The sequence below is a fragment of the Alosa sapidissima genome, chromosome 19, assembly GCF_018492685.1.
Source record: "Alosa sapidissima isolate fAloSap1 chromosome 19, fAloSap1.pri, whole genome shotgun sequence".
NCBI lineage: Eukaryota > Metazoa > Chordata > Actinopteri > Clupeiformes > Clupeidae > Alosa > Alosa sapidissima.
This window is the reverse complement of record NC_055975.1, coordinates 24,379,115-24,511,741: the sequence shown is the minus strand read 5'-3', so window position 1 is coordinate 24,511,741 and position 132,627 is coordinate 24,379,115. Positions and strand designations below refer to the sequence as shown.

Genomic DNA, 132,627 nt, shown 5'->3' with positions numbered 1-132,627 from the left:
TCTGTGACCCCTCAGAAAAGAAAGTTGTAAGAAAGTTCAGGAAGCACATGTAAGAACTGATGGTGTGTAACCCCTGCCCCTTTATGTCCAAAGTGCCCATTTGTCAAGGTGTGTGTGTGTGTGTGTGTGTAGGCCTATGTGAGAGTGTGTGTGTGTGTGAGTGAGTGAGTGGGCATGTGTGTGTGTGTGTGTGTGTGTGTGTGAGTGAGTGGGCGTGTGTGTATGTGTGCGTGTGTGTGTGTGTGTGCCTGAAGACCTGCATGTGGCCTTCGTCAAGAAGAACATTTAACAATTTATATTATTTTTACTGTGAAATGACCAAGCTGCCGTCAGTCAGTTTACGTCACATGGTGCCACCATGATGGTGGTGCTCATCAGTGATGTGGACGTTCCCTGGGCAAAAGAACAACTTCAGTTGTGTGTGTGCGTGTAGTAAAATGAGCAAGAGTTGTGTGATGTGTTCCAAGTCTGAGTGACCCCCCCCCCCCCCCCAACCCCCACACACACACACAGTAAAAAATGTCATTGCAACAACATGCCACTTTACTCGCCACTATCTTTAGTTGAGATATTTTGAACTGCACCAAACGTTCTGTGTATGATTACCTTGGCAGCCTCTGGGAGTATGGCAAGTTTCGTGGAATTCCATCCATGGAGGGACCATAAAATAAATTCATTTATGTGTACATTTAGTGACTATACACCCATTGTCCTGTAGATGGTGGTGTTGAGCGAAGGATTGCCGGTAAAGGATGGTGATGTTGAAATGTTTCTACTAAGATCAAAGGCATGACTGTCAAACCGTTTTACATACACACACACATGCGCACACACACACACACACACACACACACACACACACACATGCATGCACACACACACACACACACACACACACACACACACATGCATGCACACACACACACACACACACACACAGAGAGAGTGACACACAGACATAAACACACATACATAAACACAAACCCGCACGCACACACACACACATAAACATGCACAAACGTACACACACAAAGGCATGCGCGTCCACACACACAGACATAAACACACACACACATTTACACACGCAGACACGCACGCACACACATACACACACACACACACACACACACACAAACACACACACACACACACACACAGTAGTGGTACAGTAAATCTGAATTACAGTAACTTACTGGCAAAAGTGCTGCCAGTTAGTTACTGTAAAAAAAACACTGAAATGTCTAACAGTGCACAAGCACGAACACACATGTACACACACACCCCATTACCCACCCCCCAACACAGACACACACACACACACACACACACACACACACACACACACACACACACACACACACACACACACACACACACATACACACAAGCCCACACACAGACGCACACAATGGTTATGGGATTTGGCAGACACTTGTGTCCAAAGCCACTTACAAATAAAAACAATACAATAATTAAAATGAACAGTGAACCGTTTTAAAATGTTGGTAAAACTACATTAAGGAGAATACCAATTATAAACAATAATGTCAATGCAATCAATAATCTAATGAAAATAAACAAATACTATAATATACAAACCATAACTCCAAAACTACACATGCACACAATAATTTACATACATAAAAGTTGCAAGACTAGGGGATGAAGTAGGAGATAGAGACAAATTGACAAGCGTGATTCATTTTTGTGGAGAGAATGTGCAGGACTGAGCAGCGGCCATATTTTGTACCGCTATGTGGTACATCTAGTTTTGTCATTTATCAGTCGTTCTTCATAGATCATCATCAATATGTCTATATTTTAAAAATGTTGGGCCTTCAGGAAAAATTCTGGGCTTATGCTATAGCGTGTCACCGCCACTGGCAATTTGGAAATCCAGATCCCTAACCACTAGACCCCCTTACAGAAATGTCAGGTATCTGGCGAAGTCATATTCATATTAGGTCATATTTTCATATGCAAATTAGGTTTCTGGCAAACAGTTGCGGTTAACTTTTGGTAATGTTGCAGCAAATTTGCAGCAATGTCATTATGCAAATTAGGTTTGTCACCAGAAGTTCACTGGAAGTTTGCCATTATTGGCTAAGTGTGATGGGAAATCACTGGCGAACACATTTGCCACTAGCGGCAAACTTCTCATTGTTGCCAGAACTTTGCTGGAAGTTTGCTTCTAGCGGCCAACACTGGCAAACTTCTGGCGATGTTTTCTAGTGAATTAATTTGTTTCCCACAAATCACCCACAAGTTTGCTGCAAATCTGCCGCCAACATTTCATTTTTGTAAGGGCCACCAATATCCCAGATGATGGTACATCTAGCTTTGTCATTTAGCAGTCATTCTTCATAGATTATCATCAATATGTCTATATTTTAAAAATGTTGGACCTTTCGGGGAAAATTCTGGGCCTATGCTATTACGTGCCGCCACCACTGGACTCCCAGTCCTCCTGGAGCAACTCAGCATTGGATGCCTTGTTGGGATGCAATGGTGGCAGCCCCATGGGTTCGAATTCACAACCCTCTAGTGTTCAATTTGGAAATCCAGATCCCTAACCACTAGACCACCAACATCCCAAGTGATGGTCTGCATTCGCCTTATTCACCCGCCGGTCAGAACAAGGCACTTGCCATTTCACCTAAGTCCAGATGGTGGTGGTAATGCACTCCGTTTGCAAACTGTCAAAAAAAACACTCACTGAAGAAGAAGATCAGGCCAGTGAACCAAAGATAATTAATGCGTAGCAAGATGGGTCGTCCTAGTTCATGTCTATGAGGGCAAAGTGGAGTTCAGTCAGAGACGGGCTCTGGTTCAGTCCCCGCCTGCACAGGGGCGTGTCACTGATGTATGACTGACGTTTGAACGCCTCGGTTCCACGCCAGACAGAAGCCGGAGTACAAAACAAACTTGGTGTACACCTTCATTAATGTTGATTTTCTCCCGACTGGAGGGTCATACTGTCACGACATTCTCCTGAAATGGGGAGGAGGGTTTGGAGATCATGATACCGGGTCCGAAATGTGCATCCATTGCTCAGAAAAATAAGGCTTTGACAAATTCTGGGAAATTCTTGGATTCTGCCATAGACCTCAATGTTAAAAAGGGAGCCCGATCACTGCATAAATGGGGGATAGTGGCCCCCCCTCGTGCGGGGCGTGTACTACTGCTACCCTATTTGCATACATTTCCAGGGACAGGAAATGGCCTCTCAGGAAGTATCTTCGTAATCAACCATCTTTGAGTGAACCCTTCTTCTTTTTTTTGGCAGTTTGCAAACAGAGTGCATTACCACCACCATCTGCTGGACTGAGGTGTTATGGCGAGTGTACCCTGTAGCCTCGTTCTGGCCGCCGGATGAATAAGGCGAATTGCAATTGTACCTCACTAGGTGATGCATACAGTGTACAAACAAACATTTGTGTTTTTATTTTCTATTATACTTCAAACTGATTCCCACACTGCATCATAATTTAGCAAAGCAGCAGGTTCAGTGTCCAACTGCACAGTAACAAGTAAAGACACAGCTGTTATAACCTTTACTTTTGTTTTAATTTCACACCAGTCATTCAAAACAACAAAAATAGCCGTGAGCAACAATGATCGGGGTTCAAGCACAGGGAGCTTTAAGAACCTTATTTGAGAATTGCGATTCAAATATCAAAACAATCTGGGCAAGGCAAGCATTGAGCCCTGGGCCTCTGTAAAGATTGGGGGCAACAGGAGATCTCAGCCTAATCCTTTGAAAATTGGAACAAAGATTGAAAACAGTCTGGGACTAGGAGCCTCAAATACTCTGGGTTACTTTCTGAGTTCGCTATTGCACAGTCACAGTATCAGCAGTAGAATGTACCTATGGAAAAAAAACAGGGATTTTTAGTGAAATCCCAGAGTGCAGCAGAACACGGAAGCTACTGATTCAGCCTCTGCTAAGGTTATTGACACAAGAGGGACAAGGGGAACAAAAGCAACAGGTGTTGGGTGTGTGCGGGAGAACTGATTAAACTCTTGGAGGACGCACAATCAGTGACCATGGCAGAAACTTATGAACCTTATGTGTCAGACAGTGTGTCTAGTCTTAAGTGTGTGTTGAGGCATGTACTTGTGTCTGTCTGAACTTGTGCATAGGTGTGGGTGTGTGACATCACTTACAAATGGATGACAATGGATTTTGGTTATCTGGCGAGGTGGTGGTGAGTTAGCCTAGAAATCTAGACGCACCCTAGAGGCAGCAAATGTAATTTGCTGCAAGGGTAGTCTAGCTACTCTCCGTTGGATTGCAAGCTGGAAAAATTAAACTTTGATAAGGCCAATCACATTGTGTATAGAGTCGGTAGGCGGGCTTAACATAATGATTGATGGCAGAGTTGCAACGGTTCGGCGTGAATTCCCTGCTACTTGAAAACAAAGAAGATGGATGTTGCTGTTTGAAAACAGCGTGACACGAGTTAAGCTTTTTTTAAGTTGGCAAAAGTTTGTCTACTAGTCTACTAGCTCCGCTGGTGGGAAAACGCATGACTCATGAGTTGTAGCGCTATCCTATTGCATGTAGAGGGAATTTGAAAGACAACCGATTATCCCGCCCCTCGGACTGAGCACTGCAAATGGTGAGTCCCCAGACCCTACATCTTGATGTGGTTCTGTCTCGTCAGGCTAGTGGTGAGTGTGAAAGATGTTTAATTTCTGGCACCCCGGAGTGTCAAAATGGTACTGGAAAAAGAACAGTAGAGGGTGGCAAAACCATACAATATCTCGAAGGGCCAAAACAAATTCACTCCAACCTAGAATGAGAAATTTCAGGAATATGCTGGCTGTAGCATTGTCAGAGAAGCCAGCAGCTCAACTTAACGTGTTTACTTAATCTTCATGGCTTATCATGGTCATTTTATAATTGAGTACAGTACCTACAAAACTATGGTACCTTTAAGATGATGGCCTATTTAGCTGATTTATCCTCCATGAAATCTCCAGCCATAAAACCTGGCTACCATAGTGGAAATGAGATATGTTGCCTGTTTCTTTGAGGAGTTCTCTTGTCCTTGTGCATTCATATAGCGATATAGCCAGGGGCGTAGCACAAGATCCTGGGCCCTATGCATAGGCAGTCCTGATGGGCCCCCATGTCCCCCCCTCATGCAAATATTCCAGACTTTTCAAGGGCCCTCTCCCCCCTTGGGGCCTTGGTAATCAGTTCCGCTTTTACCCCCCCAGTTCGCCCCTGCCTATAGCACTTTTACCCCCAGTTCGCCCCTGCCTATAGCACTCCACATATAAACGCCAAAATGAGTCCTGTGCCATTTTTTCACCTATACCCACGCTGAAATATTTAACTGATAAGCATTCAATTGACAATGGATTTTAGTGATCGGCGAAGACAAAAATAGATCTGAATCATAATCGACACAGAGGAGGTGGCAGAATTTGACACTGGTGCGCGGAGGTGTATTGAAAATAATGGAATTTGAATGTAATTGAACTTTGAAAGCAGAGTGCACCAGTCATGTCAGCGCCCATGTGTAAAAGAGAATTCTGGCCATTTTTTCTCATAGATCTCTGTTTCTTGCTGCAGCCAACAGCTAGAGCAGGCAGCTACATTGCTACACATGATTATGATTAGAGATCTATGAGAAAAATGGCCGGAATTCCCCTTTACTGTGAGTAGATCACTTTGTGTACATCAAAGTTTTGTACCAAAAAATCTGTTTAGTCCAGGGCAAACCCAACAGTTTAAATCAGTTATTTAGTCAGTTTGCCCTTGTTCTTTTAGAAGATCCGACCCAAGCATTATTTTAAGAAACACAGATAAATGAAAGGTCAAAGACTGTTCTGTTACTGACATTTTTTGCCCCGCAAAAACGTATTCTCTGTTAGTGATTTTGTTTTTGTTGATAAATTGGCTTGGTTGTTGATTGACTGCTGTGTAAAATGCCCTACCTATAGCACTAGGAATTGAACATCTCTCCTGTGTATATTTGAAGAAGAAATTTCTGCAATAACATCATGTAATTTTGAGGCAATGTGTGCAAACCAGTTATTCTAATTCAATGCACTTTTTTGTTAAAAATTTGTTCAATTGAGGATTGGTGTGGATGTATTGGGGTGGATGGATAAGGATGGGCAGTGTACGGAGACAGGGGTGGGGATGTATGTGGTGAGGGCTGGGGGTGGATAAACTCTTTAATCATATATTTTGTATGTTATATTGTGTAATGTTCAATTGCACATCACATTCCTTTAGCTGTTTATGACATTCATAGGGCGTAGAAATCCTGGTCCAGTTAATGGTAAAATGGCACTTAAAGCTGCAGTTGGCAAGATTTTTTTGATCATATTCATTGAAACCGACACTATGCTCCGACAGAACAACATAAATCAGCCGGTTTAAAAAAAAAAAACACACTTCTACCTCCACCTAGAGCCTGTTATTGGTATTGCAAAAATCCACAGCTCCCGGTTCTTCTGGTCCAATCAGAGCAGAGCTGTGGGAAATCTGACTGTCAATCACAGTCTGGTGCAGTCTGGTGCGCACTGACGAGCACAAACTCGATGAGAGGGTGCTCGGTGGTAGCAGGGGAGGGGCATGAGAGTTGTAAACATTCAAAATTTTGGCTCCTAAATCTGTCAGACTTGCCAACTGCAGCTTTAATCAATTCCAGCAAATCAACATATTTCTCCAGGAGTATGAAAGAGAGTAAAGGTGTAAAGATACACATATTCGTACCGAACCAATAAAGTACACGATGTTAGGTTCAATACAGATGCATACCGCATGTAGGAATGCCATCTTTAACAGTATTCAACAGTACACTTTTTTGCTTGCGGACCATGTTTCAAATTTCGAATTCCTTCACAAACCTTACTAAGTAGCGGACCATATGTCAGTTTAGTCAATTAACACCAAAAATCAGTTGACACCTTTTAAAAATACTATTCCCATTGCACAACAAAAATACAGATTTTTGTGTACCATTACAACCCTAAGGGAGGAATGCAATGTGGTTATTGATAGTTAGCATCAACAGGCAATCATTCTCTCACCATCTCACACCATTCTCATACCCTCATCTAATCAAAGTTTAACTTACTTATTAATTTGGCGGACAGGTTTATTTAGAGTGACCCATGTCAATTATTACAAGGGCCAGTCTCCCCAGAGCAACTCAGGGATAAGTGCCTTGCTCAAGGGCACACAACTTTTCTGGCTACTGACTCAGAGTTCAGACTCACACTTAATTCTTGTTTACACTTATTTAACTAAATAATGATTATTTAATTAATTAATTCTCTAACAGAGTTAGAGTTTGCCTATGTATGGTTTTGTTAACATAAAACTCATTATTTTCACCATTTCAACTTTTTAATCATTATTATTAATAATAATCCATTTTGGTATAAATATTATGTATATTAATAATTATTACCATAGTACACGCTAGCCCAGCTCCTTACCCACTATGCTACGACCACTGTAACACATAGGTAGCCCTGCCCACTGGTCAATTTGCCAGTCTCCCACAAATCAGCGGTTTAAAGAGTGCTCTGGAATACTCTTCAGACTTTAATAAGACAATAATTTACCCCAATTTTCAACCAAAGGGTCTATCTTACAAGCTTTGACACTTTTGTTAGGCATGAGGAGACTTTACATTTTTTATCAAAATGTATCATGGGTTAATCTTTGTATAAGAATTTCTGTAATAATGACTTCCTTAACTGGTGGGTGGCAGGTTCACTGTTCACAAGTTTATGATGCTTCATAGTGGTACAGGATGTATTGATGGGGTATACATAGAATAACACCACTCTACTTCAGCATTTTGCAGCAATGACATACTTGCATTAAGTTATCAGTTATTTGAGACATAAAATGCCATGAAAAGAATAGTTCACACTTTGAATTGAAACAGTCAATTTTAATAACGGCTGCATTGAAGAGATGACAAATACTCTAACTGCTTACACCATTATATTATGAAATTACATCATTTAAGACTCTAAAAGGAAAAATCTTTTTTAAAAAAAAAACAAAAAAAACAAAAACAAAATAGAAGCATAAGAGATTCTAATAGAAAAAATACAAAAGAACATGCATAACAACTACTACTTTCAAAGCTGCCATTTCTCCCCAATCACTTCTAACTATTTTCAAGGATATCACTGATCAATATATTGATAGTGAATAGTCTATTATAACAGTACTGTTGGGACACAGTATTGGTATTTCTGGCCTAAGTCTAATTTGTATTGAAATGCTGCTTGAAATGTCTTATGTAAAAAAAAAATAAAATAGAAGTAATGTAAAACGTTAATGCCACAACTGTTATCACAGTTATTTACAACAGACAATTATGCTTTACAAGCTGGGAGAAACATACAAACTAAGTAGTGCTCATGCTGTTAGGATGCTTTTGCTTAAGGTTCATATCCATTTTACTTTTGTGCAATGCAATGGCCAACAACTTATGACTAAGATCAGATGAACTCCAGGAGTATCATGTTTTCTATACAAAACACAAATTAAAAAGTGTAACAAGACAGTGCACTGCATCTGGAAAACCACAAATTATGTGAAAAATACATACCATATTTTTGTTTGTTCAACGAATAAAGAATCATAGATCGAGCGAAGATTCAACCCAATTAAATTGAATAATGAATATTAACCTACATTTTCAGACCTGATAGGCTTTAACCTAAAAAAAGCCAGGTTGGCCAATACAGTTCTAACTTTTGCTTGCGTATAATTATACTTAGGTGCCGTTTTGGTAACTCATGCTCCATCCTTAAGACAGAAAATAACTTGGACCTCAAGTTCTAAATTATTATTATAAAGATAAAAATGGTGAACTCAAAGAATAGGTAGAAACTGGTCCCCCAAAGACAGAGGGGCACTTTTGATAATTCACGATTCACCAACAATTAACAGAACATATTGTAAAAGCAAAGGTACAACACAGAATTCTTTTTAACTGTGGAAGAGGCTGAGCTTACAACATGAAGCAAAGGACAAAATCTACAAAAAGGACAAAAAACTCAGCCAAATCACAGAATGCACTGCTCTACTTAAAAGCCATGATTAAGACCTTTTTGGTTTAGTTTGTTTTGAAGTTTTAGGAAGATCCACCATTGATGAATCATCTTTGATTCCCATGTGGGTATATAAAAAGGCATTGTGGAAGTCAACCGGAAGCCTGAATAGCTTGCTTCGCCACATACATTCGGTTGGTTCTAGGCTGTCCTCTTGAGAACATGAATAAAATAGCATGGTGTAGAGGGCTGGTCAGGTTTGTAGGGCTTGAAGTCACCATAGACATCATGCTCACACTTTCCAGCGAAGGCACCCTTAAGCAGCTCCTTGAAACTTTCCAGACGGTGAGGGTAGTAGGACAGACGGAATTTACTAGAAAAACAAAACAAAAACAGCTGTTTGGGATGTTCTAAAACTTTTGAACAGTAGTGTGTGTGTGTGTATATATATGTATATATATATATATATATATATATATATATATATATATATATATATACACAAACATTAAGAACAAAACTACTGTATTCATACCCCTGGTAAATCTTGATTTAATGTTGATTTTCTCTTTATCAATATGTTTGTTCTGACTGAAAATGACACTGCCACATGCAAAAAGGTTGCAAGACAATGTGGTAGAAACATGGCAGTGTCATTTTCAGTCAGAACAAACATATTGGTCAAGAGAAAATCAACAAAATCAATATTTGCCAGGGGTATGAATAATTCTTTGTTCTTATCTGTACACCAGTATATGTTTTTTCCCCTCCAGATCTACAGTGAATGCCCTATTTACAGGTTATTTGGCCAAAAGGTGACAAGTTTGCACGATATGCGTTTTAAACTTTAATGTGAAAGAGGCCTGTCCAATCATTCAGTACAAATAGGAATCCACATCCACGTTTTGATCACAGGGCCCTACAGCTTTGGCTTTCCTATAGTTTCACTGACATTCGTTAGTTTGGGGAAGAGCCACACTCACTGGCATGTAGGTGTCCCACATTAGGACAATTTATACCGAAGTGCACCATTGAAATGAAAATCAAGAGTTAATTATGAACACCATGGATTATGATGGGTCCCAATATTTTGGTTTGTGTTACAGTACCTTGTCTGAACCTCCTCGGCGTCTCCCTCCTGATACTGCAGAGTGTAGTCCAGTGTGATCATGTGGGGTTTGCTGTTCACCCAGAGCACAGACGTGGCAATGTCCTGCTTGAGGTCACTCTGAAAGAGACATCACTCAGTGGAAATCAAACCATAATGGTTCTCTCCCACCTGGGCTTCCAAATTAGATTTAGAACAAATATTCTTTAGGTGTACCCAGAGCCTTATAGAAAGAAATACTATTTGAACAATTTGCTTCTGCCTACAACTAATAAAACATGAAAGGTAATTTAAAGGAGCAACATGCAGTTTTAGCTCATTCAAAACACTCCAAGCAGATTAGGGACAAGCGCATCACCACTTCTGTCTACCCTGGGTTGATGCTAACGTTAAAAAAGTATTACCTGGTAATAGATATTCTTTCCCTGAGGTGCATTTCCAGTCTTTAGAATGTAGTCATAGTTACGGTGGTCAATGATCAGGATGCCCCCTGGCTTCACCATACTTGCAATGTTGTGAAGGGCCAGCTTTTGATCACTCTGATCCCCTATACATACAAAAGTCACACACACACACACAATTAGGCAATACAGATGTAATTTGTGTTACAAGACTATATGCAGACATCTAGGCACTTCCTCCATTGATATTGTTATTTATAAATAAATAAATAAATAAATAAATAAATAATATAGATAAATAAATATATACATGTTACGTTGATGACAACATGTCATTGTCCTTAATTACCTGGGAGACTTAGGTGCTTACGGGGTAACTTATCACACATCCCACTTAGCATACAGGTCAAGCATAATTTTAGTGCCCAACATGATAAGACACTTAAATAACAAGACTGTCATTTGAAAGTATCGTCACCTAAACATCCCCACTTGCACTAGTGTTGTAGCATTTTCAAACACATACTGACACCCTTGAGATCATCAACATTAAATTAACTGTTTACTGGAAGTTAGATTAATGACTGACTTCCACATGTCTGAATCGAAATTTATATTTTTACTTTGGATAACTAACTGAAAATGTTAGTGTCATTTAGCTACCACTGTAATACCACATGTATTACCAATACACAAAAATTGTAAAAACAGTGTTTCCACTGGTAACAATTTGTGAGGTCTTGCCAAAAAAGCCTAAAGTGAAAGCCTCCTCAGACATTGCGTTCTCATCTAAAATACCACTTCAAAAAAGTATGAGTTCCCATCGGTCTCAAAAATCTGTGCATGGGAACCCTACAAAACAGTATGCATATCGGGACATTTCAGCTTACTCAAGATTAATCACTCATTTTAAAGATCAGTGGTCATCTCTGAATCCTTCATTTCCTCCTACTTACCTTTAAAATCTGGCAGATGAGCAAATGAGTTTCCCAAGCAGATGACCGCATCAAATCCATCGCCTGGCTTCTGAACATCCTCCTTCAACGTGAGCCAGTTTGCCTCATCGATAACTGCAATAATTTCAACATTATCAATGTTGTACGTACCAAACTCAGGGTTGAGACGGGTATTGATTATTAGTGTATAGCTCTCTTACCCCATTGGTCAAATGCAGGTTCCCTTCTTCTGTCCCATCTCTCTTTTAGGGCATATTTCAGCATTTTGTCACTGGCATCCACACTCACCATGTTGAATCCCTCCTCCACCAACATGATTGAGTCCACTCTGGACAGAACAAGAAGGAGAAGACGTGTCACGATGAAAACTATAAAAGAAATAAACTCTTGGACAAGCTGTGAACAATGATTCACTATGAAATAGCCTTTGCAAATTAATATTAGAGAAAAATGTACTGTTAATCTACTATTATCTGCTAAGATAAATAATAATAATAATACATGTTATTTATAAGCACCTTTCAAATCAGTCAAGGACACTGTACAAAGGCTCATGAATATTATACATTACAAACAGACAGAAGCACAGACACAGAGAATACTGTACAATTAAAAGTTCACGGACGCTGTACAATACCTGATTATGATATCGATATCTAATGATTAAGGTTTGCCAATAACGGACAGTTAACCATTATTTTGGGCCATTATTCAGTCATCAATACTAACCATTGCAATAACAAAACATAATTGGAATTGTAAAACATTTATTTGCACCGAAGTCCACTACATTGACAACTACATTTTTGTCATTTAGGTCACACTTAGGATGTGTGAGGATATATTTGATAATATGCATGGCATGGCAAAATCAAATTCAAACTGTAACCCAAGTGAGGTGGTGAGGAATAACAAGAGCCAAATTCACTTAGTAAGCTGGAGGCTACTGTTTTACTAGTTACACTCTTCATAATAATTTTTTTGATAGGGGGGGGGGGGGGGGATTGTACAAAAATGTTGAGGCACAGACAAACTTCAGAAGGTTTAAAAGCAGCCACTTCATCCAAGTGGATTCTTTCTAAACTCAGGATGGGTGTGACCATCGACATTTTTTGAACCAGATACAGGACGGCTGCCACTTGCAACTGCCCAACAGCAGCCTAGGAGGTTATTATTAGCAAAGGGTGAACATGTCAACATACTGGGGCCAGGGAGAAAAATAGCACAGCAAGGAGAAGAGGAGCCTGGGGAAGATTGATTGGACTGAAGTATACATGTGTGAATGCAGCAAAAAAGTTAGTGTGCACATCCCACCTTCTGGCAGGTGCAGGACAAAAAAAAAAAAAAAAAAACTTACTCAAATGAAAAGATATAATGTCCGCAACACTGCTTTTGACTCCCATATATTTAATATACAAAAGGCAACATTTCGACCCTGCTGGGTCTTCAGGCAAAACGTGGGATTACCTCACAATTTGATCGATCTTTTAACCTTTGAGCAATTAGCCTTCATAATCTTTGCAGCAGGTGGATTTCTACACCCCCATTTTGGCTTCACAAAAGCCATGAGGTCTCCTGCTCTCTGCACTGCATATCATTTACAACCCTTAAAGGCCAGAGCTGTTACTGCAAAACATATTCCCTTGAAATCTCTAGTTAAGACCATGATGCACATCTATTTTTTAATGTGTTGTGATGAAACATGATCATCCCTGAGTCAATATGTGAATGATCACCCGTGAGTGTAGAAATGTCAATGTGCTTAGTGGAAAGGGTTAAATAACAAGTCAAGTCAAGACAAGTCATTTTATTTGTATAGCACATTTAAATGAACGACAGTTGACCCAAAGTGCTTAACAGGTTAGAGCAGGAAAGGCGGAATCAATGCCTTGAAGATACATAAACAAGATATATCTTTTTAACTTGTTTAAATAGGTAAAACAAACATAAATTAAAAGACTATAAAAGCCAAATGATTAATACCCAAGGGTAAGAAAGAATGATAAACACACACACAGAGGACTAGAGGACCCTTGGTGGAGTAGACTGGTATATTCCAGTATATTCTGGTGGACCAGTATATTCACTGGTGTCAAATATTCTGATGCATGCTTTTGTGATCAGAGAATACACCTAAAAACTTATTTTTTGCCTTGTTTAATGTTCAGAATCAATTCTGCCTCCGCATAAGGCACATTTTCAGTACACGCAAACAATTCAGTATGCTAAGGCATTCATAAACAAGCCAGTAAGCAGATCATGTTGCAGTGGCCTACTAACATGGAAAAAATATGGTGCATTTTAGAGTAGGCCTAAATTGAGGATAAGGTTTTTGCAATAAATAGTACCAGGGAAGAAAGTGTATACAATGCACACAATGCTGAGTGGATCAACCCTGCACATCAACACATCTGTATGTGTGTGGTGGGTCTCCTCCATTTAGTCCTTCGTGTAATCACAATTAACAAGAAAGGGTTGCTGGCAACAAAACACGATGGCAATTTGCGACATTTCAAACAAACAGTAATTACGCATGAAACGCGTCTACAAAATATTGACCTCCATCTGTGCAGCCCCACACTGCGTGATTTAACGACACACATGGTGGCCTGCACACACCTGTGCAGAAATCGGAATGTTTACCTAAATTAAATCAATGCGAACCAAAGTAGGCCTATGCCTGGCTCCGCCCACCTACCCTAGCTGCCATCCAGCTGGTTAGTGATATGGGTCTGGTTATACCAAGCTAGAACAAGTAGCCTGCTGATGGCAAGGTAAACATCGTGCCCTACCCTAACGGCATGACGACTGCATTTTAACTCGTCCGTCAGCCACATGGGGGTGGAGTAGACATGATGCAACCCTCATGAACACACATGCGAGGGGAAGTTTACCAGTGTAGCCTAACACCATGCCACATGGCATGGACTTAAATCACATATGGCATGGACTTCCCATTGACCACGAACCTGTGAGAAGCAAAGAATGTTTTCGCCTAAATCCAGACACTCAGCATATTGCTAACTAAATGTAAAATATAGCCTATAACTAGGCCTACAATGTTACCAACAGACCAACCTACCAATGTTACGAACAGATTAAATCAAATTGAATGCAATGACTAAATAGAGGGGTAACGTAAAAAAAAAAAAAAAAAACAGGATGTCAATGTTTACATCTCTACATCCCTAACCTGTTGCTTCAGGAGACAATTATCTGCAGTTCGGTAAGCAGGTTTGTCATGGACAACCACCACAAAAAACGTCAGTTGTGGCTCGGGACAAAGAAGAAACGCTAACGTTAGGCTAATGAATGTCAGAACACAAAACACCATGTTGATTTAGCCTACTGCTAGGTTTGCCATTCGTTTGATGCATGAAAGGAGCTGCAACAGTCAACTACTTACGTGTTCCACCAAGTCTCGTTTAACACAAGAGGTGACGTTAACATTGACCGAAAACCTAGCCTTACCTCTGCTTACGATTAACTAACTTGTTTGGGTTGTAAGTGTCAGGGAATTCTTGACATACCCTGTTCCACAGGCTACATCCAGGATCCTTTGACAACCATGCTTTCTCAGCAAAGCCACGACCCAACTTTTGTATTCTTCTGTTCTCTTTGTCGTGTCACCAATGTAAAGCTTCCACACTTTTGCTGCTTTCCCATCAGCATACTGATCTGGAAGTCCGACTACACCCACACCAAGAGAACGCGTACGAAAAACACTGTCGACGCTCATTCTGCTGAAAAGTGGAGCTAATGCTTTAGAAATGTGTCTAAAGACAGCTTTCACGTACTTCTATTCTTCCGCAGAAACACTGTCATCATGAATCGTCACCGTTACAATATATACCTTTGCCCTGCCAAAGATGGTAACCAGGATTTCCAGGCAAAACTTTGAACCAATCAAAGGCTAGATTGTACCCACGCCTATGACTTCATTGGCCATCAAGTAAACTGACGTTTTCGATTCACCCACCTGTTATTTCATCGAATTGGCTGTTTCATACCATGACGTAGAAAAGCTTTGCAGCCCTTAAAGCGGCAACTGTGGTTGATGTGATTGTTTTGTGTGTAGGCCTACTTAATTTTGACCTATAGGCTACCATTGGATGCAATTAGTAAATCAAATTAGGCCTATTACAAACAACAATGTGCATCTAATCATCAAACATTTTAGCAATCTGGCATAGACTTTGTACTGTCTAAAATTGCCGGTTTGAAAACATTAGTTTAGATAACAAATGTTTAGTGCCATCCAGGCCAAAGCAGAACCTACAAGGCCACAAGATTTAATGGACAATGTCCTCAGCCTACCCACACACACAACTCCTCTGATTTTGTGTTTCAATAGCCCATAACAATCGAAGTGTAGGGCAAAGAGCTGCCTTCGTTTGAACAAATGTTTAACTTAGGCTTACTGAAATATTATGCCTGTTATTGCAGGCTAAAATTGATTTCTGCAGTTTGAATGTAATAGCCAATTCTATGCACACTCCTCACATGGGTCAAATCTCTCTTGCGGCCTTTTCTCCACCCATGTCCAGTCTTGGCTGAGGGCTGACACCACCTCTTGCTCTGATTGGTGGAGGGTTGCAAGGCAGGATCCGCCACTGCAGTGAGCGGAGGTGAAGGAGTGCAGATAGAATCAGGCGGAACTAGTGCCATCCAGGCCAAAGCAGAACCTACAAGGCCACAAGATTTAATGGACAAGGTCCTCAGCCTACCCACACACACACACAACTCCTCTGATTTTGTGTTTCAATAGCCCATAACAATCGAAGTGTAGGGCAAAGAGCTGCCTTTGTTTGAACTGCACACGTATCCAGACTGTTGTCATATACAAATGCATTGTTAAAGCTTCTGTGCTTTGGTTTGGCCAATAGTGTGTGAATGAGTCAGTAAATTAAGTTGCCCTCTGTCATTGTAAGTTATCTCTGAGTGTATGGCTTTACTGTGTACTGGCTTTGTAACATGAACAAAGCCAGTACAATTTTTTTTTTTTTTTACAGTATTCTGTTCTATAGTTTGCATTACCACTACAAGGAAATCAGACCTTAGGCCTGGGCAGGCACTTGCACACATTGACTGTTTCCCCCCAAATCTGTACTCAGTGACAGTTTTAAAAACTCTCCAATCAATGAGTATTGCACAAAGGTAAAAGTTCCAGCTATGTCTCAAAGCTGCATGTTTTCATGCCATATCTACTGGATATCATTATCTAGGACATATTCAATATTTGTGAGTGTTTAGCTAACATAAGCAAATCTTAAAAAACATAGCACAAGCAGCCAGATGACCAGATGCTTGATAGTTTTTCTGTGATCTGCATAGGCCTAGACATAATGAACACAGCAAGATTAGCAGTTGTTTCATCATTTCGATGCTGATCTGATGAAAACAATTAAAATTGCCCTTCCCAGGTGCCCCTTAATAAACTACACTCTATGAGACTTTGAAAAGCTATCAATTAAGTGGATGTTCTGAGTTGTAGACATAATATGTAAGATTAGGTTTTGTCTTATGGCCTCCTTACACCAAAAAACTTTGACAAGACTTTGAAAAGATTGGAGTCTTTTAACTAATGCCACCCATTCAAGCTTTACTCAAAAGACTACAATCTTTAAATAATTTCCCAAATCTTGTCAAAGTCGTTTGGTGTAAGGAGGCCATTAGTTGTTTTCAAACAGGTTTTGACAAGGGTCCTTATTTACGATTAGATTTACCACATTGTGGTACATACCTTGACCGGCGCCTGGTGTTCTCTACATGACCTACTTCTGCACCTCCTTTTACACTGGAAGTCATACTCCCCACACTCCTGAAATTTGTAAACACCAAGTCAAGTTCTCCCTTGGTTACTCAATGATTGTTTAACAATGCAACACAACAATACACACAATGTGAACTGCTGGTGTGTGTGTGTAGACATGAGTAAGATCTGCAAATATTCAAACCAGAATAGGAAGAAAGGTGATTTAAGTGACGTTGAATGTGGCGTGGTGGTTGGTGCCTGACAGGTTTGGTCTGAATATTTCATAAACGGCTGATCTGGGATTTTTTCCTCTGAAAACCACTTTGACATAATGAACGAAATGAGATATTTACCCGTTTCAAGAGCCATAACATCAGGGTGACACCAGACACATTCTGTTGGGTTAAAGCCTGCTACTTTTTTTGAAAATTTTGGATGGCTTTGTCTGATGCAAGGATTACGGTTGTGCCACTACAGTGCCATAGTGGTGTAGAGCTGCAATTACAGTTACCAACGTCAAATCCAAAGTGTAAAGGAGGTTTGAGATGGAAGTGTAGGTGGCTGGCTTTAAACCAGTGGAGGTATCGGTGAGAACAGTTTAGTCCAGTCACTTATAATTCCACAGTTTCTTCCTTTATTGAGGTTACTTCCAGTGTGGTTGTGGTTGTGTGTGTGATAAATGTTTGGATAGGAGCAGGAGTAGGGGGGGGTGTGTGTGTGTGTGTGTGTGTGGTGTTCTAAGAGGGAAAAGGATATGAAATACAATTAGCTCCATAATGCCATACAAGGCCACAATTAGAATGACAGAACATTTACAATGATGACAGAATAAGATTGCCCACAAAGTCAATACATAAGTCTCTCTGCCCCGTCGTTGACTCCGTAATTAATCACTAAAAATACGTAAATACTCAAATGCACATTTCCTAACAGAAAGTTAAAGGGAGCATGGTGAACCAATTCAACTGTTCAGTATAACAGCAGCTCTAAACAGCAGACAAACTGAAAGGAATGTGAGATTTGCACTCAGTGTATCATAATCAAATTATCAACATTTAGAGTAAAAACAGAAAACTTACATAGTTCAAAAACACACAAGGCAGGAGACACAGCATTTGCTGCAGCAGCAACAAACAAGGATTCCTCCATATGGCTTGAACAAAGGGAAGGGCTGTGGGCACAGGTGTTGGCTAATAAAGTCTGTGGCTGATCGGACTAATAGGCCTTTATCACGGCAGCCGAAGTAGGAAGTGAACAGCCCTGTTCCTGTGTGAGCACAGGTGTTTCTAATTAAGTGTCAGATTCGGCCACAGTTACTTCAACCAGAGGCCTCGTTAATGTTTTTAGGAACACCTGTGGTTTGCCTGCCAACAGGAAATTGAACAGCCCTGCTTCAGCTGCCCGTGGGCTGCCGTGATAAAGGCCTATTGGTTGGAGCTGCAGTGGACTGAATGGGGAAAGGAAAATGGGCGTGGCTATTGCTCTGTGAGTGCAGGACAGAGCTGAAACTTCCAAACACAATGCTTGATAAGAAATAATATTTTTTAGTGGCATCATGAAATTTGATTGCAGTAGCTGCATCGCAATCACATACTTCCTGAAAGGCTTTTCAACGAGCACAAACATTTCTGATGGACCATCGCCTGCATTGTTTTAGCATACCCGTTAACACGGACACGGTTGGATGTTACACCTAATGTATGAGCATGTTAAAATGCTGAAGGATTTATGCGTGTGTAACCCGCATTGTGTGCGAACCTGCACAATTCTGTCCAGCACACGCCTCAACTCGAACCCGCGAAAAAGCAGCACCTTGGATCGGGAGGCGAGCGTGCTGCTAGCTTTCATGCCAGCACTACTCTTGAGGTACCCTGGAAATTCAGAGTTCTCGCGAGAGCACAATAGAATTGTCTCTGCGAGACTCTCTGGCAATGAGCAATGATGCACGTTACTTTTACGCATTGCATCCCGGGGAACCAATCAAATCGGCGTATCTGATATAGGCGGGCCAGAGGCAAACTAAACTGATGACGACAGCACTGCAACATTGAAGTAGTGTTATCCAATTGCGTCGAAGTCCGGAATCATTCAGAGTCAACATTGGTCTAGTGTTATCCAATTGCGTGCAGTGAGATTTTCAAATAATGCTTGGTGCCGCCCCTCGAGTTGGGCCATTACATTGTTCGTGGCCAGACCCTTATTCTTTCTAGATTACCAGGGTCTGGATTTTCCAGGCTACTCTTGAGGCGTCGGGGAGTGAGGTTTACTAACGTTTCACACGCACAGCTATCTAGCTGGCATCCGTTACACTCAACCCCCTAAATCTCACTCCCGATCCGGGTCACGGCACCAATGTAACCTGCGTTGTGTGGAACCTGCACGATTCAGCCCTGCACACGCCCGGACTCGACCCCGCGAGACAGCAGCACCTCGGATCGGGAATCGAGCGTGCTGACAATCGAGCTAAAAGCCCAGACTGCTTAACCTGACCCTCGCCAGATGAATTTCGCTCCGCCTAGCTCCACTCATCCATCTGGAACCGATCCATTGAAGTGTTGCTTCAGAAGGCTGGGCCTAATTAAAAAATGCTTGCACATGATTGAATAAGCCACTTGTCCGTCATCTACTTCAACCACTCACATCGAAGCCAACCCGTGACGCTGATAACAGTCTCACGGTCGCTTCTCCACTACGTCACATCTATGAAACTCCCGCCCTGCGTCCTGATTGGCTGAACCATAAAGTTGGTTGCAGAAATCACTCTCAATGGAAGAGGTCCCAGATGGATGTGAGTGAAGCTAGGCGGAGCTATAGCGGAACGAAATTCATCTGGCTAGGGTCAGGTTACAGACTGCTAGCTTTCATGCAACACTACTCTTGAGGCATCGGGGAGTGAGGTTTACAGTACTAACGTTCCACACGCACAGCTATGCTAACTGGCATCTGTTACATGGGTGTCAATAGATAGATAGATAGATAGATAGATAGATAGATAGATATATAGATAGATATATACTTTATTGATTCTCAAGGGGGAATTGAAGAAAAACAAGGAGGTTGAATAAAGAGTTGGCCTGTTAGGCATAAACAAGATATTGATATAGTGTCGGCGTGAACTCGAAAGGAGCAGAATATAATGGACAATGCTGTTACTAGCCAGTGCCGTTACTAGTAACTTACCGTTACTCCACCGGAAATAAATGTGCAGGCTGAAAGAGCCTTCCATGGCATATGGACCCTTTCAAGAGAGTTCCATCATCAGCATCATAGTTGGCCCCACAAGACTTCCGTTTTAACATTCCATATGTTATCTTAGTGCAGAGGAAGTAGATTGGGGCCCAAATAGAACGTTCAAGCATTGTTTTTGTTTTTATTGTTGAAAGGGTCTATAGTCCATTCTCTACACAGGGAAAACCCTGATTAAGGGTTAACCTCCAGGCTCTCTGACTGGAATTGACGGTTTGTAAGAAATAACAAAATCAAAGCGGTTAAAGATATATGACATGGCTTGTTGGATATATCAGGGTTTTCTTCGTCCATCCAGACAAGAAAAGAGTGCTATGGATTCTCCAACCGATGCCTACATTCTTCTAAAGCCAACTTTATGGCCAGTAGCTCCTGGTTCACAACATCATCATTTCTCTCTGTGGCAGTTAGTTTGCAGGAAAATACAGTGCACAAATGAAGTTTCCCATCAAAACTGCCCTGACTCTGATTCATCCACCTCAATGATGAATGGTTGCGTGGGCTCCAGCAGGTGCTATTTTAGGGCCTTGACTGCTGTTCAAGGGCGTAGGTTTGGTCTCAGCTTTGGTGGGGACATATCCCCAACTCCTGTTGTCACAATACCAACATTAGTGTTTCAATACCAATACTAAGTGAAGAATCTCAATTTCGATTTTCTCAATTTTTTTAAAACTTGATTTGGTTTGTGTGATTTGTGAGATCATTCACATCAGTGGCAATCATAGAATTTGATTGACCCTCCACACACACACACACACACACACACACACACACACACACACACACACACACAAACACAGACATACATAGAAAGTGATGGTTGTCATCAGTGTTGGGCAAGTTACTTAAAAATCGTATTATGTATTACTCATTACTGTCATTTCAAAATAATTTGTTACATTATAATATGTATCTGAATTGTAAGGCATTACACTACTATTGTATTACTTTTGAGTTACTTTCACCAAAATATCTAGAAATATGAATTTGGAATTCTAAATGCAGTTTATTATGCTCAATGCAGCTCATTGCACTTCTAATGGAGGGTGATGTGGTATAACATAATGACTGAGCTAGGCTTAAGGCTAACAACAGTAGAATGCAATAGATAGATAGATAGATAGATAGATACTTTATTGATCCCCAGGGGAAATTCAAGGTCTCAGCAGCATACATACAAGACAAACACATTCTTTAACAGCAGAAGAGTAATTAAAGTATATAATATAAAAACACAACTAAGCAGTAAGGACAGTAGAAGATAAAGAATATGCTAAATATACTAAAATACAAATTATACTAACACTTAATACAATATATAAAAATATACTAAAATACAAATAACAAAATTACAAATTATACTAACACTTAATCTAAATCAATTCTAAAAACAGTATCCACATAGTGGTGATTAATAAATCAGAGGCGCTTGCAATGACTGAGGCAGGGACTGAGCCTGTGATTCTCTGTGCATAGTAAGGTATGGTAAGGTGCTCTAAGGTGCTCTGTGTGAATGAGTGTCATGGTGGTAGCGCAATGGTGATAGTGGTCATGGTGATAGTGCAAATGAGTAAGTAAACAGTGCAACAATGCAGAAATAAAGTAAAGGAAAGTCTATATATCTATATATTTAACTATTTAAGAAAATGTATAAGTGTGGCCACAGTTCGGCTGTGGCATGGAGGGGGGGTTATGCATATGTGCTAATGTGCTAATATAGCACGCAAACAGTGAGGCATAAAGACAGTGGTACAAGTGGCTAGTGGACAGACAGTACCAAACATGGAGGGGATGAAGAGGCAGACAGACTATGCAGAGAAGTCTATCTCTCCTCTTCCCTTAAGTGAGGCATTGAACAGTTCAATGGCCCTGGGGACAAATTACTTTCTCAGTCTGTCAGTTGTGCAAGGCAGTGAGCGAAGTCTCCAGCTGATCAGGCTTTTCTGTTTAACAATAGTGCTGTGGAGTGGGTGACACTCATTGTCCAAGATGTTGATCAGTTTGTTCAGGGTCCTTTTGTCAGATAGTGAAGTGATACACTCCAGTTCAGCTCCCACTACAGAGCCAGCTTTCCTTACCAGCCTGTCAATTCGCCCCACATCCTTCTTCCTTGTGCTTCCACCCCAGCATACTACTGCATAGAAGAGGACGCTGGCAACAACAGACTGGTAGAACATCCTGAGGAGCTTACTGCACACATTGAAGGACCGCAGCCTCCTCAGGAAGTACAGCCTGCTCTGCCCTTTCTTGTAGAGTGCATCAGTGTTGGCTGACCAGTCCAGTTTATTGTTCAGGTGGAGACCCAGATACTTGTAGGTGCTAACCACCTCCACATTGACCCCATCAATGTGAACTGGTAGCAGAGTGGGCTTAGACCTGCGGACATCCACCACCATCTCCTTGGTCTTTGAAGTGTTAAGTTGAAGATGATTGAGTTTGCACCATTGCACAGTCCTCCACCAGGCTCCTGTACTCCTCCTCCTGCCCGTTCCTGATACACCCCACAATTGCAGTATCATCAGAAAACTTCTGCATGTGGCATGACTCGGTGTTGTAGCAGAAGTCAGATGTGTACAGGGTGAACAGGACTGGAGAGAGCACAGTTCCCTGTGGCGCTCCGGTGCTGCAGATCACAGTGTCAGAGAGACAGTTCTTCAGTCTGACGAACTGTGGTCGCTCGGTCAGGTAATCTGTAATCCAGGTTACCAATAGGCACAGTGATGGCTCATGATGCAATACAAGGAACAATCATAGCCAGAATTTTGTTAAAAGCAGACCAAAGGTCAAAGTCTGGTCAATTGTGATAGAAATGCTGTAACTTTAGGCTTAGGCCTACTCATTAAAATGAACAGAGAGCCCACTACCTGTATATTGCAACCCAAAACTTAGACATGTCAAGATTTCTGAAACATGTAATATGTATTTCAAATACAAAATAGTATTTTGTAATTTTTATTTTATTGGGTTGAAGGAAATGGCTCTGTATTTTGTATCAAAATACTTTATTGGTGTGTATTTTTGTATTTTAAAAATACTGCAAAATACTATGTGAAAAACACTAAAAAAAGTTACTACTTGATGAATAATTGGTAATTAGGCAACAATGGTTAATGTTTATCGCAATCAGCTAATGTGAGAACAGCTGTGTTCAACGACATTCACAGCTTTTCAGTGACGGCCTTTGCTTCAGCATCAGCTCTGGTCTGAAGTATAAGTATAAATACTCTTTTGATCCCGTGAGGGAAATTTGGTCTCTGCATTTATCCCAATCTGTGAATTAGTGAAACACACTCAGCACACAGTGAACACAGTGAGGTACCCACTAATCACGGCGCAGTAAGCTGCCTGCAACAACAGCGGCGCTCAGGGAGCAGTGAGGGGTTAGGTGCCTTGCTCAAGGGCACTTCAGCTGTGCCTACTGATCGGGGTTTGAACCCCGTCACAAGTCCGAAGTGCTAACCAGTAGGCCACGGCTGCCCTGAAGCACTGGTGTGAAGTCGTACGCAAGTAAAGATTAGCAAGGTTACCTGTGCAAGTTCACATAAGGACACCGACAAAGGCAACAATGTCCTTTTGTATCCAAGCCAATTAACAGAAAAAATGTCAGATATCTCAATGAACCACAATGACATCAATAGATGGTAAGGTGTTGAGTGTGTTTGAATTCCCTTCCTTGTAGCATCCTTTTCTGCATTGCACAGTGGGGAGAAATTCACCTTGTTTAATTAAATAACAATTATATGTCCTTATTAGCTGGATACTTGAGGTTGGAGATATTAAGGCAAGTCAAGTTTCTCACATACTGGAAGTTCAAGATATACAGCCTTATGATTTTCTTATTCAGTTCTAGACTGGACTTGAATTACGAAATTCGGCACAGATACACAATTATGATTTTGGCCTATTGATTATAATGTGGTTAATTGTAAGTATAAGTATATTTTAATCTCTGCATTTATCCCAATCCGTGAATTAGTGAAACACTCAGCACACAGTGAGGTGAAGCACACACTAATCCCGGCGCAGTGAGCTGCCTGCAACAACAGCAGCGCTTGGGTAGCAATGAGGGGTCGGGGTTCGAATCGGCAGCCCTCCGGTTACAAGTCCGATGCGCTAACCAGTATAGCCTAGGCCACGGCTGCTGAATTGAAAGCTCTGTCGGTCAAATTCAATATCAAAATGTTTTACTTTGGCCTTTTATGCAAGTACACCTCGCTGCAGCCTGCGGGAAGGCGTGGCTTGACATCAAGACCCGCCCACATCCAACTCAGCCATGTTTTCTTTGCCGATGTCACTCCCCATACGCTTTGGCTTTACTACCGACCATAGACATACAATCTATGCTACCGACAGTCTGCGTGTCAGATAACCCTGACGTTTCTTGTATTGTCGTGCTGGCTGTCGGAATGATCAGCAGTACAAATAAGTTCGCTAAAATATTGGTGGGGACAATTTTGTCATCTTAAAATTTTGATTAGGACTAGACCTTAGCGTCCCACCCTAAATCTACGCCCATGCTGCTGTTGGATGTGGATGTGGAATGTTGAAAAATAGTAGTTCTTGAAGAAGGGACTCAGGATCAGACCAACTTGGACAAGTTCTCAGCATTTTCTAGAGAGGATCAGAATGTTGTCGAGAAAGACAACGATTTTTCAAAGCATTACAAAGATCCAACTAACGCACTCTGAAAGAGGTCAAAAGTTGACTCTAAGATAGTCACAAACAGAGACAGTGACTCAGTAAGATCCTGAGGATCATTGTCACTCCACCCATGACCACTGCTGAGGCTGAGAGCTTTTCAACTTTGAAAAGGGTCAAACCATTTCTGAGGAACACCATGAGCCAAGAGAGGCTGATTGCCATGGCCACCTAACCTGGCAATAGCCAGATGAATTTCGCTCCGCCTAGCTCCACTCATCCATCTGGAACCGATCCATTGAAATGTTGCTTCAGAAGGCTGGGCCTAATCAAAAAATGCTTGCATATGATTGAATAAGCCACTTGTCCGTCATCTATTGACGTGCTACTTCAACCACTCACATCGAAGCCAACCCGTGACGCTAATAACAGACTCACAGTCGCTTCTACGCTATGTCACATCTATGAAACTCCCGCCCTGCGTCCTGATTGGCTAAACCATAAAGTTGGTTGGAGAAATCACTCTCAATGGAAGAGGTCCCAGATGGATGTGAGTGAAGCTAGGTGGAGCTAAGCGGAATGACATTCATCTGGCTAGGGTCAGGTTAATGGGCACCCTCTCAATGGAGAAAAAGCTGGTGACTGACTTCAATCAAAGAGTCATTGAAAAATTTGCCAGCCTTAAAGAAAGGAAGCCACAATTGCTACATAAGTATAGTGCTACCTACTGGTAGCCAATGTTTAGGCAAGCAATGACCAAATGCCCCAGTTCATGCTGTGTTAAAGTATTCGTGTTTAAGATTCAGCAACATTAAAGTGTTTTAGATTATTGATTAGATTTGTGTGTTTTCTGTGAGGTAAGGTGACTTGTGAGGTGCCACAGACTGTGCCCGCCCTCCCAAAAAAATGTATCACCACCCACCACTGGTGCATATTCAGAATGACTTCTAATGAATCTAACATGTGGTGAGCTATGGTTGTTTGTGAAATTGTGTGTAGCCCCGACATTGTGTTAGGTGTAGGTTTTTGAACATTCTAACATAATATTCCGTTCCGCAACAATTAAAAGTTCTAAAATTCTATATTGAATTGAATGAACCCTGATATTCTTTAGAACGTTCATTTCCCAACGTTCCTGTCACACCGGTGTGACCGTACTCCTTTAAGGGTTAACTATAACTGCATCGCTTTTATATATCTGCCAGGAAAATTTCAGTCATTATTAGAGTGATGCAGCGTTTACAAAGTATATCTCCGGATGCACCAAACTTTATTATGGGGCATAATACCAGACCTTTGCTATGGGATCAGGGGGACCTATAAATCCTATTCTCAACATTGTGGCCAAATCACTGCACTCAGTGAAAACAAAACCACGTTCTTGTAGGGTGACCAAACGTCCTCTTTTGCCCGGACATGTCCTCTTTTTGAAACCTAAAAATGTGTCCGGGCGGAATTTCAAAGTCTTTTTGAAGAAGTTTGTAGTCTGTGATGGCCTGGATGCCTTGCCACATATGTTGAGAGTCATAGTTGTTCTTGAAATGATCCTCGATCCTTAGCTTGTGGTTCTGCTTGGACTTTTTGATGGCCCTTTTCAGGTTAGGCCTGAATGAGCTATAGGCCTGAGCATCATCTTATCTGAATGCGATGTCTCGTGCCTTCAGCAGGAGTCTGACCTCACTGCTTGATGGTGTTTTAAACCCCACCGTCGACTTCAAGGCAGCGCTACGACCGTCGACTTCAAGGCACCTAGCCCTAACCTTAAGCCTAACCCTTGCCTAACCCTAGTGCCTTCCATGCAGTGCTGCCTGGAAGACAACGTTGGGGGCTTAAAGCACCTTATTATACGGCTCTTCACAATGCAAGTAGAACGCTCCATTGACTTGAATGGGATTTCCCAAAGTTCTACCGGTCATTATTTTCGTCTAAGGACCTCTAAATAATGACCGCTGGCAACGGATTTTCCTTCAAAAGTGAAGGCAAAGTTCAGCGTGTTTTGCGAACTATGTGTTTCTCAGCAAAAGCCACAACGAAACGGTAACAAATAAATGTAAAGCATATCGTGGAGATTATTTTTTCGTTTTGGCAAGTAGCCGTATAATAAGCGGGATAATGTATTGAACACCGGTCATTATTGGGAAAATAAGTCCCTTCAGGGCGAAGCAAGACCCCTCCACTGGCGAGTCGGGGTTCGGTTTGCCCTGTCACCCCATGGCTTCTGATTAGGGAAAGTGGTAATCCTAAACATGGGCTGCATTCTGTGAAAGCAACACTACATAGTGGTATTTGTTTATTGAATATGTCATACAACTATTCTGATAAGCAAGACAAAACAGCAAAAGTGTTACAGTCTGAAGTTGGCAACTACTGGATTGAGTGAGTGTCCCTACAAACTACCAAAAATTACCCAACTACATGTCTGAATATTCTGTGCCTGTGCATTTTTGAATTCACATCAGTTCACCGCATTTGTTTTCACCGGGTTGTCCCAAACTGGAAGCGGTCGTGTTACCCTCCATATGAAAATATGTTCAAACAAGATAATTAGACCAGTGCAGATGTGCAGATGTTGCATTAAGTTTCTTCAATAGAAGGGGTGTTAACGTTTGTTCCTCTCTCATCCCCTCCTTGCAACCCTGGTCTACTCCTCCTCTGCATCCCTTTAGGTCCCTAGGTGCTTCACAATACCTTAGACATACACCTTACCTCTGCCAATCACTAAAGTGAGAAAGTAGAGCCTCGCTTTAGTGTTAAATAGAGCATATTTAGCTAGCCAACTAAAAGTATAATTTACCAACCATTGGCGCTGGTACGAGTTTGAAATGGTTATGGATTCTAAATGTAATCCTACTATATATACATAAGAGTGGTATTAAATTCCAAGTGCTAGGTAGGATAAAGCTGTATATATAAATAGAGTTAGGACAGGGTTCAAAATTCATTTTGGTCACCTGGTTCATGTAAACTTCAAAAAGTTCCAGGAAGTGAATGATGTTTGATTAAAATACGCTGAATGCCTTGTCAGACAGAGACTCAAATAGAGACAGAACTGCTATTTTTGGTTATAAATAAATAGGTTGATTTTCTAAATAACTCAAATGACACACATTCATTTTTTCATGTCCTCATTTTAGGCATTGTTTATTAAAATGGTATTTAAATGTGCTAATAAGTTAGTTAGTCTTTAAACACCTGTAATTTATTTTTTTACACATCTTACCACGTAGGAGAGCATGACTAATAGAGATACAGCTGTGAAGAAGCATAGTGTTCAATGCTAATGTAATATATCAATGCAATGGTAGTGTTAACTTCCGGGAACTATCGAGAGGCCCCATGATCCACCATGTTTAAAAATAAATAAATAATAACATAAATTAATGCTGTGAATGGAGTTGACACATCTCCCTCTGTATACGGCTCTGGGTACAGTGCCCAATCAACAACCATAACATCAAACACAAAACCACCATCAGAGAAACATTTGTGGGCAAAAAACATCACCAATAGAACAGCATGGAGAGCATTTCACTGGGGTTATCAAAGTTTATATTGAGCAGCTCAGCAGCCACCACCACAGGCATAGGAAGTTGTCTACAATCTGCACAAATAAACAGAGCATTAGGCTTAGAAGTGGACTAGATGACTACAGCAATGATTAGCTTTTGTCTGTTTTTGCTGTGGACTGGACTTTGCTGTTGATTATGAGATATTCGTGGCACTGGCAGTGTCTTCTTTGTTTTGCAGGAAATAAACTAGACAGGGGTGAAAATATAACTTCCTTGGTAGAGGATGTTTGGGTTACACTTTACTTGACAGTATCGACATAAGAGTAACATGATACTGTCATGAACGTGTCATAAACAAGTCATAAACGTTTATGACATAACGCTTCTTTTATTAAGTGACATTCAGTTTTTGTCATAACAAGTTAGAATTAGGGTTAGGTTTAAGGTTAGGGTTAGGGATAGAGTTAGGGTTAGGATTAGGGTTAGGGTTAGGATTCATGTGTCATGACAGTGTCATGTGTTCATGACAGTGTCATGTCACTCTTATGTCGATACTGTCAAGTATCCACCAGTGTTACCAGATGTTTTACAGACCTAATGCTCTTGGCGGAGCTATATGTTCTCTATTGAGTGCCATTCTGGTTTACAAAGAGATTGTGTGAAACTGAGCGCCAATATTTTTTATTGTGCTATTCTAATGTAAGATTCTAATCATAGTCAAGGGGAGAGTACCTGTTGGCTGAAAACCATAGAGGTGCACACTTTTTATTGAAGTACATGGGGCAGGGCCGTTTCAAGGAATTTAGGGGCCCCAAGCAAAATGGACATGGAGCCACCCCCCCCACCACACGCAAAGCCTACAGGAACCACAGCATAGCCATACAGTTTAAGTTCACCCACACTTTATATAAATAAAACATGTTGACAGTGCAAATACTGCTGTTGCATATATATACTGTGCATTAGTTTTGAATAAAATGGAGGATGAAGTTGATGGTGTACCTGGAAAAAAAAAATCTGAAATTACCTGTGAAGTACGTTTGACCATTTCACTGTTAGCATATTGGAAACGGTCATTAACAGTCCTAGGCCTACTTGTAGCTTAACATAGCATTTAAGCATTCTGCTGTTTGAGAATTAGACAGACGCACCTGGTGCTTTAAAGACAGTAGTGCATGAATACTGCTAGACATGAATGTTCCAGTCTGCTTTGATGCACGGAATTTATCGTTTGGTTTTCCTAACCCCCATTTGGTAAATAGATTATCACGGCCAAATAGTTAGTATAGCAGAGAAGCTATGCCACTTTCATCAAAACCTATTACAAAGCTATAGCAATGTTATGTCATTAATGATAAACAGTGTTTCTGGAACAGATCTGCGTCTTCCCTATCCCGTTAATAAACATATTACAGTATGTAACCATATTCCGTCCGTTCGAGAGAAAAAAAGTTGCGCTAACTGTTCTAGTTTGTTACAAGCAGCATGGGCCGTCAGGCAGGTAGTTAACATTTTTTTAGTTTTTTGCTAGGCTAGCCTTCCTGCTGCGACATTACACCATTTGTACAAGACAAGTAGAGCTATTTTATCCAGTGTAATTTATCACTTACCACTACCTTGTTTTTTCTTGTCATCCTCTTCCTTCCTCCTTATTCTTTTCTGGCTTCCGGACGCATAACTCCGCTTCATTATGACTGCCAAGGTTTTATATTTTCGCGGCAGCAGAGATCACGAACCTGGCTGGCTGGCTGCTGTCTACTGAGAGGGGCCCCCTTGAGGGGGATCCCGGTATTGCCGGGAACAGTGTCGTTGCACTTTACTGCATTGACTATCAAAGGGGCGCTCACAGTTTGTCGTTGCATTTTATTCTTAACCAGTCGTTGTCTTGGGGCCCCTGGCCAGCTCGGGGCCTCAAGCAATTGCTTGGTTTGCTTGCCTTCTAGCGACGGGCCTGACATAGGGGCACCATTGTTATGAAAATCCACCCACAGGTAAAAAAAGAATAGCCAAGGCGAATATGAAAGATGACATGCCCATGTACTTGCCTTTGTTTTGTGGTCTGACATTTTATGTCAGTTAATAAAACAGGAAACAATTGTGTTCATTCTAAGATATGAAAAGTGTCAATGGTTGGTTTTGCATGAAGTTCAAAGAGCTACAGATTTGCCATGAGGGGTTCCCACCAGAAGATGGCGCCATGGGTTATCTTTCCCCTGTGTGTGGAGTTGTCCCACTGTACTGGGATCTACATCTACGTACTGTATACAGTATCTATAACTACTTTAAGCCTGTAGGCTAATCATAATATACTTTGAGAATGAATTCTGCACATGTTAAACAGTATTTCTCCATAGAGGAAGATTCCAGGTGCCAAAATGGCCTGCAGTCCAGACCTGTCAAATTAGGTGCATCATGAATGATAGACATGATTAAGAATACCCCATACTGTTGACCAACTAAAATCGGACATGAGACACCATTTCATTCTCAAAACTCTAGCAACTGGTCTCCTCAGTTCCTAAACATTTACAGAATTTTGTTAAATGAAAAGGTGAAGCCGCACAGTGGTAAATATACCCGTCCCAATTTTTTTTTTAAACACGTTGCTGGCACCAAATTCAAAATGAACAAGTCAAATGTGTCATTTTTAAAAAACATTTTATATGTTGTCTACGTCCTGAGATGATTAGGGTTTTTTCAGATTTGTAGATTTTCACATTCTGTTTTTATTTGCATTTTACACAACGTCCCAACTTATTCTGATTTGGGGTTGTATGAAATACACAACCTCCCCCCAACATTCTAAATGAATTGTATGCACCATATTGCTATGAAGCAAATAATATTATACACCATTTCAAAGCTTGGACTCTTGGGAATCCGTACATGACAACCTTTTTCAGGTACAATCTGTATAGTGCTTTACATTGTCAAAAATGTCAAAAATGCCCTCCTCCGCCTTTGGTGCTTCCCTACCTTCTAGCTGCAGTGTATATTCTTAGCAATAAGTAGATGCAGCATATTGGGTCTTGAAATATCCACAAGAATCCATATAAATAGAATATTCATGTTGTTTTATCCAATATACGTTGTGCAGATGTATAGTCCATTTTATACAGACCCATTGAACCAAAAACAATAGAGACTTTATTTTAATTAATAATAAAACTTCAGAGTGTTACCTTTCATTTGAGACCATGGTTATGCTTCTACACCAAGGTGTTCATATACAGTAATCCTTTTATTGTCAGTATGCATTTTGGGTGACCAAAAGTCCTATAGGGAATCTCCATAGGGTATTTTGCCAAAAGCATGGACATACCTTTACAAATTACTGTGTAATCTACTCATCTTTTTAATCTACTTTTACACACAGCTTCACAAGACCTGGTGCTAGGGCTCAGTTGTGTTTCTAAAGTGACTCAAGTGACCTAGAGGGCTAAAATGTGGTCAGTTTTAGGATGAAATCGGTTTTAATTTTGCTATGGTTTTAAGCTGTTAGAAGCCACCCTTCACCACACTGGTTCAGGTCAGGCGAGTTGGTTGGCCAATCAAGCACAGTAATACCATGGTCAGCAAAGCAGTTACTAGTTTTGGCACTGTGTGTTGGTGCCACGCTCTGCTGGTAAAAGGAAATCAGCGTCTCCATAAACCTTGTCAGCAGATGGAAATTATGCTCTAAAATCTTCTAGTAGATACTGTAGCTTTATTGACTCTGGACTTCAAAAAACACATACATTGAAATGAATGGCGGAATGTTCAGGATGATTCTTGCTTTGAGGCAACATACCTATTTTATCAATGTACAAAATAAATATTTGAGGAAAACATTACTGTTACGGAGAGGCCGAAAGGCCACAAAGTTGTCTAGGGTATAATACCAATGCCTCCCGCAACGTCTAACAAACAACACAAAGGACCTAACTGATCCCTACACGCTAGCCCTACGTGTGGTGCAGAACTTGGTAGTAGGTCCTAACCATGTGTGAATGTGTGTGTGGGTGTGTGTCAGCTAGGCAGGAGCCTCAGAGAGTGGTCAACTGTGGCGTGCTGAAGCCCCACCTGTAAGTCAGTGCTATCCCTACCATGTAACCCTAACCTATATCCATTACAAATGGATACAAATGAGTTCAGGAGTTCAGATTGAAAAGATATTTTTTAGTTGATGAAATTCCAAAAATATGGCCACCACAAATGTTTCAAGAGTTTGAAAGAAAAGTGTGAAAGGTCATGTTGTTATATTAATTGTTTTCCTTTACTTCTCTCCTTTAAAGGTGCCATGTGTAATGTCCGCCAAAAAATCAATTCATATTCCACATTTCATAAAAGATGGGGCAGTATACCTCCAGAAAGTGTGTTGGTCTACCCTAGAGTAACAACCAACACACGTGTATTGCAGTTTGGCTGGCAGTTATGTTGCCCGCATACCGCCTCCCATGGCCGAAACTGGTATAATGACACCTGTCGGGCTGTGGCTAGTAATTTAGCATGCTAATTCAGGTTGATATCTCTTGCAGCACTATACCTTGTCATTTTTTCAATGACACCATCGCCCTTATTTCTTCTCATTCTTTTGATGCATGTAGCTCATTTTTTGGATATTTTTACCTCAATTCTTACACATGGCACCTTTAAAAAAGGCCATTTTTCAGTGGTGTTTGTATCTTTTTGCTTGAGAAACAAATGGGGGGAAAAGGTATGTTACCCAAAGGCAACGCTACTGCAATTGAGGGATGTGTGTGAGTGTGTGTGATGAAATAAATAATAATAAGATAATAATCAATAAGAATGAATAATGAATGAACACAAAAGTACACAGTGCACTGACCTCTATGAGAACAAGTGTAAACACATTATTGTTTGAAAAGTTTGCGGTACTGGACATGGCTTAGACTGAAGAGTTTGTGACCACTTCTCAACTCAAGGTTGGTTAACTGTTTGATCAGACTAGCAGCTGGTCACTGGTTTTTTTTTAGGCTTAACTGAACCAAGGAGTGTATTTTCTATCTGACTTCCTCCAGACAATGTCATCCCGTGCACATGTTATTCCTGTAAATCCATCTGGCATGCTCTCTTATCTAATCTCTCTCATTTCTTTCCACCAAGAATTCCTCTGTAATGTAAACATTTTAAGTATTCTCTGGTGTGACTTTTCATTTGCCCTCCATCAGATTTGTGGATAGAATTCCAGTAAGAAGATAAGGAAAAGGCAGGTAAATAAATCTAGATAGAGCACAGAAAGTGTGTTATATAAACAGGCTGGTATAAACATACTGGCATGCCCACAATTTTAGAAACTCCTGTATTTATACTAGCCTGGTTAACACCACACCGCTTCTGAAATCTCAGTTGAGATTGAGAGAGGGTCTGGAAAGGCTTCATTGACGTTCAATTTCTAGGGGCGTAATCACCCGTGAAATTAAACTTAAATTGGTGCATTAAACTCTTACCAAATCATTTCAGAAGTGAAGCAATCAAATATAAGCAATCCCCTATCTACAATAACCCCCTGACATCTTGAATGTATTGTTTCTTGTCTGTTACTGTTTTGGTATGTTTTTACTTAGCATGGAGCCGACTGTAACATTTCACTGCATTGTATGCATGTGACAAATAAAATCTGAATCTAAATCTATTTCTTGTAAACGAAGGTTTTAGATGCAGTTGTTTACTCAACACCGAAGAAAATAGACATCCATCTGTTTAACCCTGTCGCCATGAGCGCAGCCATTGGTTGTGTTGAATGCATCTACCTGTCATCATATGAAGGCCACCCCATGCTGGATAAGCGACTGTGATTGGTGCCTGGGTTTTTGGAACGTTGGAAATGGGTGTCAATTGCCTCCTTGCCAGACTGACCTGCAAAGCAAATTCAAATTTGCTAACAGGTTCGTCTGGGTTCTCCCAGGCTAGTTTTATACAGCTCCTTTCACCGTTATTGGCACCTCTATTAAAGTTGAATAGCTGTTTTTTTATGGGGAAACCTATAAGTATATATACTCTTTGTTATATGTTTTGGAGAAGAAAAAAAAACAATTTGATAAACATTTGATTTTATTTTTTAATAGATATTTGGCAATTGAGGCAGGGATATACAGTACAAATAAATCCCCCTCACCTCCCATGGCAAATAACACCTGATCCTATCAATTATTTGGATTGTACACATTTCCTTGTCTTGCAACTACAATCAATGAGAATTAAAAAAATAAAAATAAAATAAAAACAGAACACTGTAGAACACCGAGTGTGTGTGCGCCAGTGTTGCCACAGTTACCTTGAAAAAGTAATCTGATTACTCCTTTTAAAAGTAACTAAGTTAGACTACAAGTTACTTTATTAGTTACTTTCAGCAGCTGCCGACAACACCCCCACCGCCTCAACATAAAAATGATAACCAGTTTTGCCAACTTAGATGCACACGCGATTTGAAGTCCGGTCTGGCTTGCGTGCTCTTGTTCGCTCTAGATTCCGGGAGATTTTATGTAATTTGCGGGCGTCAGGATATCAATATGTGAGAGACTCCCAAAACTTCACGAGACTTGGGATGTCTAGCTAGACAGCACTTTGTCACCAGCACAGAATGTACAACGTACCTTAATGGTGTCATGTTTAGCTGACACAAACTCAAAATAATGACTGTATAGATAAAACGTGCATCTCTCTCCTCCCTCCATTGTTGCTTACATTTGTGTCGCTGCGTGGTTTTACACACGAGTTGTCCTCATGCTGAAAAGGTTGGCATACCCTACATGACGTTAATCCCCGAGACAAGAATAAAGCAAAGAATATATATTTTTACCAAGGAAAATGACAAAAATAGTAACGCACAGCGATTTAGATAAGTAACTTTAATCTGATACTGGTTTGTAAATAGTAGCGCGTTAGATTACTCTAAGTAACGCGTTACTGGCATCACTGGTGTGCGCATGTGAGTGTTGTTAAAAATCCATCAGGAAGCATGCACCAGAACTAGTTCTTTTAAATGACTGAGCATGCAATGCCTGGACACAAGCAGAGTAAAACCTCATTGTTTCAGTAGATCTTCTGTAGACATGTAGGCAGCAAGCAGCAATGGTTTACACCAACAAATGGCCTTGTTCCTTTTCCTTCACTCTTGTAAGCCAAATCTGTTATGCTTGCCATAACAACTGGCCAATGTCCACACCAACATTTAGTGTACATCTGCTGAATATAACCAAGTCTTAGATAGAGATACATATGTATTAAGTGATTGAAATGGGAAGGGGCATACTGTACATCTTGAAAATGCAGGATAAAATAGAACAGGAGGAAAACAACCATATTCTGAGTGAAAATACAACACCAATATGGTGTATATAAAGGAAAGAAATCCGAATCGACTCCAAGATGATCTTTTCCCTAATTTTTCATAAAACAAAATCAGCCTATGATCTAAGTTCTATGATCTAAGTTCATCATCAGTCAATACATTTTTACTGGAAACACTGGACTTGATTTTAACAAAATAAATCAATTTTGCAATTGATTTAGAATACATACAACCCACTTTCACACAGAAAAGCTATTTGAGACCGTACTGTGAAATCTAAAAAAAACAGTTCATTAGTTAATAGTTGCCATTTCAAGTGATTAATGGATACTATAACGGATGAAAAAAAAGACAAACATCCAACCGGACATTTACTTTGATACTTATAACTAAATCATAAGTCCAGGGCTTACTGGTCAAGGTGAATGGCCGATTTAAGTTCAAAATCATATCAAGTCATTGATTTAATTTTTTTCAGTGATAAGAAAAATACTGTTCGGCAGTTTGTGTTCAAGCTCCACCAGCATTAGGAATGACAATTCAAGTTTAGGTGTTGTCCTCTTTAGAGTACTCCTCTACCAGCTGCTCATAGGAGTGACAATTGTCTGACCCATCTGTGGTAAAAACGGACTCCTCGGACTCAGAGTCCTCCTCCTTCGAGTCTGTTTCTGAGTCTACATTTTCCTCTGTCATCACAGAAAAGTTAGCCTTGGTATCACAGGCATCGTCCATGTTGTAGTGTAGGTTTTCTTCATCTATGAAAGTGATATTGGCGGTCTGGAAGACCATCGTTTGCTGTTCTTTAGAGTCCCACTTGTCTCTGCTGCCACCGAAGCTGCACATGTCCTGGCCCGGATGGTTCTCTCCAGCGTCTTTGTCGAGTTGGTTTTCGTACATCCTCTCCTGGTCCTCCTCCATGTCTGCTTCGCTTTGGACCTCATTCAAGAGCAACCCACTGTCCTGGCCCAGTAAGTAGTTTTTGGACTTCGAAAAGGCCACGGTAACTCGGTCGCTAAAACTGTAACGCCGTTTTTGCCTCGGGGATCGGTCCAGGTTGAGAATAGGGTTACCGTTGGTGGCAACCGTATCGCTGCAGCTCTTGGAACGGTTAGGAACTTTGGCTCTGCCGCTGGCAGCAGTCATTTTGCTTGCACCATGGCCCCCATTCACATTTTTTGAGCCCATTTGCTTGATGAGGTCACTGTAGCCCTCCTGTCTCTTGGAGAGGAAGCTGAATATATTGACCTCATTAGAAGAGGGGGGAAGATGTAGAGTTTTGGTGCTCTCCTTGTAATGGTGGTGTGACTCGTCCAGCGAGAGCTTGCGCCGCTTCCTGCGCTTTTTGAGAGCCTTGTGGGCTTCCACCACCATCCGCACTTTCCAGTTGAAGAAAAGCGATAGCCAAGCCAAACCCAAGTAAATCCACACCTCCACAAAGTAGCGGTACAAAGTTGGGTAGTCTGCATTGGGGTCGATACCTGAAAATATTATGGAGAAAATAAGATGGACATCAAATTTTGGACCCGATTTACATGCAAATGGACATAATGCACAGTATATGGACTTGGAGAAAAGTCAACATTTCTGTATTATAAATTCTTTATTCTAATATTTTGATTTACTGGGCTTTTGATTTCCATGAGCTGTAAACTGTAATCGTCAAGATTAGAATTATCAAGATTAAAACAAAAAAAGGCTTGAAATAATTTCACTTTGGGTGTATGTATCTAGATTATATGAAAGTTTTACTTTTTGAAATAAATTGCAGGAAACGATGAACTTTTCCATGATATTCTAATCTGAGATGCACCTGTACTGGATTACACTACCATACCAGAAATAATGTTCTACCTTACAAGCAAAAAATAAGGAAGACTAACCTGCTACCAAGTCACCAAAGCCAATTGTAGTTAACGTGACAAACGAGAAGTATAAGCCTTCAATGTAGGTCCAGCCCTCTTGTGACATGAAGACAAAAGGTGGGATGACTAGATGTACCACTAGGCCCCACAGAAGAAAGATGGCAGTACAAGTGATCTGAGTCTTCCTCTAAAAGACAAAAAGGACAGTTTTAAGAATTTCAGTGAGAAATGCACATACATGTAAAACATGCCAAGTTATGATGAATGTAATACAAAACAAAGCAAAGATGTCCTCCTCACCAATGAGACGCCTCTCTTGGTGAGAAAACGGCCCAAGTGTTTTGCCCGACCACCAAAAAACTTGCCCAACTCACTGATCCATGTGAAACACAGGGGTACTCCAAAGAGCCCGTAGAAAATGCAGAAGACCCTGCCAGCAGGGGTTTTAGGAGCAATGTTGCCATAACCTGTGACATACAATCAAGAAAAGTAAATGTGGTGCCATCAAAACATCATTAAACAACTCTTTTCAGTCAATACCAATACCCTATTCCATGTATGACCATTTTACTGTTGTTAGCTGCCATCTCAGACTACTATTACTAACACTGACTTTATACTTTGCGCAAAGCTATATTACCAAAACTCGGTACTGTACACTACATCTGACATACAGACACTGACAAGAGCTTCAAGAAATGCACTTATAAATGACTTTGGCTGCTGGGAGTTAAGTTATAGAGCTCAACAGTCCCGCCCCTCCTCCGAGAGAGTTTAGTTTCAGGAAGTATATTTTCCCATTGGCTCATTCCCCGTCAATTCAACCAGGGCCCACGCACTTAGGTCTCAAAATATTCTGAAAAAATTACCAGGTGTACCTATGTTACCCAGGAGACACACTGTAAAGTTACTCTTATGTAAGATCAATACTTTCCAAGATACAGCCAGTTTTACAGGGGGAGGGGGGTGTCGATTTTGTTCGGCCTCTTTTTTTTGTCAAAGTTCACTACTACTGTTGAGTTCTACTGAGAACATTATTGTGCAATTACAAAACTTGTCTTTTAGGATGATGCAAACACGATTTCATGTTCTGTTCTCCATTTGGGAATTGAGCCTCTTTTTGGTGCTACTTGGGCAGTAGTAGCATAGTGGTTACGGAGCTGGGATAGCATACAATAGACAGAAAAGTTGTGGGTTCAATTCCCAGCTTCACCATTGTGCCCTTGTGCTACAATATATTCAAAACTCTGCAGGCTCCTCACCCATACCAGACGATCAGCACACATCACCCCCATTCTCCATCAACTCTATTGGCTACCAGTTCCATCCCGGATCAAATACAAAGTACTACTACTCACCCTCAAAGCCCTCCACAACCTTGCGCCCCCTACATCCGCGACCTCCTGACCCCTTACACTCCTTCCCACTCACTCAGATCCTCTGACCAAAACCTCTTAGCTATCCCCCGCTCCAGACTCTCCACCCTGGGTGGCAGGTCCTTCAGTGCCTTGGCCCCCAAACTCTGGAACTCTCTCCCCCAACCTCTTTGTGCCTGTCCTTCTCTTCCTTTCTTCAAAGCACAACTCAAGACCTTTCTGTTTAATGATCACTTCTCCTCCACACCCAACACATAGCTCCATACAGATAACTTGTTGTTTTGTTTGTTATTGTGTTTTCTTGCCTTCCTACTATGTAAAGTGACCTTGGGTTTGAGAAAGGCGCTATATAAAATAAACGTATTATTATTTATTATTACTTAACTCCGGGGACAATGGTCCTTTTAATATTATTGACATATGGGGCGTGCCACGACGAAATGAGTTCAGTTCGACAAAATAAAAAAAAGGGTTTATTGGATATTCCTAATCCACAGACCATAGGGTTTAAAACAAGGGGTCATTTGTTCAATTCCGTTTAGCCAACCCAGAGATAGTGGCCAGAATGTAAATGTACCTACCTATCGTTGTGATAACCGTAGCAGCAAAGATAACAGCATTGGGCCAGTTCCAGTTGTTGAAGGTTTTGTCTCCAGTTATTGTGACACCTTGTCCTGCAGCATCAGAGACCACCTGGTAGAAAAAGAAACAAAAAGATTAACATATTGAGACATGAATGCATCAAAGCACACCAAACACACACATACAACCAAAATCTATTTCTGGATGAGAAAAAATTGATTATAGAATAGGTTATAGAATAGAAAAGATCAATATATTTTCCATAAACCTGGAAAATACAAAGCAAGGGATTTTGAGAAGATTCCTCCACATCCTCCTGATTCCTAGATCCTCACTTGTGCATTCTACTCTCCGATTCACCCCACTGTTTCACTATGGTTTTCAGAACTGGGGACTGAGATGTTAATGACAAAAGCTTCATTTTGTGTTCAGTAAACCATTTTTTTGTTGATGTATTTTGTTTTGGTTCATTGACCTGTTGGATGATCCAATCATGACCCACTTTTAGTGTCTTGGTAGACAATGGCAGATGTTTTTGAAAATGTTCAGGTTTTTCTTAGAGTTCATAACACCATGACCCAAGTAAAGTTCCCAGGGCCTTTGGTATTAACATGACGATGTGATGACATGAAGTTTCCCAGGCAACTCTGGCCTGCTGGGCTGCTTAGCCCCCTCATCACTAAGAAAAATGAGAGGTTTATAAGAACCCTTATGCAACCTCTAAACTCGCTCTGTAAGTTAAGCGCCACCACACAAACTGAAGTTGCAAAGTTTGTAAAACACAAAATTTGGAGAGGAAATCAAGAAAGGATAGCATTACAGGAAATATGTTTTTAAAATCACTATACCACTGCACAGAAAAACAAATCTATGAAAAAAAATCAAAACAATGAAGACAATGAAATTCTTAAATTCATAGGGAAATGGTAAGTTCAGTTTTTTTTAACCAGAGCCTGAATCCATCTCCATAGTGTAGGACTGAATTTACGAATGGACCCAGGTAAGCATGGCTATCCTGCAGTTAATATCAACAAGTTGGTCAGAAGCAAAACTTCTGTTAATGTAATAGTCAGACTATCCAGATGGTCCAAAAGCTTAAAGTTTGTTTTAAAAGTGTGTTTAAAATGAAGACATGGCCTGTTTACCTCGACCAAGTTAATGTAACATGTACAATGATGTTGACGGGCATCAGTAACAGCCAGTGTAGATATCTTTCAGGCAACATGTTTTTGGTCATGTTCATGTAGACTGCAGGCTTGGCCAAGGTTGTTTACTTCTGCCAGTGACCGTAAGAACGAACAACAGAACAGTTTTTTTCCTATAGTCAATTAAGAAATCTACAATACACCATCACAAATTCTAGTCTGCAGTGACCGCTCAAGTGAAAGCGTTGAACCCTTGAAATAAAGCTGAGTAGGCCATGACAAAACCTAACAATGACAAACTCCAACTGTTATCAGGACATCTGATTCAGCAGCAAAGCACAGCGAGCTGCGGGTACTTTTCCATTGCGCTTGAAGGCCTGTGTACACATAGTGCCGAGAGACTTGACCCAGCTGCCTGTAAGAGGCGAAATCTCTGAAAGCCTAAACAATACAGTTAAAGTAAACTGACATTGACAAAAAAGATAATACAAAAAGAAGTAGTACAATAGCAGGATGCATCTCAGAAAATTAGAATATCATGGAAAAGTTTAAAAAGATACACTTTTGTCCAAAGCGACATAAAAAAAAACAACAATACAATAGTTAAATTTAACAGTAAACAAGTAAAAAGTTGGTAAGACTACATTAAGGAGAATAGCAATAATAAACAACAATGTCAATACAATCAATAGCCTAATGAAAATAAATAAATACTATAATGCGTTACAAACCATAACGCATAAGAAACGCTTAATAAACTAAGTGCATGTGGAACAGATATGCCTTTAGACTCCTCTTAAAAGACCCAAAACCATCCCAGGAATGGAGAGCACTGGGCAACTCATTCCACCAACAAGGAACCACTGAGGAAAAGTGTCTTGAATTTGACCTAGCGTTTAGATAGATAGATAGAGATAGATAGATACTTCATTGATCCCCAGGGGAAATTCAAGGTCTCAGTAGCATACAGACAACACACACACATTCACTAACAGCAGAACAAGTTATTAAAAGTATATAATATAAAAACACCACTAAGCAATAAGGACAGTAGAAGATAAAGAATATACTAAATATACTAAAATACAAATAATACTAACTAACACTTAATCTAAATCAATTCTAAAAACAGTATCCACATAGTGGGTGATTAATCAATCAAGAGGCGCTTGCAATGACTGAGGCAGGACTGAGCCTGTGATTCTCTGTGCATAGTAAGGTAAGGTAAGGTGCTCTGTGTGAGTGAGTGTCATGGTGATAGTGCAAATGAGTAAGTCCAACAGTGCAAGAATAAAGTCTATATATCTATATATATATATATATATATATATATATATATATATATATATATATAAAGTGTGGCCACAGTTCGGCTGTGGCATGGAGGGAGGGGTTATGCCTATGTGCTAATATAGAACGCAAACAGTGAGGCAGAAAGACAGTGGTAAAAAGTGGCTAGTGGACAGACAGTATCCAAACATGGAGGGGGTGAAGAGGCAGACAGACTATGCAGAGAAGTCTATCTCTCCTCTTCCCTTAAGTGAAGCATTGAACAGTTCAATGGCCCTGGGGACAAATGACTTCCTCAGTCTGTCTGTTGTGCAAGGCAGTGAGTGAAGTCTCCAGCTGATCAGGCTCTTCTGCTTAACAATAGTGCTGTGGAGTGGGTGACACTCATTGTCCAAGATGTTGATTAGTTTGTTCAGAGTCCTTTTGTCAGATATTGAAGTGATGCACTCCAGTTCAGCTCCCACTACAGAGCCAGTTTTTCATTACCAGCCTGTCAATTCGCCCCGCATCCTTCTTCCTTGTGCTTCCACCCCTGGTCGACACAACAGACACTCATCAGAAGACCGCAGTGGGCGTTTGGGGATGTACATCTTGATCATTGAATTAAGATAGCAGGCAGATCCAGTCAGTGTCCCATAGGCCAAAGTGAGAGATTATGTAATTCTGGCCACTATAGGGAGCCTGTGAAGAGTAACTAGAGGAGTTACATGTGTCCTCTTTGGCTGATTGAAGACCAGGCATGCAGCATTCTGAATCAGTTGTAACGATCTTACTACACAAGCAGGCAGGCCAGCTAACAGTAAAATTACAATAGTCCATCTTGGAGATAACCATGGTCTGTACAAGAAATAGGGTGGAATCTTGTGTCAGATAAGGTCTGATCTTCCTAATGCTGTAAAGGATAAACCGACATGATGCTACCAATTGATGCTACATGCTCAGAGAAGTTAAGTTGGTCATCAATTACGATGCCCAAGTTACATGCCGATCTAGTTGGGGTCAGTAAAGATGAGTCAAGCTGGATGTTAATCTGTTGGGGAATAGCTGTTTTAGCTGGAAACTGCCGTTAGCTGCCGTTTTTGAGAGATTAAGCTGAAAGTGTTGATCTTTCATCCATTAATTTTAATCTTGATGATGACAGTTTAAAGCTCAAAAATCCTGAATCTCAAAATATTAGAATAAACAATTTAGGATAAAGAAATGTTGACCTGAGATGGGCTCTAATCAGCTAATTAAGTCAAAATACCAGCAATGGTTTCCTGAGCCTTTAAATGCAGGGCAATGGAATTTTCCATGATATTCTATTTTTCTTAGATGCACCTGTATAATTGAACATGATACTAGAGGTCATTGTATCAGTGGTGACTTATCAAATAATTACATTCCAATGTTATCATGATGATGGGGGTAATTAGTAATTTAAAAAATGATTCATAGTCTTCATTATTGTAGTCATTCTCTTCAATACATCCCTCCATTTCCTGCACAAAATGTACAGTCACATGGGAGAGGTCATGCCCCTTCATTGCAGCAGATAAAACGGATCATTCTGACTCTTTAAAACTAACTCTGTGCTGAGTCATCTAATAACAAAGCTGACACAACAGCTACTTGTGCTTGCCCTATGAGCACATCTCATGTGTCTGGCATACTGTCAACCACACCTACCACTAAACAGGCAACTAATGACCCCATGTGGGCTAGGATGATCACCACCTCTTCCAACACTGTATATTTACAAACCTCTCGTTAGCAGAAACTTACTTAGGCCATATATTCCATCAAATAAGTTCCACATCAATCTGTAATAAAACTTGATGAACTTATTTAGCAAATATGCATCAAATTTACAAATTGTAACAAATTATATAAATTTTCAAATACAATTTGAACATCATAATAACTAATCCAGTTGAAAAATCATTGTTAACTACTGAAGTTGGCTGCTAACATAAATCTTTTGGCATATCTTTACATTTTTCTTATGAAGACAACTAATTGGACAGTCCCATCTTTTTAAATGTTTCCCAGACAACATTTAACATGTTAACATGTTACCCATGACCACTTGCCATGAACCCATGAACTTGCCATTTTTTTTTTTGATGCATGTCAAATGACAACACGAATTATGCAATTTCAAGATTTGATGTTGAGCCTAAAAAAACAAACTGCTTACCCTGATTGCCCTCCACGGCACTCTAAATGGCTTCTAAAGTACTTCTCTGTCGTTGCCAAATGAAAATATATACAGATTAATTTTCCATTCTGTTGATCCACATCAGGTTGAATTAAATACAGTAGAATTTGCAGTGGGATTCATGAATCTTTTATAGTTTTATTCGGTTTAGTCAAGTCAAGTTTATCTATATAGCGCATTTGGGGCAGCCGTGGCCTACCGGTTAGCACTTCGGACTTGTAACCGGAGGGTTGCCGGTTCGAACCCCGACCAGTAGGCACGGCTGAAGTGCCCTTGAGCAAGGCACCTAACCCCTCACTGCTCCCCGAGCGCCGCTGTTGGTGCAGGCAGCTCACTGCGCCGGGATTAGTGTGTGCTTCACCTCACTGTGTGTACACTGTGTGCTGTGTCTGTTTCACTAATTCACGGATTGGGATAAATACAGAGACCAAATTTCCCTCACGGGATCAAAAGAGTATATATACTTATATATACTATACTATACTTCATACACAGAGGTCATTCAATGTGCTTTACATAAACAAAAGCAAACAGTAAAAGCTAATAAAAGCATAAAAGGGCGATAGTAATTGGACTGGAGTCTGTTTATAATCACTATTACAATGTAAACAGTACCTCTTTTGCCTATAAAATCATGGATTGGATTATCGAAACTAAGGCCTCTGCAATACAAGACCAATTTGGACAACAAAGAGCACTCAGGTTAATCACTGATAGGATTCCTGTCATCTCACATGGCATGAGTTTTCACGACATAACGAAAAGCCAGACTGTAAGCCACCAACTCCCTAGTCATAATGCCATGGTAATTTGTAACCAATTTGAGATATCAAGAGTACACGCTGACCTGCAGTATCCAGTCACAGAGGTAGTGAATACAGTTGTGCACACATTCAAAACTGACAAGAGAGTCAAACTCAGTAGCGTGATATGGGAAATGGACAACGTATTCAAGTTCTCAAACTGATGACCACTATGGGAAAGCTGAGACAGGGCTTAGGGATCATCTTACATCAACTCAAAACTGTAAAACAATGACTTTATGATGTAGAACATGACCCATGGCCATCTGATAAGATCGTACTTTTCCTGTACAGTCGACACTTTTAGCAAGTTAACCTTTATGGAGTCAAAAGTTAACCTTTATGGAGTCAACACACAAATACCGTACATCCAAATACACACACAAATACACACACAAATACAGTTACTCCACCCAAAACTGGCCACAGATAGATAGATAGATAGATAGATAGACAGATAGACAGATAGACAAATAGATGACAGACAGATAGATAGATACTTTATTGATCCCTAAGGGGAAATTCAAAAGCTACCTAATAAAGATTATGCAAGTCCATGCTCAAGGAACTTCACCCCCTGATGAACCTTTGCATCCAAAACAAGCACACATCCACAACAGTCAAAGTATCTTACAACTGCAAGGATCCAACTTCTCAAACTGAAATTGTTAAACATGAATGTGCAGACTATGTATCGATATGTATTTATTTATGTTCCTGAAATTCCTGAATTAGTTAGTCAGTTAAATTCCTGAATTTCCCCCCGGGGATCAATAAAGTATCTATCTATCTATCTCTATCTATCTCTGTATGTATTTAAGCTGACACTTTGCCCCCCAAAGTGATATAGATATCAATTGCAGGGGCCAGTCTCCCTCAAGCAACTTGGGGTTACATGTAAGTAGCTTACTTTGGTTTCTACTCCTTTTAACACTCAAAGCACTTTATAGAGAAATGACATTCACGGATGGTGATGGCTGCCACGTAAGGCTCCAACCTGCACATCAGGAGAAGTTCAGCATCTTGCTGAAGGACACTCCGGCCCTTTGCAAAGCCAAACCCTACCCAGTCCCCCTCTGTTGGGGGAGTGCTCTTGGGTGGGAATCACCCTCATAGCTAAATCAAGTTCCCTTGATTAGCGCATAGGGTAAAAATACTGCACTCAGCTTTCCATAGCGAAAAAAGTCCTCCTTGACGTGCCACATTAATTGCCACACACCTTCAACAAATCACCATAGGTGTAGAAGGGGGTCACTTGCGCTTCAGCCTGGTTGGTGCTCACGGAACAGGACGCAGAAGTCAAAAGAGGAGACCCAAGGTCTAACAAGAACCAAGGAGCAGGACCGGAGCGTACAACACTTTAAGTGATTTTTATTAGCCTAGTGCAAACCGACTAATGTTTCGACCCCCATGCACCATAGGTGCACAACACACCATAGGTGTTCACTCAGTGTTGGAGGGTTTATAACACACTACCACATAAAAGTAATTGGTTTCGGATGGCCCTTAATATGGCGGACCTCCATGTGAATGTGCAAATGGAGTTTAAGTGGGAGTCCTAAATAGTTTTCGGAAAAGGCCTTCAACAGGGTCGATAGGAACGGGGCTCAAATCATCATTCTTCCAGCTACTGAACGACTCCTCTACCTTTTTCTACATTTGCATAAACATGCACACATTTGCTTATGGTCTGTTTATAAAAACTCTGAGGACTTTAAATTCACGTTTTAAAACTCACCTCAAATAAATGCACAATGTAATATCACACGTAGCACCAAAGTTGATAATGAAATATTGTAATTTTGTAGCATTATTTGTATATGTATAATGATGTTAGACACCGAAACTGCTGACTCATACGTAATATTGTGTTTTGTCTTGTATACAGTCCTCAGAAGCACGTAGCAGTAAAAACGAGTCAGGGGAAGAACCCGTGCAAGCCTTGTTTACATAAAAACTTTAGGATTTAGGCCCAGATTTAGTAGTAGCTCCACCTGAAATGTGCATCTTGGCGTGTAAGAGACTTAAGTCAAGGACAGAATACGCAGAGGCTGAAAAGCTCCTGGGACAACATGGCCCTATACATGCAGTCCCCACTTTTCTGTTCTGGTACCAGGAAAGAAATTGCAAATTGCTGTCAGAGGATATCATAAAATCAATTCTAAAAGAAGCCAGAAGGTAGAAGGCAGCCTGTGAAGAGAATAGAGACTTTTATAATATGGTCCCAAAAATGAGGGACCATATTACTACTTTTATACTTTTATAATATGGTCCCTCATTTTAGTATGTGTTAAAATTATAGCAGCTGCATTCATAACAGACTTTTTAGGTAGGCCAGGTAGCACTGCATTGCCACTAGCAAACTGCTTTAAAGCAAAAATCTAGCACTTTAATGGCAAATATCTTGTGACAAGAAGGTACAAACTTCACAAGATTTGACACGTAGGATTGCTACCCAATTCTTTGGATGCACACCACAAATAGCTAAATTCCAAGCACAATTGACGCATTTCGAGATATCTGCTACATTTAGCCTATCAGTATTTTCAACTCATAAAGTTTACTAGCACTCAAGCTAAGTGCTCTCTATTTGCCGCTCTTATTGTCCTCATTGGATGTAGTCCTTAAATAAGCTTGGCTTGCCATCCAGGTATGTTTGTCACAGTATTGGTTATTGTCCAAAATGTAGATTCAGGCATTTTCAAGTGAACAGCTCTTCTTTAATAGCCATTCTCAGACATTTCCCAGAATAAATAAACTTTCCTTCAAGGTCGGATTTTCCTCATTGCGCTCTGTAAGAAATGATTTGTATACCTCTCTTTACCCACTTCTACCAGTGACAGAGACTCAAGAGGTTGAGGAGTCATTCAGTAACTGCACAGCTCCTCTTGAGCCAGTCAGCCAGTCTTGCCAAGTGTACTTGAGCAAGACACTGAACCCCAAACTGATCCTGATGGATGTCATTCACAAAACATTAGACTCTAAGTGACAAACAGTGCAAGGACTGCATGGGTATGTGCAAATCGTAGCACTTTCCAGACATACAGAATTACCTTTTACACATAAAAAAAACACTAAGGGCAAAACAAAACAAAACACTGCACTGTAGAGCCCTTAAGCTTACTCCATACCACAGCACATGAGTGCAACACAATCTACCACCAACATTCCATTACTTGGTTTCCATTGTTTTCTATCACTACCCCGCACACACCAGCACCGAACCCTTTGGCCACTGCCGTGTCAGTCATGCTGCTATGATGACCTTCACTTAGCCAATTAAATGCTAAATCAGTACATTAAGCACCAAAGTTGATAATCAAATATTGTAATTTTGTATATGTATAATGATGTTAGACACCGAAACTGCTGACTCATACGTAATATTGTGTTTTGTCTTGTATACGGTCCTCAGATTCCATTACTTGGTTTCCATTGTTTTCTATCACTACCCCGCACACACCAGCACCGAACCCTACGGCCACTGCCGTGTCCGTCACGCTGCCGTCATCACCTTCACTGCTCCTCTGGTGTGCCGGAGCAGACATCAGCGTCGCCGTTTCTGCACTGGTGTGTGCGGTAACCTTTACACTGCACAAGAGCCCTAACAACATTACCACCACCATAGCGTCTTCCCTCAGGCCAAAACAAAGACCTTACTATTCCTTTGCTGCAAGAAACTGCTAGTCATGTCTCTATAGATGTCAGAGTAATTATGCACTTTAACATGTACTGTAGGCCTACCTTCTTTTGCAGTTTGCTGATGTATAGGCCATTTTTTATTTTATGTCTAAGATCAAGATTATGTCAAAATCTCTTTTTACTGGACCTATTTTTTATGTTGACAAGTCTGTGAAAAAAATCCTTATACTTCCAGTACTTGGCAAATAAAGATACTGATGAATGTATAGCTCATTGAGATGGGGTCTGGGAACTACACATTCATCTTCTCGTATTTGACACATGGTTTACGAATGCCCAGAGCCGTTTATTGGGTGCTACGAATGTCTATCAAATGCATCTGTACATAGCTCATAGCCGCTTCAGTGTGTCGCATAGATGTCGTCATCGTCTTGCTGTCCCCCCTCCGTTCTGTGATTGGTTCCTTCGTTGAGGTGGAAATCTGATCCATGGAATCCAGGCTGCCCAGCAGCGCGAATAAAATCTCACACAAGGCAGCATGGGGAAACCCAGGCTAGTAAACCCCAGAGTTGGATACGAGGATACAATGTTTCACATTCCTGTGTGAAATAACCCAGTCTGACACGTTTGCATAATTCACTGGAAGTAGGTACGACCAGTTAGCCTATAGCTAGCCTATAGCTAAAAAGGAGCTATAGGCTAACTGGTCTAACCCACTTCCAGTTAATTATGCTAAGCTAGGCTAATGGTGTCACACTAGGTTATTGCAGGCACAGGGAAGAGAAGTATGTATTCTCACCTCTAACTCTGGGATACAAGGCAAATAAGATTATTTTCCAAAATGTTGATGTGTTCCTTTAAGAATGGTGCATCATTCAGTGAAAAACTCTCCAGACTTTAATCCCAGACTAAATCTACATGGGAAGAGGAGGCGGGTGAAGCATAGCCTTCACAGAATACTGTAAGGTATTGAGAAGTTGTCCTGTTCAAATGTATCAATTGAATAACATTTAGAAAGAGTTTGTCTAGTTTGAATAATCCCGCTGTATTGATTGATGACTCAGGAAGTTGATTACTGGTACAGTAATTTGTGAGGTTCCTAGTAATGGTAGGCCTACTGATGCGACCGAAGTGGAAGGGAGATAAAGCTGTTGCTATAGTGAAGTTACACAAGCTGGTGGAGAGGGTTGTTGTTGTTGTAGTTTAAGGAGACTGGGTGCCAATTTTAAGGCACCATTGAAGAGAGGCATGCTCAGACTTGTCCCTCCCTGACTGAATTTCAAATATTTAGTGATTCCTATGAATTTAGCCACAACCTATGTTTTGCATTTCCATCACAATGTGGGAACAGGTAAATTCCAAAATCTTGGATGCCGTTTACATTTCTTTTTGTGCCTAGGGCAATCTGATCACTCCAACTGCTTGCTGAGGTGGTCTGAGATGCATTGCTAATGCCTTCTGATGCATTCTGGATAATGAGAGTTCTAATGAAGGGGACATTGACAGTAACAGAATCCCAAGTGATCAGCAACATCTCTGGCTGTAGTCCTTGGATACATGTAAATGGTCATGTGTTTCGGCTGACCACTTGTGATTGGATCACCCAAGACGCATTCTAAAACCAAATGTAAGCAGGCTCTAGAAGACTCTTACAGAGTACTGAAGGCCGTCATTGTTCACAGGGGGGTGATAATGAGTTGAATTCTACTCTTGCATAATGTGCAAAAAACATTTAGTCTAAGCTTAAAATTAAACACTTCATCTATACGATAAGTCTTTGCACATCTCGGCAACTGATCCTGCAGGGTCATAACTGTGCCATATTGCAGTAAAGATAAGTTGATAAGAACAGTGACTGTAAACCAGACCACAGAAGAATCATAATTACTTTCTTTAAAAAAAAAAAAGGAAACTACCACAGTTATGGCTCTCTCTTGGATTTATATTGAAGGCTTATGGTAACACATCATTAAACTAAACATGATGAATCCCACTGTAATTATGTCTACATTACTAAACCATGCACTTCTAAGTGCTGTTTCTGCAGATCAGATACTCATTAAAGCGATGGTTCGGAGTAATTTCACCCTAGGGTCCTTTGCACCATGACCCCGAGCCAAACACCCTCCCAGAACCTGTTTTCCTTTGGTCGAACCCTGGTCGAGTAGCACTGTCAGAAACTAATGAAACAAATTTAGACGCTGGGTCCCGGTGTATATCCAGTTTTCAATATTTTTTTTCCGAAGTGTTTACAACTTAGTGTTAACTAATAATTGTTGCAAACTGGTACTACGAACAAAATATTAGTGCATTCCTGGATCTACATCCTTATGCATGCTTCCTGCCAGGAATTTTACGGGCTTTTCCCAAATCACGGAAGTAACGTCAATGCAGCGGTATAGTAGGCCTAGCAGATAGTAGCATCCATCAGGCAAGTCTTATTTAAATAAACTCCTGGTGTGTTTACAAACTTTTCAATGCTTCGTTTTATGAGTACAGAACATAGTTGTACTACTGTAGAAGTTTCGTACCACTCAGGGCATTATTAGTGGGGTAATTTACGAGATAAAAGTTGGTACCATGCTGACTGCAGAAACTCATTAGTTTCTGACAGCGCTACTCGACCAGGGTTCGACCAAGGGAAAACAGGTTTTGGGAGGGTGTTTGGCTCGGAGTCATGGTGCAAAGAACCCTAGGGTGAAATTATTCCGAACCATCGCTTTAAACAGCATACTATGGTGCAGAGAGGGTGAGAAACTGTGGATACATGGGCCAACATTACATCTAAAGAATGCATGATAGTTTGAAAGGTAAACTGCAGACTATCAAGATCCTATTCCAAAATGCAGTAGGATTTTAGTCAGGCCCTTTTCTCCTTGCTCAATTAAAGGTGCCATGTGTAATGTCCGCCAAAAAATCAATTCATACTCCACATTCCATAAAAGATGGGGGCAGTATACCTCCAGAAAGTGAGTTGGTCTAACCTAGAGTAACAACCGAGACACGCATATTGCAGTTTGGCTGGTGGTTATGTTGCCCGCATACCGCCTCCCATGTTCGAAACTGGTATTATGACACCTGTCGGGCTGTGGCTAATAATTTAGCATGCTAATTCAGGTTGATATCTCTGCAGCACTATACCTCATTTTTTAAATTACATCATCGCCCTAATTTCTTCTCATTCATTTGATGCGTGTAGCTCATTTTTTGGATATTTTTTACCTCGATTCTTACACATGGCACCTTTAAGCATCAAGATTGACCATTTTCTCATATTTCTTAATAAAAAAAAAACCTAGCCCTCTTGTCTCAGTCCAAGTTCAATTTAAGAGATTTAAAATCCACTTTCCTTAGTGGTCTTTTCTTTTGCTCCTTATGACTTAGGCTACTTTCAAGTAAACATCAATATATTGTTGCAAAGTGATAGAACAGTTTCTATGAAGAGTCTTGCAAACACAAACTAAACCTTGTGATTTTCAGCATTAGAAATGTACACCTGTAAAAAAGCATTTTCAGCAATCATCTTCAGACAGAAAACATGTATCAGTTGTGCATGTCCTTATCTCCTTCTGAATGGTTCCCCCTAGCCTGGCTGCATTTCACCACATAAAGCCCGTTTTGCCTTACGGCAAAAAAGTAAACAGAGAGAACAGTAGCATTTACTCAATTTCCTCACTGAGCGCTTCTAGACTAAAGCATGCCTTATTTGCCATACCTCAAGAATCTTGTCCAAGTCATCTTTTGTAAGACATGGGTAGTCTTTTAGAATTTTCTCCCTTTGAGCGGCGTATTGTTTCACAGCAAGTTTCCAATTCGGCTCCTCGAGAACTTGAAATATTGCTGCCCCAATGGACAGATAAAAAATTATAGCAGATGTCAATAGTGGACCTTTGTCCACCATAATTAGGTGCCCGTTGCAAATCCAACTGCACTTTCACTTTTCAACAGCTACACCGCGTACATATTCCAATATGAATTGTGCTGATGTGTGGCGGCAAACAGATACTCTTTATCAAGTCTCTCGGTGAATAAGAAAACAAAACTCGTCTAACATGAGGCGACGGCTAATTCCAAGAAAAAGATGTAGGCTACTTTAAAATAAGTTTGTTTGGCAATTAATAACACCCATAGAGTGGGAAGAAAGTTTCGTTTAAGATAGGCTAAATCGAAGTTCCACAGGAGCATTCCACGTGCATGAGAGATAAAACAGCAGCTGGGTCGAGCGACTGGCAATTGTAGCTTGTTGCTCGGGGGGGAGCAGGGACTGACCCGCCCATTCAACCGCCTTAAGCAGATGAGTCGAGAGATACTTCTCTCTCACTGCGAACAATAGTCTTTATAGTCGTCGCTCTTCTGCAATAAAACATTCAAGCTTGTGCACTCTACATGCACACATTACATAAACCTGACTAGATTATTGTTTGATACGTGTTTCTTTCAGTAAGATGACACATAGCCTTATTGTAAGAATGAAAATAGTTTGGACTAATGTGACTGGGACCAAAATACAAACTTCACAAAAGTAGCAAGAAAAGTTTTGAAAGTACAAAAAAGGGCTTATGCACTTTTCAGGCGAAAATAATATGGAATGATTTATGACTAGTATAAAAAGTCATGTGGTTCTTGAGCAAAATGCCTATATTGTTAATATTCATATTGAGTTCTCTTTTTTGACCATCAGAAGTCATGCGCAAGACTCTGCTGCATAGTCTTCATAGTGTTACTGTCTTTGGTACCTTGCAGGGTTTTTAATTACATAAGCCTATTTGTAGTGAAAAGAATTCTGATTATTCCCATCTGAGATTTTCCTTCATAGGGTAGCCTACAACCGTTTTATCCTCTGAAAAACTAAATTACCAGATGAGATCACTTCTGGTAAACCCGTAAATCTATTATTGATTGGCAATGGTACAGGCTACTTCTGTCACAACTATGTAAGCCAACCAACAGCTACGCCTAAGGCCTGTTTGTGGTTACACTGATTATGATTAAGCACAACAAGAATTCACATAGGCCTACGCATAAAGCTTCATTTGGTTCCTCAGTTTTAGAATTCGTTTTTGTATCAATAGCATATAGCAAACAGACTAAACTAAAACAACCGAACATTACACCAGTGATTAGAGTGGGTAAAGCTATAGTTTTAAAAGTTCTGTCCCTTCTGCCATTGCTGCACTCAACAAACTAATTCAATGTCCTGATAAATGATCCAGTGTCACTCATGTCTATAATATTTCTGCTAGACCCATGTTCTGTGATGGGACTAAATCTGTAGGCCTGTCTGTTGGGCTATGTCATGTGATTTGCTGTTCTGTAAGCGTTTGTCTGATCTGTTTGCACTTGAGTTAGAGTAGAGAATTAGCCCCAATGTGCTATGGGGTGTTCTGACTATCTTTTGTTTACAATTAACATGACAAGACCAGTGAAAACGATGATCCCTGTGGGATAATAAAGACTATCTATTTAACATTTTGTATAACACAGATGGCAAAATCAGATTTGCAGAACGAAGAGCACTGGTGGCGTGCCACTTGTGGTCCGCTGTTGGACCACCATCACTTTTAATTTAACTTGAATATTAAGAAAATACATGAAATGTTGTTAAAATGATGAATGAAGTATAATTGAATAAATGAAAAAGAGTTTTGACCACAAGTGGCAAAATATTGGGCCATTTGGCGGCAACCCACCAGTGGACTGTAGAAAAAACCGATGAGCAAAACGCCAGCGGACTGCCAAATCTGCCCCCAGTGGGCCGACAGTGATCTGCCAGCCTCTTATCTGGGAAGTGACCAGATCAGTAATGTAGAAGAGGGTGCGCACATCTGAATGCTAAAAAGTAGGTGCTGGACTCAAAAAGCGACAATAAAAATGTCAAAAAAGTCTGCACACTAGAGCTCCAATAATTTGATCTATTTATTCACCACATGTGACGTTTCGGGACACACTGCCCTTCCTCAGACATCCAAGTGACCAATTCAGCTCACAAATTGAGAGGCCTGGTGGATTTTAAAAACCTGTCTCTGTTATGTCTACCAATCCAGGGCATTATTATGATAAGTAATTTCCTGTTTAACTTCTGATTTTACACAAACAGTAGATGAACCACAGAGGCCTGCTAGGACAACATCCCACCAAGGTTTCATTTATTCATGGTATTTCATGAATTGCATTGATCTTAAAGCAATGAAGATTTACGAAATAGAAAATACTCAAGATTTTAAACGTAAATGGATGAATTAATATAGAATGGCACAGAATGGCACATTTCAGATAGACATATAAAGGTGTTAAATTCCTTGTACTATGCAGCGGCCAATCAACAACCAAACCTAAATTATGAGGCAAGATTTAGCGACAATGTATAATTGGCTTGTGGCAAAAGCAAATGTGTTGTACCCAGGATCTGTAAAGGCCCTGCTTCACGGTACAACATGTGCTGGCACAGAGGCCAATCAACCACCAAGCTTATCTAAAATTACACAACAGGATGCAAGATACAACAACATTACACAATTGGCTGGCGGCAGTCACAAATGCTTTGCATGTTGTACTCAGGATCCGTAAAGGCTCTCCTTCATGGCACAACATGCAGAAACAAAGCAAAAAAAAAACACATCACCGACAGATTCACTTCAGTGGGGTTATCAAGCAGGCATCTACCTTCGTCAGTGATTCGTTGAATTAGGCCCACAAGACCTCCGAACAGATACCCTGTCTGTGTAACGTTAGCCAGCTGGTACTGTATGTAGCTGTGCAATACGTACATTGTGCAAACCTCCCACCCGACTCCCTATCCGAGGTGCTGCATTTTGCGGGTTCGAGTCCAGGCAAGTGCAAGGCCGAGCCACGTGGTTTAGCACAACACGTAACAATTTGTGCCGTGACCTGGATCAGGAGTGAGGTTTAGAGGGGTGAGTGTAACGGTAGCCAGTACGTAGCTGTGCAGTATGTGCATTGTGTAAAACTCTCTCCCGACACCTTAAGAGTTCTGCTAGTGACAGAGCTAACAGTCTGCGCTTTTAGCTCGATTGCTGGCATGCTCGACTCCCGATCCGAGGTGCTGCAGTTTGTGAGTTGGAGTCTGGGGTTGTTCCGTGGGGTTCCACACAACACATCTGTGCTGAATAATTGAAGCTAAGGCTGGGCATATGTTGTGAAATTTCAGTCTGTTCTTGAGATGTACAAGTTTTTTTTGAGTGTGGCACCAGGCACACAACACATGCATTCCGTTTGTGGAGCATATGCTGCAACAATTAGCTTCCACTATAATCAATAGAACTGGCTGCGGCATGATGTGACATGATAGCGGCAGATAAACCAGGTCTCTAAAACAATTTTTACCCTCCGCAAATGGAAAGCTTCACTTGCGCGCTCAGTGTGGCTCAAGGTTTCTTCCTACAACAGAAGTTCTCTTTTCTCTCTTTTGTCTCTTAGTGCTTGCACTTAGGAATCAATGGTCAAGTTCAAGCTAGTCTCTGGAGAGTGCCTTTAGACTCATTGTCTGCCACCAATATTGATTGGCTGAAATTCTTTGTAAATTCATTTTGATTGATTGAAATTCTTTATTTATGTTATTGTACAAAGGATGTTTCTTATATAAAAAAAAAAGTCTAAATAAATAAATAAATAAAATGTCCTTGAACATTATTGGTCAAAATGATAAACAAAGCCACAGGGCTTATTTCCATTGTGGTCCTTTAAATATGTGGGCTTGGTAGTGTGTGAAAAGAGCAATAAGTAACTTTTGTGAGGTTATGACGCACAAATCACAAATTTCCAGAAATTTCACAAATTTCCATCCTTGAGGCTTTCCAATGTATAACCAGAAATAAAAGTAGAATTTTATTTTTTAATGCAAACACATATACAGCTATTCACAGGAACACTTGACTTATTCATATGACTGAAATAGTGTAAATTAAAATGAAATTGATAGTTGAAGTATATTCAACATTGTGTGCATCTTGATAAACATATACTGTTGTAATTAAAATATGTGCAGAAATCAATTTTGAACAGGCCTACTGCTGTCTATGTATGTTAATATATTGCCTTACATTATAGACTGCAGGTTTAGAGTAAAGTGTTCCTTCTCTTTCAATCCTGTTCTGCCTTCCTTTGCTCTTATCTGTCTGATTGCACATGTACTGGATTGCATTAAATGCTCTATTTATTTATTTTTTACTTTATTTACTTTGCCAGTACTGGTATTTCCTTCAGGAAATGCAAATCCTATTACTCTAATTGGAGAAGGGTCGGTTTATGTGTTTATGTTTCCGCTAGCTTTGCATGGCATGCCTTCCTCATCATTTATCCTCAAACTTGGCACAGTTTGAACTTCAGCAGGTGCCACTTTTGCAAACAGGTTTTTTTTTTTTTTTTTACTAATCATTCCGTTTGTGCGTGCAATCTGTCTTCATATCTACACGCATGACCCATGCAGTTCAGCATATTGCACTGTGAGCATCGCTTGGGGTGATAACATTATTCACCAATGCTACCCCACTGGTCATCGTTGCTATGCCTGTCAAACTGTCTTTGTCTTTGTATATGGGTGTTCAGCAACGTCACCACTACTACACATACAGCGTCATGATCATTTTTGAACTGTTTGTCTACTTTGGCGTGATGCCTAAAAACACAGAAGTACTTCACACCACTCGGCTCGTGTGTACATGTTGTGGGGAGGAGAGAGGAGGAGAGAGGAGGAGAGAGCATGCACCAGTCTTATAGATCCACTGGGGAGTCTGTTAGCTGGAGATAAACGTGTGCACGTGAGCACAACCACCTAGTCTAGTCAATATTGTTCTGTACCACATGTTAGTTGTGTATCTGTCATGTATAGGCCTACATACTTTGCCACAATAACTTTCTTCAAAAGATCACATAGCAATTATTACTCCATTAAATTATTTCTTCATCGTCTTCTTCTTTCCTTTCGTGTGTGTGTGTGTGTGTGTGTGTGTGTGTGTGTGTGTGTGTGTGTGTGTGTGTGTGTGTGTGTGGGTGTGTGGACGGTGTTGTTATGACACTCCATTTTATATGGATACTGTCATTGGGATAACTGCATCAAGCTATATAGCTAGTAACTGTGTGTTTGGACTCGTACAGTTTTCTGCTTTGAGGTCAGCGACATCGCGGTCATCCGCTGTCATAGTGAAAGGTGTGTGTTGTGACGCACACTTGCTATTGCCTCACCTAACCCCCCCCCCCCCCCCCCCCCCCTCTTAAAAAAGTCTTCACAGGGCTAAACTCGAGTGAAAGAGTGCAAAATATGACAGTATTAACATGAACAGTAATCGTTTATTTATTACTAAGTGAGCCAAATTTAGCATCTCTGCTTCCCTCTCTACCATACATGAGTAGACATGAAAGTCTTTGAAGTGAGAGTTTATTTCAGCCCTGAGAATATTAGTATTTAATACTTGTTTGCACTACTAATCACAAATTGCAGATGTCATATACTGCAATGCTATAATATTTCATCATCCCATGTGTACTGCCACTACTCAGCCCCTCTACCCCTGCTCTCCTCCAAGGAGCGTCGTCTGGCACTCCCCTGCACACACGGCAATCCAGACTATTTTCCTCTGTGGTCCCCCAATGGTGGAACAAACTGCAAAGTGCCACCAGAGCAGGGGCGTCCCTCTCTGTCTTCAGAAAGCTCTGGAAGACCCAACTTTTCCCAGCAAACCTCCTCTTTTAACACTTCTAACACACCTAGACCGGCAGACCTAACATGCATTTCCCTCCTATACCTCCTTCTTCTACCACTTTTTCCTCCTTCCACACTTTGACTAGTACTTATAATGTCCGCACTCTTATCCTCTAGTAATAGTATTGACTAGTACTTATAATGTCCGCACTCTTATCCTCTAGTAATAGTACAAATGCAGTAATAATTCCTTGCTAAGTTCTCCCCTGCATTGTAGCTTGAATGTTGTACTCTTCTGTAAGTCACTTTGGACAAAAACATCTGCTAAATAAATAAATAAATAAATAAGTAAATAAATAAATAAATACATACATTCATTTAAATGCATGCACTACCACTCCTAGTCATACTCCTACAACTACTACACTTTCAAATTCAACAATGTTCTAAACCATTTTCCAGCTATTCTGTTGATGTGCCTGTTGAGTACCATGCTTACGGAATACAGTAGAAAATATCCCAGGAAAGAAGTAATGCGATGAATGCCATTGCCTTTCTAGGTGATTGGAAAATCCAGAAATCGTGTCATGTGACCAGGAAGCATAAAGGGCAGTAAGTAAGTAAAGTAAGTGTCATGTGACAGAAGAGTCAGCACACAGAAACAAGACAGCAGTGGAGTAACAGCACCGGGCTTTATTCAGCTGCTCATTTGATTAGTGGTCCTGCGCACACACACTCCCTCTCACACACTCCCTTGTCTCTTACATGCTCATAGGCACACATACACACACACAGCCTCACTCTCACACACCCCTCTGTTCGCTCATATAAACACACACACACACACACACACACACACACACACACACACACACACACACACACACACACACACACGGCTACCTGCCAGGGGGCTGCAACTAGTGTCTTGTGACACAAATACGTGCACTAAAGTTTTTGGTGGTTTGTCATGAATTTGGTGGCTTAATCATTAAAGAGCTCTGGTCAATTTCTTATCAGGCTGAGAAGTAACAGATAGAGAGGTAGTCTTTAATGCCACTATGTTCTGCCATGTCTCTCCTTTTCTTGAAAGCTTTTACTTTCTTTCAACTTTCAACGAAGGGCATTTACAGTAGATTGTTTATTTCCTATTGCTAACACACTAAAATGACATGCATAGCACAATTATTTAAACTGACACGCAGAGAGCAAAACCTCTTCCCAAGTCTCCAAAAGTCTAAACACATTTTCTGCTTTACACACATGTTGCAATTGCAATTTAAATGCACTGAACACGGTTCTCTGCATAAGACACAACAATGTTTGCCATTTCAAAATACTGGCATTCAAAATGACACTACATGAGCTAATTGGTCAATATATGTGCATATGTTGCACTGACTTGTTTGGTGGAAAAAATAATACTGTTTCAAAAGCATGTGTTTGTATCTGCAAATATTTCTGTGCATGTGGAGAACTTTCTACAATGTAAACTATTTTAGTATTATGGCAGAGCTTTTCATTATGCCCAACAGTGTAGTTGCTTATCCAAAAATCTGGTGAAGTGTGTGCCATGTGGTGCAAATGTTTGGTATTAATAATGCTATATGTAGTTTTGGTTGCAGTGTTTCATTTTGCAGGATATATGAGGTATTTTGTAGTTTTGGTGCGTGGTTTTGTGAATTGTGTGTGGATTTTGATAAAAAACAGCCTAGTTTGCAAAATTGTGTTTTAGCAATTGGAAAAAAACTGTAATTAAACAAACTTTCAGAATAATACTGGTGGTCCATTGGACAATATTTACTTCATATTTGTAGACTACCTCTTTGCCAAAAACACCCAAATGATAACTAATATAACAGATATAGTCACTTGGTTTGGGGAGACATTGAGCTAGACATAATACCAACACTGTTTTCCATGTAAGCTAATGATTACTGTCATCCCTGGCCTACTTGCTTGGTTGATGTGGTATATCACCATAGTTATCTCATCAGTTGGCAAGGAAATCCAAACAAGTTAACATGTTTGTGAAATACAGAGTTTAATAAGTAAGAGAGAGAGAGAGAGAGAGAGAGAGAGAGAGAGAGAGAGAGAGAGAGGGAGGGTAAATATGTACATGAGTTCGGTGTCTGATTTACTGGACGAGGGGGGTGAAAGTATGTGAGAAAGACAAATATGAAAGGCCCACAACTTCCAGGATACAGAAATCTTCTGGAGGGAGGAAAAGGAGGTGGTGGGGGGGGGGGGGTACAAAAGGGGGAGTGGACTATTGCATCATGTCTCTGAGTGTTGTGGTGAAAGTAGAACACAAGGTGAAGATGGAGGGAGAAGAGTGCTAAGCTTCTGTCCTGTTTTCCTTTTAGCTCGGTCATCAGGTGTTTTGTCAGATAAGGATCTCAGCTGAGCCATTTCACCTTTAGTCAGAGAAACTCTTTGCTGATAAGGTCATGACTTAATTGTGTCATAAATGTTTAGCAACTGATATGATAAGGTTTCAAATCACCTGTTTTATATGTTGTCCTAGTTCCTTAGAACCCCCTCATACAAATATTGCTTTCTGACTGGAAACTTTCTTTCTCTTTCTATGCCCTTCAAACCTTTTATGGGTCAAAGATAAAAAAATAAAAAAAACATTATATGATATCATACTACCAAGGTAGTTTCTTGCTAACAGTAGTCACTAGGGTAGTTTCTTGCTAACAGTAGTCACTAGGGTAGTTTCTTGTAACAGTAGTCACTAGGGTAGTTTCTTGCTAACAGTAGTCAGTTTCTTGCTAACAGTAGTCAGTAGGGTAGTTTCTTGCTAACAGTAGTCACTAGGGTAGTTTCTTGTAACAGTATAGTGTTGCTGCTATAGAAATACCATCAAACGGCATCACTGATAATCCTTCCTGTCAATCAAGTCGTCAAAGTTGTCAAAAAATAGTTGTCAAGTTGTCAAAAAATAGTACAACAATATTGAGATTTGCTGGTCAAGTGATGGAGCCTGTCTGAATAACCGAGGTGCTACATGTAGTTCACAAAGGTTTCCTATCAGGGGCATAAGAATCAAATGAAATACATGCATGTTGACTAAAATGGAACAGAAAATAGCTGGAATATAACATGTCGCATTCAAAGCGACATGTCTTTTTGGAGGCACATGTCCATGTGTATCATCTGTAAAGGAAGAGCTCTTGCAGTACTGGGAAAATATTCCATTCTGTTACTCTTCATTGTCAATGTCAACGTCATATTATAAATAGGAAATAACATGCACAATTTATAAGCTATCTTATCTTTGGCTAATAAGAGATAACACTTTACCCATATGTTTTTGAACATTGTTGTCTTAGCATTTATTTCGACATTCTCATTATGTAGCATAGCGTTCAGGCAGGCCATAGAGTCTTGCCAGCTTCCCTGAGCGGCCCAGCTGATTGGCCAGCTGTCTGCCCAGCTGGCTGCTTCGCTGATCATCTTCTGCTCTTTAAATGGTGGAGATCATTCAGAACGCCTTATCTAAGCTGCCTTAGGTCCTCCTTCCTTACACCAAACAACTTTGATAAGATTTGGGAAATATTCTTGTCTTTTAACTAATGCCCCCCATTCAAGCTTTACTCAAAATCTAATCTTTCAAGAGGATTTCCTAAATTTTGTCAAAGTTGTTTGGTTTGGTTGTTACCTTCTGCCTGACACTTCTCTGCAAGCCCTTTTTGCAACCCACCCCCACCCCATTTCCTCCAGATACTCTGACTTATCAACGTTTGTCATTGATGCTCTATTCTGCACCCTATGGGGGTTTATCTTTGCTGCTCTCCCTGGGCATATCGCCAAATGTAATATTGTGCAAATGGTGAATAAAAGCTATTTCTTTGACAAAGTGGTCCTGACTGAAGTAGTAGGTCTTACTTTCATTATATATAAGCCCTTGTACTTGCATGTTACTTTGTGGGTTTTAGGATCACTGGTTCACCATTATGCTATTGCAGGTTGTTCATGTGCACAATACTTTTTTGTTCCATATATTCTTATTAATTGTAACATGCATTTGGATTGCATTATATTTTTTAGCAAAGGTCCAAACAAACACTCCAGAGCGGTAGCTCCCTTCAGCAGGGCCGGTTTTCCCTAAACGCACACTATGCAAGTTGCGTATAGGGCCCTGCAAGTTAATGAAGGCCCCTCCCCTTGAGTCAGTGACAGCTAGTGTCAGCTAGACACACAGGTACTGTATACAGTTATAGCGACAGTGTCTCATACATTAAGAAGATGAACATGGAATCGAATTAGGATTCAGTGCATGAAAAACGGAAGAAACTTCACCAGAATGAACAGCAGGAACAGCAGTCGGGTAAACTTGTGTTAGTTAGTTCCATGGTTTGATGTCGACACGCATCTCTCCAGCACGTGTTGCTGACCTAGCCTAGGCCTACATAACAGGGAAGTGAATCCCCTGATCTGTCTGCGGCTTGCTTACCAGCCATTCCCAGTCATGGTACTTCACAAAGTTGTGAAAATCGCATGTTCCGTTTATTGAAACGGAACATGCGCCCACAGACTGCCCACAGAAGACACATCCCCCTCTACATGAGCAGCCCCTGTGCCTCTCTGCCGACAGCGTGAAGAGGACACTTGCTGCTATCAACACCCGTAAGGCAACAGGTCCAGACAACATCCCAGGTCGTGCGCTGAAGGACTGCGCAGGGGAGCTTAAGGATGTCTTCACAGACATCTTTAACACTTCCCTGAAGCAAGCCATCGTCCCATCATGTTTCAAAGCTGCCACCATCATACCTGTGCCGAAGAAAACTGCTCCATCCTGCTTCAATGACTACCGCCCTGTGGCACTGACACCCATCATCATGAAGTGCTTCGAGCGGCTTGTCATGTCACATATCAAAGCCATTCTCCCCCCCACCCTGGACCCCTTCCAGTTTGCATACCGAGCCAAGCAGTCTACAGAGGATGCAATCTGCTCTGCCCTCCACCCAGCCCTCACCCACCTGGAAAAAAGAGACTCATATGTGAGATTGCTGTTTATAGACTTCAGTTCTGCATTCAACACCATAATACCACAACAACTCATCTGCAAACTTGACAAACTGGGACTCAGTACCTACCTCTGCAACTGGCTACTGGACTTCCTCTGTCAGAGGCCCCAAGTAGTACGTGTTGGCAACAATACCTCAAGCAGCATCACACTGAGCACAGGGGCCCCCCAAGGCTGCGTGCTCAGTCCGCTGCTCTTCACCCTGCTGACGCATGACTGCACTGCAACCTACAGCAACAATCACATAGTGAAATTTGCTGACGACACAACTCTGGTGGGTCTCATCACTAAGGGCGACGAGACTCAATACAGGTTGGAGGTCGACCATCTGACCACGTGGTGCAGGGACAACAACCTCCTGCTGAACGTCAGCAAGACCAAAGAGATTGTTGTTGACTTCCGGAGAGGTCACACCCAACACCTGCCACTGACCATCGACGGTGCTGTGGTGGAGAGAGCGAGCAGCACCAAATTCCTGGGGGTGCACATCAGTGAAGACCTCTCCTGGACCACCAACACTGCATCACTGGCGAAGAGAGCTCAGCGCCGCCTGTACTTCCTGCGGAAACTCAGGCGAGCAAGTGCTCCACCAGCCATCATGACCACATTCTACCGAGGCACCATTGAGAGCATCCTCTCCAGCTGTATCGCTGTGTGGGGCGGAAGCTGCACTGAATACAACAGGAAAGCCCTGCAGCGCATAGTGAACACAGCTGGAAGGATTATTGGTGCCTCACTCCCCTCCCTGAAGGACATTTACACCACCCACCTCACCCGCAAGGCGACCAAAATTGTGAGTGATGCAAGTCACCCCGCTCACAATCTGTTTGATCTACTGCCCTCTGGGAAGAGGTACAGAAGCCTGCGCTCCCGCACTACCAGACTCACCAACAGCTTCATACACCAAGCTGTAAGGATGCTGAACTCTCTCCCTCCTCTCCCCCCTCCACCCTCAGCTACATAACATCCTGGACATTGGACCCAAAATGGCCGCCTGCACTACTCCACTTGCACACTTGCACACTTGTACACTTTACAACTTGGTGTTGTTGTCCTGAAAACACAACACTTCTGCTGCTCTTACATAACTTGCACCACTATGCCACTTTCTTTCTTACTTAGGTCAAACAGAACTACCCAAGCCTTTTATTGGCCTGACTTTGCACTAGTATTTTATTGACTGTCTATGCACAATTTCAACCAAATTTTGCTGCTCTTATTTTTTCATTATTATATGTGCCCTCTTATTTACTTATTTACTTACTTTTTTGTTTACTTGAATGTTATGTTTGTCTGTGGACCTAAATTGGCAAAATATGTCTTGTCTTCACCGTGGGATAGTGAGAAACGTAATTTCGATCTCTTTGTATGTCTGGAACATGTGAAGAAATTGACAATAAAGCTGACTTTGACTTTGACTTTGACTTTGACTTTGACTTGAACGCGGGCGACATTAAAAAAAGAAGAAGAAAAAATCACCGCATCTTTAAATGCGCTCATGGCAACGTACAGCTCGGGATGAAACTAGCAGTTTTTCAGCAGAAACATGCGAGGACCCGTCGAAACTAATCGGTGATTTCACTCTTCCCACAAATTTTAAAAGAAGTAAATGGTTTTACAATATTTCAGTCAAGCTTGTTTTGTGTATGTGTGTGTGTGTGTGTGTGTGTGTGTGTGTGTGTGTGTGTGTGTGTGTGTGTGTGTGTGTGTGTGAGGCCATCAGAAGGCATGGCATCTCACCAGCTGCATGAGAAACCATCGGTGTGTGTTCACTGCTGGCTGAGGGAATGGGGGGTGTTAAAAGGGTTTGAAGTGATGGAACTGGCTTTAGAGGTGTTATAGTTGGTTTAGATAGCCTACAACTGAACATATGCAAAATGGAAAGTGGCCTAACATATTACAGTAACTTTGATTCGCTGTGCTGCATGGCCAATAGATGCACGTTGTAAATTAGGCCTACCGGTATATGAAGTATTAAAATTATTGTTTTAAATAAAAATATTGAAGGGAATCAGGGGAGCCAGTTCAGTAGCTATGTCTTTGGCGAATAGCTTACTACAGACACACAGGTGAAGAACAGTCAGCCTCAGCCAGTAGGCTACTAGCACAACCAGACCCTTATAAAACAATAACTGCATTAGGCTACTTGGTGACAAGTTGTCGTCATTCTGTCTTCCACATTCATGAAAGGTTTGGTATGAATGTTGAGTCATGTCTCATGAAACAGTCATGAATGCTTTATGTGCAGTTTATGACAGCTGCTATGAATGTGTTATGAACTCACCCGTCAAGTAAAGTGTTACCGGCTACTTCAAGTGTCAAACTGCAGATTTCTGAGTATCAAAACTGCAGTTTTGGAGGAAATGTTTACAGTTCTTATGCAGGGAATGCAGTGTTTTGCACACAAAACTGCATTGTACTGCATAGTACTGTAATTTACTACAGAAATACAGAATTTTGGACAATACTAGGCTACTGCACTATAGCCTACTATAAATGAACTGTACTTAAAAAAAACTGCAGTAATTTTTTGTAAGGGGATATGTACAGCAAGCATCAAAAGCAAACAGTCCAGACCCTAAAACTGGGCATTTATAGCTGTGAAGGTCCTATATTTGGTAACTTCAAATTTGGTGATATCTAAACTGGGGTGGGATGATTGTTTTGGGAGCACTGAGGTGTCAGATAATATATAAAAAATGGTTACATTTTGGCCCTCATATAGGAGGGCCCCTTAGCAGGTTTCGCCTAGGGCCCCATGGAGGTCTGAACCGGCACTGCCCTTCAGTATTCCCAGAGAAACTCCACACAGGGTTTTGTTTTTGTTTGGGGGACAGGCTGCCCCCACTTTGTTTGTTTCCAGTTTTCAGACCCTGGGCTGCCTACAGAGACCGGATTTTTTTTACAATGTACTCATGGAACGGGCTGCTAGTAGATTGTAAGGAGATGATTGCTGAACGTAAAAAACAATGTTATGGGCTTGAAATTGCGTATGATTGCTGACTGTACCTTTAACAGTTTGAGAACAAAGTATTGGCATTACTAGCAGATATTGTATACACACACACACACACACACACACACACACACACACACACAGACACACCTACACAAGAAGCATCCAAGGCATACCACTAAGTTACAGTTGACTGAGACATACTGCACTTATAAATGTAAACACACAGCTCACCACACGATCAGTATCATGCAGCCAGTGCAGAGACACAGTTCTCCCTCTCCCTCTCTCTTCACACTCAACACTCAATCCCGTGAGGGAAATTTGGTCTCTGCCTTTAACCCAATCGGTGAATTAGTGAAACACAAACAGCACACAGTGAACACACAGTGAGGTGAAGTCCAGAGTGCTAACCAGTGGGCCACAGCTGACCATAAACATGTCTAGAGAACCTTTCACAAGTGATCATCTGTAAAAAGATTCCTTAATTTTGAACAACTGATCCCAACTTTATCTATATGGTCAGCTGTAGAATTGTGAAGTTTGGGCCAACATTGTGCATTCTGCTGAGCCAATATATATGTAACAAAGGGAATTCATAATGTAACACTGCAGGTAATTGAATCCATAAATGTGAACAAAATGTTTTGAATTCATATTCGGAGTGTCTATATACACCCCTGGTACGAATAGCCTTGGCCACACAGCTGAGCTATTCACACCCTGTGACATAACAACAAAAACGTTGCTCACGTGCACAAAAAACATGGCGGACATTAGTTTTTTCGTCAGCAGAAAGTGAAGAATTCTGAAAGGTTTCGGCACTAACATCTGTTCAGATTAAGTTTTAGATTGAAAAGTTGTGTTGCACAGGGGTGCAAATAGCATACACTGATATTTGTACCAGACAGGGTATTAATAGAACACATTGCTGTGTGCACCGGGGTACGAATAGCATACATTGATATTTGTACCAGACGGGTACTAATAGAACACATTGCTGTGTGCACCGGGGTACGAATAGCATACATTGATATTTGTACCAGATGGGGTACTAATAGTACATATTGCTGTGTGCACCGGGGTACGAATAGAATTCATTTCTTATTGCACCAGCCGGGTACGAATAGCATACACTATAGCCTTACCCATTCATATTTTACTCAATTTAACAGTAAACATATTTGAAATTATTGCCCCCTACTGACAGCACTGCCATTGTCAGTTTCATTGCAACATTTCTCCCATTTCTCTTTTTGATGAGTGATTTTCTCCACAACAAGAAATCACAGCTGAGACTCAACTTCATTCACGATTCCGCTGTGGTGGAATGACATAACTACTACAGTACAAGCCATTGGCACAATAAAGTGTATCTGATACATTTTTCAACAGCATTTTATATTTTTATTTATTCATTTACTTTTTGTTATTTCTATAAAACTATAAACTATAGAATTGTTATATTGTTATTGTTATATTGGACCATAGGCTACCTACCCAAAAAACAATAAATCAAGAAGCCCATGAATTCTGATTCAAGAATAGTAGTCGTAACCCACAGAATGAAAAAACATGATTACTGTGAGTCCTGAACAGTGCATTTATTTCACACAAAAACGGTGCTGTGGAAATGCACAGATTTATGTTTTTTATGTATTCAACTATGTTGCTGTCCACACAAAGTAAGATTAGTTAACCTTTTTTTGTCACCTTTCTAATTACAGTAAAGGAAGAAAATAGCCTTCACACAGATGGGCAAGAAAATGATTATGATATATTGTATATATTGTATTGATTATTGACTGATGGGATTTTTTTTAATGACATTAAAACATTTTGGATATATGAACTCAATTCAACTCCTATTTTAATATAATCAGTTATACATTTTACTGGTGTTATCAGATCTTCATACTTACACAGTTTGATGGCTGTTATATTTCCAAGAACATCATGCCTATTTAGGGTGCAAAGTGAACTGCCATTTGTGCTATTCATATAATCTGTTAGTTTTGAATGGTTGTGTTTTTAGTCTGTTGCACGTTACATACTGTAACATGTTACTGTGACAGATTTATATTTTGTCACAACAATAGTTTTCCATGTGTCAATCACTGGAAAACAAAATTAATGTTTACTTGAGATGTCCCCCTGAAGACATGTTTAATTTTAATCTTTTACCGGTCATCACATGATTATGCAAGTACACCATGGTAAGCTATAAAAGACCAAATTACCTCTTCTTGTATATCTTGATATAGAAATATTATGAAAAAAGTATCTATTTAGTCTTAAAAAGGCTAAACTATGTTTGGCCCACTATGTCATTCTCCATACTGTTTACCCCAGAGTTAGATACCCTTTTCTTCTCTGTGCATGCAATAACCCAACCTGATATTATTAACCTATTTGTCTATTTTACCATAATTCACTGGAAGTGGATTACACCAGTTAGTCTTTAGCTCCCTTTTAGCCATAGGCTAGCTATAGGCTAACTGGCGTAATCAGTAAGGAGAAGGGTATGTATCGTTTTGTCTAACTAGGGTGAACAGCAAGCTAATTTCCCCAAAAGTTGGCACGTTCCTTTAAAGCAATTAGCAAGCTGCACTTGTGGCCTTTCTATTTGTTGCTCTAAAACCTACAAAACTAGACTTAATTCTTGCACTGTTGCACTGTTGGACTTACTTATTTGCACCATAGAGCACCTTACTATACATATGGAACAACAGGCTCAGTCCCTGCTTTATCATTGCAAGAGCCTCATGCTTGATCATCCGACCTTAAGCACACTATGTGGATATTTGATTTAGTTTTTTTTTTTTAGTATTTTTAGTATTTAGTATTTTAGTATTTTTTTGTCTTCTACTGCTGTAAGTGCATGTTGTGTGTGATGTCTGTATGAGACCTTGAATTTCCCCTTTGGGATCAAGTAGGCTATCTATCTATCTATCTATCTATCTATCTATCTATCTATCTATCTATCTATCTATCTCTATCTATCTATCTAAACCACTCTCAAACAATAGACTGTTATCCCAAAGAAGATCTCCATTGCATTTTCTAGATTTATACTGTCACTTAGGACTTTTTTTCTGGTGCCTGGGTCTGTTCCTGCTGGCTGCCCTGTGATGATGAAGCTATATCCTCCCGCTTCTCTTTCATGTAGCCATTAAATCGTTCAAGGAGGTCAATGCCGTGGTTGATGAGAAGGGCAAGCCACGCGAGGCCAAAGAATATCCAGGCTCCCATGATGGCTCCGTACCACTCTGGGTAAGAGCGGTCAGGATTGTTATCTGAAAGAAAGGGAGAAAAGTGGTTGTTATAATAGCTTTGCAAATCTTGACTTAACTTTCAGCTACTGATTGTAACTTCAAATTGCTGTGTATGTCTTCATTCGGGACCAGGCATAAACTGTAAACCTGACGATAGGCTAAATGGGGCAACTTTTTGAGCAATGCTCTTCATTATTGTGGTTCTGGCATGTTCCCATTGATATTGGGCAACAAGTTATTGGATATATTGGATATATTATATATATTGGATAACTTTACTCATCAGTTGGCAAATAATGATCATCCAATCAGGATAAATGGAACTGGTTATGTGGTTGCCCTAGCCCAGAAATCTAGATGCACCCTAGTGGCAGCAAATAACATTTGCTTCCAGGGCTAGTCTAGCAACTCTCCGTTGGCTTGTGAGCTCGAAAAATGAAACTTCTATCAGGCCAATCAAATCGTGTATAGAGTCGTTAGGCGGGCTTAACATAATGATTGATGGCAGAGTTGCAAGATGGATGTTGCTGTTGGCCAACAGTGTGACACGAGTTAAGCTTGTTTTGAGATGGCAAAAGTTTGAACTAGCCAACTAGCTCCGCTAGTGGGAAAACGCATGGGACTCATAGCGCTGCCGCTGTCCTATTGCATGCAGAGGGAATTTGAAAGACAACCGATTATCCCGCCCCTCGGACTGAGCACTGCGAACGGTGAGTGCCCAGATCCTACATTTTAATGTGGGTCTGGCTCATCAGGCTATGGTTGCCCAGCAACATTGCTCAAAAAGTTGCCCCATGTTACCATCATCACCTTAAAGGAATGTTCTGGAGCAAAAACCACCTAGGAGGCTAACAGGTTCAAAATGTTGTTTGAGAGCATAATTACCTAAATTGCTGGAGTTTTGAGCAAGCACATCGTTTGCATTAACACCAAATTGTTTTACAGTGTAAGTGAACTGGGCATTCACTCACATCAAAAACAAACTATTTTACACCACTGACAATGTTCAGAATAAAATGACACTTCTGTGGTAGAGTGGTGAGGTTTGTCTGTAGAAGTGTCATTCTATTTTGAACATTGTCAGTGGTGAAAAATATAGTTCTATGCCCTAGGCACTTGCATTGTAAGACAATTTAGTGTTAATGCAAACAACATTCTTGCTCAAAACTCCACCAATGTAAGTAATTATGCTCTCAAACAACATTTTGAACCTGTTAGTTTCTGAAAATAGACCTTAGGTTGTTTTTGGTCCGGAACATTGACACTGATTATGCATCTAAGCCTGTTCATCATTTAAATAATAGGCTGTTAATGATGAAATTAGTTCAACTCACCAGCAACATAGTCTCCAAAGCCAATGGTGCTGAGAGTGATGAAACAGTAGTACACTGCTTCGGCATAAGACCAATCTTCATACTGCTGAATAAGCATCACAGGTGCCACAAAATACAACACTGCCAAAATGGCAAATGAGAGACTGTGGACTAGCACCCGCACACACCTCTGTGGGAAGTTAAGGACATGTTCTTAAGATTCAGGCAAAAAATGAACTGTATTTTGGTGAATGGTAGCCTGTTTTCAAATTTATATATATATATATATATATATATATATATATATATATATATATATATATATATATATATATATAGGGTCATTCCACGTCAATTCAACCAGGGCCCACGCACTTAGGTCTCAAAAAATTCTGAAAAAATTACCAGGTGTACCTATGTTACCTAGGAGACACACTGTAAAATTACTCTTATGTAAAATCAATACTTTCCAAGATACAGCCAGTTTTACAGGGGGAGGGGGGTGTCGATTTTGCTCGGCCTCTTTTTTTTGTCAAAGTTCACAAGCCCACAGCGCAAGAACTAAACCATGTAGGAGGCTCAAATTGTGCATGCTGGTACATAAATAGGAATAGTATGTAGCAAAATCGTCACGTTTGGTCTGGATAATCCTGCATGGTCATAGCTGTCCCTCAAAGTTGATACAAATTTTATTGGAGTTTTTGGCTGGGCTCTGTTTAAGCCTACAGAAGACATATTTGTACTCAACATAGGCTTTATTTTCCTTACTGAGATGAGTAGAAACACTCTCACAAAAAACAATGAACAGAAAATAAATCATTTCAGGGTCTGAACAGCAGACTTTACAAGTCTAAAAAAACATTTTGGTTCTCATTTTCAGAGCACCTAAACACCTTGTGGGAATATACAAAGATTTTTTAAATATTTTTTTCTTTATTCTCCATGATCTTTTCTTTTTAAAAACACCAATTTTACTTGTCTTATGCAAATCTTTCTTTTTCACTATCCACCCTGAACATGGGCAAAATGCACCATTGACATCAATATGTTTTGTATAGAGCTACCACAGGTTACTCTATACAACCACAGGTGGCAGTGTGGTGACTCTATATAAAACATATTGATGTCAATGGGGCATTTTGCCCATGTTCAGGGTGGAAAATAAAAAACAAAGATTTGCATAAGACAAGTCAAATTGGTGTTTTCAAAAAGAAGGGATCATGGAGAATAAAGAAAAACCTATTTAAAAAATCTTTGTATATTCCAACAAGGTGTTTGGGTGCTCTGAAAATGATAACCAAAATGATTTTTCAGACTTGTGAGGTCTGCTGTTCAGACCCTGAAGGGATTTATTTTGTTCATTGTTTTTTGTGAGGTTGTTTCTACTTATCTCAGTAAGAAAAATAAATCAAGAACCTATGTTGAGTAAAAATATGTCTTCTGAAGGCTTGAACAGAGCCCAGCCAAAAACTCCAATAACATTTGTATCAACTTTGAGGGACAGCTATGACCATGCAGGATTATACAGACCAAACGTGACGATTTTGCTACATACTATTCCTATTTATGTACCAGCATGCACAATTTGAGCCTCCTACATGGTTTAGTTCTTGCGCTGTGGGCTTGTGAACTTTGACAAAAAAAAGAGGCAGAGCAAAATCGACACCCCCTCCCCCTATAAAACTGGCTGTATCTTGGAAAGTATTGATCTTACATAAGAGTAATTTTACAGTGTGTCTCCTGGGTAACATAGGTACACCTGGTAATTTTTTCAGACTTTTTTGAGACTTAAGTGCGTGGGCCCTGGTTGAACTGACATGGAATGACCCTATATAAAGATCAATAGAGTTATGAATAATAGAGTTATGAATAAACAAAATGAGAACTACTAAGCTCACTTTGCGGTTGGTCTTCTTCTCAATGAAGTCACAAAGTCTTCTCTCAATGGACAGCATGTATTTGCCAACTTTGTTGAGGACCACCACGTTAAGAGGTATCCCCACCAAAGCAAAAAAAACACAGAAGATCTGTCCATACATAGTGTGGGGACTGATATTTCCATAACCTATGATATGAGCATAATGAAAACAATGGTGATTATGAGAATCACTGTGGTAAAGAAACTTTGGTAACATTTTACTTGACAGTATCGACATAAGAGTGTCATGAGTGACATATGAACCCTAACCCTAATCCTAATTTCTAACCTAATCCTAACCGTAATCCTAACTTCTAACTCTAACCCTAACCTAATCCTAACCCTAAACCTAACTTGTTATGACAAAAACCGAATGTCTTTAATAACAGAAGCGTTATGTCATAAACGTTCATGACAGTGTCATGTCACTCTTATGTCGATACTGTCAAGTAAAATGTAACCAAAACTTTAAAGAAAATTCTAGTATGTGGGATGAACTTTAAGTACTGTACCCATAATTTCCCAACTTCTAAACAAGGTTTTTGATTTTGCAAAATGTCTTCAGCTATGAGGTTAATACATGGGGGCAGGCTATATAGGAATGAATTTGTTCTCTTCATTCTTCTTTATGATTAAAGCACAATCTGATTCTGATTCATTGGGCTATTGGGCACTGTGGTTAATACACAATGTGGCTAATACACAGGAAATTATTGTATATTCAGGTGTAGTTCAAGTTTGTGTGTACAAAATTAATCCATCATAAAGACATTTTACCGATTGTGGTGACAACAGTGGCAGCAAAGACCGAGGAGCTTGTAAACTTCCAGAAGCCATCAGCGGTGGAGTTGCTCTTCAGACTAAGACCATACTTAGATGCTGACTGGATTAACTAAGCCCAAAACATAAAAAAGAAAACATAGTAATATTTTATTGTCCTGTGATTGTTGAAGCTTTAATGGGGCTATGTAGGATTTACGTTTAAATGAATAGGCTACTACTGTGTCCACAACGACACTTTAATATTGACTTGCATGCATTCAATAGCCTATACAGCATTAGAAGATTTCATAACACAGTATATAATACATATTCAGAGAATCTGTGTTAACAAGGAACAGGGCTGAAAAACAATATTGGATGGCTGTGATCTTTGGGGCTTCAGATGGCACTGCATTATAAAACAGACCTGTTTCTGAGAAAGTTATTGTATTGGCTCAGGAAGACTTCAGAGAACAATTGTCCTTGAACACAATTTGATACTTCATCCAGAACTGCTGGTTAAAATTATAAAGAAGAAACCATATTTAGACATAATACAGAAATGCCATCATGTTATCTGTGCCTGAGCTAATTTAAGATGGACTGAGGCAAAGAGAAAACTGTCCAGTGGTTAGACCAATCAAAATTCTTTTTGCCAATCATGGACTCTGTATCCTCCAGGCTAAAGAGGATATGGACCATCCAACTTGTTGTTAGTGCACAATTCAAAAGACAGCATTGATTATATCAGGGTTCACTGGCAATGGCAGCTTGCACATCTGAAAAGGAACAATTAACAATTTTAAAAACAAATGCTGTCATCCAAAAACTTCTTTTTCAGAGAACATTTTTAATATTTCATAGGAAACAGTTCCTAACTACATTCTGCATATATTACAACAGTATGGCTCAATAAGAGTTTAGGTGCTAAAATGGCCAGCCTGCAGTTCAGAGTAGATGCATCATGGAATGATCAAGAGTGTGACAGCATTTTATTCTCAAAACCATATTCTCACAGCCACTGGTCTCAGCTCAGTTCCAAAATGTTCACAGATTGTTGTCTGTTTACATCTACAGAAGAAGATGTAAAGCAACACAATAGTAAACACGTAGCCTGGTTTCACTTCATGAAGAGTCTTGCCCCTCAAGATTGGGAAACATTACCAACCTTAGCATCATAAAGGGCATAGACTTTGCATTAACTTTGAAATCATATAACCAAGCACATTGATCAGGGATTCCTAACGTTTGCTTCCTACTTTGCCTAACCTTTAAACATTGATAATAAACTGCATAGACAGTCAGGAAACAATTAATTTAGGCCTACCTTTGCTGTGCATAAATTTACATTCTTCTGACTGTAATTTTTTGACGTTTGCAGGCGTTCCTACTATTTACCACAGCCACTTTCGATTTCTATTGATGTGTTGTCTAGAACATGCCTAGATAAACAAAAACCTGCTAGGCCTGATAATACATAAATACAATACTATTGGTCAGCTATAACCAAACCGTTCATTAATTCAGTGTTTTTCAACCTTTTTTGTGCCATGGCACACTTTTGACACTTGAATGTCACACAAAACACTAACATCCTGTGTGAAGAAAAAATAAACATACCATAGCCTAAAAATGTAATACACAGATATGGCCTTATTATGGCTTCTATGCAAGACCTGCTCAATAAAACAAGCGCCCTCTGTTTAATTTGTAGGTGACTATATCTAATTTAATTGTTGTTATGAAGTGGATATGTGATGATTCTGTGAATACTGGATATGGGGCCCCCGTTGTACAATGCCTGCATACCACAAATGCAAAAGTGCAATCATACAATCAATGAGAGCATGTGGTTATAAATTCTTTGATGCAACAGTTTGCCCCGGCACAGTGGTTGAAAAACACTGCATTAATTAACTTCAGTCTAGCTCTGAATGCATTTATCTTAATCTGTGTCAGCAGTGTGCATGCAGGTTTTGCATACCATTTTCACTGTGTGCAATGTACAATGTGTCTGTATTTTATACTAGCTTCGCCAGGCTTCAGATGATATATAAAATGTATGTCTGCACCGAATTAAAACCAACAAGTACCGTATATATAGAAAACCAATACAAAAAAACAATACAATTGAATAATTTTGCCTTCAACTATTCAGTACACCAACTGAAGCTATTCCTTTGTAGAAGATTCTTCACAAACACACACACTCTCATGCACACACAAAACTTTTCTGAAGGTTTCAAGCTGTGCTACAATTTGAAATGTCTCATAAACGTGTTAGAATGGAATGGAAATATTGACACAGTCCATTTCATAGCTGCTTGTTCATAGCTGTGTCCAAGGTCAGCAGTGTTGTGCGAGAGTTGGTGACGAGAATTGGTTTGTGCTCATTCCTTACAACAGTTTCGTAACTTTGTTTTGACCAGCCCATATTCTGGACCATATTCCTCAATGCTGAAGGGAATTATGTCATCAAAGAATTTCCACATACATCACAAATTCACACCTTCATTATTATTCCACCTCAAAGCACTTTTAGCAGTCTGATGCTATATCTCCACAAATTAATCTAATCTTCCCCCTGAGAAGTTAAAACTTTTACTTGGTAAACATCTTAAATATAGAAAGCATGAACATTTTCATGAACAACATCCGTGTTCTATGTTGATAAGTTGGTCCCCATTCTGTATTTTCATTCCACCGCTTCAATTTAAGTTTCTCTCATATTACGATGCTAAAAGGTTATATAATCCTTCCTCAACTTCAACTTTTCAACTTCAAACACCATATTTCACTTCTGTCTCTCTTAATCTGTGTCTATCTCGGCATGTCTTAATCACACTTGCTATTTCTCCCAGCTATTTACCAGGACCTGCAGCCAGGTTACAGGCAGCTACAGTGATACCCTCTGGGTGCATGTCATGAGTGTAGCACTGTAGCTGCCTGACTGTTCTAGCTGTTGGTTTCAGCCTCGAGATAGGGAGCACCAATCAATTTTGTTTCCCCTCCATCTCCGTGTCCTCACCTGACCCACTTCCTCAAGGCCCTGGATGTCCAAGCAGGTGAGTCTCTGCAGCAGTCTGCTCTTCTGTTTTCTGAGCAGAACTTGGTTCTGTTCCACCAGTTCCCCCTCCAGTTTCCAGAACACTGCTCCACCAATCAACACATACGCCACATACACGACACCCAGCAGAAGGATGGAGGGTAGCCTAGGCACAAACTCCATTCTAATGGAACCTCCCGGTCTTCTGGTAATGGAGATACGTATATATATATATATACATAAGATGTTTTCTGATGGTGCAGACCCCTAAGATTTTTTCCCTCTGAGTGTGCTGTAATGAGCCACAGTAGAGCTGGTAGACTGGAAAATGGACCACAGGCAAATCATCTTCAGTGCCCACAAGCCTGATGTCAGCCTTCCGTGGCCATGTATGCAAATTCTCAGTGTTGAGAAGGTAATGTGCATGACACTGCTGGCAGTTCAACCTGTAAACAGTGGAAAGATTGTGTACCAAAATCAGTATGATGATTATGATCTGCTTTCAGCAAAGTTCATCATTGCAGCCCCCCCTCAAAACTGTTCATCATTACCACACTCTGTATGACTAAAACGGCGTGTGAACTTATTGCATTTAAAATGAACATCCCTATGAAACACAATCAATCACAGTATTTGGTTGTGGTGTCGTAGTGGTAAATAGGCTCAAACTACCCGCAGACACTAGTAACAACCTCCCAGGTGTGGCCAATGGAGAGGCAGAATATGAACTTCCCCAATAACAAAGGAATCTACCAGCTGGAGAGCCACATCCAGAGAAACGTGTGCTATGGCTCATGTTAGAGATGATCTCAAATATTTTACAACTGTGAGGAGACATGTTACCTTGTGAATGTAATGCAGTTTTAATGAACCAAAATAAAATCAATATTGGCCAAAATTGTCTGTTAGCACATTATATTATTTCATACCTCCAGAGCCGGATGAAAGATCTAAAATTTGGTATACTTACTTAAGGCCTGATTAGGTGCTTAAAGGAACCGTATGTAAGAAATGTATTTCAGTTAATCATAAAATGGCCCTGATATGTCACTAGACATTAAGAACTCATGTTAATTTCAAATACTTATATGACTGACAACAGTAGTCCGGCCAGGATATTGTCATTTAAAAAGTGAAGTTGCAGCCCTCAACTGATGTTGATGTTGTGTTTTGTCATGTCATGTTGTGTTTTGGCCTGATGCGCCACCCTTCACCTATCTACTAATCACAAAGTCAGTAGTGTTTCAGCATCCGAGTTGGCAACCGCGAGTCAGGGGGGAGGGGGAGGGGATACACCACTCTACAGTAATTTGAAAGTGATTGCAGTACTAGTTTTGGCCACAATCTTACATATGGTTCCTTTAAAGGAGAATTCCGGTGTGATATTGACCTAAAGTGTATTGAAACATGATACCGAGTGTGAACGTATGTCTCATAGCCCATCTCGGCTTGTCCCCTGCACTCCAAAATCTGGCGCTAGTTAGCCGATGCTACCAACAGATAATTCAAAAAACAATTCAGTAGAAATGCATGGATTCCAGTTTATTCCAGTAGCAGCAACTGGAATCCATGCATTTCCACTGAATTATTTTTGGAATCTGATCCCTTATCATACCTGTTCATTCTTACTCGTTGCTCGACTTATTGTGACTAAATTCAAGATGGCTGCAAACGCTAAACTTCGTGAAGATACTGTCTGTATAAATCGTCTTGTAAGTAAACTACCAGTGCTTTTTCAAAGTTCTCAATGTCTCGTTTTAAATGTCAGGGCCCTCGGAAGTCTACCAATGAAGTGTGGAGATACATTGAGCCTCGTAAATGGGTGTAAAACAGTGATTTATTTGCATGGTTAGCCCGATGCCGAAGCACCACTATTGAAAAAGCTGTTGGTAGCATCGGCTAAATAGCGCCAGATTTTGAAGTGCAGGGGACAAGCCGAGATGGGCTATCAGACATACGTTCACACTCGGTATCATGTTTCAATACACTTTAGGTCAATATCACACCGGAATTCTCCTTTAAGATTGTGGAATCAAAGGTCAAGGTTGCATGGGGTCACACAGAGAAATACAGTGTTTGCACGATATCTTCCAAGCAGATTAAGAGTCATTAGCTTCATCAAGCCTAGCTTAGTTAATCACTATAAAGGCCACGAGGTACTCAGTCGTGGAGGTTAAAGGTCAAACTTTGTCCAGGTTTGTGTTAACACTTTGTGTCAGTTTGATTTCAAGAATGCCCTGAGTGCTGCTCCACTAATCAACCATTCTTATGGTTCTTCCATCTCCAAGGAACTCTGGACTTTATTCAGGACTACTGGGTTCTTAATAACCTGTCTAAGTGAAGCCTTCCTTCCCAATTGCTCAAGTTGGCTGAGCAGTCAGATCCAGGAACATTGTTGCCATTTTGCTCAGAGTTTTCTGACGGTGATTTGAATGAGCACATTTGTTTTAGTAGCAGTCCTTACTGAAAGTCAACCCTACACTGGTCATTTTAAATGTATGGGCATATTTGGAGAGCCTTGATAAGCTACTCTTCACTCATTCACTCATGATCAATTATTCAAAAAGTAATTTTGTAAAGATGACTCCAAATGCAATACATTTTCCCTCTGTTTATGTGCATATGGTGATATTAATGTGATTAAAATCTTTATGTATTTTTTTATTTACAGTTTAATGTAATTTATAAATTTTATATTACTATATCTCCATACCACACCATATGAGACAGGTCTGAAGTGTTTAGGATTTGTAGTAAATATATGCATAATTCGTCTGTTTTTTTCCTTTCCTGTATAAGAGGTCCTCGGCCACCAAAACACCAGAGAACCAGAGAAGATCTGGATTTGTCACTGTCAGCCATACTAAATACAAAATCAAGATCTGACCTTCAGTAAAGCAGTGAGAGCAAGTTTTACAAGTTTCCTGCTGTCATTTGTTCAATGCAAATCACTGTTCTGAGGAGCAACTCGCAAACAAATTTATTCAAGATATGCAAAGTCAAAACAATTCAAGGTCTTTCTCAAGCAAGTGCAAGTGGTTGTGATGTGTAGAGCTATGAATGACATTGCTTGACTTCAGCCACACACTTCCTCTAAGTCAAGTCTGGACAACAATTGAACTGCATGTACAGAATAAGTTGGACAGAAGATTTGGAAGATGTCATTAAATAACTACAGTCAAAGAAACAAATGGCCCCTGACAGGCACATTTAATAGGACAAGCACTATAGTAAAAATTACAAATGCAGGTAAACATGATTGGACAAGCCTCTAAACAAACAAACAAACAAACAAAAACTGTGCACAAGAAAATGTGGTTAATGCTCAGTCTTCGGTGCTGTGAGAACCCACTCAGAATGATTCTTCAGTGATTACTCTCAAGAGCAGTGATGGTGCAGAGTGAAGAACAGCTGATCCTGTTGTTCATCCCTTGGACATCTAGTAGTGACATACACACAGCAGTCCATCCATTATGTGTGGCTGACCTTTTTGAAGTCTGTTGGGTTGTAGAGCCTATATAGCACCTGTTATTAAAATATTAGTTGACATTCAGTAATGCCTGGGCCTGCAATCGAAACACAACACATTTCAAACCAGTTAAAATAAAACACAGGTTGTTATACATTATGCATACCTGATGTATGTAATGTGTATAATGCACAACCATATTACAGTTACTGTATAGAAAATACATGATCATATATGTGTAGCCCCGTCACCATTAGCACAGCCATTGGTTGCGTTGAAACGTCTTTACTATTACCTTGTGCTTCATTCATTGCTTGAAGGCTTAACACATAATTTGGCCGGTCTCAGTTCTTTAATAACTCTCTTCCTCAAGCTTTTATAAATAGTGATGAAAAGGACCTATAGGGGGAAGTGGACCTCCAACTCTTATCATTATTGCTTTAGGTTTTTCTAATCTGTATCTGAGCCACTGAGTTTTTTTAAATACACTAAGCTCTGTGACATTTACATAATGTGTTACCAGCCCTACCCACAACCACAGCCGCATGCTGGACTTCATCGTTTTGCATGGGGCTTGAGGTCTCCTCACGGCGGTCTCTGATCAATACGGTATTTTTCTTCTCTGTTTCAAGTTAAAATTTGTGAAGTGTGAACTTTTGAGTTGTGTCATGTGTATTCAAAATACAATGGACTTCTTGTGCTTTCGCTCTCTACGTAAGACTTAAAAGACGTAAGTCTCACAAGAACAAACCCTGAGAGACACAGCACATTCAATTCATGCAATACAGTTTTTTTTTAAAAATACAATAAAGTACTGTAGGATAAAGAACAATAAAAACAATACCAGTACAGTAAACACATTTAATGTGCCCCAAGACAGTAGATAAACACAACAGACTTATAACCTCTGTGGTGTCAGTATAGTGCATATAGTAGCTGTTCAGTAGCTTCACTGCATGTAGAAAGAAGCTAAACTTGATGTATGGTGTGTGATTAGAGTGATTTGATGCTTTTGGATGGGAGGAGCGAGAACTGGGTGTGTGTGTGTTTGTGTGTGTGTGTGTGTGTGTGTTTATTCAAAGATAGAGTACCGGTAAGAAATTGCACAATTTATTTAATTCTAAATTAATAATATACAGTTAAATATAACTCAGACACATTAATTATACTGGAAATATACTGTACATCAAAGTACAATAACACATAATGTCATATAAAATAATATGAGATGAAGGCTTTTAAGGAGAAAAACACTGATTAAAAAATTTCCTTTAGTTAAACCACAAACCAATCACAAACTCCCCTGTCCAGGGTTCTTGCAGGTTTCAATAAGTCAAATTTAAGACCTTTTTAAGACATTTTTAAGACCATAAAGATTGAAATTTAAGACCTACACGACGCATTACCCAAAAACATTCAAATCAAAGAAATTCTGAAAAAATCATTGAAAAGTCGTTGAAAAAGCATTAATTTATTTAATTTACAGATAAAGCAATCAAACTAGTAACCTTCCACACCCAACGTCTACAACCCAACTGATTTTTACATTGCTCACTTGTAGTATACTCAAGGAAAAATATCCGTGTCACGTACCAAATGACCTAAACCTTAAGCCCAAAATGAAAATAATCTAAAACAAACTAGCCCTCAAATAGAATAGATTTCAGCAAGGAAGTCAAAAATGAGACGAGTTGAAACTGGGTGTGAAAGTGTGTTTTGGGTGGACACTCTACACTTGTGTACCACTTGTAACCAACAGCAGACATCGCTGTGATCTAGCCAGTGTTGCCACAATTACCTTGAAAAAGTAATCTGATTACTCCTTTAAAAAGTAACTTAGTTACTTTTAAAATCAAGTAATCAGTAATGTAACCGAGTTAGATTACAAGTTACTTTATTAGTTACTTTCAGCAGCTGCCGACAACACCCCCCGCCGCCTCAACATAAAAATGACAACCGGTTTTGCCAATACTCACTTTATTGGAAATGCATTTTAACAGTAATGTCAACAATGTATAGCAGACATCCCAACCTGAAAAAAAGTAATTTTAGGGAGGTAGCCTTTTAGCCTACTTAGATACTGAAATTCAGATGTTTGTTCAATAATGTCTAGTCAGTACACCAAATAAGGAAGGCCTATAGATATAAATTGTGATGATAGAATATGTAGATTTTGGTAGTTTGGGCTTTTCATTTTCAAAAAGAGAACAAACGGGAGAGCGCGGTGTTTGCAAAGAAAAGGCTTTTCATGTAGCCTTGGCAACTAGCCATCTAGTATAGGCCTGAATAATAGCAAATTAAATGACACTTGTTAAACTCACCTCAACAAGTCTTTTGCAGCCAATGCTACAAACAGTACAGTGTGCAAGACTATCATTATGTTTTACTCTTATGAGACAAGGGTACACTTTCGTGTAGTCTGATGTGAAATGGGTCTTAAATGTTCCTTTTTGGGGGCCACTGACTCTTCCATGATGCTCCTGTTCCTAGATACACTGAACTGATTAATTTAGTTTGGGAGAAAAAAGATAAAAGCCCACCTACACTGAAAATTGATTGGTTGATTTAGCCAAACAGGCCAGGATGCTCTGTCTTGGATGCGCTTCAGGCACACACGCACCACCCCTCTCTCTCTCCCTCTCCATCGTGTGCGCGCTAAACTCAGATGCACACGCGATTTGAATTCCCGGTCTGGCTTGCGCGCTCTTGTTCGTTCTAGATTCCGGGGGATTTTATCTAATTTGCGGGTGTCAGGGAGCCGCTATCGGGAGACTCCCAGAACTTCGGGAGACTTGGGATGTCTAGCTATACAGCACTTTGTCACCAGCACAGAGTGTACAACGTACCTTAATGTTATCATGTTTAGCGGACACAAACTCAAAATAATGACTGTATAGCTAAAATGCGCATCTCTCTCCTCCCTCTATGGTTGTTTATGTTTGTGTTGCTGCGTGGTAGGCTATTACACGTGAGTCATCATGCTGAAAACGTGAGCGTTAATCCCCGAGACAAGAAAAAAGCAAAGAATATATCTTTTACTAAGGTAAATGACAAAAATAGTAGGCCTAACACACAGTGACTTGGATAAGTCACTTTAATCTGATTGCTAGAAATAGTAGCGCGTTAGACTCGTTACCGAAAAAAGTGGTCAAAATAGAGTAACGCGGCATCACTGGATCTAGCCATGTCTCGTTGAAAGTAGGCCTACACTTTCCCATTTTCCACACGTAGCCGAACTTTAACAAATTCTGAGGAAACGCAGACATATTTTGAGGGCAGGTATAGCATGTATCACGGGATTTGTAGATTTATCACTGCGTAGGCTACGTACCAACACCAATATCCCCCAGAAAGAATTACAACACACTGAACCAATGTTCTGAGCATTCTGCTGGTTTTGTTACAATGGTAGCAAAGACACTAAAGCTCTGCTTTGCAACCTACGAATACTTTTTTGCTACTTTGTAATAACTTTCTGCAGCCAGCGTTTCTGGAAATGAACGATGGTAAAATATTTTTTAGACCTGACTAAATGAATTCTAAGACCTCGGAATGAAAATCTGTCCGTTTTTAAGACGTTTTAAGGCCTTAAATTTTAAGTTCTGAATTTTAGGCTTTTTAAGACTTTTTAAGACCCCGCGGGAACCCTGCCTGTCTCTCTCCTGCTGGACTGTCATTAACTGTTGCTATAGTAGCGCACCATTCATGCCTCCTGCTGACATACTTGGGTTAATGTAGAGGGATAAGCAAATTAAGTTACCTTTGAACAGAATGGGAATGAAAAACAACCACGACTATGACAACTCATAGACTACTCTGGAAGTGTCGTACATTTCTACAAATGATCACAGGCCACATTTATTGTTTGCTTCCACAAAAGACTAAAGTTAGTGCTTTCATTGTATGGCAACTGAATGGGTTTGAAACTAGCAACTCATGCTTGTGGACACTTGGTATCAGGCGCCCACCCAACTTTGTAGTTACGGTAATGATCATGTCCAGCATTCAAGCGTCATTCAATCTTCCTGGTCAACCTCCAGTCCATCATCAAAACTGCTGAGTTTGTGACATTATCATATGAGTGAATTATGTTTCAACCTGGATTTTGTTGTGATTACAGTGTTTTCTTGCCTAACCTTCCGGTCAGAAGGTTGATGGGCAGCGTATATGTGGCATACTGCTGCTGTATGTAAGGAATGTGCAGACTCTGTATATTTCTTTTATAGTCTTTTAGTAAAGGCCGCAACTTGACAAAAAATTAAAAACATTCTGTCAGGCTCTGACAAAAGAAAGTACATCTACAACTGTATTATTTTGGCCCCTAACAAATAAAAAAATTTCAAATGTATATAAGACTGTAAACTCCAGCTGTACGAATGTACCTGACATAGGCGTTACTTTAGTGCACCAGCTCTGTTGAGCAGGCTCTGTCTGGCCCTGATGAAGGCCAGGATGTCCTCATCTGTCTCTCTGTCTCCAGTTAGGGGGATAGAGGAGTCCGAGAGGCTGGAGGAGGTCAGGGATCTGAAAGAAATAAGTCAGAAGACAGTGTTGGTGAAAAACATGTTTCTTGGTGTTTTATGCCCCCAACGTTGTCTTCAAGGCAGCGCTGCCTGGAAGGCACTAGAGTTAGCCATGGGTTAAGGTCAGGGTTAGGGTTGGGGTTAGGTTTAGGATTAGGTGCCTTTCGAGCGAAAAACATGGCATACCAAAGTGAGAAACGAGATCCTGTCACGGAGAAGTACAATCAAGATGCAGAGTTTAATTTGGCTGCATACAGGAGAGAGGCACACACACAAAGCACAATGCACTCCAGAATATGCGTCTCTGACTTGACACAGAATTATCCAGGGTTTAAGTACACAACAGCTAAGGATAGATAATCATACAGTAACAGTGGCAGGAGATATCCAGGCTACCCTAATCAATGACGCCAATGGCATTTGACGCAAAACAAACTGAGGAAAGTGATATCAACCCTGGCGCCTTACATTATCCATTGTTGGGACAGATATTATACAGGGTCATGAAGTAGGAGCATACCTATAGTGCCAAAGTGACCTACTAATGAGAAATGCAGAATACTATTATATTATATATATTGGAATATTGGACATAATGCAGAACATTAAACCACAAATTTGAATATTGGACATAATGCAGAACATTAAACCACATATTGGAATATTAGACCTAATGCTCTATTCCACTTTCTCTCAACAGACACTCAAAATTAAAGATATTCCAGAAGACACACACTTAAAATACAAGAGAAACCATCTTAAAATAATATTCCAGTTTCTAGGCTAGCAGAGCAGCAAAATCAGTTTAGTTGGCAACAAAATAACTGTAGTTGTACCCTAGCCTGTAAACTTGATTTGTAAATTAGCATCACATTTTAATTAAAGATGAATTAAATCATCAATCATTTTGTGAAAATTACACAAAGTCAAACACTTTTAGTTTAGAATATACAGAATATTTCCAACAACTGCTCTGCTTGGAGCCCTAATAATTCTTGCAAAAACCCTTTTGTACGTTTGTGTCACTGCTAGGAATTACCTGGTTACTGGATTGCTTGAGACAGTTGTAGTGGATTTAGGGACAGTAGAGGTAACCTCCAATACTGGGTGCTGTGGACAGATGAGTACATTAGATCATCAGAATGATGTCAGTGTGTAACAACCTTTATAAATGAAAGAGATAAAGCCTAACTGAGAGTTGAAGTTTGCAATTCTGCATCTGCTGATGGAGGCTTTAATGAATGTGACAGAGAGCAGTATCATTACGGTAAGTCTTACGTCTTTTAGAACTTATTCAATGTCCTAACTGGTACTTACACAACTAGATGTACCGCAGAGCGGTACAAAATATGACCGCCGCCCAGTCCAGCACATTTTTTCCACAAAAATAAATCACGCTGAAAGGCCTATATGATTCTAACTGTCTCACTAAATTGTATTATCCACACTCAATTCTCACTGGTATCTGCTAGACAACAAGTACCAAAACATGATTAGTTCATAGATTTCACAAGTAAAATTCATTTTATACAACCCCACCCCCATCTTGCCTGTTCATAATTCTGAGAAATTCTTGAATTGTGTGCATGTGTGCATGTACACGTTTATGTTTATGTGTGTGTGTGTGTGCGTGCTTGTGTGTTTGTCTGCGTATGTGTGTATGTGCATGTGCATGCATGCGTACATATGTCTACTGTGTGAGTATGTGTCATACGTATGATTACTGTGAATGTATGTGTGTGCGTGTGTATCTGTTTTGTGTGCACATGGAATGGGTTAACATGACCCCTGGAGGCAAACATACAGAAAAAATTGGTCATCCTAGGCCCTACGGTTCTCAAGATATTCACAGAAAACTGTGTCTGCTACCCTCCTTTTGGGGGGTCCAGTCCAGCGGGGGGGCTACAGATCAAAACAAAAAACGATGGTTCCATGCTATCCATGTGGGGTTACATGCCCACCAAGTTTCGTGTACCCCGGTCTTTCAGTGTCCCAGGAATCCTTGTTGGTGTACGGTCACTAAATGTACACATAAATCATTTTATTGTAAGGCCCCCCATGAACGAAAGTTCACAAAACTTGGCATGCATTCGGAAGGTGTCATAATGATCCTACACTTTCAATTTCGTGCAGTTTTGACCATGTCAGCCAGAGATATTGTGATGAAAACACCTCATTTTTTGCTTTTTAATTTTTAACTAGGTGGCGCTATACATGAAATAAGTGGTAATGGGATGGGTTGACATGCCCCCTTAAGACCAACATACAAAAAAAAGGTGGACCTCCTAGGCCCTACGGTTCTCGAGATATTCACAGAAAACCGTCTCCGGCCACCTACAGGCCAGTTGATGTATAGTAACATAAATTAATGTATTGTGTGGCCCCCCATGAATGGTATTCCATGAAACTTGGTGTGCATTCAGAGGGTGTCATAATGATCCTACACTTCCAATTTCGTGCAGTTTTGACTATGTTAGGTCACAGATACCTGCGATTACAACACCTCATTTTTACTTTTTTTGTAAAACTAGGTGGTGCTATACATGAAATGAGTGGTTATGGAATGGGTTGACATGGCCCCATGGAGATCAACATACAAAAAAAAACGGTCCTCCTAAACCTTACGGTTCTCGAGATATTCACAGAAAACTGTGTCTGCCCTACCCTCCTTTCGGGGGGTCCAGTCCAGCGGGGGGGCTACAGATCAAAACGAAAAACGATGGTTCCATGCTATCCATGTGCCGCCGCTTCGCTGCGCGGCGGTCATAATAACAGTCCTAGTTTGATAGCAATATCCCCTAGCAGAGTGCGCCTTTTCTGCCCTGATGGGCAAATAAAATTGACGCGCTAATATGATAAGTTAAATCCTAAAGGATATACAAACTGTACCTGTGGATCAGGCTGTGCCACCTGTGCTTTCTTGGCTTCGTGTTTCCACCAGTCCTGGAAGTCCTTGTGCAGCTTAATCTTTGCCTTCTCCAGCAGCAGCTGCAAATGCTCGATCTCTGTCTTCAGGCCTTTCAGTCGGCCAAAGGTGCTCTTATAACTGTAATTGACAGCAGATCTTAACAAAGTACTGGCCTGGCCTGTATCTAACTCCAAGTCGGAGATCACATTGGAAATAATGAAATGGCAGCGGTAAAGTGTAACACAACACTCAGACCATAACAAAAGAAGTTCTCTATCTCGTTCCAAAGTTACACGAATGGTCTACACTCGCGTTACACTCTGAAAGTTCAGCCAAGTTCAATGCTCAAATTGTTTGACACCAGCGTAACACTGCCACAGCAGCTGTTCCACTGAGGAACCATAGAGAACAATAAGAGATCTGCTGCTTGTTCCACTGAGGAACCATAGAGAACAATAAGAGATCTGCTGCTTGCCGCTGGTCAGTGTGATCCGTGCCTAAAAAAACACATATTCCCTGAGTTATAACGGAATCATGTGGCTCACGTGCACACACATACTTATTTTTCTCTTCTTCAATTTGAGCAAGTAGCCTCTCCTCCACAGGGTCAGCTTGCTCTGAGACTGGAGATCCTGTTGTCACCCCTACAGAAAAGATGGCCAGTCATTACTTAACACTTAATATACCCCCAATTATTGATAAAGCTGAGAAGGTGCAACAAATCAGGTGCTAGTGACATATCGTAAAAGCACCAATGACCGGCCCTTTCGTTGGAAAATTCTAAAAACAACGATGTCTTTTAATACTTCAAAATAACATTTGATAAATTAACCTTACATTTTTCAGTAGCCATAGGTGTGTAGATTTGAACAAAATCTGGTTCTTACCGGGGCATTTACTGCCTGAAATATCTGATGTTGTTTACCACCCAATCCCAAGTTAATCTCTGATTATAACCTACCTTGCACAGCGATCTGCCGTCTTCTGAGTTCCAGCTGTGTCTTCAATTCATCTGACACATTGATACAAGACATGAAGGTACATGGAGGAGACACACAGCAAAAAGTGTGGCAGGTTGCAGGTGCAGGACAAAAAAAAAACTGACTCAAATGAAAAAATATAATGTCCGCAACACTGCTTCAGACTCCCATATATTTAATGCACAAAAGACAACGTTTCGACATGAAGGTACATGGAGGAGACACATAGGGCATGAGGAGTATAAGTAATAGAGTTATATCACATGCCTGGTACCACTGGAGTCAAAAGCTTGAATATTCATGTTGATTGAGTGTAAATCTAATAATTATTATGTATCAAATGTTTAATTTTGCTTTTTCAAAGTCAATTTTGCTTGACAAAAAAAAACATAATAAATATGTGTGCTTTTTTCTGTGTTCTTTTTTTGTTATGTGTAGTCACATGACTGAACAACTGAAAAAAACAGAAAAACATCAGTGGAGCTGTTCCTTCACGTATCTTTTTAGTGTTTAGCACTAAAGGGTTCTGTGTTCCGGGTTGGAACACACGGCAAAAATGAAAGACAAACTTTCACAGCACAACACTGCTGACTTTATCACTAAAACACTATATTGGCAAAACCAGCTGGCATGTTAGCAAGCTTCTAGCAGTGGCAATAAGGTACTGTAGGTGTGGTGTTTACATGGTTTTGCACATCTTTTAGGTAGCTAGCTCACTAATTTTAGACCAAAACTCAGTACCGGTAGTGCTGATAACTTGACTTTGAGCATCTCTTGCTATCTCTAGAAAATGCTATGGTTTGCCCACATACAGTCCATTTTTAAGTGGAAATACTTACTGACTTTGCTTCTTACATTGTTGACCTTTTCTCCTAAAGCCTTGGCTTCAGAATACCTGTAACAAAGGACAGCCACATTGGACCTAGGATAGTTATCCAACTGAAAGGAATGAACAAGTCTTGTTAGGATCAAGGATTCCAAAGTTAAGTTGATACTGGTTTACTGTTGGTACACAGGGCCATGTAGGTTTAGACCCCCCCCCCCCCTCTTAATAATAAAAACCTTAATTTAATAACTGCATTTTATGTTTATTTGTGTTATCTTTTATTTGTCTTATATTTAAATTTGTTTGATTATTTGAAACATTTAGGTGTGACAAACATGCAAAAAAATAAGAAATCAGGAAGGTGGCAAACACTTTTTCACACCACTGTACATACAATTTACATACAAGACTGAGAAACCACTTCAGACAGTCACGCACCTTTGTTTTAGTAAAACCTTGTTTTCATCAATGATCAGTTGGTCACCATGGTCTCTCTTGAAGATATCAAAAGCCTCTTGCCGTCCTATTGAAAACTCTGGATCTAAGGAAGTGAGAAAATCGTTTGAGTTTGTGTTGAATATGTGGGTCTTATCTATTTGACTGTTTATCTTTGAGATCACCTACAGAATTGTATTGACAACTTGACAACTGTTGACTCAGTACGCACAAAGAATAATGATAGCAAAAACAAAAGGATTCCTAAACAGGCCCCTGGTTAATAAACCCCAGAAGTATGGACGCTGTATACAGCTGCGCCACAGAACCCGCCACTTTTGTGCACCTTCTTAAAACATGAACTGTACCATTCTGTATGTGAGCTCACTTGCCTTGCTTCCTGTATAACGACTTCTGGAGAGGGGGCAGTTCTTCCGCGCTCCTTCGTATGGATAAGTCCTTGGGGAGTGTGGCTGTAGAGGATGCAGGGGACCACTGGGAAAGCTGGGCTAATGCCTCCTGGGCTCGCTTTTTCTCTTTCTTTAACATACTCACCAATATACCTTAAAAGCTGAGTCAAGGATAAAATAATATAAAATATGATATTGGTATGCACATTTTACATCCACATTGCATGACCAACCAAAGCGTCTGCTAAATAACATAAACATAAACATAAACATATTAACTGCCACAGAATCCAACACATTAATTAAACAAGGGATGGAAGTGAACGCATAAACCATGAGAAATAAAGGATACTGATCTCATTGTCTCGCTGAGTAAGCATATCTTTTAGTTTCTTCAGTTCTGTTGGAGATGAGCTCTGCATGTGATCAGTCACAGTGGAGCCTGGAGGCACAGCACTGTCTCCATTGCTGTGGTAAGATGATGGACGTTCACAGATCTTGGCCTAAGAAAACATTGCACAATCACTAGCATCATTATTGCTGGTTTGCTGGTAATTTGAAGCAAATAACCCTTTTTAAAATACATTTTTGAGAACATAAAGGGACATATTCTTTTCCTTTTCATCCTAGGGGAGATTTTTTAAACTCACAAGAGAAAATGTTTTAGTCATGAAATACACAATACCTTCCATAATATGAATTTATATGCTCTACTATTCAGCAAGGTCTTTTTATGAATTCCTGTCATAATAATTCTCTAGAGCTGAAGTTAATCTGGTTTAAAGACAGGTCATTCTACCAAAACTGCTCTCCTGTGACTAAAGACATTTACAGCAGTAAAATCCTCCACTCAATATTAGGATCGTTTAGGACTCGTGATAGGGAAAACACTGAAAGAGTGATGAAATTATATGAAAATAATTTGCACAAATAATGTTAAATATTGCACTCATCAGCTCTTCACATTGTCATATACCAAAAAAATAAAATTGAACAACAAGATACTTTCCTATCCAGATCCTATCAGATCCAGAGATTGGAAAATATGCATAACAATGCATACATTCAAGATAGAAAGCCCTACTTACTTTTAGCAAGGAGAAACAGTAATGATTTTTTCTCATGTCAGGGCCCAGCTCGAGTTTCACCTCAGGGTCTGCATCATCTAGAAAAACCTTCACTTGCTCCTGTAGTCTGCATGTGTACGCGCGCACACACACACACACACACACACACACACACACACACACACACACACATTTTAACCATTTATTTATGTCCACAAGAAAATGGTACAGGGACACAAATATTAAGGATGCAGTACAATACATACGCAAACCCATGGATCAGTGGCATGCACCAGGTCTTCACACAAATTTGTTGGCAATAATTTGTTCATGTGCAACTTCACAACACAAGCACAATACTCAGTTCTTAAGGGTATAAGTAGCATCGTCTCCGCCATATCTGTTAATATGCTGTCAGAAATAGCAGAGATGGCACAGTACTTTGCAAGCTGTTTAGCAAACTTTTTGGCCATCCCAAGTTGTTGCAACCCTCTTACTACCAACTTGTGCATGTGTCCTAGGTTACCAAATATGAAAATGGGTAGTCTGCAGCTGTAGCCTAGCTCTGAGATGGTGTTTAGGAGTGGTTGGTATTTAACTACCTTGGTGTAGAAATCTTCCTCCATGCTAGAATCAAAGGTGCAGCCTACCTCCAAAATGTACACCTCACTGGACTTCTCATTGATGATAACAACATCTGATGTATTGGCAACCAGGTGTAAGAAAGTACTAGGGTTACTATTGCAGTGCTGAAACATGGATGGTTTTACCTGAGAGTTTGTACATTCTTACTGAAGGTGGAAAATAGTTTGATACTGTATGTCTTTCACTACTCTACTATTCTGTCATGACGTGCTATGTATTCTTTTGTAGGCATGGTAGCAATTTAGGATGTGTGACAGTGTTTCAGTGATATGTTCTGAGTTGTGATGCAAGCAATGAGGGACCTGAGTAGTGGGAAACCAGATAGAGAGGTTGAGTCTAGTAGGAAGGACTTGTAATCTGGCTTTAACTGTACATGTGAGAATGTCCTCATTCAGTGCAGTGTTCTTGAGGAATGAGTGAGACAGAGTGATCAGCAAAGGGAAGACATGCAAGTTTTCCCTGAAGTTTCAGTCCAGTCCAGTGTTGTTGTTGTTGATGTTGGTGTAAGTCCAGTCCAGTGTTGTTGTTGTTGATGTTGGTGTAAGTCCATAAGAGTTTTCCGGCCACCTGCAGATGTAAGCAGGTGGCTGTGACCACCATATGTGGCTGACTGTTGCCTTGACAGCAGTGAGAGGGTCAGTTATAATGTCCTCTGAGACCATCACAGTCCCAGAGTCAGACCGCAGAGTCTCTCTCAGACCACTCCAGTGACACTCCTGTTCGCAAGCAAAGGTCATTCAGATCTGACCAGTCTGACCAGACCCCAAAACCAGCAGAGTGGGTCAAGTTTTCTGCTGTTTTTTCTTTTGAATCCTAGGAAGTGGGGACCTGACTCCCTGGCCAAAGAGAACTTGCGTCTTCTTAGGTCCAGGAACAGGGAGGATCGAGCCAGCTCCCTAACATCCTTGTCGCCACTGTTCAGCATGTTCAGAAGATGGGAAATCCGCATGCTGGTGTAGATCCATTCCATGTTTGGTACCCCCAGTCCCCCTTCCCACTGGGGGTGAGTAAGCTGTTTTCCGCAGATTACTTTGATAAAGGAGCCTCTGTACACATCTTTCACTATGTCAATGAACAGTTGAGGTAGTTGTATTTCCTCTAGTGATCTGATCATGACATTGTGCGGTAGAGTCCCAAATGCATCACTAAAGTCTAAGAAGACTAAATGCAATCTGCAGGACTCATGCTTAAAGTCATCAATCCCTGTTTTAAGGCAAAACACATGCTCATTCATACCTTGCCTATTGATGTATGTATTGATGCATTTTGCTTGGTGGATAGGATGTCAGCCTCCACCAGCCAAGGGAGGACTCTGGCCAGTATGCATTTCATGAATACCTTGTACAGTAGATGGTTGGGAGGAGGGATATATCCCTCCATGTTGATGGGTCTTCAGGGATGTTGTCTTTTTTTGCAATACGATGTACTAGTGCTCCTTTCCAGGACACACACTCACACACACACACACACACACACACAGGCCCACAATAACAAAGATGGTGTAGTACTTCTCTAGAAGGCATTGGCCAAGCCTTACCTTTGAAGTCATTCATTTTCAGAGAACTTGCTAATTTACATAAACAGGCACAGACACAGCCACTTTTGCACGCTGGGTCATGCACAAAGTATTATACAGGCAAACTGATTCTGCCAAATAATTAAGTTAGCTGTCACTACTGTGCCAAAGGTCTTGGCGCATTGTCTGCCATGTTGCACATCGTGCAAATCCGAGCCCATTATGATAAATGATTCCAGTTGACTTCAATAATCGCCATCACACACTACTTTGTGTAGTCTTGTCTTGTTACTTGTCCCGTAACGGTTCTTTGACACACATTTGAAAAGAAAAAGGGTATTGCAATTTTGTTATATTTTAGTGGTTCTCAAAGCATTTCTAATCGAACTTCAACAGTATATTGGTGACCAAACGAATTGCATTGATGTGGGATGGCATGAACTTGCCAAATTGAAACATCAATGATCAGCCTCGACAATTCCACAAATGCCCCATGCACTTCAACCTCACAATATTTATCATAACTCTAATCAGACAAAAGTGCATGGGTCCCAGTAAATTTGATAAATTGACATGCAATGGACCTTATGTAGAATTACACTTATGTGAAGATACTGTTCATTTCTAAGGAAGTAATATATCGGGGCACTGTTTGTCAACAATCTAATCCTTTTACAGAAAAGTTATAAATGAGCACCTCTGGATCTCATGTGGAGTTAGAACATCACTCCTCTGCTCTCCAGTTATCATGGCAAGCTCATCCTTTAGGGTCTGCACCTCCTTCTTCAAACGCGTAATTAGCTGAGAAATTACAAAAAAAAAAGTCAGTGAAATGCTATATCTTTGGCGGTAAAGCAGGGCCATTAATATTTTCAGCTTGTGAGAAGATATTCACATGTGTAATAAAGTTTCTAAAGCTGGGTAAAATAATTTGTTAATGTGCAAACAAATGTTTGGACCTATAGAAATATTTTGTGCGTGTGTGAATAATAATGTGCACATGTGTAAATACGTTTTATTATTTTAGCTGTAGAAATCTTCAAATGCATTTAATATTAAAAGTAACCTCTTACCAGTGTTGGATCCAGTTCTTCATTAAGAAGAGCTTCATTTTTTATCTGGGCAACCCGTTGGGCAAAGCGGCAGGTGGAAATGGACTCCTGTTTGATAACACAGCAGGAGACACAAGCAATGAAGCAAAGGACTGATATTTCAAATTCATTAATTAATTCAATTAATTTGTGTTGATGACATGGTTTACTCAATCATAGTCCTGGGTTCCTATGTCTTTAGTTACAGTTTTGTACTCTTACGTTTGTATTACCGGTTGTTGTGTGCTTTGTTTACTTCCTGTTCCTGTTTATTAGTTCCTGTTTACCATGTACCTCCTTGTTTATCTAGTGGTGTCTCTGTCATTTCCTGTGTCTCTCTACACTGTTTGATAACTGTTTGGTTTCTTACTCTATCACATCATCAGTTCCATCAGTCTCTCATCATATTCTCTTGTCTTCTTATTCTATTTGGTCTGTATTGCGTTCACCTGTTAATCCAGTGGTCTGTGACCGGTCATTCATTTCTGAGTAACTATGCAAAATCTATTTGCAAATGTAATACCATGACAGGGGTTAAAACATAACCTCATTAGCAGAGGTAATTAAATTGGTATTATAGTCATCAACTAAGAGGTTTTTAAAGGCAATACTGCCACATACATTCTGAATTTATATCACATTTAAACGGTCAGTTTATTCTATGGGATGTGGGCCTAACAGGTGAGATTGAAAAGCATGAAGCTTACATCCAAATTTCTTGTGTCGACAGACACAGTAGCAATCATAGTGGTCATGCAATTGCCACCCAGGCTGTCCCTCAGCACTGATGTCATCATTGAGTTGCGATATGGAATATGGGAGCGATTCTTCTCTGAAAGGGCAATGATGACCTAGAGGAAATAATAAACAATCAGAAAGCAATCTGTGTCTGTGTAGCATCTGACACTCAGATACAGTACATTCATACCGGACATAATATTTTCAACAACTATTGATCATACAGTGCCTTGCAACACCCCTGAAAGTACTTCGCATTATAGATTGTTTATCCACTAATATTAAAAAAATAAATACATTAAAAACTGAAGCTTTCAACCATGTCACAGTTTAGGGTTTGCCTGCCTGTATGTGTGTATGTACGTAATGATAGTAGACAAATAACTTAGATTGAATACTTTTGCGAGCCATTGTATAGGCACATATTCAAGCATACAAGGAGAAACTATATTTAAATGAACTGTTGTGAAAGTCTGCCCCTTGCCTGCTCCAGGTAGTGCAAAGACAGGTTGATGTATTTTGCTTCCGTGAGTTGCTGTCCCCCTACACCTGTTTTGCCCACACGTTCAGAACCGGCCAAGTCAACCAGGTGCAGCTTGGAGCGCCGCACTGTGGCTGAACCCGGCTCCCGGCTGCAGAGATGGATAGTAAAAATACAGTGGGAGCGGGTAGAGGCTTGATTCATTGGGGTCTGCAGCAGGGAAAAAGGACAGGGCAGACACATGAACGGCAGATAAGAACGGAGAGTTGTCTAATACTATACTAGTATGATATGAATCTGAATATTCATATGGACTATTCATAGTCAAGTTTATTTATATAGCACAATTTAAAACATAAAATATTTTTAAAAAAATAAATAAATAAATAGATAATAGAAGACAAAATTAATAAAGACACAAAAAAAGACAAAAAAAAACTATTCTCATTTAGCACAGATTTCTTGTCCCTATCTAAATCAGATGATGTGTTTGCAGCCCTCCAACTCATAACGTTGGTAAGAATAAAAACTACAATCATAATGCAACAAAATGCATGACAGTTTAACATCATGTAGAATCATCAATTGTAACTAAAATAGTAATTCAATTTCAGTCGATTTCAAGTTAAATTTCAGCAAAGGTACAACAACAACAACAACAACAACAACAACAACAAAAAACACTGCCTCCACCAACTGTGCCCACTCACCTCTGCAATCATTCGATTGGTATCCCCAAGGAAGAGCAAATTTAAAGCCTCCTCCTCATTGTCAGACTGCAATAATGACAGGTTCTTCAGATGGATGTTCTGTTCTGTGTCCTCGAGGATGGTTACCTTTCTAGAACCAGAGTTAATAATGCACATGAACGCACATGAGTCACTTTAGCCAAAATTACACTCCTGTGGACACAGTCTGCCCATAATGTTCCTACAGCTGTACTAACATGTTAGTGCCCGTTTAAGTCATTATTTCTTCGCTACGTGCGCCTAAAAACTTGACAACGTACGCACAAACTGACCGCACATGACTGTAACTGCAGTATGCCAGCCACAGGAGAGCAGAATGGCAAGATGTGTTTTCATTACTCATGCACTCGTGGGGAAGTCGAGAAAAGTGGGGGTTTCATACACAGACATGGGAGGGGAAACGTTGAGTTAGGAGAGGGATTAATTAGGTTTTCCTGTTTATGAAAACTATGAGTGATGGTGCATGTCTGTTTTGCAGTGGAAGTTTTCATCCTTTTACAGTAAAAGCAGGTGTAATTCAGATTGTGGTTGAATGTGTCAACTTTCAGAAACAAAGAAATCAGTATTCAGAGCACCAGTTTTGTTACTTATTTTGTTATTTAATGTCTCACTTTCCCTTTTTTACCTTATCCACTTCTCAACATAGATGCCTGCTAGACTTTTTATTTGTTTGTTAGCTGCACAAATAGCTTGGCACAAATAGCTTGAGTATTTTGCAAGTGGAGTATAATTATTGCTCAACATTATCTTATTAGCATGTATTGTATTATGTCCTGATTACTAAACGTTTGACTCCTTTTAATGATAACAGTCAGACTGATTGTTTTCAACTGTGCTGGACATTGAAGATACCATTTAGTTCTGGGCACCACAAATTGTATTAGAGCATAGAGCACTTGCAAAATTATCATAATTACTTACGGCAAGTCCTCTAGGGTAGATGCCTCCTGACGTGGGTCGAGCAGATCGAAGCCCATTTCATTGTAGATTTCAAGGTAGGATATATGAGTCGTGTACACCATGCTTTTGTCCTGTGGATAAAATTACCAAAAAAACACTGACCAAAAAAACACTGATACCTGACATGTCATTCTATATGCTTTTGCACATATATACAAAGTTGGATGTATCTATCTGCATAAAACTGTCCTTGAATACAGAACACCAGAGACTTTGCAGCTACCCCTAAGGACCTTGGAGAACTACGCCATGAAGTTAAAGCTGACTGATATACAGCAGATGTTTCTATCCAAAGCGGCAAGGACTCGCAACGACGGTGGGAATCAAACCCAGGTCGACCGATTGCCAGTCGTGACTTCACGGCCGCTGCACCATGCCCTTAGAGCTAACCCCTTCTCAGTCCAGGCTGTAGAGATTTTGTATCGCTAAAGAGATGAGTGCATAGCCGCCTCTAAGATTAAAGAAGTTCCCCAGACTAACCCTGGCAACCATCATAGAACCTGATTAAGAACTTATGAAACCCACAGGCATACAAGTTCACCAGTCACGACAAGGTATTTAGGGTTTGAATTGGGGTGAGATAATGTGGACATCTGCAATTGAGGTGCACTAGAGTTATGCCTATACTAACATCCCATTTTGCAAATTGTTACTAATTATTGTAGTACAGTATTCTCTTTTTATATTGCTGCTGCTTTGCAGTACCACAATGGACTGTATTTTTATCCTTTATAAAACTATGAGAGTAGTACATGACGTGTCAACCTGCTAGCAAACCTTTTATCAGAACCAACTAAAACGACTTACTACTGCTTTGAACACAGCAATACAAAAATAAAATAGAATACAAATAAAATAAATACTACTACTATTCTATTAAACATAAAATAAAATAAATACTACTACTATTCTATTAAACATTGAAGTTCGGCAGCATCTTTCCTGTCAAAGTTTTGACACACATACTGTAAACACACCTGGCTGAAGTGCTGGTATAGGTACGAAAGTGTACGGGGAATGATTCCACGGTCCGAATAGCGCTCGGCTCCTCCCGTGATGGTAAACGTCTTCCCACTCCCGGTCTGGCCATAGGCAAAGATGGTTCCATTGTACCCAGACAACACTCTGTTGACAGAAATACCAACTAATTCAATTAGACATTAGTCTGACTTACCTTGACATTATCACTGAAAAAGCTATAATACGTACCATTGTTTAAGCATATCCAGCAACATCACTGATGCACTTTGGATTGCCCCCACTGTTCTCCACATAAAATGATAATTACTCAGCTTGGGGTGGTAGCGTACTGGATAAGAGTCTCATTCCCTCACTCTGGCCTCCAGGACACTTACTAGATCTGCACATTCTTAACTTAATTCTAGGATTCAGCTTTAAGCCCACTGCCCCTTATATTCTTAATCTACATAGAAAGGCAGTTCCAGTGATGCAATGTGCTCCCAATGTGGTCATTGGGGCCTGGCATGACAGCTTCTGCCATCGCTGTATGAATGGGTGAATGTGAGGCAATACTCTGTAAAGTGTTGAGTACTTGGAGGAGGAGAAAAGTGATAAATGCAGTCCATTTACGTGTATTTCGCTCACACTAACCTTACTCTCAAAAACTACAGGACTACTGTAGCTCTCCTGAAAAACTGTTGGCACTAGTAAAACAAATATTCCACTATTTCCTACCAACGTCATGAGACACCCAGTAGAACTTGTAGATGATCCATCCTACCTGTCAGCTACAGGCTTCGCGATCATCTCAAAAACGTCTTCCTGTTTGCATGCTTGATCAAAAATCTTCTGGAATCTATCAGGGAAATTAAAGAAACAAGTAAACATTTTTACAAGTTTGTATTACTTCTTTTTTTATTATACAGCTCTTCAGAATGCTGCAGTATGTTCTACTTAATTGAATTGGCTATTACAACAACGGATGAACATAAAGAGAGATTGAGTGCTTAGCAGGCCAGTTAAATACTTTTTCCTGAAATGTTGGTTAAATATGTAAATGAGGCATTATCTAATATGGGCTATTTGGATACATTCCAAGTACAGAAATCTGAACAGGTTCAGGTTCAAAATTCTTGGTCACATCATTATAATACTATTACTTGCAATATTCTATATTATAATGCTGTTCACACTATTAGAATACTATTATAACAAATATTGTCAGATATATTGTTTTAATAGAAAAAATGTCATTGAACATTACCTTTAACTAGTATCTCTACTCCGGTATTTGGGAGCTGGCTGTAGCAACTAACAGTTTAAAACCCATTCTGCCCTGAACTACCACCTTACCTGAATCTGTACTTGTCCTTTTTGTTGTTGATGAAGCCATCAGCAAGATCCTTCGGCACCTCAAACTCCAGAGAGTGGCCATCTTCATCCACAGAATAAGCCTACATATTCATGCACCCACAATGGATATAAACCAATAACTAACTCAATGCATTTAGGCTACTTTTTTCATTAAGGCTCTACTTTGTGTAAGTTGCTTTGGACAAAATCGTCTGACAAATACCACAATCGTCCATAACCAAATGCCACCGATGCATATGGCTAGCTACACACCAACATAACAGTGGCATGTTGCTGTTATACATGAATAAATAAATAAACAGACATACAATTGCAACCTTAAAGATGAAGATATGGATATACCACGGAGGAATAGACTGTATATATTATGCCTTATGTCCTCGATCCGAAGAAAAACACGTGGGTTAACATGACTTGTTTTATCAGTCGTTAGTTTTGTGCACTGAATAACATTAGCCTACTAAATGAGTTGCATTGTTTACATACAGTAGCCTTTGCATACAGTAGCCTGGCTTTACGACCTCCACCAATACCAGCCATTACAGTAATTTTAGTTGGCATCAGATAACTTAAGCTTTTTTCAGTCTTTTTTCCAGACTTTTTCAAAAGTTCATTAAGCATCATTTAACACTGACTTTACTTTCGCATAACACTCATACATTTGCAGATGACAGAGCTAACTTAATCTTGCCACATGGTACCTTGGACAGCTTCCGATGTTATGGTGTAACGTTACACCTTCCAAAACTAACGTTAACAGTTTTAATCACTCACCGACACTGACTTCTTGTTTGGTTTAACGCGTGCAAAAATCTGAATCGCCTGTTTGACCATTTTTTTTTTATTTTCACAAAATAAGTCAGCGTAGGGTTCTGTTAAATTACCCCTAATGTATCCCGGAAGCCCCGTGCGTCTTCCTGTTCACTTTTTGGTTTTGTTACATTTGTTGCTAGGTTACGACGTATGCGCAAGACGGGAAACGTAAAACCAAAGATCATTGATTACTAGCCCTCTCTGGTAAAACGAGCCAGCAGGGGGAGATGCAGTCCCTGAAACATGGTTAGTACCAACTTATTATGAAGGGATCACTGTAATAAGAGGGGCCAAGAGAAGGAGTTATCATTTTCATATTTCAATAGGTCTCAGAGAGATAAAGAATGACAATGGCAATGACCTAAGTGAGTGTCAAAACTTTTATTTATATAGGCCTAGCCATTTTTGCAACTTAAAGCTCAAAAACATATGTTATGTAACACTCTAATACACTCTCTTACACATGCACACACAGTGTGTTGCAGTTGCAGTGCATGGATTGTGTTATTTTCTTTATAAATTGCCTCCTCACCCACTGTTCTTGGGTTTTCTTAGGTCAAAAAGAATGACCAGGGAGTGTGGTCGCTCCCTGAGCCTGGGCCCTCACACTGCTTCTGTCCATGTGAGAGTTTTTCCTTGCCACTGCTGCCTGGAGTTATATTTCTATCATGTGTAGTATATGATTTAAAAAAATGTTAAAATATCCATATTCCTTTTATATCAATTGACTATATGCTCTGGGGGGACACTTCAAGTAGCCTACAGTATGTGGTTTTAGAGATAAACCTGAATGAGGCAACTCACAGTAAGTGAAAAAAAGAGAAAACACCCAATGGAAGAGTCCTATGGATTTACTTTGTTAGGCAAATGAAGCTAAAGGGTTCTTCTATTGGAGGTTTTCCACTTAGCGTCCAGTTGCCTCACCCAAGTTGACCACTATGTGCTTGACATGCTTGAAATAGATTCCCCCACATAGTACTGGAATAGCCCACATATTAATATATAATAATTATGTCGCCTCTTTGATGGAATCATTTGGTTTGCTTTGGGATCAAATATCGAAAAGGTTCGTGGTAGCATAGGCCTAGTAAGGAGCGTATAAGGAAGGGTCTGGGCCAGTCTAGCATGCAGTAGCCAGCAAAGTTGTGGGTTTATTTCCTGACTGCCACCTCTGTGCCCTTGAGGAAGGCACTTACCCTTAGCTCTGGGAAGCCTGACCCTTGACATAATTGACATAGCCTATGTCAATAAACAATATGTCAATTAACAATAAAATCACTTAAACATAAAGTCCACGGATATTAAAAAATCGGACTACAAATGACAAAAGACCACAATACAGCCTACCAAAATTAACAAAATGTTCCCAAGTCCCACTTGTTCCCTTACAGAAAAAGCTGCAGTCTTTCAAATTGAATTCAAGTGTCAACAGCAGTTTTTAGTGTCATCAGGAGTTCCTTAGCAGTTCATGCAAGAATGCAGTTTTCGACATGAAAAAAACTGCATTGTAGGCTAGCTGTAGGCCTACTGCTTTTTACTGCAGTAACTTTACAAGTTGGCGCCCCAAGCCAACCAAATGAGGCGTGGACCTTAGCCTACTGGAGAAAATGTTCTCCCCATTATACATGAACGCACCAATAATCAATTGTGTCAACAACAGGGTTGCTGTGCAAGTATGAAAAGAAATTGAAGAGGAGTGGGGCTTTTGATCGGTGGCACTTTTGGGAGAAAGGATGTGCAGTGTGTGTTAAAACCAGTGCTCTGCTACGTTTTGTTTCAGAGAGTGAAATAAAACTAGTAGGCTACAGACGCGGCTCGTTCACTTGGGCAGGAGGGGCAGAGCCCTACTAAAGATTCATCCACTAGAAAAGTAGATCCACAAAATATTTTTTTAAAATAAAATGTTGTTTGTTTATTATTGTAATCAGTGGCAAAGTACTCAATCATGTTACATTTTTGTATGATTTGCAAAGAAATTTCGCAAAGATCGCAAAGATCTCGTTGATCATATCCGTAGTTGTTGTAGGCCTACTGTAACGTTACATTTCATTTCTGGTAGGGCAGTGGCGTCACTGCCCTGAAGAAATTGAACAGCGCCTGCTGTTTGTCTATGTAAATCTGTCGACCGATAATGGAACTGCAGCTAGAACGCGGTTAGTAGAAGGTCGGGTGGGCAGATCATGCCACTGCCCACCCTATACGACGTCAGAACTTATTGCCTACTGTAGGTAGTAGCCTATGCCTACTGTATTAGTCCGCACGAAGTTTGTGAGGTCAGGCAGACAGTTGAAAAATGGCGAGTAAACAGCGTGTGTGCAATAGTGTGGAGTTTCTCTTAAAGAACTTATTCGAAAGACTTGAGTTTGTAGTTAACTTAGCTATCAAAGACCTAGGACCTGATCAGCCCGACATTAACATCGTATACCAACAAACAAAGGACAAGAGTCGGTCATTTAATCGGACATTTTCACGTTCGTGGTAGGCCATATGTCTTATGAGAAGCTCTGGTTGTCCTGAACGCAATAAAATGTTCTGTTTTCCATGCCTGCTTTTCTGATCTTCTGGTGGACAAGGGGATGTTTGGAGTAGGCTAGTGTAGGTGTGTGTGACATGAAAAAATTTTCAGAGAAGGCAAAAAACATGAGGCTAGCATCTGAGTTGTGCAAATTAGCCATGCTGGGGAAAGCTAATATTGCAGCACAACTCGATGAGGGCTACACTGTAAGTGCGAAATCGTGTACGAGTTTGTTCACCTATGAGTGACACAGATAAAGTAAGGCTGATTGCACAGACATTTGATGGGGCTAGTGGCATGAGAGGAGCATCTGGTGGAGTGCGTAAGAAAGCGTAACCCTGACAAAACCAAAGTACCACCTAACTGGAAAAGCTTCCTGCGAGACAATGACAACAAGACTGAACGTTTTGGGTTTCTAGCTTACCTAATTGTGACTTGGTGTCCAGACAATGTGGTGATTGTGACCAAAGAAGAAAATGTTCTTTGCATAAACCTGACAGCCTGGAAGGCCTAAGTCTGGTGTATCTGGGGCCAGGCAAGTATATATCAAATGAATATGTCCTGGGTTGGAGGAAAGAAGGTGACATTTGGCAAGTAGTGTGGATGACACTCCCACCAATTGCTGAGAGCTGTCAACAATTGACTAAATGTGTCAAGACTGAATGTCTGGGAAGATGTAAATGCTACAGCATTAGTCTTGAGTGTACTCCTTTGTGTGCCTGCAAATGCAATGATTACATTCATTTGTAATGCAGACATTCTAATATGGCTAGCTACAGAGCAGAGGTGTCACTAGACGTTACTGGGGCCCTGTCTCTTTCCCACACATTTCCTGTTAGTCTTTGTTGTTCTATTGAGGTAATACATGGTACACACACAAATATCTGACAACTTCAACAATTACAGGCCTATTTCCAACTTGCCTTTTCTCTCCAAAGTTCTTGAGAAGATAGTGGCAACTCAACTCCAGGATCACCTGAAGGACAATGACCTCTTCGAGCCATTCCAGTCTGGATTTCGTCCTATGCACAGTACTGAAACGGCCATGATTAAGATTACTAATGACCTCCTCTGTGCAGCTGGTGATGGACTTATTTCCATTCTGATTCTCCTTGATCTCAGTGCAGCGTTTGACACCATCTCCCACCATCTTCTCCTGGAACGTTTAGCCAATATCGGAGTGCGGGGCAGCGTTCACCAGTGGTTCAACTCCTATCTCTCTGGAAGGACACAGTTTGTACAAATACAGAGTTGCAAGTCTGAGAGCAGTGTTGTGACAAGAGGGGTACCCCAGGGGTCTGTGTTGGGCCCTCTGTTGTTTATTATCTACCTCCTCCCACTTGGCACTATCCTCAGGCAACATGGTGTTCAATTTCACTGCTATGCTGACGACACCCAGCTCTACTTATCTACAAAACCTACTGCCACTCTTCCTCCAGCTGCAATTACTGCCTGCCTGCATGACATAAACTTGTGGATGACACAAAACTACCTGAAGCTGAATAGCAGTAAGACTGAGCTCTTAGTGGTTGGCTCCAAATCAGCTCTTGCTAAGATGGAACCTTTCACCCTTTGTATAGATGGCAGCACCATCCCTTGCTCCAACCAGGTCAAGAGCCTTGGTGTCATACTGGACAACACACTTTCATTTAGTGCGCACATAAACAGTATGTCTCGAAGTGCTTTTTTCCATCTAAAGAACATTGCACGGCTTCGCCCAGCGCTCACCCAGCAGAGTGCAGAAGTCCTTGTAAATGCGTATGTGACATCGCGCCTTGACTACTGTAATTCCATCTTGTCCGGAATCCCTAACAAGCTACTCCATCGGCTCCAACTAATTCAGAATTCTGCAGCAAGGATTATTATAGGCTCCAAATCCACTAGTCATGTAACACCATTACTGATGCAACTGCACTGGCTTCCAGTTGCCTACAGAATACATGATACTTTTTTATTTTTACTTTTACTTTTAATTTATTTTTTTTGAGATTACTATAATTTTACAACCTTTTTGTTTTTGTTTATTTGTGAAGTGACCTTGGGTGACATGAAAGGCGCTCTAAATAAAATGTATTATTATTTATTATTAAATATATATATATATATATATATATATATATATATATATATATATATATATATATATATATATTTATATATTTAAACAAACACATGCATTTATGCATTTACTTAGTCCCCCTGCCCCCTCTGAAGTTCAGTTTAAACTCGTGATCATTTCCCGATCAAGCCCTGTCTCTCTTTCCTGCTAATTTCTTGTCATTCTGCACTATTATATTGAAATTATATTAAACTGAAAAAAGAACATGCACATGCCCCTGCTGAAGTTACCGAACCAACATATGTTTTATTAACAAAAAAACAATTTAATTATGCTAAAATTAGTACTAAAATGAATTGCGTCTATCTTCACAATTCAACACATTCTTTGACATTTTATCGTGGAATTGGAAAGTCTAGGCCCATTTACCTATATTTAAATATCAAGATCATCAAAATGTGATTGTCCAATCCCAATCCAAGTCAAAAACCAAGTATAATGGCTTTCAATGGTGGCCATCTTGGAAAATGGTGGCCATATTGGATTTTTTTGCGTGGCTAATGTGCTTTTTGGATAAAGTGGGTCCCAAAGAATATTTGTGCCAAGTTTGATGCTTGTATCACAAAGTGAACGATGGTTTCACTAATCTGCCGCACTAGTGATGGAAAAGGCTGCGTCAGCAGCATCCTCAGTGCCACTAGCGGCTCCTGGGTTGACAAATAGGCGGGGCAGAGTCTGTTGATCAAGTTTAGAAAAAAAATTGCCATAGTTCCAGGTCACCGGCAGCTGGACGCACAAGGGCGGTCCACGGAGATTTTGTTCATTTTTACGACTCTTTCTTTCTATGGCTAGGCTATGAGCGAAATCTGGGGAATGGAATTCCATAATGTTACCACTTGCGGTCAAAATACCGTTTTGTTCATGCATTATTAACCTATAGCCTACTTAATGTTATTTTATTCATAAGAAGTGAAGTTTAAAATGTTGAGATTCCAGACAAATAAAAGCTACAATGTAGCCTAGGTACCGCTAATCAGCTCATTAGCTCAGATCAGTGGAGAACTACTTTGGGGGGAAAACTCAAGAGGGAAACAAATAACCGAGAATTCGTTGCGAAATCAAAATTCCACTAGAGCTCCAAGTGTAGGCTTCACGCCGCCTTACACCACTTAGCTCTCATAGTCAAGTTTAAGTTGTTTATTGTCAGGTAGGCCTAGCCTACTCATAAAAGAAATGATAAGTAACGAAATTATTGTGTTCAAGAGCCAGCTCAACTTTAAAGAGTAAATTAAAAGTAGGCTATTCATTAAAAAGGTAAACATTTTGTGTGTATGAATGAGTGCTTGCGTGTCCACCGTGGTTTGTATAGAAATTAATATTAAGTGACACATACACGTAAAAGGGCAGTTTTTTTCAAGAGCTCCTAGGGGAATTATTTGGAAAATTTGAGGAAACTTGAACTATCAAATAGGAAGGCGGCAGACAAATGGTCAGTGAATGAAAATCTGTCGGTGGCGGTAACTATGATTGTCACACACTTCATAGGCAATTTGCGCAAAGATACAAGCGGTCCTGCGCTTATCCTGGACACTGGTATGTTTTGCACAAAGGCACGGGACATCACGTAGGCCTATCGTTCTCATGTTGGCCACAAACTTGTCTGTAACCCAGTACAACCCTCAACCCATCTGCTGATTGTGAAAGGCACTGACAAAACAAAAAGAAAAGATATGACTACATTGTAAATGAATGTTAAAACATGGCTATCGGTGTATAGGCCTATATACCTTAAGGTTGCCATCTGCTGTGATACGGAGGCGGTTGCAGGAGCCACAGAAGTGGTCAACATGATTGAGTACTTTGCCACTGATTACAATAATAAACAAACAACATTTTATTTAAAAAAAATATTTTGTGGATCTACTTTTCTAGTGGATGAATCTTTAGTAGGGCTCTGCCCCTCCTGTCCAAGTGAACGAGCCGCGTCGGCTCAGTGCGTGTCTTCTCTGATTTTTATAGTTTCTCCGCTTTTTTCACAAGATCTCCGAAAAGATTTAAAAGCTTATTTTGGAGTGTTTTGAAATAATTGAAACATCTGGAGATTTTAATACAATCTCAGTTAGAGAGGCTAAAGGGTTTTCTCGAATGCTCCGATCCCGAGTTTTTATTCCTTAGACCTGTTCTAGATCATGCCCCGTGTAGATGTGCTCTATGCACAGCTGCAGAAAAGAGCAATCGATGCAGTGGAGGCACACAGGGTTACAGACAAGTTTGTGGCCAACATGAGAACGATAGGCCTACGTGATGTCCCGTGCCTTTGTGCAAAACATACCGGTGTCCAGGATAAGCGCAGGACCGCTTGTATCTTTGCGCAAATTGCCTATGAAGTGTGTGACAATCATAGTTACCGCCACCGACAGATGTTCATTCACTGGCCATTTGTCTGCCGCCATCCTATTTGATAGTTCAAGTTTCCTCAAAAAACTGCCCTTTAACAAAAACTGCCCTTTTACGTGTATGTGTCACTTAATATTAATTTCTATACAAACCACGGTGGACACGCAAGCACTCATTCATACACAGAATATTTACCTTTTTAATGAATAGCCTACTTTTAATTTACTCAAGTTGAGCTGGCTCTTGAACACAATAATTTCGTTACTTATAATTTATTTTACGAGTAGGGCCTAGGCTAGGCCTACATGACAATAAACAACTTAAACTTGACTATGAGAGCTGAGTGGTGTAAGGCGGCGTGAAGCCTACACTTGGAGCTCTAGTGGAATTTTGATTTCCCAACGAATTCTCGGTTATTTGTTTCCCTCTTGAGTTTTTCCCCCAAAGTAGCCTAGTTCTCCACTGATCTGAGCTAATGAGCTGATTAGCGGTACCTACACAGTAAAATTGACAGTGTTATTAAGTGTTAATTTTTCAGAGACATATTTTTCAGTGTTCATTAGTGTTAATTAGTGTAACTTCGGGAGTTGTTTGAACAAACATGTACACTGACAGTGTAATTAAAACTCACAACCTAGTGTTTTAAGTGGGTGTGAATGTACGAACTCTGGGGTGGAGTCATTTACACTTCCGGTCCTTCAGTTGAGATTTTTGAAAAGAAGATGGACGCCATTGAAGTACATCGTGGGATAGTAAAAGGTAAATTCATTTGTTCCCTATACTTCTGTAAGCTAGCATGAAAACTACGACAAATACACAATTAAGTAATGTCACATCACAGGTATATGTTTTCATACCAACGTGTTTTACCTACTATGAAATATTGGTGACGTTAGCTTGGTCGCTAGCTAGTAGCAAGGTCGCTAGCACTAGCTAGCTCAGAAAATTATTGGTAAAACATCCAGCAAGCTAACATAACTTCGGTGGGTTATAACCTTATCAAATTGAAATGGTTAAGTTTATGTTAATTTGTAATACTTAAACTGTAAACTGACATTAATATAATATTGGAGTCGACAACGTCTTAAAGTCCTTTCTGAAATTCGAAAAGGCGGTTGGAATTTGAATACCCACTGAGGGAATAGCTCTAACATGCTAACGTAGCCTAGCTGATCAACATTAGTTACAGCCAGAACTCCACTGTTCATAGCGATCTAACGTTAGTGTGCTGCCAAATGCTCACCTGGCACAAATGGATCTGTTGACTGACTAATTATAACAGTCTGTCGACTCATTGACGTTTGGTTGAACTGAACACTATTGCTTGGTTATAAAAAAATGCTGCTAGCTAACATTAGCTGAGACCACGAGGGCATTCGTTTAACTGTTAGGCATTTGTAGCAAACAGAGGTGTAAGGTAACCTTTAGCCTGGTTGGTTTGGTGCAGTCTCCATTCTCTGTATGGCACTGGTATTCGTTTCTGTTAAGAGTCTGTTGGCTTTATTTGGGTTAGATCAATTTCTTTGTTTCCTAACTTATAAAGGGTGCAGGTAAGCCAAAGAAGTTAGCTAGCTGATACTTATTTTAGATATTTGTAGAAATTGTGGTTCAATAGCTTGCAAGCACGTGCATAAGGATATTCAGTCCATCAGGCATAACGTTACAGCTGAGCAGAGTAAGAAATGTTTATTCTCTGAAATTATGAGCAGTTTTTTTATGGATATGGTAAAATGTAGACGAGTTTACTGCCTAATGAAATTATTTAAGTTATTACCAGTCATGTTGCTTAAAAAGTAGGGATTATATGAACATATTTTAAGACAAAACACTTGAAACATTTTTGAAACATTTGGTAACCTGTGGTAAATAATGTCAGAATAAAGTTTAGAAGTCCTTTGCTGGTTAGTTGATATGCTGCTGATAGTCAAATCATTGTTGTTCTTGTATTGATGTAATCATTTTCTTTGTTTTAACAGGGTCAGCAAAATGCTCATCAATGTCCAGTACCATGGAGAAAAAAGTACCTCAAACTGCTGCCTGGTTTTTCCTTTCAAAGTTTAATTCGAGAAGGTGAGGTTTTATGTGGTTTAGCCAAAGTCCTTTTAGGCAAGTCCCTCCACTCGGCAGCCATATTGCAACGCTTTTTTTTTTTCTAGCTTGTTTAGACTATGAATCAGCCTGACCTTAGGCATGTTTCTTAATGATTTCACACGCACACTTTGTATCCTGGCTGGAGTTAATGCAGATCCTTATGATCCTTTTTAAGAAATACATTTGAAATCAATCAAAGTTCAAAATCCCTGTGCACAGCCCTTTTGCAGGTGCTGATTGTGTGCAGTATAACTATTAAAAAGTCAAAAACTAGTATAAATCGCACACTGGAGGGTATATTTTGTTGACTTTATTTGGCGTGAAAGCTTTAGGTACACGTTCAAACCTGATGAAGAAAATTGTGAAATGTGTTGTTCACGCCAAATAAAGTGGGTATGGTTAAAAAAAAAAAAGATTTTGTCACCCTTTAGTTGAATTAAGTGAAATAAAATTGGAGACCGAATTTCTTAAAGCAGCCCTTTAAGATTCCAATTTTTTTTTTCTTGTTCTTCAAACAAGGCACATCAATCCACTGGTGCAAAAGAAGAGAACACCTCTGCCATAGGAGATTCAGCAGAAAATGGCCAAACAGGTGAGCATTTAAAATTAAAATATCACTAGGAGAAATCCTTGTCTGTTTCCTCTCCAAAATGCAGAAGCCTGGCTTTGTGTTCCGGTAGTGTCAAATCAGTGGGCACATTCAATCTTGCAGCTCTGCACAGATCTGGCTGAACGTAAAGTATGTTTATTAGATTGTCAGATCTGCTTGCAGATCCAGTGCTGCAAGATCAAAATCCCACTGATTTCATGCTACTAGAACACAAAGCCAAGCAATTTGCTTCCTTCAGATACAGGTCTTGTTATAATCTCTCTGTACACTTTCCAAGTTTACAATACTTCTGTTTGTCTGTAGAGACCCTCATCACACAACCACAGAAGTGTAATTATATTTTGAGCACTATCAGTGGTATTAAATAGCATTTGTTTTTTGACGTTCTAGCTGCCCCCTTAGCTTTCTTGTTTGTACTCTGGATTTACACTTTTTAGAGGGTGCATGTAAGTTTTCTCTTTACAAGTGTTTCACTGTTATTGTTTCTTTTTTTACGCATAGATGGTCCAGGAGGTTCTGGAGAAGAGTTAAATGGGAGAGGAAATAATGGAGGAGTATAGTAGAGCACCTTGACACACTGTACAAGAAGGCATCTTCTGAATATCCTGGTCCATGGGTATGTTTTGTTTTGAATAAATTAATCTAATTGTATACAACAGTTAGGTCCAGTCAAACTATTAACTCTTTTCTGACTGAACGAGAGGGAGTAGTGCCATTTTTACATTGATCCAATGTTATCATTCCATTCATTCAAAGTGAGAGAACATTGTAACATAACATCACAATTGACTGTTTGAGTGAGAAAAATAGAGTGCATGTAATAGGGTGAATAATGTAATGTGAAATAAAATGAAAAATCATTATTGTGCACATATAGCCTCACACAACCTGCCTGCAGAGTGACAAGAAAACCCTAAATTAATGTATTTTAATCCAGGTATTAGGTAGTAGAATTGCTGTGTAAAAACAATATTGAACTGGTGATTGTGGGGTTGATAAATGCTATAAGGTAGAACCTTAGCTGTAGGGATATCTATTACCAACTACACAGTGGCTCCATTTTCAAAAAACTCCTGAAGACCCAGCTCTTTAGAGAACATCTCCTCTCATAGCACTACTTACAACAAGTCTTGCTGATCCTAGTACTTACCACCTGTCTTGAACTGACACTCAACTGTTTAAAAACAGCACTCACTGATGCACTTATTCTTACTGTACTCTACTGTTTTTAAATTGTCCTAAAATTGTTGAGAGAATTGCTTTAAAACTTAAACTGCTACCATGTTAGTCGCTTTGGTTAAAAATGTGTTAGCCTAATGTAATGTAATATTACTTAAGCATATTTTAGTGGCAAGAAGCGTTAAGTCTATATTTTATCCATAATCCATGTTTAATCACTCTTCCATTTTATAGCTTGTAATGTTGTCTGAATATATCTATATAATTTTCCTATTGTTTTTAGGATACCAGTACGAAGTCAAGGAAAAAGATAGGCACTCGGCATTGTGACTGTTTCCTAATCTCAGGGATCCTTACTCCACCAATGGCTATGTAAGATTTTACTCATTTCCATTTAAGGTTATATATAATAATAATAATGTTCAAGTATTGATCTGGATAATCATAGTTCTTGCCCACATTATTTTGCAGGAACACTTCTACGATGCTGGAAGAGGGACGGGCTATCTGGCATGGCGCCTAAAGCAACGAGTGTCACAGCGTTTGGTCAAGAACAGCTCGGGAGCCTTGGAATACATGAACACCATGAGCTTTTTAAGGAGGTAGACTTTCTAATGAGGAGACACAGCAATCAAAAAATCCTCCATAGAAATGCATGGGGTTAGTTTGTAATGTATGGTGTTGTCTACATATATCACACCCCCCTCCGTGGCAAAACGTGGACATGTAAATACATTGAGCCAATCATGTGGTGTGTTGTGAAGACATTGATTGTGCCAATCATGTGTTGTGATCTTGCCGCTGGAGCAAGATTGGTGTTGTGAAGCCTGCCGAAAGTGCCCAAAATGCGTTGCAATATGGCTGCTGAGTGGAGGGACTTGCCTAAAAGGACTTTGGGTATACCCACATGTAACATCACTTCATGGTGCATTATCTGTCTTGCTTATGGAAAATTGGCCCATTATTGCACATCTCTAGTAATAGGTGTGAAGCAAAACAAGTTTGTGAAATTGTAAAAAACTCTTGATTATATTGTTTTATTTCTTGTTTATGAAATGTTTACTCAGTGTTGCAGAGCATTTTCATGCATATGTGGTTATGGATTGTGAGGAACATTGTTTTATTGTTAAAGTCAATGATTTGTATGAGTATAAGGCCTTTGCTCAACAAAATGCTTGTGGACCAAACTTTGACATATATATTGTACCTCTGCACATTGATTTGAGCCATATCATGGCAAATGTTAATAAAAAAAGAAAAGTAATTAATTTGCTGTGGTTTGTTTAATATGTTTATTTTGATAAATATATGGCTCTAGAAACTAATTAATTACTCCAATAGAGTTAATTATGAATCACTGATGGAGTTAATGATACACTCCAATAGAGTTAATTTTAACTCTGATAGAGTTAATTATGAAACACTAGGCTAGTGTTAATACGGCAACACTATGGCAAGTGTTATTTTAACACTGATGAGTGAGGATTATATAAACTCTGGAATAGTGTTAAAATTAACACCCATAGAGTAAAATTAACACTGGCCGATTTACTGTGTACATTGTAGCTTTTATTTGTCTGGAATCTCAACATTTTAAACTTCATTTCTTATGAATAAAATAACATTGAGTAGGCTATAGTTTAATAATGCATGAACAAAACGGTATTTTGACCGCAAGTGGTAACATTATGGAATTCCATTCCCCAGATTTCGCTCATAGCCTAGCCATAGAAAGAAAGAGTCGTAAAAATGAACAAAATCTCCGTGGACCGCCCTTGTGCGTCCAGCTGCCGGTGACCTGGAACTACCCAGATAGCAAAATGTATTTGGCCCGGATCCGGCCCAGATCCACCTTCAGATCTGGGCCGGATTCGCAAAACGGACCTGGGCCGGTGTCTTTTGGCACAACGGGCCAATACCGTTCCGCATCCGTTTTCATGATCTGGCCCAGCTCTGGGACGGCTCTGAACCGGATGTGTTTTTTATTTGGCGGATCCGGGTCAAATGTGCAAATTATCGTCATGATCTGGGCCAGATCCGGACCAGATAAGTGTTCGATAGTGGCGATTGCAGCCCTTATTTGGGCCAAATGTGCACTTTATCATAATGATCTGGGCCAGATCCGGACCAGATGAGTGTTCGATAGTGGCGATTGCGGCCCTTATTTGGGCCAAATGTGTACTTTATCATAATGATCTGGGCCAGATCCAGACCAGATGAGTATTCGATAGTGCCGATTGCGGCCCTTATTTGGGCCAAATGCGGACCAGCTCATTTTACGTCTGGCACCCATTTGTACTATATAGTCAATGTCACTAACAAATCAAGGAGTTACAGTATTTGTTCAGAATTTCAAGCTTTTCTTTAAAAAGTTAAGATTGTCAAATGTATAAAGGATTACTAATAAAGCTTTTTAAACAGTAACATCCAATACCCCTAGTTGAACTCAGTAGCCAGTAGTTTGATCATGTATATTGAGTGTTAAATTATCAACATCTTGGAATAAATTATCTAAAAATCAAAACCTTGTACTAATGTATTTCAGAAAAGAAGCACAAATTCAAAATTTTACTTACTTTATTAAATTTCATTTATCACACACACTTTCCCTCTCAATTTATTACACACACATATGTAGCATGCACTGGGTGGTGGGTGGATCTTGTCCTTACTGCCCCTGTTGAGACAAGAAAGGCAAATCGGCACACATGACAATCCTTGGCTAATGCTTCCTTTACAAAAATGACATTACTCAACATTATCAAGATAGTTAATGATTTGAGTTGAATTTGAGAATGAATGATTTGTGATGCAGTGTGTAATGCTTCCACTAGATTGGAAATGTAAAAATCTTGTTTGAGAAAGATGACAAGTCTTAGCCTTGGAACAAGAAAATTTGAAAAATGTGAAAATGGAGGGTACAAATTAGAAATCAAAGTGGAACGTCTATTTCTATCCCTGTTCAAACAATTTAAGCAAAAAAACAGCGTTCCACATTCAGCTTTTAGAGAGACAGTTATCTTTGATTATGAGTGCATCACCGGGGACTCGAATTTCCAAATGACGATTGTCCGTCATACGAACGAGAATTTTAATCCTGATAACACCTTTATGTAATATATTTTGGTTTTTGAGTTTTAAATGTCAGAAACATAGGCTAAACAGTGCTACAAGACTTACCTTACTGAAAGGCAGGATTGCAGACAGGGCATGCCGAATTCACGCCAGTCACGCCACCTCAACGCCTCGGTCCTGGGGCTGAAGACAGACATTTTATTAAATATCTTTTATTTGATATCCTTTATATTTTTCTGAATGACTGATATTTATGACAACACACTTTATGCAGATTAGCCTATAGCCTAGGCCTACTATTTTTTATTACAACTCTACCTCTTTAATTCAGCTGTCTGGTTGAAGCCTGGAAATGTTGTGAACAAAGTAGCATAGTTGGCTAGTTTAGCCTATCATAGTCTACTGATTGGACTGTTCAGTTTCCCCATGTGTGTTGAAGTTTCAAGATAATACTTGTTCTCCTTGGGACAGGCCCTTTTGGGAAACGTTGGTATTGAGATGATCAGTCAACTTCAATGCAAGAGTTTTAAACAAATATGTGCAGCAATGATAGCTAATGATGCTAAGCGGATTTAATAGTAATTTAGCTAGTCGTCTTCTATGCGTCCTTGCTTTCACGATTGTGAATGTTTTATTTAAGTCGCGCGTGTTCATTGAGCAGTTGAGGGAGGGAGAGGGAGGGAGCGCGAGAGAGAACGGGGCAAGGAGAGGGGGTTTACTTATATAATGTTTGGTAAAGTTGCACACATAGTCTACAATGAAAGCAAGGAGAGGTATGAAATTATTATTTATTTATTTGTTTTTGGACAACGTAGACTACCGATAAGTAAAGCGGGAGATGTGGGTTGCTTTTGCGCCGCGTAAGCTGCAAAGCAGTGCGTGAAACACTAGAAAGGGTGTGTCGCGATTCTGCCTTTTCACACTGCGACACAGTATCGTGGATATGAATGTCGCGATTTCGGGCTCGAATCATATATCGTTACAGCCCTACTGATAACACCTTCATGTAATATATTTTGTTTTTTGAGGAAATATCAGAAACATAGGCTAAACAGTGTTACAAGACTTACACTTACCTTACTGAAAGGCAGGATTGCAGACAGGGCACGCCGAATTCACGCCACCTCAACGCCTCGGTCCTGGGGCTGAAGAGACTGGGGAGGAGGGAGAAGGCATGATTCATTCGATACTTGAATACCCGTCTGACAGTATAAAATCGTTATTTTAACATACTAACACGTATCTCACAACATAAATAACTCGCCAACATCCCAATTCGTTCCATTGTTAGGGACCTGAAACCGGTCTATACGGCTCTGTAAATTTTCATGGTGGAATACGTCGAATAAGTCGACTAATCGCTGCAGCACTACAAAGAATCTGTCACTGTTTATGTTATAACTAGATTGTAACTCTGTAAAGTGTTTTCCATTGCTGCTGCTTCAGTTTTCTCAACCACGATTACCACGAGTTTGAAAATGCTCCCTCCCGCTATGTAGTCAAGATGGCGCACGCTGAGGGCGAAAGATTCTAGAGTGAAATATGTATCCAGCGTTCCACGTTCAGCTTTTAGAGAGACCGTTATCTTTGATTAGGAGTGCACCACCGGGGATTCGAATTTCCAAATGACGATTGTCCGTCGTACAAACGAGAATTTTAATCCCTGATAACACCTTTATGTAATATATTTTGGTTTTTGAATTTTAAATGTCAGAAACATAGGCTAAACAGTGCTACAAGACTTATCACTTACCTTACTGAAAGGGAGGATTGCAGACAGGGCACGCCAGTCACGCCACCTGAACGCCTCAGTCCTGGGGCTGAAGAGACGGGGGCGGAGGGAGAAGGCATGATTCATTTGATACTTGGATACACGCCTAGACTGCTAACTGTATAAAATCATTATTTTAACATACAAACACGTATCTCACTACATAGAACACATCTCAATTATTTTCTGGCTTACAGAGGATGCGGTAGCGTTAAGGAATCAGGCTAGCATGCTAGCCTGGAAATTGTGAGTTAAAATCTCAGCCTAAGTTGCTCTAAGGGAGACTAGCCCTGAAGTAACAAGTAAATTGACCAAATTAAGTCGCTTCGGATAAAAAGCGTTGCTAAATTAATTTGTACATGGCTAAAATTAACATTTCATTAACCCTTGCTTACCCCAAAAGCTAACGTTAGCTAATTGTCCAAGATCAGTTTAAAGTAGCGTAAACGTCAACAGGATCCATTAAAATTATATGAAAGCAAAAATAATGTATTTCATTCTAATATAGTTGAAGCAAATAGGCTTACCTGAAACAAATCAAACGAACTCTTCTTTTCACTAGCTCTCGTGTTCACCAACCGCCTCCGTTAATGTCTAACTCAGCTCTGGCTGCAGTAAGGCAGTCGACGAAATCGTAGAACTAAAAATTCGCGCTTGCGTTTCACGACGGCTGGCCGTATCAGTTGTGACTGTGCTTCCCGCCCCCTGGTGTCTGATCCGGGTCAATGTCTCCATCACGACAGTAAAACAGAGGTGACAGTTACACGGATTTGCCAGTTTGAAGGCGGAGTCTGTCCGGAGTCTACTGCTATCTGGGTATGACAATTTTTTTTTCTAAACTTGATCAACAGACTCTGCCCCGCCTATTTGTCAACCCAGGAGCCGCTACTAGTAGGCTATACCAAAAGGGGATTTTTAAAGTCAGATCCAACTCGACTTGATGTGCGTCATAACCATATAGGTAGGCCTACTATTCAGTTCCAACAACATTAGCATAACCAACAGATGCAATGATACTTGCATAGAAAGAGTTCAAGGCTCATGCATGAGCAATGTATGAGCACGAAAATGAGTTCCAATTAGTCTCAAGCGTGACATACAGCTGTTTTGTGGTCAAAGTACAATCACGATTCATTTACACGCTTCGTTTGGGATAATAACTGATAAACTACACTTCCCAGAATACGGTGGGACTTTACAAGTATCTTATTGGTCACGATCTGGGCTACTCCTACTCTGACGAAGGTCTTGCGACAAGTGGTGTGCGTTTAGAATTGACCATCAAGTTGAGATGGTGCACATAATCCTAGCATTCTGGATTTTAGGTTGAGAGACGTTTGTATCATGGCTTTGAGCAGCAGGGAGTTCTGCCTAAGCTTTAGTAAGCATGCAAAGGCAATGGGATTTTATAAGCGGGCTTCTGAGCTGGTAACTCAAAGCAATATCCCAAAGGTTCAGCGGCGGTGGTTTTCAAGTGCTACTCAAGAAGAAAACAAACTGTCACCAAGTGACCCAGCATGCTCAAGTGCGATGTCGTCGAAAACTAACTCTGTACAGGTAGGTAGGTCCAAAGCAAATCAACTGTTCTGTTAAAAACTTTGGTATGTTGTCAAAGAGCAATGTTAGCTCCGTCGCTTTTTTGTCAGCCCATTATAAGAAGCCGCTAGTGTAGGCTAGTGAAGTTTTACTTGCAGACCATTACTGTAGTATTGTAGGCCTACTTATTTTCTCATGACTTGTATGAACTTATGGTCATGGTCTGCTACTGAGAGAAAACCTGTTAGAATGTGTCAATTGAGTATGGCTTTGCAATAGATGAAGACATGGGTTTATAGGCCCAAGTTTTTTAAGCAGCAAAAGTTTTTTGAATGTCACTCCATGTAAAATCAGCCAGGAAAATGGTTGCATTTTCTTTGGACTACAATGATGGTGGTGGTGGTGGTGGTGGTGTGTGTGTGTGTGTGTGGGTGTGTGGGGGGGGGGGGGGCGCATGATCAACACCCATTTAGCAAACAAGCCAGTTTATCACAGCTGTCATATTGCTCTTTCTTTTTTGAAACCCAACCTTCCATGTCAGTATTTATCTTTTTCAGCAGCATGGAGAGTATATGGCTACGCCAACATAATGTAGGCTAGCTGTTGTGCACCAGGGATGGGCAGTATTTATGATAGGCCTATTTAAAATACATATTTTAAATACAAAATAACATTTTGCCATTTATATTGTATTGGGTTGAATAAAATCGCTGTGTATTTTGTATCAAAATACTTTATAGATGTGTATTTTTGTAGTTTAAAGATTCTGCTAAATATTTCTGGTAAAACCAATACTTTTGGTGATGTGTGATGACACCATAAAAGTGCAAAAATAAAAGAGAAAAACGGTTCCTCTCAAACACTGTTTACGTAATCAACAGAGTCAGCGTACTGATGAAGGAATAGATTAGAAGTAGACAGATATGAAAGGTTTAGAAAGTGATTTCATGCTCTATTTTCAAAAATACAGTATTTCATTTTGATATATGGCGTGGCTACTGTATTGTGTAGTTTATTTTGATACACTTAAAATTAGGTTATTTGATATTTTATTTTAAAAAGACATTTTGATATATTTTCCCCTATCCCTGGGTGCAGCTAACTACATTTTCCTTTTCTGAATCTCCCTTCCTGAGGATGGTGGTGGTGCTGAATGTAATTAATGTGTCTAATTAATGTGTCATATCGTAGAGATGTTGTTGCTTATCACACATAGTTTATGAAAACTGGATGTTAATATATAGTTGGTGGGCTGTGTCTGCCCCCTGGTCCGTAGCTTTGACACCCCTACAAAGTGTTGTGCTACATCCATAGTTATTATCAATACAAAGATGTACAACACCCATTTATCTATGGTGTACTTTGGACAGTAGATGGCCACACACTGAGCTACTTCCATGTAGATTTTCATGTTCCTACAGTACTAGCTACCCCATATACCATTTTAGTTCTTTGAAAATTACTTAAAAAAACAACCTCCGGGTCATTCCACGTCAATTGAACCAGGCATATTGATGTCAATTGGGCATTTTGCCCATGTTCAGGGTGGAAAATAAAAAAGAAAGATTTTCATAAGACAAGTCAAATTGGTGTTTTTAAAAAGAAGGGATCATGGAGAATAAAGGAAAACATATTAAAAAAATATTTGTATATTCCCACAAGGTGTTTGGGCGCTCTGAAAATGATAGCCAAAATGATTTTTCAGACTTGTGAGGTCTGCTGTTCAGACCCTGAAGGGATTTATTTTCTGTTCATTGCTTTTTGTGAGCGTGTTTCTACTTATCTCAGTAAGGAAAATAAATCAAGAGCCTATGTTGAGTACAAATATGTCTTCTGAAGGCCTAAACAGAGTCCAGCCAAAAACTCCAATAAAATTTGTATCAATTTTGAGGGACAACTATGACCATTCAGAATCATCCAGACCAAGCTTGACGATTTTGCTACATACTATTCTTATTTATGTACCAGCAAGCAAAATTTGAGCCTCCTACATGGTTTAGTTATTGCGCTGTGGGCTTGGGAACTTTGACAAAAAAAAGAGGCCGACCAAAATCGACACCCCCCTCTCCCTGTAAAATACGCTGTATCTTGGAAAGTATAGATTTTACATTAGAGTCATTTTACAGTGTGTCTCCTGGATAACATAGGTACACCTGGTAATTTTTTCAGAATTTTTTGAGACCTAAGTGCGTGGGCCCTGGTTCAATTGACGTGGAATGACCCCTCCCCTTTTTTATCCTTGATTTTCCTTGCCATTATTTGTGAAGGCCTCATGTATTAATAAAATACATAAAGTAATGAAAATAATGATTGATACAAAATGGGTACAATAAACAATTTTATAATACTCTTAATACTCTTTTTGCACATTTTCCCAAATCTGTGGGTTTATACAACATCAGTGAGCTTGCTGAACACAATTTCAATGATTCAGTCATACTGAGATGTTTGTCTTCCATCCTGCAAAGTTTGGGCTGGCTATGAAATATGGCTTCCCAAATGTGTGTTCTTGGTCTGTTAAACTGAAGGTGTCCCTAATTTCTTTAAAGAGAGACGTGTCAGTGCAGGGCAGTGGTGTAGTCTAGTTAGCTGTAGTGGGTATACTGTGATCAACCCCAAATGTTGATACGTATCCTTGCTTATGATGCTTTTTAAGTGTGTATACTGCGTAGTCCAGCGTATCACGTAGACTACACCACTGGTACAGGGTGAAAAATACCTTTTTTTGTAGGGATCAACTAAGTTAATTCATGTAGGTTGGTTGGTGTGGAAAAATGCTTTAGCCTATGGAAATTCACTGAATTTCACTGGGTTTTCTGATACTTTTCTAACTGATTTTTCCACTTAGGTCCCTGCAGGCATTAGACGAGTGTTAAAGGCTGAGACCTTGCCTTTTTCAGCATTCTTGACGGACTCTTTTGGTCGGAGGCACAATTACCTGCGCATCTCGCTGACTGAGAGGTGCAATCTTCGCTGTGAGTTTCCTGTGTAACCCTGGCAGTCAGTATGTTAATCAGTGCTCTCATTTGACCTTGTATTCAATTGTTGAAGTGAAATTCAAATAACTGGACTAAACACACTAAACACCTTAGTCTAATCTCAACTGGGTGCTGAATCTTCCTGAGCGTCAATATAAACTTTATGAATAAGGGAAACTTAAATAGCCTAAAGCAGAACTGTGATTCCTACCTTTATTCATAAAACATTTCTATCAAGTTTCTATCAATCACCTCAAAGTTTATATCAAATGAAATTCAAATAGCTGATTAAAGCTTGTAATAGATTGAAATGCATGTAGGTGAACTTCAGAAGTCTATTACATGCATGTGTTACCAGTAGTGGCTGTGGCTGGACATTGTAAAAAACCATAAGGCATTTTTCTCAGTTTCACTGTTTGTGCAGATACTGTTCTTTGCCTTAGTATGGCAGAGTAGCCCACATGAATGTGGAATGTATTGTGTGCCGTGCAGTTGGTGGAAATGCCCCATACGATATAGACAGTTGCAAGCTATGTAATCTTGATTTAACTGATTTACCTGAACCAACCTTAATGTGGTCAATTTCTACATTCCGTTGCAGCTATAACAAGAGAGCTCGTCTACGGAAAACTGCACATTTCTTTATCTGTCGTATTCATCATATTAGATCACAATATATGAAAAGAAATAACAACAATTGTCATTTTTGTTTATTCACACCATGGATGATATCTATTTACTAGTGAGTCCTTATTGCTTTCTGCAGGCCAGTACTGCATGCCGGAGGAGGGGATCAAGCTGACTCCTCGTGCCCAGCTACTGAGTACTGAAGAAGTACTGACCCTGGCCAGACTCTTCGTTCAGGAGGGCGTGGACAAGATCCGCTTGACAGGGGGCGAGCCTCTTATCAGACCGGATGTATTGCATATTATCGGTGAGAAATGGACTGTGTCAGGCTGGGTGTGTGTCACGTCAGATTGATAACAAAAATGGTGCCTCATGGCACTTGACTAGCCTCTAAACCTTTGGAAATGTCCATCATGGCTGTTGGTCTTGGTTTTGACATTCTCCACTTGTTAATTTTGGGGACTGAAGCTCTGTAGACACATCCTTGTCAGTGCCTTGTCATTTTGTGGTACTATTGTCACCCCCCCCCCCCCCCCCCCCCCCCCCCCCACATCCTGAAATTATTACTTTGACCTAAACATTCTCTTTTGGAATATATAAGTACCGTGTAGTTTTTGAAAACGGTGGTACTAACGTAGTGGATAAAGAGTTGGGCTAGCATGCAGTAGCCTGAAAAGTTGTCGGTTCAATTCCCGGCTTCCACCACTGTGCCCTTGAGCTCTGGGGATAATGGCCCTTGTAATATAATTGACATATTTAAGTCGCTTAGGAATAGGATAAAAGCGTCTGCTAAATGAATACATGTAAATGAAAATGTATCCTTGAATAGGACTGAAAATCTTTTGAAAAGATAGAGAAGGTCTTATCAGTAAACAGTTGGAAGTACAGTTAACACTGCCAACTGATAAATTGCTGCAACTGAGCTGTCAGTCAAACCTCTGTCATTCTCCGTTTATCTCGCACCTGTATGGTACTATTTATTGTTACTCTAAGGCAGTGTTTCTCAAAGTGTGGTCCTCAAGCTATCCCAAGTGGTCCTCGACCAGACGTGGTAAAATATAATATAGATAAGTTGTTTGCAATATTGAACCAACTTGTATGTAAATCCAAACAGTTCTGCAACACTGCCTATGTAAGCTACGCCATGCAGTTGAAATCATATGAATCCTCTGACACAATAAGCAAGGTGCAAATACAATAAGCAAGGTGGCTCAGTGAGTAGGCCTACTGTGTAATATACTGTTGAAGTAGGTCTACTGTTTTCTTTTTAGCTAGGTGGTCCGTGAGTTTTTTTTTTTTCTAAGTGGTCCTTGGTCTGAAAAGGTTTGAGAAACACTGCTCTTAGGTCTTCTTTTGCATTGAATGTCCTCATTTGTAAGTCATTTAGGATAATAGTGTTAGCTAAATGAATAACTAAGTCCAAGTCGTAAATGTTTTGACTGCTTATTGCAGATTTACCAAGCAGTGACCAGTATGGCCAAGCTGTGTCTGACCATTGCTAATCACTGAACATGTCTTTTGAGTACCACATGGTTTCATCAGTCGTCCATAATTAGACATGGCATAAAGGGCCATTTGAACGGTGCATTTTTAGCAGTAGTCCACATAGGATAATGCCCATCATTCATAGAAGCCCCTAATCTTTTTTTGATGCCTTATAATGCCTTATGATTTTTTCATTTTTAGGTGAAATGCGGAAATTGGAAGGTTTGAAAACCATAGCCATAACGACTAATGGTGTGAATTTGAGTCGCCTCCTTCCTGGTTTAAAGGACGCTGGGGTTGATCTACTCAACATTAGCCTAGACTCTTTGGTGCCCGCCAAATTCGAGTTCATCGCCAGACGAAAAGGTAAGGGCTTACGCACCTGTTCATATTAACTTCTCTGCTGTATCGACGTTGCATGTTTTGTGCATCTTGTTGTCATTCAAGCGCTGCAAAAAACATCTTTGTGATTGTATTCAATATGTTAATAGGTAACAAAACTTAAAAGTTAACAAAAAATATTTTAATTGTCATTGTGAGTTTTTCAGATAATCTGTGACATGTTTAAAAACATATGTGTCTAATGTTTACTGCCATTACATCAGCACCAGCCCACAATGTGCGCGCCAGGCAGCTAGAATCGTTTTCATGCTTGATTCAGTCACAGACAAGCGTGGCTGGTGTGTGAGAAATGGAATGAAATGGATGAGGAAGATGCAGGAGATTTGAACGAAAATGGCACAGGCATGTGATCTGTCTGCACAAAAACTTCACAGAAGTTCATAATGTCATAGTTCATAGGGTCGTTAGAGAACACAGCATTGCTCAAGCACATGCCATTGCAAAGTGTGTGTGTGTGGATGTTACTGAATATTCTGGATGAGACTGCAGTCTGCCTATATGTACTTGCTTTAGCATATCATTTAAAATCTGCATAACTCTGTTCTACAGGGTTTCATAAAGTTATGGAGGGCATCAATAAAGCCATTGAGATGGGATACAACATAGTCAAGGTAATGTTGAATCTAATGTATTGAGACTGGATAACTTTGTCTTCATTTGTCATGGTCTTCAAACTGAGCATTGTTTATTTGGCTTTTGTTAATTTGTGAATCATGTGCTGTTCACTTGCGCTGTTTTCCTGCTGCAGGTGAACTGTGTGGTGATGCGTGGGCTGAATGAAGACGAGCTTCTTGACTTTGTGGCTCTGACAGAAAAAAAGCCCTTGGAAGTCCGGTTCATTGAGTACATGCCCTTTGATGGTGAGTATGAGGTATGATAATTACATTACATTAGGCTTCGCTTTTTAAACCCAAAGCGACTCCCAACAGGGAAACAATCAAGGTAGTGTGTGATAAGGACAAATTAGCAGTAAGTGCTACTTCCATACAGTCAAGTGTCATTTCTAGTCAGGTGGTAAGTGCAAGAATTAGCAAGTCTAGTTGTAGGTAGTGCTACGAGTAGAGATACTCTCTGGAGAGCTGAGACTTCAGAAGTTTTTTGAAAGTAGATAGGATGATAATGATGATGTTGATGATGATGATAATGTTCTGTCAATGCTGCTGACTTAGTGATATTGATTAGGATCATTTGTTTTTTGAATGGTTCCGAGGTTGTAAACTTGCTAGACCAAAACTTATTTCCACTTCCACTTATTTCCACTTCTCTAAAAGTGCCTTTTAATTTCTGGTAATGCGCTTTCTAATGCCTTCCCAGGAAACAGGTGGAATTTTAAAAAAATGGTGAGCTACCAAGAGATGTTGGACCACATCAAGCAGGAATGGCCAAACCTGGAGCTTCTTCATGGTGCAGAGTCTGACACCGCCAAGGTCAGTCAGCTGCCACACATTTTTGTGGCTTGTAAATGCTTGCTGAATATTGAAACACTCATAGAACTGATTGTCTTTAGACTTTTCCTCAGCCACAATAGAATGGCATTTGATAAGATGTATGAAGGCAGAATTCTGTCATAAATATGAAGCGCAGAGTATTGCAATTATTTCGCCCTGACCCCGAGCAAAGGCGTGCATAAGCGGCCACTCGCCACTCAACTAACTGTGCATGGCACAGTCAAAGTTTAACCATGTTGAACTTTGACCATGACACATGATAGCGGCTACCATTTAGTGGCAAGCACAGCGCACAGTGCATACCGCTTCCTATATTAAAGAGTTGTTGTGCCCAGGTTTTCTCGTTTAACCTTTGATAGTCCCTAAAAGGTTGAAAACCCGATGTGGATAACTTACTATGTTACTCCTCAAGGTTATGTTTCCTCTCACAAATTGAATCATTTTACATACTGAATGAGAACAGTGTTCACTCAAACCCAATGACTGCATGTTTACAGCAGTGGTCAGCCTGGGTATTGCAGTCTAAAGTCCAGGCCCCAGACAGGTAAAAATGCTGTCAAGTTTATACTATGGACTGTGAAGGGCAGACCTCACTAGCATTTGAAATAACCATTAACCATCACCATGACACTCACTCTCATAGAGCACCTTACCACGCATAAAGAATTACAGGCTCAGTCCCTGCCTTGTCACTGCAAGCGCCTCATATTCTGCTCCAAGTTAGTTTGCAGCAGTCAAAGGAAGAAAGCTGAATAGTGAGTCAGCTGTTCATTAGGCTACACCTATCTTTAGTGAATTATGTGTGATACACTGGCATTTGGGGGTGGCATATTCCTTTTTTGCCATGATCACTGAATTTTCTGCATCCGTTCGGTCAATGGTGTTGAGGGGTGCACTAAATTGTATGTAGATTTCAACATGTGGTCATTCTCCCTTAATTACTTGCCTGAAACTGTATAAAAAAATCTGGGGAAATGTAGGGAGGGGATTATGTTTTCTGTTGGATGTCTCCAGTTGTGTTTCTCCCTTTTATAGATTTACAAAGTTCCAGGCTTCCAGGGCCAGATTGGTTTCATTACTTCCATGTCAGACCACTTCTGTGGCTCCTGCAACCGCCTCCGTATCACAGCAGATGGCAACCTTAAGGTATATATACACCGATAGCCATGTTTTAACATTCATTTACAATGTAGTCATATCTTTTCTTTTTGTTTTGTCAGTGCCTTTCACAATCAGCAGCTAGGTGTGGGTTGAGGGTTGTACTGGGTAGTTTAGCTGAGCTGGCTGCCATTCTGCGTTCTATGGAATGCTTGCACAAACCTTACGCCATCATCTTGGATGGTTTCACATCCTTCTGTGAGTCAAATGCATGTGATGCTGTGGATGAGGCAAGGCAATTGGCAAGAGGAGGACTGTCATTTCTGTGTATGTGTGAAAAAGTAGTTCCTCTGTCAGTTGTACACTGAATTGCATCAGGTCACATAAAACAACACAAGGTCATGGAATATGAATGAAAGTGAACTCAATGAGTTAAAAGGAAACATGTTTTAAAAATTGGCATGGGAAATTGTCCTAGGTTATTGCTAGATCAATTCCATCAAGTTACAAAAATTGCAGGGTGGGGAAAATTACACTTCAAAGCATTTGTCTTTTGACTGTATAATGGTAAGCTGTACCACTGATTTGAGAGACAAAGATTGATCTAATATGATGATGATCAATATGATATATATGCAATGCAAATAATGCAACAAATTGTTCTTACATCGCCCCATAGACTCTGTCGCTTCCAATTACTGCTCTGCCTTTACAGCCATCAATACAAATGTTATTTTCAACTTTAGTGGAGTATGTGACATACAGATTTAGTCTGGCAGAGTGTTGGAATGCACAGTGTATAGTGCTTGGCTAGGGACACAATTATGTGTCCTCAGTTATGTGTTATTGTTATGTCTGATGTCTACAATGTCTTATTGTATCTATGTCCCAGGTATGTCCCTTTGCATTTAAAAGGTGATTAAAAATCCTTCTATTCTTAAAAATCTGCAGGCCCACAACTAGTTCAGATTTCAAATTGTGAATCATAATGAGTCATTGTGCACAAAAGGCTACAAGGCTAAAGGCTGCACAGAATGCTAAACTCCACCCATGTCGTGTGCAGGTGTGTTTGTTTGGGAACTCTGAGGTGTCCCTGAGAGATGTACTCCGCTCTGGAGCCACCGACGCTGAGCTGCTGCAGATCATCTCTGCTGCTGTGGGCCGTAAGAAGAAGCAACATGCAGGTACTTTTTCTGTCCTCAATCTTTAATGCTCCTAATTCATGCTCAGATGCGATTTTGTGGCTCACTACATTATGTTACAGATTTCCCCATGATGCAGTAGTATAGTCAGTGCCAAGTTATCCTTTTTGAGATTCATTCCTATTGTCAATGTCCCCGATTCTACAATTAGCATACCATTTACTAGCTTTAATGGCTGAGAGTCTGCCCTTATTGGAAACCAACAATAATACAGCAGTGTTCCCCACAGAATTGAATTCCATTTGTGGTGGTTGGTTTGCAGAATTAACTTGAGAATACAACAGTTTTTAACAAATTAGCACAGCGTGGTTATGATGCTAACCAGATTTAAGCACAATTTGGTACAACCTGGAAACTCATTGTGTGGTGGTCAATGTTGATATTGTGGTGGGCCGCCACAAATAAGTCAATGTATGGGAAACACTGTACAGTAATAGACCGGACTTGTCTTCACAGAGATTTCCACTCGGTTCTTCTTTTCATATGGATCATGCTGATAAAATACAGCATTGAGAAACATGTGTATCATGCAACTGCATTTATAGACCCTTTCAACAACAAAAACAAAAACAATGCTTGAACGTTCTATTTGGGCCCCAATCTACTTCCTCTGCATTAAGATAACATATGGAATGTTAAAAAGGAAGTCTTGTGGGGCCAACTATGATGCTGATAATGGAATGGAAGGTAGATCCTTTCAAGAGAGTTCACTTATTCAACTTTCACTTGCCTTTGTTACACACCTAGCTTTCACAATATCAGCTCTATTCAATAGCTCAAGGGTCCACCCTAATGAATTGTTTTATGGATTATATATAGGTTTCTTGATAGATTTTTTTCCCCCACCCTTTTTGTAGCTGAGATCATTGAAATGAATGGTCGTATGCCTGTACTTCTCACCCGTAACAGTTGGTGGCGGTAATGCACCAAGTTGGTATGCCAACCAACAGTAATGTAACAGAGGACGAAGCCTCTGTAGACTGCCGTCAAGCCAAAGAATATAGTTAGGCTCCTCGACCTGTGCCAACCTACTGTACCTGGTTTGTAGATGTTATGCCAACAATTATATGTCTCAACAATGAACTGAGGAACAGGAAAGGGATTTCCTGGAGATAAAAACATTCCACCAATCATTTTACTATGGGGAGTAAAATACCCACAAACCCCTGCACACTATTGTGTGAGATGTTTTTTTTTGCGTCTCAGCATCCTAAAGGATGGCACACATGGGAATTGCAGCAATGGGTTGCATCTTGCAGTTGCTGTGTTTATATTAAGAGTCAACCTCTATAATGCCCTCACACGAAAGTTGCTTTATTGTTTGGAATAAAATAGCTTTGTTATCTTTGTGTGTTTGGGCAGTATTTCAACAATCATTTTACTGTAATCTCATCAGTCTACCAATTTAAGCAACTGTTGCTGGAGGCTTCCATACCTTGGCAACTCCTGTGTCACTAGGGCCAGCCGAATGGGATGATTTGGCATCAGACTCCACAGTGGGGTTGTCTGGTTGTCTGACAGGGAGAGACCGTAAAGGGCCGTTCACACCAGGAACAATAACTATAAAGATAGCTCTAACTATAACGACATTAGCATCCACACTGACCAACGACTAGGAAAGTCTGTCCTTGTCTTGATTAATGTGATGTCTAAAATTTGATGGATTCTGTCAGCTTTTTTTATTGTTCTCAAAATTGCACTGAAAGTGATCCCCAATGATATCGATCTTCATGTCGTTATGTGTGGATGTTGTCATTCATACTAGCTAAAATGATGACATGACATGTGGTGTGCTGTCTGTTACTCCGAAACAATTTCATGCCCGTTTGGTACAATATTGTCATTTCTACAAAGCTTATTTAACCAATGGTGGACCGGCGGCACACATGCTTTCTCATAGATGTTAGTTGCTTGAGACCAAGTGAAGTTTTAGTATAAGTATATACTCTTTTGATTCTGTGAGGGGAAATTTGGTCTCTGCATTTATCCCAATCCGTGAATTAGTGAAGCACACAGTAAGGTGAAGCACACACTAATCCAGACGCAGTGAGCTGCCTGCTACAGCGGCACTCAGTGAGGGGTTGGGTGCTTTGCTTAAGGGCACTTCAGCCGTGCCTACTGGTCGGGGTTCGAACCGGCAACCCTCCGGTTACAAGTCCGAAGCCCTAACCAGTAGGCCACGCTGCCCTGGGACTCCCCCATCAGTGTTCCCTTGATTGACCTGAAGCTGCCATCATTCAAGATTGGCTAGCTGATAGACTTGGCCTCAATTAAGTGTGTGGGAGAACTAACTACCCTGCTTGTGAGTAGTTTGTAGCAGGAGATTCTAAAATGGTGTTGTCCCCCAACCCCTTTCACCAGTGTAAAGTACTGACGTTTGACCCCAGGTCGGAGGTCATTCTACCTACAATGATCCTGCCTGTTCAGCAAGAAGATGCTTGACTTCTCAATTCATGTCCAGTCTGACCTCTATGTGTCTATGTTGAACACATGCATGCTCTTAGGACAATGGCACAGTTGTTTGTGTGTTCTGGGGCCTGTGGGGAAAAAGTCTCCCTCTGAATGGGTTCCTGTTGTGTGTTGTGTTGTCGCTCTAAAGCAATGAGAAAATACAAACTGTTTTCTTTCCATAATAATATCAGTTTACTGAAAGTCGTACAAAATCAAAGCAGCCACCATTCTATTTGACATTTTGTCACTGGCAGAAAATGAAAGCCAACAGCACCGCGATATCTGTTGACAATATTTTTCATCAAGCAACACTTGGACTACAAACTAGTCTTTACTCTTCCTACCAGCAAAAATATAATTACCCAGAGAGGCTGCCTTTGCAGTGCATTAGCACACATTTGTACATCTTCACGACCTGCCAACCCCTGCTGTGTACAATATGCAACCCATAAATTCACAATAACTTGTTGAAAATGCAGTTTCTTTATCTTCTTTACTCTCCAGGCATGTTCAATATCTCTAAGATGAAGAACAGACCCATGATCCTCATCGGTGGGTGACATTGCTTTAGGTACTGTCTCCTCCATGTTATTGTTTCTGGTCATGTACACTACTGTTCAAAAGTTTGAAATCACACAAGGAAACTCTGGAATAAGGTGGAAATAGAATATCATGGGCACCTTGTTAAGATTAGAGATAACCATTTTTGTTTAAATAAGACATTTGGGCTTGATCCTTTGTTTTCAATCCTCCATATTCAGTAATGACAAAATCTGCAGTATTGCAGCTTGACTGTTCTTTACCTACAAAGCTCTTGCCCAAGGGTTTTGGATCAGTATGTGCAGTATCTTTCTCTTTTGAATTTTGTCTTCCATCAAACTTTGATCAATTTTTTAGAACCTCTGCCATTCCAGAATATCTTCATGGTTCTAAGGCGGGTGTTTTATGGGTACAATGTAATAAAGCTTTTACTTTCCAAAGCCGGACATTTTTCACCTCTGTCTTAGAGCAGTGTTGTAGTACCAGCACCACCATGAATTATTACCACAATTTTGTTTGACTGTGACTAGTGTCAGTATCAGAACCTGATCAGAACTGAGACCCTACTCTCCTCCTCAGGTGGATTACCCAGAGTGCTGTTGTCAGAGCCAAGGGGAAAAATCGACTCTGTTCCAGACCACCTTCATTTATCAGAGTCCAGTGTCCTGTCATCGACCCCAACAGAATTATCCCTCACAGACATTCAAGATGCAGGTCGCCCTCTGGAAGCAGGCACTAAAGCACCAGAAATGCATAGATTAGTTTTGGCCAATGGAAATGCTGAGGTCACTCAGAAGAGAACATTTGTCGAGGCCAGTAGTTGCTCAAGAAACGGGGAAGTGACCGTAGGTCCTCTCAGGTTTTCTATGTCCAGAACTCCGTTGTCAGGTGGAACCTCTGATTTAGCTTCCGAAATGCACACAAATGAAAAAACAAACACGCACAACCTGCTTGGCCATGATGGCCATGCTGCACTAAAGACTGCTGCTTTTTTGCGCCAAGTTTCTGCATGTCTCCCAGTAGCGCCCTCCAGTGTACAGGGCAGTTTTATCAAGCAACCACTACCACTACTACAAAGAATCCATCAGACTCATAGACAAGCTAAAGATGCCAATCAACAGATGAAGACTGTTAAAGATGCCAATCAACAGATGAAGAGCCCCCAAACATCCGATGTGTTGACTCACACCGATGCACGGGGTCAAGCCTCCATGGTGGATGTGAGTGAGAAAGGCACAACACGGCGTTCGGCAACGGCCAGTGCCAACGTGGTGCTGGGACGCCGAGCTTTCGACTTGGTGCGAGACAACCAGCTGGCCAAGGGTGATGCGTTGAGTGTGGCGCGACTAGCGGGCATCATGGCTGCCAAGCAGACGGCCTCACTCATTCCTCTGTGCCACCCTCTGCCGCTTGACCATGTCTCTGTCTCTGTCGAGCTACAGGAGGATGGACAAACGGCCGTTGTCACGGCTACCTGCCGCACTACAGGCCAGACTGGTGTGGAGATGGAGGCACTGACGGCTGTTACCGTGGCAGCGCTGGCCCTTTATGACATGTGCAAGGCTGTCAGTCGTGACATCATCATCACCGATGTCAAACTGCTTGCCAAGACAGGTGGTCAGAGAGGAGACTACCAGCGACACCAGACTTGAGTTGCTGCCCCTTCACATCGTCCTGCTGTAGAGATCACTGCCTTTCGTTAGTCCCAAGTGCACATAAAATACATCCAGTTAAAAAGACCCAATATAATGCAGGGAAGGTTAATAACAATGTATGTATGAACATCAGATTTAGCGTTTTCTTGTCAAGTAAATATAGGTTTGATTGGCTTTCACAGAAACCAATGCCCTGCCCTCCCATATGTTTTTCATAACTAGTACAAGTTTTACTAGACAGACAACTGAGCACAATTTTTACAGAGTATCTCTGTCATAGTCATCGTAGTTGAGCATTATTGGATTCACTAAAACAACACTACAGCCTGCCTAATATTATGCAAGATGATTTGTTTGTAGGTAATTATTGATCATTATAATTGTAATATCAAATCATATGACTAATAAAAAATAAATTACAAAGTTTCTGTACCTTTTTGACTTTACAACCCATAGCAGTGCTAAAATGTGATTGACTTGTCAAGGAAGTGTTATATTAGTGGCATGAGATGATAACAGGGCATGCTCTTTTGGCCTTAATATGTATTGTATTTAGTTTTTTGCAAATGTTTATATCTGAAGGAACTGAAGCCATTTTATTGACCAAAGTGCAGTCGAAGTTGGTGGAAAAGGATTAAAGTCAACAGACTGTAAAATCTATTGGAGTGGAGTCATTTGGATTTTTTGATCGACTATAAACACTAAATGACAGTATGTAGTATAATGCTTCTTTTGGATTTTTATTCAATTG

General features: G+C 40.2%; 5 protein-coding genes and 2 long non-coding RNA genes across 18 annotated transcripts; 2 read left to right on the top strand and 5 right to left on the bottom strand.

Annotated features, from left to right (window-relative positions):
* Positions 1–7,907: 7,907 nt before the first annotated feature.
* Positions 7,908–18,426, bottom strand: gnmt (glycine N-methyltransferase). Of its 2 annotated transcripts, XM_042072814.1 has the most exons (7): positions 18,342–18,426; positions 17,251–17,328; positions 11,708–11,835; positions 11,508–11,621; positions 10,555–10,697; positions 10,152–10,270; positions 7,908–9,415 (listed from the first exon to the last, which is right to left on the bottom strand). In XM_042072814.1, coding segments are annotated over exons 1-7 (756 nt in total). In that variant the 5' UTR covers positions 18,344–18,426; the 3' UTR covers positions 7,908–9,243. The 2 variants fall into 2 exon arrangements, with proteins under 2 accessions (XP_041928748.1, XP_041928747.1); XM_042072813.1 differs by lacking the exons at positions 17,251–17,328; positions 18,342–18,426 and adding an exon at positions 15,038–15,377.
* Positions 18,427–35,493: 17,067 nt separating this feature from the next.
* Positions 35,494–53,083, bottom strand: kcnk5a (potassium channel, subfamily K, member 5a). Its single transcript, XM_042072966.1, has 5 exons — positions 52,565–53,083; positions 39,769–39,880; positions 38,112–38,278; positions 37,830–37,998; positions 35,494–37,427 (listed from the first exon to the last, which is right to left on the bottom strand). The coding sequence occupies exons 1-5, from the start codon at positions 52,748–52,750 to the stop codon at positions 36,496–36,498; spliced, it is 1,566 nt and encodes a 521-aa protein (XP_041928900.1). The 5' UTR covers positions 52,751–53,083; the 3' UTR covers positions 35,494–36,495.
* Positions 53,084–69,579: 16,496 nt separating this feature from the next.
* kcnk17 (potassium channel, subfamily K, member 17) lies at positions 69,580–76,995 on the bottom strand. The gene is made up of 5 exons (XM_042073185.1): positions 76,795–76,995; positions 73,782–73,896; positions 72,985–73,151; positions 71,108–71,276; positions 69,580–69,794 (listed from the first exon to the last, which is right to left on the bottom strand). Exons 1-5 carry the CDS (start codon positions 76,993–76,995, stop codon positions 69,580–69,582), a joined length of 867 nt encoding a protein of 288 aa, XP_041929119.1.
* A 3,012-nt stretch (positions 76,996–80,007) lies between these two features.
* Positions 80,008–100,858, bottom strand: kif6 (kinesin family member 6). Of its 3 annotated transcripts, none has more exons than XM_042071946.1 (21): positions 100,719–100,858; positions 99,924–100,024; positions 99,352–99,426; positions 98,588–98,735; positions 97,572–97,681; positions 96,612–96,741; positions 95,905–96,111; positions 95,390–95,533; positions 94,665–94,751; positions 94,289–94,392; positions 91,452–91,557; positions 90,716–90,866; positions 90,346–90,516; positions 89,957–90,059; positions 89,532–89,587; positions 88,674–88,724; positions 88,272–88,356; positions 87,694–87,850; positions 85,844–85,914; positions 84,664–84,805; positions 80,008–80,378 (listed from the first exon to the last, which is right to left on the bottom strand). In XM_042071946.1, the coding sequence occupies exons 1-20, from the start codon at positions 100,776–100,778 to the stop codon at positions 84,676–84,678; spliced, it is 2,247 nt and encodes a 748-aa protein (XP_041927880.1). In that variant the 5' UTR covers positions 100,779–100,858; the 3' UTR covers positions 80,008–80,378; positions 84,664–84,675. The 3 variants fall into 3 exon arrangements, with proteins under 3 accessions (XP_041927880.1, XP_041927881.1, XP_041927882.1); XM_042071947.1 differs by having other exon boundaries at positions 80,008–80,337; XM_042071948.1 differs by lacking the exon at positions 100,719–100,858 and adding an exon at positions 100,646–100,664.
* A 247-nt stretch (positions 100,859–101,105) lies between these two features.
* mocs1 (molybdenum cofactor synthesis 1) lies at positions 101,106–132,299 on the top strand. 6 transcript variants are annotated; one of them, XM_042071941.1, is made up of 12 exons: positions 101,106–101,122; positions 101,313–101,379; positions 120,839–120,965; positions 121,735–121,902; positions 123,282–123,446; positions 124,032–124,093; positions 124,231–124,342; positions 124,797–124,909; positions 125,966–126,076; positions 127,092–127,212; positions 130,186–130,233; positions 130,801–132,299. In XM_042071941.1, exons 2-12 carry the CDS (start codon positions 101,323–101,325, stop codon positions 131,871–131,873), a joined length of 2,157 nt encoding a protein of 718 aa, XP_041927875.1. In that variant the 5' UTR covers positions 101,106–101,122; positions 101,313–101,322; the 3' UTR covers positions 131,874–132,299. The 6 variants fall into 6 exon arrangements, with proteins under 6 accessions (XP_041927875.1, XP_041927876.1, XP_041927878.1 ...); XM_042071942.1 differs by lacking the exons at positions 101,106–101,122; positions 101,313–101,379 and adding exons at positions 117,510–118,011; positions 130,566–130,615 and having other exon boundaries at positions 130,801–131,110; XM_042071944.1 differs by lacking the exons at positions 101,106–101,122; positions 101,313–101,379; positions 130,801–132,299 and adding exons at positions 117,513–118,011; positions 130,566–130,619 and having other exon boundaries at positions 130,186–130,252.
* LOC121692910 lies at positions 108,355–112,838 on the top strand. Its single transcript, XR_006025376.1, has 6 exons — positions 108,355–108,487; positions 109,705–109,798; positions 110,339–110,411; positions 110,931–111,045; positions 111,892–111,980; positions 112,080–112,838. It is a non-coding gene; the product is annotated as an uncharacterized LOC121692910 (long non-coding RNA).
* Positions 114,168–117,255, bottom strand: LOC121692909. Of its 4 annotated transcripts, none has more exons than XR_006025375.1 (5): positions 116,982–117,255; positions 116,437–116,503; positions 115,754–115,837; positions 114,789–114,866; positions 114,168–114,285 (listed from the first exon to the last, which is right to left on the bottom strand). It is a non-coding gene; the product is annotated as an uncharacterized LOC121692909 (long non-coding RNA). The 4 variants fall into 4 exon arrangements; XR_006025372.1 differs by having other exon boundaries at positions 115,760–115,837; XR_006025374.1 differs by having other exon boundaries at positions 115,765–115,837.
* Positions 132,300–132,627: the final 328 nt, after the last annotated feature.

Coding starts and splice junctions, on each gene's coding strand:
- gnmt (XM_042072813.1), bottom strand. CDS start 15,246: ATGAGCGTCGACAGTGTTTTTCGTACGCGTTCTCTTGGTGTGGGTGTA. Junction 10,698..11,507: donor TCATCTGCCAGATTTTAAAG/GTAAGTAGGAGG, acceptor TTGTATGTATAG/GGGATCAGAGTGATCAAAAG. Junction 10,271..10,554: donor GAAAGAATATCTATTACCAG/GTAATACTTTTT, acceptor TGTCTCTTTCAG/AGTGACCTCAAGCAGGACAT.
- kcnk5a (XM_042072966.1), bottom strand. CDS start 52,750: ATGGTGGACAAAGGTCCACTATTGACATCTGCTATAATTTTTTATCTG. Junction 39,881..52,564: donor ACTTGGACAAGATTCTTGAG/GTATGGCAAATA, acceptor TTTTTCTACCAG/GTGGTCTCTGATGCTGCAGG. Junction 38,279..39,768: donor TACGGTTATCACAACGATAG/GTAGGTACATTT, acceptor TGTATGTCACAG/GTTATGGCAACATTGCTCCT.
- kcnk17 (XM_042073185.1), bottom strand. CDS start 76,995: ATGGAGTTTGTGCCTAGGCTACCCTCCATCCTTCTGCTGGGTGTCGTG. Junction 73,152..73,781: donor CACTGTTGTCACCACAATCG/GTAAAATGTCTT, acceptor CTCATATCATAG/GTTATGGAAATATCAGTCCC. Junction 69,795..71,107: donor CTTTGGAGACTATGTTGCTG/GTGAGTTGAACT, acceptor CCTTTCTTTCAG/ATAACAATCCTGACCGCTCT.
- kif6 (XM_042071946.1), bottom strand. CDS start 100,778: ATGGTCAAACAGGCGATTCAGATTTTTGCACGCGTTAAACCAAACAAG. Junction 90,060..90,345: donor GTCGTTATACAGGAAGCAAG/GCAAGTGAGCTC, acceptor TCACTTCCTTAG/ATCCAGAGTTTTCAATAGGA. Junction 85,915..87,693: donor TGGCACAGCCTGATCCACAG/GTACAGTTTGTA, acceptor ATCTGTCCACAG/CACCCAGTATTGGAGGTTAC.
- mocs1 (XM_042071939.1), top strand. CDS start 117,799: ATGGCTTTGAGCAGCAGGGAGTTCTGCCTAAGCTTTAGTAAGCATGCA. Junction 120,966..121,734: donor TGAGAGGTGCAATCTTCGCT/GTGAGTTTCCTG, acceptor TGCTTTCTGCAG/GCCAGTACTGCATGCCGGAG. Junction 124,910..125,965: donor CAGAGTCTGACACCGCCAAG/GTCAGTCAGCTG, acceptor TCCCTTTTATAG/ATTTACAAAGTTCCAGGCTT.